Source organism: Engraulis encrasicolus, chromosome 14, assembly GCF_034702125.1.
Source record: "Engraulis encrasicolus isolate BLACKSEA-1 chromosome 14, IST_EnEncr_1.0, whole genome shotgun sequence".
In the NCBI taxonomy this organism is placed as follows: Eukaryota; Metazoa; Chordata; class Actinopteri; order Clupeiformes; family Engraulidae; genus Engraulis; species Engraulis encrasicolus.
This window is the reverse complement of record NC_085870.1, coordinates 40,169,954-40,277,453: the sequence shown is the minus strand read 5'-3', so window position 1 is coordinate 40,277,453 and position 107,500 is coordinate 40,169,954. Positions and strand designations below refer to the sequence as shown.

Sequence of the window (107,500 nt, the reverse complement as noted above, 5' to 3'; positions counted from 1 at the left end):
AAATATACAAAATTACGTTTTTATTGTGCTTCTCAGAAAAAGACTGATAATGTAACGTAATTCAGTTCCAATTCCTCTGGTACCATAAAGTCAGAAATTAACACCTTATTAGCGATCCGTAAAGTAAAGTGTTACCAACATTTCATTAGTTCACAATCTGAAATTTAGATTAATCATGCATGCATACATCTTCGTTATCACTGGAGAATGGACTTCCCGTGATCGTTCAGCTCTCACAGGAAAGTGGCTGTCCACGTGGTAGACCAATATCAAAAGTGCTTCACGGGGTCATGGGGACCACAGCATTCGAGAAGCTGAAATAGTTGGATTAGGCGGCGTATGGGGCAAGATCGCTGGCCGTGGTGCTGAAGTACTGCCACGGCCGAGAAATGTCTATGAGAAAGACATTCTCAAGCTCGGGAGTACGGAGCACCACTGAGAGCTCGGGCAGTATCTGCACCCGCAGATATGTGCGAGCTCTGAGCGGACACTGCTCAGATGTGAACGGGGAGGTGGTGGGTGCGAGTGAGAAGGGTGAACGGGGAGGTGGTGGGTGAGAGCAAGAAAGCAAATTTCTGACTGGAGACAGGTGAGCAGAGAATACAGGCTGTGTAGTTGATTAAGGGGCGTTCCAAATTTCAGTGAGCAGAAATTACACCGAATGATGGCTGAGTGGAAAATGAGCTTCAGGTGGGTGAATAGGTGTGCCTTTCTTTTCGCCCCGAATGCAGACGAATGACTGTTGAGCGAATAATAAAATGCAGCTGGTAATAAGGCCTTGTCAAATTTCATTACGCTTCTCCTGAACTTTCAATTTTTACAAAATGTTCATTCATGGGAATTACATTTAAATGGCTTTTATAGTGTTTTATAAGTACTTGATTTCGTGAAGCCTGCAAAGGGTTTCCGGCGTATACGCTGCTTTGAGCATTGGAAGAGAAAAGCACTAAAGGCCTTCTCTCACTCTCATTCAGATCAGTGGCATAAATACGCTGGGGGAGAACATTGCGGACAATGGAGGAATTCGGCAAGCGTACAAGGTGCAGTAACTGGTATCTTCTCATATATTCTCATCTTATGGAAAATCTGTCAGACACAAGTTTGTGAAGTTTCTTTGTGTGTGTGTGTGTGTGTGTGTGTGTGTGTGTGTGTGTGTGTGTGTGTGTGTGTGTGTGTGTGTGTGTGTGTGTGTGTGTGTGTGTGTGTGTGTGTGTGTGCGTGCGTGCGTGCGTGCAAACAGGCTTATCTGAAATGGGTTGAGAGGGAGGGAGAGGAGCCTCGACTGCCTGGTTTAGACTTGGACCATAAGCAGCTCTTCTTTCTCAACTTTGCCCAGGTGAGACAAAACATTACTCCTAGCTGACACCTTTGTCCAAAGTGACTTACAGATACATCGGCTAATGTGAGTCCGGTTCCTTGTTCACGGGCACATCAGCCTTGGATGGTATGGGATTCGAACACGCAGTCTTCCAATTATTAAACAGACTCCCTAACATGCACCTCAGACCCCCAGCCATTAAATCAGACCAGATCAGACTCTACACCTCTCTACACCCTACTGACACAGAAACTATTACTTCTACTTAATGACACTGTCTGTCACAAATAGCTGAGTAGATTTCTTGGTTCTCATATTCACACAGGGCCCACTTGAAAAAGAGGCAACTGCCTCAATGTGTTTTTACCCTAGTAAAATAAAGGAGAAATAAAAAAATCAAGTCTAGTAAATGGCCCTCAGGCTAACTGTGCATTAACGGCTCTATCAAAGTTAGAAAGTTTAGCTGAATCTAAAATGGCAGAGAACATATCCTCTATCTGTGTCTCTGGTTATCATCTTGATGTCTTAAATGATGTGTTTGTCTGCTTAACATGTTAAAATGTTGTGGTTTGCTGTTTTTGAAGGTGTGGTGTGGTGCCTATAGGCCTGAATATGCCAGCCAGTCTATCAAGACAGATTCTCACAGTCCACTGGAGTACAGGTACAGTAAGGATCCTCTCTGTTCCATCCATCCATTGATCTTGCCATCTATTTGATGGTCAGCTGATCTATCAATATTTCTATCAATAAATCTATTAATATTTAATCAATCCATTCATCCATTTTTTCATTCCTTTAAAGCCATCCATCCAGATTTCAGCATGTATCTCTGTTTGTGGTCAAGATGGTGTCATCTTATGGTGTCTTTTAGCTAGCCATCTATTTGAAAATAAATTGATACAATTACTGAATTATTTATCACTCACCCTTCCATTAATGCCTTCTTTTCATGTAACAGCCAATCTTCTTTCCTTCCTTAGTTCACAGGTTTGATTTTGTATTCTGAATTCTTTGTCATTTCAGGGTTTTGGGCTCCCTTCAGAACTTTGAGGAGTTCTCTGAGGCGTTCCAGTGCAGCGCGGGTGACCCCATGAACCCTGAGGTGAAGTGCAGGGTGTGGTAGCCAGGTGTCTGTCTGGGCCTACTGTATCTATCTATCCATCTTCTCCTCCTTGTTCACCCTCATCTGTGGATGGATGGGCTGACTTTGAGATGTGGACAGCAGCAGCTACGTACTTACTGTACTGTGTGTGCCAAACAGTGTCATCTTCACAGTCCTTACAGAAAAAAACACAGTGTGCTACCACTGCCTTATGTTTCAACCAGGTCACCCCTTGTTTTGGTGAATGTACCTGACTTACCTGTCACGGTTTACTCACGTCATAATGTAGGAATCCCCTAAATACTCTGCCCTGTTAAAGGCATGCAGGTGTAGGATTCATTGCCGTGGAGGACGCAGGTGTGTGAGGAAGGATACTTGATGTTTTGCGTGTCTATTGGGCTCTTACACGTAGCCTTTAGTTATGCTGTTCTTTCCTGTCCTTGTTGCTATGTGACTGTTACATGCTCCTAAGACCATGTTTGGCCAGTCTGCACGACTGTGTGGTCAAGATGTTAGATGCGTCACTATGTACGTAGAGCCAAGTATACGGAATGTGTCTGATGATAACCTGACTGATTATTTAAAGGTTTGCTCCAAGTGTTTTTCACAAACATCTTTGAGATTATTGTCAACTTTTTACAGTTAATGCTTGAAGTCAAACTGCATTGTTTTTTTTATGAATCCAAAAAAAGGGGCAGGTTCAAATTGTGTACTTTTGCATGACTGAAAGCTGCAGCATAGTGAGTAACAATCGCACAGTTTTGATTGTGAACAGAATGGGGAGCTTACCACAATTGTAACAGGGCTGATGATATATTATGTTATAACCTGCAATTTATTTATGGAGCAATTTATCCAATGACTCGATGACTGTTAACTTTGCATACACAGATTTAAACATGAACACTTTAAGTGAAATGTATTTTAGGGGGCAGGGTGTTGTCCGAAAGATAATTTATATATCTGTACAAAAAAAAAGATGTTTGAAATGCACTTCGCAGTTTGTAAATATTATATTATCTATTTGTGTATGTTGGAGACATTAAGATGGCATTTCATTGGAACTTGGATGATTCTCCAGCACTGAAAAGCCCCTCGTTTTCTTGCCTACATTTTGGCAAAGTTGAGACATTACCTTCATACTTGTGCCTCGAATGTGTATTGTTGCCAGTGCCTGTCATCCCCAGTGCTATCTATTACCAGTAGATTAGAATAAGGCAAAGTGCCAGAGAAGGAGAGTGGAATGGAGAGGGGTGGAGAGCAAGACAGGGAGGAGAAGAGAGACATGGAGAAGTAGAGAGACATAGGGAGCCTTTTTGAGAGGGAAAGAGAGAGAGAGAGAGAGAGAAAGCCTTTTGCAATTCTAAGGAATGTTCTGTTTTTCCGCTGTCAACCCACCTGTGCAACAAGGCAGGCTTTGTTGGTTTGGGAGGGGAAAGACAGTCTGTAGCCATCCAATGCATGATTAAGAATCAGACATCTACTTAGTATTCTGGCCCCTCTCTGCAAAATGGCTCTGCTGTCCTTTTTGTCAGACGTCAAACCCACAGAGGGTTTGTCAGGACACCCGGAGAGCATTTTTCACACAAAAAATATGTTAAAAAATTGCTGTTAAATGGAATTAGTATATCATAGAGTTGATACCTTTCATCTTTAAAGAAAGCTGCAAAAGGTGAAAAGGTGCATCCTCTTGTTCCTGTCGATGTCTTGACATAGCTTTGTTGTTCTCAGATGAGGATCTGACAGACTAGAACATCAAGTTTTTCTGTCACTCTTTCGTGAGAAGATTGTCCATCAAACATTTGGATCACCAAAGTCAGAACCCTTCTAATGTGACCTCTGGTGTTTCAACATGAGAGTTCCTGTTGCCAAGGTCACAGCGTATCTCAGCGTCTATCTTTTTTGTGAGAGCTGTTGAGTGTTTGAGGCCCAGCAGGCTTTTCAAGGTGTACCTTTCCGGATTCACATTGACGGACAGGGGTGAAGTTTCAGTGAACCTTGTAGTGACCCTGAGAAGTGCTGAGAGAATGGAGCAGGCCAGACCTGGGCGAGGGGGGGGGGAGAAGGACACTGCTTGTTGTAGTGGCTGGATCAGGTTGATGGGGAGTCTGTGTAGCTGGAAAGAAACGTTTGTTTCCCTCGTATCTCCCAAATTGATCAGCCGCACAGAGATAAGAGGTCTGTGTGTGTGCGAGTGTGTGTGTGTGCACGCGTGCGTGTGTGAGAGAGAGAGAGAGAGAGAGAGAGAGAGAGAGAGAGAGAGAGAGAGAGAGAGAGAGAGAGAGAGAGAGAGAGAGAGAGAGAAAGAGAGAGAAAGACAGAGAGATGGATGGAGGGAGAGAGAGACGGTTTGTACTGTATAAGGGACACTGCTTTATTGTTTGTCAGTGTGTGTGTGTGTGTGTGTGTGTGTGTGTGTGTGTGTGTGTGTGTGTGTATGTGTGTGTGTGTGTGTGTGTGTGTGTGTGTGTGTGTGTGTGTGTGTGGAGAGCAGCAGGCAGGCAGGTGTGCTGGCTGGAATTCAGGACGGGCACTCAGGGGAAATAGCCTTCTCATTAGGGCGGCCGCCATGGCCACCACTGGCACTTCCCCCACCTGATGAACAAGTAATGACAGCAGAACTGAAGTCAGAGAGAGAGAGAGAGAGAGGAAGGGAGAAAGGGAGAGGGAGGAAGGGAGAGTGAAAGGCAGCCAGAGAGAGGGGGGGGGGGGCAATTTGACAGAAAGATCAAATAGGATTTAGATGAGCGCACAGAGGACATTCATTCTGAGAAGAACAGAGAGACGAGGAGGCAGAGTGATGTTTTTCTCAGAACTTTTTTGTGCGATGCAGCCAATAACGAAACAAAACAAATGATGCCTTTGCTTTGGCCATTAAATCTGACTGTTATCTCTGGTCACAGAGACTGAGCTTGAACGTACAAGTCTGTTTAAGACCTGTATTCCCAGTACATCCTCTCAGCCTTTCTGACTGACACGAAGGACTGTTATAGAAAGAGAGAAGTCACTGCTCAATGACTACAATGCTATTTGCTGGCATAAGGCTTTGGCAGTGTACCCTGTATGACTATAAATGAGGTATTATCGAAAAGGGCTGACATCACTTTAAATTAGGTCCGTCATTCTCAAAGTGATGGACAGGTCGTTGGCATTTATACGCTAAAAATTGTTGACATTTAAGCAGGAGAACATCCACGATATCAAAAGGTCAGATTCTCTATGAGTGTAGGAGTATAAATGCATGTAGCATTTTAAGGAATGTTTTGGGTGAAAAACATATTGATGTGTACAGCTATTTGGGTAAATAGAAACAAAATATATAATAACAATATAAATATACACAAAAGTTCTTTATTATAATGTACCGATTTACGTGACCATATGTTAGATTGCATATTCTAAAATCATATTTAAATGCTTGTCAGTTCTTTTTCTACCAAAGCTTGTTCAAAGTGAGCTGATGTGTAAATTATATCTTTCATCGTACCTACTGTAGCAAGTAGGAAAATATATGTATTAATCTTTTGCAAAAGATTAGATAAGCTATCAATTACATGATGTCATACATCTTCACATTGCTTTACACAAATCTACAGAGCATATTACCCCATACATTTTTACATTTTTCTTTTTTTTACCCTAAACAAAAAAATCAATCACAGCAGTTATGACCAATCAGCTTGGGAGGTAATGCCAGTATGATGTAACAGTCTCCCTTACATTCTCCACATTCATTTCTACACTTCAGGTTTGTCACTCTTTGTCATTAAAAGCGATGATTTCTCAACTAGAACAGAGAGTGTAATTTATGTTTACACTTTAAGAGTGTGTCTTTCATTTTCTTTTTTGCTTTTTTCAACCATGCTGCTATTCCTTGCTTGACTGTTCTCTGTTTGAGATTACTCTCAATGATGCCAAGATATTGTCAATTAGTTTAAATATTTTCCTTACATATCTATTTTAGTGTGATTGATATTGAATAAAGATAAATAGCCCTGGTTTTTATTCAGACCAGTCAGAAAATATATATTCAACATTTTTACAGATACTTATATATGATACTATATGACCAAATTTGATGTTGCTGTTCCTACAAAGTATATTGTTATCTTATAAAGTATATTGTGATTTCGGGTATCAAATGTCTTGAACTCTGAGTGTTTGTTGGAATATACCTGAAATAAAGCTGTGCTACTGTATGACAAACCAACATGACTGACTGTGAAGTTTTCAACACCAGAACTATACTCCTGCTTCGAAACCACGTCTGAAGACAATATGCTCTTATCAACAGTCACATAAATGAAAACCACCTCTTCAACTCTCCTTTACCACTCTCTTGACATTGTAGGATCTTCCCTACAACTTATCATGTGGCATCCCGTGATGTGCCACCCTGCTTTAAGCAAGATTATACAATACATTCCTAATGCAATGTACTCACTGTTGTAATGTTGACAGCTAAGTAAAGGTGTAAAATATTGAGGTAAACAACCGTAGTATTAAACCGACAGTATTATCACTGCATCAAAATGATAGGAACTATTGTATTTTCAACCTTAGACATAGTATTTTTCTGGGTTCATCCTCTCTTGTAATTGCACAAACGAATTTTATTAGATCATAAAACGTCTACAAGAGTAATCCCACTCAGTACAGAGCAAGAGAAGACACACCTGTGTATGTGTTTATCCTGCTGCTGTGTACCGTAAACATCCAGCCAGGCACAAACATGCAGTGGAAGCATTGCAAGCAGCATATCTCATGCAGGAAGAACAAGTGTGGAGTTTTCATCTATAACCCAATCACTGCAAATTGATTTAAATAGATCTGCACCCACATTGGCCCGTTCATGTAAATGGAATCACCAACAACAATTTTCACCCTTCGCTGAAAAAGCTTATATAACAACAGTGACATGACATTGCCAAGACACAGATTGAGACAATGTTGTTACCATTTTGATGACAACAAGGTTATAACATAGGCTCTGTGTGAAAGGGTAAATGCAAATATACAAATACATGTTTGTGTACGGTAAACGTATTGTATTAGAATACTGTGCAGCTTGGATGTTTTCTTCAGTTATGTTCACTGCTCATTTATAATAATAATAATAAATTTTATTTTTTGAGCGCCTTTCAAGATACCCAAGGACACTTTACAATCAAAACAAATACATAACAGTAGGGAAAGTAAAACAAAGCTTCAGTGAATTAACAATAGGAAAGTAATTAAAATGCAAAAATAAAATAGAAATAAAAGTACAATAAAGATAAATGTTTTCAAGTAAGAAAAAGAAGTAGAATGCATTTGAAAATAAAATAAAATGAGGGGAAAAAAATAATAGTATGTAAAATTAAAAATAAACTGATGATTAAAATAAAGTGGAAGTGCCTGTCACTGAAGTGGAAAAGCAGAAATGAAAAGGTGTGTCTTCAGCTTAGATTTAAAAGTAGATAGTGTGGAACACTGACGAAGAGACAGTGGGAGTGAATTCCAAAGTTTGGGGCCAACAACACTAAATGCCCTGTCGCCCATGGTGCGCAGGTGTGTGGAGGGAACTGTAAGGAGGAGTGAGTCAGTGGAGCGTAATGTGCGGGTGGGATTGTATGGGGTGAGGAGACTTGTGATGTAGGAGGGTGCAAGGTTGTGCTGGGCCTTGTATACAAGGAGGAGAATTTTGAAATGGATACGTGAATGGATAGGAAGCCAGTGTAATTTGACCTCTCCTTACCAACATGTTTATCCATCACTACACAATCTAAGTGGTTGGCATAAAATAGGGATGTGCCCATATACACATTTCTTTCAACAGACATAGCTATATACATTGCCTCTTTCAATACATGCGCCGTCCATACCGTATGTACTGTATCTCCTTATATCAAGTCTCCACCAGCCACTCCATCAGTGGATAGACATAGTCCATCTGCTTCCTCTTTTGATCAGTAGGGATTACACCAGCTCTCTCAGGTAACTAACCAAGGGGGAGCTGGGAGTGTGTGGCCTTCTGAAGAGTGGCTGGGGCTGTGTTACACCGTAGGGCCTTTGACATGAGTGAGCAGACAGGTGGAATTGCCAGACAGGTGCATTCTGGCCAGTCATTAGGTTGAAAGAGGATATGGTTCTTTGGCTGACTTGGGAGCCGACTCAGGAAGGGCATTGAAATGCAGCATCTGAAGTTTGGAGGTTTTAGTATTACATATGTGTGTCCCAGTCACGGGCAGCCATGAGCAAGTGGTGACCCCGTCAGTTGAGGTACCATCAGTTACCGTCAAGTGTATCAATTACTCTGATTACAACAAGATAAAGTGGTGGTGTACGTAGTGTACTGTATATCCCAGAAACAATGCAACTTTAGATCAACTTACAATGTATAACAACATTTATCGCTTTTATATTTACATTTATTGTAGATTTTAGTTGTAAAATAGTACTTCGTCACAACAGTGCTTTCACAGAAGTTATAAAAAAAAACATTCAGTGTTTTGGTCCAGACAGTAAATATGTGTTGGTAAACATCAAACATTACTTGTCATTCATTTGAATTCATTGTTTTAGTAAATCACACACATACAGTACACCAGTGTTTCTCAAACTTCTCCCGCCATTGCCCCCTTCAGACGAAAATACAAATAAATAGGTCTTCGTAAAGTTTATTAGAGCCTAATATACACGTATATGGCCTATGATGTTCTCTAAATATTAGTGAATAAATTAATGAATATATTGTGATTGTAAAGTGAATGTGTTGACTTAATGGCAAAGCAGAAAAGTATTAAAAAAGAAAAACCTTCAGACTTCACGCGCCCCCCCTCCAATACCTCCGCGCCCCTCTAGGGGGGCTTCCGCCCCACTTTGAGAAACACTGCAGGACACATAAAACACTTCTCTGTTCTTCTTAAATAAATGATTCAGAATACAAAACACATGTACAATTTAAATGGCAAACATTTAAATTATCATACAATTATTTCAATGACATCATTATAACTCTTTCCCTCATAAAATCTTGTCAATCCATGATGTCAGTATTACATGTTACTTTGGGTTGTGCTGGTGGTGTCGGCATCTTGGTGTCAGTATAGGCCATCTATCTTGTGCAGACGTCATCGTTGCACTAAAAACACAAATCACAGATACAGTAAATCAATCGCTGATCATCATAACTGAGGTGTAGCTGCTAAGTCGATACATTCAGTTTGCAATTTGATGACTACTTTGGTTGACGTCATCCACTTCACACATACATTTAAATTGCTTTGACAAGACGTTGAAATCGACAAGAACACAGATACATAAACAAAACAATATATGTCAATTGCTGACAGTAAAATGGCACATTATAGTCCTAAAATAAATACATACTGTATATTATGCAGGCAATGGCTATAAAATGATAGCCAGGCCGTGTCCTCCTAGTGACGCATTGATACTAGTTAGGTCAAGAGCAATGCAAGGTCTTTCTGAGCTCCCGAAAACTCGGGAACTCCTCCCACTTTGTCGGGAAGCAAGCAACCATCAGCAAACCAAGGGAGGCGGGTCAACCATGCCGTTTGGGAAATGTTAATTGTTACCGCACAAATACACCTACCGCGACAAGAGCGAGGCGTGCGACGGAAGTAATTGACTTTGTATTGAGTCGCGCGACAAAAGCGATTCTGGAGACTAGAGCGATTCGCACGCCGAGAGCGACAGTTTGAAGTTGAAATCCTTTCAACTTTCTATGACGCGGTTCCGCGACCAGCCGCGACAGCCAATGACTGTATAGATGTCAGTGACCACAGCCAATGGGAATGTTTGAATGCTTTGCCTGGACATACGCTAGTCGCTTCAATCGCTCGTATCGCTCTTGCTGCACAGAAGCGATTCTCTGTCGCTTCAATCGCGTCGCGGCTGGTCTATTTGTCCGGTTATGCTCTTGGTCAGACCAAGTCTCGAAGAGATTTAAAAGTCGATGATAATCAGGCTAATAAAGTGAAGGATTCTGCATCTCTCCCATTCAAAGTAAAACCCAGTCCACCCTGTTCATAAGGTATTGAGAAGGAGGCCTTTCCTATTGGTCTTTCTATTTATGACTGGTACTGGTGATCTAACACAGTGGTTTCCAAAGTGGGGGCCGTGGATCCCTGGCGGGCCTTGAGGATGTGCTAGGGGGGCCATGGCAGATTGGCAGAAAAAGTATGGCAAGGCATCATAAATGATTAAATAAATCAATGTACTAATGTACATAACTAATGTACATTTAAAAAACAAAAAACAAAAGTAAAGTAAAACAATTCCCATTACAGTAGTTAAGAACTGTATTAGAAAAATGTACTAGATTTCTGAACATTACCACTATTATTGTTTTATATACAGTATATATCCTTGTAGGGCAGTGCCTCAAAGACCCAGACTAGGGTTGTGAAAGGGGTGCACAGAAAAAAAAAGTGTGGCACGACCCATGTACCGGAATTATACCGGAATATGTAAGGGGCTGGAATATACCGGAATATGGGGGCCTTGTCATGGTACTTTGGGAAGCCCTGATCAGATTGTTGTACTGTAGAGGGTGATGAGGGTCACTAATTATTATCTTGGCTTTGCTTTATATATGGTTTTCATATGTTCAAAAAGATGTATGGAGATGTATGAAGAATCGGGATGATTGGAAGCAACGATGGAAGGCTCGTCTGAGGACGATATAGAGATATGTTCAAATGTCCTTGCATTGTGATGAGTCTACCCTGTCATTTTCTAGGCCAGGTTCACTGGTACTCTGTTCTATTCTGGATGCTCAGATTTATACCACAGAATAATGGTAGGATCAGATTGTCTTTACTATGTTAGGATCAGATTGTCTTAAGTCATTGGTACACATTACTTAATAGTCCAAGGCTATTAAGCCAGTGTATAGAAATAGAGTGATTCCACTGAATACAACAGAAGATGCAAGAGTTGTCAGGTGTGTTCTTCTTCACTATAGGAATTGACTATGCACACATAATGCTGAGGCCCACTGAAGGAACCTGCAACTGCTGGATGACACCAAATGTTCCCACAGTGTGATCAAGTAACATGCACACACCAGGGCTTACTCTCTCACACATTACTCCTGGAGTGGCTGTTGCTGTGCAGAGGCTGTGCATATTGTATCTATCTTCAAACGCTCCAAGCGTGTGGGTGGGTGGTTGCCCTGTAGCCCACTGTTTCTAAATGGGGCCAACAGGAAAGTGTGTGGAGAGGAGACAGGGTGGCACATGCACGGTGGGTGTGGTGGTGCCCTTTAAAGAGCAAGAGGAAAGACAAAGGTAAAGATACATCCTGTTATTCTACAGCTGTCTGCCTTTAACACCAAAGGTCTGTTTCCAAACAAAACTGAGATGAGATGCTGGTTGCCTGACATCCGGACTCCCCTTTTTCTCTCTTGGCAGCGGAGGGGGCCAAAAATATCTTTAATTCTCTCGGGTTCAGGACACCACGTTCCTGTTTCACCAAAAAAGACGTGGGCGGTAAAGGTTCAAAAGGAATCATCACAGGGGCTCTTAATCATTCCCAGACTTACGAAAAAAACGTTTCAGTCAACTGAAAAAAACTAATTTTAAATCATAATAGCGCCAATAAAAACATTTTTGTATCTAACTGTGAAATATTCCTCAACAAATTAAATTGCTATTCTGCCAAGTTCTGTGGATAGATAGTAAATACCCACTATCCTCACTCCTGCTAAGGCAGGAGTGGGGAACCTTTTTCATTCGAGGAGCCACTTTAAATTCCTCCCAGGGCCGTAAACGTCCCCCAAGGGCCAAACTATGGACACAAACCAAGATTTCCCCTTGCACTTTAGGCCTTTATTAAGGCAGCCACCTTTAAAACAGACCCCACCTTCTCTAGGACCACTGAATATAAATATTGAATTGTATTGCAAATGTAATTTCTAAGATTCCTTTACAAAATATGTCATATTTCATGTGAAGCCGCATAACATTAAAATTATATCGGGGACCGGATAAAACGGGCTCAAGGGCCGTAAATGGCCCTCGAGACCTATAGGTTCCCCAGCCCTGTGCTAAGGAAACATCCTGCAACTAGGTGTTAAGGCCGGATATACAACTGTGCACAAATAACCATCATCTACCAAACGCTTGAGGATTGCTGACCATTACAAAAATTGTATGTCTGTCAAAACAAACTTGCTTGTCAATAAACGTGCTTAACATTTATGTGCATAATGTATGTACATACTTAATTTATAACCTATGGTAATAGTAGTAGTAGTAGCAGTAGTAATAATACAGTAATAATAGTAATGTGTGCATGTGTAGGTCATATGTCATACTCCTGTTGTCTCAGAAGTAGACAATCACAGATTTGCTGCCAGTACTGGGTGGTCTACCTATCTGAATGGTAATAATAATGTCCACTGGCTCTGGGAAAAGCAGTAACAAATAAGTGGCTTGACATTTTGCTCTTTGCATGCCATAATGACCCACTTCTGTAACGTATAATTTCAAGCCACCATCAATTTTCATGATGGACCTTCCATCACAGTCCATTCCTTTTTAAGTGCAAAATCCCGACTAGAAGACTGGGCAGATGCTTACTTGGCCCGCGGAGGAGGTTGATGTGCAATCTGTCAGTAAATGTCATGGTGAGGAGGACAGAGCATGTTTGAAGGTGAAGATTGTGCACATCCCAGGAAAGGTGCAGGACAAAGGCTGACTGTAGTTTTGGAGTGAGAGGTCTGCATAAAATCCTTAAAATCCTTCTTGTTTTCTTTTATTATTTCATGTCTGGATTACGTTTTGACTTCAACAATCTTCATCAGATTCTTCTCATCAGATGATCAGAATCTGATGAAGACTGTTGAAGTCGAAACGTAATCCAGAAAACAAGAAGGATTTTAAGTGTGCGGACCTCTCACTTGGAGGAGGACAGAGAACACTGACAGAGCTGAGAAACCCTTTACTTCACCTCAACTTTGGTACAGTGGACAGTGTGTGCCTTTGGAATCCTTGGCAAGACTTAAACAACAGCAACAACTGGAGTCAGGTTTGACCATATTTCTAAGTAAGTTATTTCCTTGAGCCAAAGTGCACCTGCTTAGGAGAAAAGTGAAGTGAAAGGTGAAGCAGCACTCCTTAATGACCAGCACTTAGTGAACAGTTGGTGTTTAGTTTGACACCCGAATGCCATAATATCACTGTATCATGCTAGTCTGTGCTTCAAAACCCTTCAAGACTCAACAACTTTTAGACATATAGAAGATCAAACCACACATAACTTATGTGTGACTGTGGACTGAGGTCTTGTTTTGTAGCATACAGTTGAAACTCTTTGCAAGTACATATTTCAAATTACAATTAATGATAGAAAGCATCCTTATAAATTTCATCTACAACAAAGATTACATTTGTATCAAATGTGCTGCTAGATTCCAGTCCTCTCACACAGTTCTTCTAGCTATCGCTATAGCTACCATGATTAATTTTGTCACATCATATCTCTTCTCATGATGTATTGGCCAATAAAAATACGGTAGTGCAAGTACTTTCATATGAAATGATGAAAGATATTGATAAAGACCTTAAGATAGGAAACAGCCTGCATACCTGGCTTTCATAACGGCACGATTAGACCTTATAAGTAACGGCAAAGTCCCTCTACAAGACCATCTACATCTACACACCCATTTTGGCTATGCCTTTGTGCGTCACCTTTGTCTTACTGCTTACAATTACTTCCTAACAAAATAAACGAGGAGATATTGAGTACAGTATGTGCACTCTGACAACTGAGGGACACATAAAATATTTTAAAATTGCAAAATGACAAAAGCAAAAGATGCCATTACATTTTTGTTGTTGTTGTTGTTGTTGTTGTTGTTGTTTTTGCACCATATCATTACAGGGCCTCTATGTGCAGATGGGCCTACCTACAGTATATCATAACAACATTGGTAGGACATTATATTAGTAATAGATTAAGATTGGTCATTCCAATTTTGGTGACAAAAAATTGATAACGGAGGCTCTGTGCAAAGGGGTTAATGTTGGATCATAGCAGCAGAACATGCTGGATATTTGCAAACACTAAATCAGGGATGGTCAACTTTCATGATAAGGAGGGCCACATTGTTTTGCGACACCATTGGAGGGGCACATGACCACAGACCTGACTGCAACTTGAGGTGCAGTTTGCTCACTGACTGTCGATATTGTTTGGAAGGAGGAGTGCTCTATAATTACAATGGATTAATTCAGTCATGGTTTTAGAAAACTATGGTAATTTAAGTTATGTTTTATTTGCGTGAGGGCTGCACTGAGTGAGGAGGCGGGCCGCATGTGGCCCCCGGGACTCCAGTTGCCCATCCCTGCACTAAATGTTCCCATGCATTTCAATCAACAATTTGTCAAAGCAATCTCTTCCTATGGAACAAAGTCAATGGTAAAGGAGTTGTGAAATGGTGCTGGGTATAGATTGGGCCACACAGGCTTGAAGAGGATATAGAGAGTTTCCCTCCCAATGTTTGTTTGTAACGGTGGCTTCCCCAAATACCACTGTGTGCGTCATCGACTCAATGATGTCAGCTTGCCTGAATGACATATGCCAATGTTTATTTATAAAATGTTTTGCTTGACTTTATGTTGTTTCCTTTCTGTTTCATCTTCTTTCTGCTACAGCTGTTTTTTGTGAGTGAAACAAGCAGAGAAGTTAATGGATTGGTTTCCATTAAATAAGTTGAGACCTGATAAGTTGTGACAGCCGCACAACAGCGGATGTTGGGGAAGGGTTCAAAGTAGTGAAACATAGTGGAGTGACTGGAGGGTATACAAAAGTACAAAAGGTTAGACCTTGACTTTTTCTATTTATATGATCCTACACACACTTTTCTTGGGCTTTCTATCTGATGATTACAGAATACAAAAACATGTGAGCTAAAGCAGTTGAGTCTTTCTCCAATCTCAGAAGAAATAATGTTGTATCGATCATGAGAACTGTACATTAAATCCACACACGTGACTTCAGCAATTACTCTTAACTTGTGAGAAGGGCTTCAGATTAGGCTGTGGCAAACACTGACACGACTGTAAATCCAAAATGATAGGTATAATGTAGGGGTGGGCGATATGACAATATCACAACGTGAGTCGTGAAATCGAGTACAAGATTGTCTCGAATCTGCCAAAGTGGGGGAATTATTAGATTGTCTTGCAGTGAGGACGTTTACTATCAGTATCAGAAGAGTGAGGTTTAAGGTGTTGTCTTCACTTTTGTTCTTCACATTTAATTATTGTATTCCAATTGTGCACGTTATGAGGGTGTCATCAGTGTGTTTACATTTGATTAATTGCTAATTGCAACTTGCAACTATATCAAATGCTTGTTGTTTTGTTGTTGTTGTTTTTTTGATGGATGATCGTGACATGTAAGTTTACAAGCATGCGTTTTCTTGTTTTTTTTGCTTAAACATTCTTCCATGGATTACTGCAGATATTCAATAAGATAAAAATAACCAAGCTATTAAAACACTATTAGTCATACCATGTTCTATTGTGTTTTTAGATTACAAAGCTGTACAATAAATTATAATTAGTGAAAACAGCGTAGATGTTTCACTGCATTTTCCCATTCTTAAATATCATGGAGTTCCCGAAGACTATCTATCTAGCCATAACATGGTGAGTGATGCCCTCTAAATTGTAATGTTGTTTACTCTGGCAAGTCAGTATGCAACAGGCTATAGGAGAACATTGGCCAAGATTGGATGTGGAAAATGTCAAGGTCATACTCAATTGACCTTCATTGTCCTTAACCAAACTGTGAGAGACCCTTGGTTTTTAGTTCACTCCAACTGATTTGATTTGAATTAATTATTAATTAATTTGAAAATACATAAAGCTAAACTGCATACCATGGGCTCAAGCCTCACATCTGTGTGGATGTCTTTGATTTTCATTCACTTCAGCCTCCTTCAACCTCAAAATCTTTTCAACTTACTACATGTCCCATGAGTTGAAGTGGAGTTGGAAGAACTTGAGCTGCCCCATGGGGAAGACTGTCAAGGTAGGCTCCATTTATTCACAACCCCTAAGGCCCTTCGCACACTGTGCGGAGCAGTGCTCTGCCAATATTTGATTCCACTGTTTTCTATACAACCCCGCACACCGGCGCAGATGTCCCGACATCCACCACATAAAATGTTGGCAGAGCGGTGCGCCGCACTTTGGCGGAACCGGTGTGTGGAGTCCTTAACTTTGTGTTGCCGGTGGCAATCACTGGAATAAACAAACTATGTTCTCTTTGAAAAAAGGAGATTAATAAACAATGGAAACTTCTTGTAGTGAAAGGCCTACTGTAAACTGTGAATTTTTCAGAATCCTGTTGTATGTAAAAAAAATAAACTTATAACTTTCTATAGCACTCCATAGTAATTCAATTGAGTTTCTATAGTTAAAGGGACACTGTGAAGGAAATGGTCAAAAAAGGTACTGCAACTATGCTGCTCATTGAAACTGGGCTGCATATTGCCAAATTTGATCTTTACATGAAAGTTTACTAAGTAATAAACAAATATTTTCCAGTATGGTCCAAGTAGAGTCATTTTTGCAGCTAAAAATGGATATTTTTGGAAATTCAAAATGGCGGACCATGGAGAAGATCCCCTTTTTCATGTATGAAAAGTGCAATTTTTCCAGTCATAATGAATACTTAGAATTTGATGCTGGTGGTAAGTATTCATGAAAAAGGTAACATTAGTGAATGAGCAGCATGAATTCTGGAAATAAACACCTAAAATTCTCACACAGTGTCCCTTTAAGGTCATATTTTACACTACAATGATATAAAAGCTGTAGCCGAGGTAACCCAGCTGCTGCAAGCTGTATGCTGTGAGAGCTGACCTGTGAAGGGCTCTGGTCCAATTCAAACTCACGCTACACCTGCCCTGATATGAACTGTTGAATAGTTGAACTTACATCCCAAATGCTTTGAATCGTCTGTGGTGGCCAAATGGTTCAGGAGTTAGACTTGGGAACAAAGTGTCATAGGTTCAAATACCGTAGCAGTAGGACAAATGTGGATTGTTTCCTATGTCCTGTGAAGTGCCTTTGAGGAAGAAAACTAACCCCACATTGCTCCAGAGCTTTGAATCTTTTTTTTGTGTGTCTTTTTCGACTTCATTTTGATAGGACAGTGTGAGAGGTGGGCAGGAAGCGAATTTTGAGAGAGATGGGAAGGGGTCGGCAAAGGACCCCGGCCGAGAATCGAAGCCGGGTCAGCCGCATGACACGCGAGTGCCATACCGGTTGGCCATGGCAGGGCCCAGTTGAACATAATCTAATCCTTTCTAAGGGCTAATTTATGCCTTTATTTGATGGGACAGTGTGAGATGAGCGAATGGGAGTGAGATATGGGGGGAGGATGTGGAAAAGGCCTTGGTTCCTTAGCCATTTACGCCACAGCCAAGGCATTGTCAGTCTAATCAGGGGCAGAGCTATAGGAGGAGCAAGCAGGGCATTTGCCACTGGGCCCAAGGCCTTCCTGTATTGTTTTGGGGGGCCCTATTATGACCTTTACATGCTGTATGGGGGCCCTATCAGTGTTTTGCCCTGGGGCCCTATGTGCAATTGTTCCGCCTCGTGAGTCTAATGTAATGTAAAAGAATAGTGAGTGCTCACCTGAGGCCTCTGGCCAGCCTGTGCGGTGGTGGAGATGTCCAGGGCCTTGGCGATGTCCTCCAGGGCCACGTGGTCTCCTGGAGAGTCCTGGATGAAGTGCAGCAGGACCTTCTCACCACCTGAAAACACACACACACACACACACACACACACACACACACACACACACACACACACACACACACACACACACACACACACACACACACACACACACACACAAAATGAATAATTCACAGAGCTAGATTGGATCTAGTCCTGATCTCCCAGCAGACATGACTTGATGAAATCCAGATCCCAACATAGTACTGAGAAATGCTGACAAGGAGCAACAAACCAATAACTAGGTTTTTAGATAAAATGAAGCAGCTTTGAACAACGATTCAACATGCCACTACTCAACTAAGAGATCACAGCATCACCACTAGTTTATGTGATATTTTATTATATCCATGGCTCTTTATTCCTCCTCATCTATTTCTGCAACGCTTTTTCAACCAGCATGGATTTCCACTACCAGACTGCCACCTTGTGGCTGATCATCCCTATTGCCACTGGAACCTCAGGAACACACAGCAGCAGTTTATTTATAGCCAGGTGGTGCGTCAGCTGCTTTCACATCATGCTTTTCTTTTTATTTTAAAAGAATATTGTTGGGGGGATGTCAACTTTGTTTAGACAGTAGAATGAAGAGTGGGAAAGGGAGACGGGGGAGGATTGAGAAATGACCCGGGTCAGGAATCGAACCCGGGTCACCCGTGTTAGCAGTCTAACGCCCAGCCGACTAAGCCACGGCTGGGCCACATAACACTTTTCTCTACATTAGACAGTGCAATCCTGACTTACTTATTGTATATTCACATCGCTGTTTGGCCTCAGTTGCTGGATGAAATGCAATCAAATGTTTCAGCAAGGGAACATACCTTTTGACACAATCAGCATGCCGCCACTCTGAAGCAGATCACCCGAGAAGTTCCCCTGGATACCATCAGCACTTGCCTGGAGTCCATAAAGCAATGGAATAAAAGCAAAAATAAGCAGCTTTGCATTTACTCTTGCTTCAAACTTGGGCATAATATGCATTTATGCGGTTTCTGTGTTTCCTTGAATGATATTAGGTCGGTCGCATCATATCAGGTACCCCTATTCAGCGTTCTCAATCCAAGACAAACTTTACAGTCCATAACTTTTCCATGACTTTCCCTGACCATAAAACAAAATGTATCTCCTGCCGTAATAGGAAATATCTCACATATTGATTTTAAAAATTCCATCAAATCGCCCATCTTTCCAAATCTCTTGGAACACAGATTTACAAAGCATGTTGGCCTGAATTGAGAAGCTTCTTCTCTTCTCTAGAGAGTCACACATTTTAAAACAGGAGGAGTTTTAGATCAAACAAAAACAAGGAATGCAGTGCAAGTTTTGCTATTATACTATATATTGCTAACAAACTCCCACGATATTCCCTGACTGCACATTCAAAGGGTCCAATCCCATGACTTTTCATGACTGGAAAAACCTCTATTGAATTTCCATGATATTCCAGAATGTATGAAATACATAAATCTGATTTCTTTATGTTAACTGTATATCAAACTATTTGTAGGCCTATACTTTATGTTACTACTAAGAACTGACATATAGAGACCTAGTCCAAGAAGTCAAATTCCTTGTAAAGATAAGTATTCTTGCTCGTATAGTCAGGAATTCTTGATCGATGAAACTGTGACTGTGAGAGGGTTCTGGGATTAAAAAGAAGTGGCGCCAGGCAGCGCTGCAGGTGGAGTTTACCTTGGAGGCGATATCTCGCACTTTCTTCCCCATGGCTGCAGGAACTACACTCAGTGCATTGTACCTACAGGAGGATATCCAGCCAGAAAATCAATATCTCTGTTTAGTTTTCTCAACACTGTGAAAAATGCAATTGTCTAAGCACCTATAGCACATAGGGCCGACATAAAGACAGTGAAAGGTTAATTAATACTAAAACAGGTATAAAAGAAAATCTGGATGGAAAATTGAAAATGAGTTTACAAATTCCACATTTATCTTTCATTACTTAAAACACAGTATGTGAAAATAAGCATAGCGCAATATGAGAAAAATCTTCAACCTTTTAAAACCCAGATCCTTGTAGCTTTTTTTCTTCTCATCAATGTACACATCTGCATGGAAAGAAACATAATGGGCAATCCATTAGGTCATGTTTGCTCTCTGCCATACGTCTTGGTGAGCACTAAGGCAACCACCCAGGCAGTAAGCTTAGCTAGAGTACACACCATGAACATCCATACCCTCCCCCCTTCAAGCGTGTTATAAAAGGCAGGGCGTGAAACCGTTGTTTTGTAACCATGACTATGATGGTATCAAAGAAGAAGTCAAGATTTCACACAGGTATTTTCTTTGCAGTTACTACAAGATAGTGGCTGCCCAGGCAGGTTCAGTGTTGCGTTGTACAGGTGTACCACTCCCAAACTTGTTTGTGGTACGTTTTCCTGTAGGTGTGATGGGCTCTGCCCACCGTGTGAGCGTGTCCATATGTCCTACGCATTCCCATCATGCTGTTGCAAATATTAGTTTCCAAATCGGAGTGAAGTCAGAAAACTTATAGTGGAGGACTGAAAAGCAATGTTGATGTACTGTAGTGTTCTACTAGCCTACTAAAACATATTTGTTAATGTGAAGGGATTTGAGGTCAAGGAAGTTGCTGTATCCCTTTCATGCAGATGGGATCTCACTCACAGTTTACTACATGATCGTAACTCTTCTCTGGCAGAGAGAGTCTGCAGAACCATAGGTATGGTCATTACAATTTTGGTAACAGCCATCTTATAATGCAATGCACTAACTCAAAACACACACACTACACTGACTCAAAAGCGCACAGACACACACTACACTGACTCTAAAGCGCACACACACATACACACACAAACACACACACACAAACACACACACACTACACTGACTCAAATGCGCACAAGCACACACACACACACACACACACACACACACACACACACACACACACACACACACACACACACACACACACACACACAGAACTAACTCAAAAGCACACACATGCACACACACACATGTTGCTGCTGCTTCATGCCTGTTACTTGAATGACTGTACTGGAAAAGCAACTACCAACTAGTTGTAAATATTGCATTACAATTGCTTACTTTTTATTTAATATTGTGCTTCACAATGCTACTATCACCATGTCAGAATCGTCAAAATAGGACATAATTGGAAATGCAAATGCAAATTTAATATACGTTCTATGTATGTCTGCTGTTGCCCAGTCGTCATATCTGTGAGGGTATTGTATAGGCACTCTAGGTGCAAGCAATGTATGTGTACTGTCTATGTCTAATTGTCTGTGTCCACTCCTAAAGTCTGTCTATGTCTGCATGGTAAAGTAAGAAACGTAATTTCAATTCTTTGTATGACTAGTGCATGAAAAGAAATTGACAATAAAACTGACTTGATAATGGGGACTCTCCATGAAAGGGTTAACAAAGATAGTGAACACCGGTCATCCGTCCTTATTACCTCCCTTGAAGAATCCTCCTGTCTTGAACTCTTCCAACCCCAGCTCCTCAGGCCCGACCCCGACCAGGGCCACCCCATTGGCCTTCAGGCTGGGCTCCAGCTTGCTGACCTCCGTGGCCATCCACCTGCAGATCTGACACCCGAACCGCCGCAGAAAGAACATCACCACGGCCTGATCCTTCCACAGGGAACCCAGCTCCACTTGCTGAAATTACAAGAGATGTGTAGATGTGTGTGAGGAACCTCTCTCTCTCTCTCTCTCTCTCTCTCTCTCTCTCTCTCTCTCTCTCTCTCTCTCTCTATCTCTCTCTCTTTTTTTTTTTTTTGGTTAACTGCCATTCGCAATAACCACAATATAAAAGACTGTAACCTTTTTTACACAGCAGGAATGGTTAAAAGGGTGTGTCAGTAGGTAGACCTATGTCTGCCCCTGGTTCAATTAAATGTCAGACAACCAATAGCATATCAGAAGTGGCTTAAACTTTAACTCCTCACCTCAACCCACAGTGAGTAGTAAAGAAAGCTGAGGCGACCTAAGGTGAATGAGCAGTTGAAGCGCACACAATGCTCAAGACCACCAATAACATCAGCTTGCCATGTAGCCTACAGTGTACAGCAATTTTAAGTGTGAATGGAGGCAAATAGCAATAGAGCTGGTTTCAAAGCTCAGGTGCACTGTAATTATTCAAACAATTACGCACAGCGTGCTATCTATATGCATGGAAGGTTAGCAACAAGATTAACATTCCCCAAGGGCTTAGCACTGAAATGACTAAGGTTCCAAAGGCAGTCTATTTGACAGGGGCGAATAACCATGTGTGCCTCAGTTTGATCAACTGCAGTCACACCAGGAAATGACACCGTACCAACGCGCAAACATTACACAAGATTTTCTATTAAAGAGTGACAAACCTGTTGGCTAAGACATTCAACTTTTAAAAACAAAACTGCAGACGAATACCCTCCTAAAGTATGCTATGTTTACTGTTGCCGACATTCAAGTGGCATTCTGCATTCAACGCTATACGCGCTATTCATCTGTCAACTTCTGTGGACTTACCTCTCCAGACGCGGCATTTTTTAATACATTTGAGCTGACCTTTCCAACATCTACAGGTGCCATGTTATGATATGCCCTTGTGTCGAATTTCCCAGTTTCAATTAGTTCTACCAACGTGCAAAGCTTCTATTAAAGTAATCCCATGCTGTGTAATAATAATTTCTATGATTTAACCACGCCCACTGCTATGTAACCTGAAATCACTACGGCTGGACCTATCACATTACAAAACACACGCAATTCCTTGTAGTAGGCGTGTTTAGTTGCATAAACTTTATTTTTAATCTTTCAAGTGAAGACAATTCTGATGGAAAACTAATGCTAATCTCCTGTTTGAAACACACAAAATAATTCCATCCAGTAAATAGGCCTAAATATACATCTATAGTCTACTTCATCCTTATTGTGGACTCAGTCACCCACGTGCACCTGAGTTTCATAAGGTAAATCTGGGAGCGGCACTTGTCAGCTCAAAGGTTAACGGGGATCCTATGGAGCCTCCTCGCTAGGAGCGACTCGAATGAGTTTTCAAATGAACTTTGATAAGCCCAATTCAGCAATATCCACTTCACCGATGTTTTGGAACAAGTTGTGTGGGCCTATTTGCAGTAGGGCCTAAATGCAATAACTTAAAGCGACAGTCTTTATAATGCAGTCAGGGCATAATGCCGTCTTCCCTCCATACGTTGGCCTGCAGAATGGATGTAACTTGGATCACATGTGAAATAGGCCTATGTTGTGACTTTATATCTCAGTTGTATGGTCTTTCACCTCCGTGTTATTCTCTCCGCGGTGATCATTGGCTTGAGCCCACAACCACCAGCAGGTGTGATAGTGGTGCTGATGCTGCAGGCGTGCGGCGAATGATGGGGCGCAGGGGTACCCTGACGTCACCACGTAGCATATAGCTAGGGAGGGGAGGGAAGCGAGTGGGGGGAAGGTTGAAGGAGGATAGCTGAGAAATGACTGCACCAAAGAAAGCGGACTTGGAAAATAATATGGATTTTTAAACTCAAAACCCTAAATCTACATGGCCAAAATCATGGCCGTGTTTATTGACACTGAAAACACCGCAGTAAAAATGACAAGAATCCCCGAGAAGGTAATATTTTTTCACGTTTTCCATTTGCACGCCTTGCCCGGCATGAGAAAGCGAACAGACGGCTTGAAACGATTTGGAGCTAGCCTGTATTGATCCCCCACTTGGAGCCCACTGACAAGTCACTAATCTCCTACCCACCTATTATTAGACACTCATTAAAATTCACTAAGGCATATTCAGCTGCTGTCTTCAGCCCCTTATTATTACCGCATCCCCATGCCTTAGCCACAAATCCAGCCCAAGCAACACGACAGCATGCGAAAACATCCGTTTTCTATATGATCCAATTATATAGTACATTTATTCTTAAGAAAATACAACAGGCTACATAAACAACGCGCGGATGTATCGTTATAAAGGCAGCGTAAAGAGGGGGATGCAGCATCCTTTCCGCTAGAATCGGCTTCAGAGCACATGGGCTATGCGCATCTCTCTCCTCTCCTCACGAACCTGCGCAGTGGTTTGCAGTGTTTCGTGCACACGAGGTGAAATGTCATATCACTTCTTACGGTTTGGCAATGGCGGTTCCCGATGCCGCATTCGTGTTGGTATGTTTTTGTTGATTGTCCATATTCTTTAATGTATAACATCTCGCGCCTTGGCTAGGTGTGTCATGGTGATTGTTTTTACCCTCCTCGTGTCCTCTAAGTGTCATTATGCTACTCTGTTCCCACTAGCCCGGCGGGCGGCATGGAGTTTTGTTGGTGTCAGTGTTTTTTCCGTGATCCTTTTGCTCTGTCCCTTCTTCATTGGGATAACTGCATGGATGTGTGTTGAGTTCTCACTCCCTTTATGACTTTTTGGGGGCTCGTCTGTGTTTGTGTTTGCTTTGGGTACAGAGTCCCGCAGGTAGAGACTAAAGGAGGGATGTCGTCTCCAGGCATGGGCACCCTGAGTGACCCCTTACTCTCCAGCCCAGGGCTGGGGGGCAGGGCGGGCTCCTCCATCCACGATGCCTCCTGCAGGCCCTCCCTGCCCAAGACCTCCAGCTTCCCCGCCACGTCCAGCACGCGCCACCTCAGCCACCGAGCCAACAACTTCCAGAGGCACCCCAAGAGGCGGAAACTCATCAGGCCGTCCCCCCCTCCGCCCCCCAACACCCCCTGCCCCCTGGACCAGCTGGACCTGACGGAGCTCCCCCCGCGCCGGACCTTCTCAGAGCTGGTGTTCAACGGCTGCGTCCTGTTTGGCATCGAGTTCAGCTACGCCATGGAGACCGCATACGTGACCCCCGTGCTCCTGCAGATGGGCCTGCCGGACCAGTTCTACAGCTTGGTTTGGTTCATCAGTCCCATTCTAGGTACTTTGAGGTACTTGGTTCCCCTCCCAGAGCAGTTATGGGTAAGCGGTTAGGGCGTCAGATTTGTAGCCCAAAGGTTGCCGATTCGGCTCCCGACCCGCCAGGTTGGTGGGGGGAGTAATCAATCAGTACTCTCCCCCATCCTCCTCCATGACTGAGGTACCCTGAGCATGGTACCGTCCCGCCGCACTGCTCCTTAGGGGCGCCATTGAGGGCTGCCACCTTGCACGGGTGAGGCATAAATACATTTTTGTTGTGTGCAGTGTTCACTTGTGTGCTGTGGAATGCTGTATCACAGTGACAATGGGAGCTGGAGTTTCCCAATGGGCTTTCACTTCACTTCACTTCACTCAATAATCATATCCAGACAATATAGCCCCAATAATAACATTGTGATTAATATATTGCTATAGTCAACCCAAAGTTACACCACTGCAGCCTTGCCATGTTTGCCAGCTTTATTTGAATTCCTAGTGACTTTTGTTTGTGAGTGATTTAAAAAAGGGGACATCGCATGCTTGTATTTCTTCATGTGTTGTATAGCTGTTGTTGTGTTGTATGACATTGGTACAGGAACCTGAAGTGTAACTGAAGTGTAAAGTTACTTCCCTCCATAGGAACAATGTTTAGAAATGCCCCCTTTTCTCTCATTGTTAAATAATGTTTGAATATTGTAATAGGCAATCGAAAAGTTCTCCTCAAAGTCCCTTAATTGCACCTTCCAATGGCCCTTTTAGCTTTTTCTTTACACATTACTGCCATAGGTCAGTGTGTACGTACCTAAGCCCTCCCTGTGTTTCCATGTTTCTCTCCACCGCAGGCTTCTTACTGCAGCCCATCCTTGGAGCCTGGAGTGATCGCTGCACGTCACGCTTTGGTCGGAGGAGGCCGTTCATCTTCGCCTTGGCCCTGGGTAAGATGGGCCTTTTCATTTGGCTTCTAAACACGTTCATTTTCCTTTCAGTGTTGATAGGCATAGGCATACTCATGCAGACTCAAATTCGCAAATTCACACACATGTACGTATGTATGTACACACATGCACGCACACACACACACACACACACACACACACACACACACACACATACACACACACACACACACACACACTTCAACAAATTGATTAACGGCCAGACAGCAGAACTGAAGATGCTGTGCTTTATGAGATCTTGCAGTAAATATGTCACGGTGGGGAAGCGAGGTAAATCATCCCAATCACTTTTATTGGCCAACTGAACCATTTGCCAGCTGTTTAGTATTAAATGTAGGGAGCAAAAAACAACCGTTTACTTTTCTGAAAGCCCAGGGCTACATTGAATGTGTTAAGTCAAAGACCTATCTGCTGCAACAATTAAGCTTCCATTATAATCAATGGAACTGGCTATACCAGACATGGCAGCGCAGCAAGCATTATAAAAAGTAGCCCATTCTTTTCAATGTATTTTTGATGCAAATTGACTTAACGTAACATAATACATCCAGTGTAGCCCCTAGCCTCAGGAAATCTAAGGGTATTTTCACACCCAATCCCCTTTAAGTAAACCAAACTCAGTCCTCTTTATGTGCACCAAAAAGTGAACCGACAGCAAAAGGGCTCAGTTCAGTGTTTTTGTTCATATTATGAGTGTATTACAAAAAGAACCGGCTTCTCTGTCTGGTCCCGTTAGGCTTTTATGACTTTATTCTTTTTTGATATCACCCAGTCCTCTAGAGCTCTCCTCAAGTGATTACACCTAGTCACAAGTGTAACTTGACAGGACTCATAAGCGTACCATACTGAGACCATGTCAACAAAGGGTTCAGTATAGTTCATTTCCCAGGGGTCTGGGTACACGTTGGAGCATTCACATGTGCAGAAAATGCTTCACAGGTATAAATTTGCTTAAATTACCGAAAGGGATCCGGTGTGAAAACACCCTGATATGGTGTTGTTTGAATCACTGTCTGTCCTGCCTTTACCTTGTACAGGTGCACTTTTTGGCTTGACGCTGGTTCTGAATGGGAGAGATATCGGCGCGGCAGTGGCTGACACGGCTGTCAGTCACAAGTGGGGCATTGTGTTGACGATTTGCGGGGTGGTTCTCATGGACTTCAGCGCTGACTCGGCAGACAACCCGAGCCACGCCTACATGATGGACGTCTGTGGTCCCGAGGACCAGGACCGAGGTCTCAACATCCACGCACTGCTCGCAGGTGTGCAGTGGGCTTCAATCAAATCATATGTTTTTGTTACATAGCCTGGGCAGTCATGGGTTAGGGCGTCAGACTTGTAACCCAAAGGTTGCCAGTTTGACTCCCGACCCGCCAGTTTGGTGGGCGGATTAATTAACCAGTGCTCTCCCCCAAACCAGTGCTCTCCCCCATTCTCCTCCATGACTCAAGTACCCTGAGCATGGTACTGTCCCACACTGCTCCATTTCGGGCACCATTGGCGGCTGATCCCTTGCCGGGATGAGGCATAAATGTAATTCCGTTGTGGGCAGTGTGCATTTGAGTTCTGTGTCACAATGACAATGAGAGTTGGAGTTTCCCAGTTGGGCTTTCGCTTTCACTTAATGTTATGATATCTAAGTCGAACTAAGTCCACATCAATGTGAAAGAGAGACCAAACTGCCCTTACTTATCTTCTGTAGTGTAGATCTAGATTCTAGTGTAGAAAAAATTGGCTAAATTAGTACTTTCGACAGATCCCATAAGCGAATATTTGCTAGTATGTCTATATGGCGGTGTCATTGCCTTGTAAATATAACACATATGAAACATCTTCTAAAATGATTTACTCTGGAAAACCTAAAACAGAGCTGAGCTTTAAAAAAAACATCCAAGTGCAAAAACACTGCACTCAATGTATTGCCTTGCTCTTCATGAAAGTCAAAGTGAAAATCCCAGTGGGAATATCCCATTGTCATTGTGATGCAGCACACAGTGCAGTGCACACAGACAGACTGCACTTACTCTCCATCTGTACCAGGGGTCAGCCCAACAAGCTGCCCTACTACACTAGATGGATACTTACTGTTCTTGTTCATGATATGATAAAGCTTACTTAGGAATTGATTGTCATGACGCCGTGCGCAGAACTGGGCGTTGTATTTGGATGTTTTTTGTGATAAAGCTTACTGATGGCATTGTTTATCATTATGGTGTGTACAGGAGAAGGCACCCGCTTCAGTTAGTTATTGTGATAAAGTTCACTGATTGATGGTGTTGTTTATGTATCATTACACCATGCACTAGGACTGGGCTTGGTTAGTTATTGTGATAAAGCTTACTGATTGATGGTATTGTTTATCATTACACCATGCACTAGGACTGGGCTTGGTTAGTTATTGTGATAAAGCTTACTGATTGATGGTATTGTTTATCATTACACCATGCACTAGGACTGGGCTTGGTTAGTTATTGTGATAAAGTTTACTGATTGATGGTATTGTTTATCATTACACCATGCGCTAGGACTGGGCGGCGGCTTCGGTTACATCGTGGGGGGCATCAACTGGGACCACACGGAGTTCGGCCGGGCCATGGGGGGCCAGCTGCGCGTCATCTACATGTTCACCAGCGTCACCCTGGTGGCCGCCACCGCTATGACCCTGACCAGCATCCCCGAGCGCCCTTTACCCCAGTCCCAGCACTCGCAGCAGGGGCAGCGGGCCCCCAGGAGCGCCCTCAAGAGCCCCAGCCTCCCCCTGCCACCCTCCCCGCCCGCCCCACCGTTAGGCGGAGGAGGAGGAGGCCCAGGGCTGGAGGAGGAGGACGAGGAGGACGGTTTATACGGCTACCAGTCGTCGAATCCGCAGCGGCGCTACACGGACCCTCTGGGCCATTCATGCAGCGCCAACGCGCGCCTCTGCGCCGGCCTGAGCAGCCCCATATCACCGCTCAGCCCGCTCACGCCCAAGTACGGCAGCTTCATCAGCCGCGACAACTCCCTGACGGGCATCAACGAGTTCGCCTCCTCGCTGGGTACGTCCTATATCGACAGCGTGCTCATCGACTGCTACACGGGCCAGCCCACGCCCACGGGCCTGCTGGAGCATGAGCAGCAGCCCCCCTATCCGGCCCCACCGCAGATGAACGCGGGGGACACCCCTCCTCCGCCTGCCCCGCCGCCACACTCACAATCTCCCCTGCCTCCCCTACCGCTCCCTCTGGTGCCCCAAGTGGCCCCGCAGCCAGGCGTGGAGACCCAGCCGGGTGGAGAGGGCCAAGAGCCGGTTGGAGGAGGAAGGGAGCAGCCGGTGCCACGACCCCAGGAAGGGGAGCAGACGACCGAGGGGTCGAATCCAGCTGATGGGACACAGCAGCAGCAGCAGCAAGTGAATGGGGGTGGCGAGGTGGTGTTGGTGACGGAGGGAATGCAACCTAGTGGGAACGGTGGTGGGGAGCCCAATCACGCTGGTGGCGGGGGCTCCAAGAGGGGCAGCATCCTGAAGAGGCCCCAAAGCCTGGCTCTCACAGAGGAGACGCTACTGCCGCCCAGCACAGGGGAGCACGGCCGCAGGCGCACTGTCACTTTCAGCCAGCAGGTGGGGACACATGTCATTATTACATTTAGCGACTACAAAGTGCACACAGATGTTGCATCCTGGGTTCAATATTATTGGTATTTGTTATGGAGCTTTCTACGAATAAAATGCACTAGGTTCAGCTGTCCATCGGACTTTGACTGTTTATCTAGATTCAGATAAAGTCATTGTTTCAAGCTTAGAGTTAAATACAAAATCATTTCAGTGGTTCTTCAAACTAATAATAGCTTGAGAGGCCCTTCTGAGTTTGTTTGCCGTTCCTCATGGACTATAATAACTGCACTAAGTATGTTTCGAGGAGCGCCCAATGTTGTTTGAATGAGAAAAAACTGCTTTATGAAAGAAGTGTGGGTGATGCGCGCACATCCAGTAAAACAGGTGCTGGATCAAACAAACGTGCGTAAAGGAAGAGAGGAAATCCGCACACTGTTACTGCTCACCGATTTATTTGAACACAAAGTTTCGACCTCAGGCGGTCTTCGTCAGATGTATATCAAATATATCGGTGAGCAGTAACAGTGTGCGGATTTCCTCTCTTCCTAAAAAACTGCTTTATACCTCAGTGGTGTAGTCTACGTAGAACGCGGGTATACGGAGTATACCTACTTCTGAATTTCAGGGATTTCAGTATACCCACTTAAAATAGATTGATCCATTGTTTTGAATAGCACAAATGTATACAGTATACCCACTTCAAAATTGCTCAAATATACAGTATACCCACCATAAAAAGTAGACTACACCACTGTTATACCTATAGGTTTAACATAGTCAAAAACAACTCAGTGTCACTTTAAAATATGACTTTACTTTGACACTCCAGGTGGCAAATATTTTGCTCAACGGCGTGCGGTATGACAGTGACCTGAGCGACAGGCCAGAGGCTGCGGATAACCAGATGTCCCTCAAGCTGCTCTGCATCGCCATCTACAGGATGCCCCCCTCACTGCGCAGCCTGTGCACCAACCACTTTTTGGGTGAGCACGTAGCGGGATGCATCTCTCTCCTCTTCATGCCCTTGTGTTTGTGTCATGGTCGAGTCCAAATTAAGAAACTCTTCACGCCACTATTTCTGTCCTCGACAACAGCATTCTGCCATTGGCCAAAACGCCTTTTTACTGGACTGCGGAATATCTCTGAAAGTGACTATGTGTCAGGTCAAATTAACTTGACTTGCTCCATTTGTATCTCTGTGTTTGTCTGTGTCTTTCTTTCTCTTTCTCTCACTCATCCCTCTATCTGTGTTTCTTTCTCTTACTCTTTCTGTCTTTGACTCTCTTTCTCTCATCCTCTCTCCCCTCTCCTCTCCTCTCTCTCTGTCTGTCTGCCCCCTCTCTGTCTCTCTTGCTTTCTCTCACACTCCTCTTTATCTCTCTCTCTCTCTCTCTCTCTCTCTCCCTCTAGGTTGGTTGTCGTTCGAGGGCATGCTGCTGTTCTACACTGACTTCATGGGAGAGGTGGTGTTTGGGGGGGACCCCAAGGCGCCCCATGACTCTGAGGCCTACCAGCGCTACAACGCGGGGGTCAGCATGGGCTGCTGGGGCATGTGCATCTATGCATTCAGTGCTGCCTTCTACTCAGGTCAGCACCGCTCGCACGCACACACATCGTGCACTTCACCTACATTTTGCAGTGTTAATTCAATACTTAGGATGTTTTCACACCTCCCTTTCTGCCATTTAAGCAAGACCTTTGACTCAGCATTTTCTGCACACATGCCCAAAGTGTACCCAGACACCTTGGAAGTGAAGTGTACTGAGACCTTAATTGATGTGGTCTCAGTACAGTAGAGCTCTTGAGGACTGGGTGTGATCAAAGAGAGGAAAGACACATCACAAAAGCCTAATTGGACCAGAAGGAGCAGCCGATTCTTTATGAGCAGAAACATAATTGAGTCATTTTGCTGGTGGTTCACTGTTTGGTCCACTTACGTAAAAATGACTGAACTTGCTTCACTTTAAGGGGACTGACTAGATCTGAAAATACCCTAAGATGCTGACATTGAACATTGACACTCAAGTGTAACGCTGAAGTGTTGGATAAGCACTGCAAGATTTACAGTGTACTAGTGTGCAGATTGGTCCTTCCAGGTCAGCACAGTTTAAGTCCTGACACGTTTGTTTTGGTCGATTTGCTGATCAGACGGCTGATCTTGATTTGCACAGCTCTTTCCCCACATAGATCAGTTGATTAGTTAAATCCGTAGAGGATAAATGTTCTTTTGAGGGTTTAGTTGTGAATATGCATGTATTGTTTGATACACAGTTTAGTCACTACAGTGAGAGATTAAACAGGTGTTGTTAAATGTATTCCTAAACTAAAGTGTTTTTATTTGTTGTAGCATATGGAAGCGCAATGCCAAACAAGGGTATTAAGTCCCGGCAGGGACCTAAACATCTTTCGTTCTTCAAAAGCAAGCTAGAGTACATGTATTTTATAAGGCTCTAGTGTACCTGAATATACTATGATGGGTTTACAGCTGTCATTTTACCGCTGGTGCAACGCTAATCTCCCATCGTCCCATCTGCTAAGGCACTTATGCAACAATCTGAGGATGTTTTCTGTGATTTTCATATGCACAACTATTGTTCTGTGTTATACATCATATTTTCCCAATCTTACCTCTAGCAAGGAAATGCAATGAATGCTATTTTGACATAAATAAATTCCAAATGAATGATATACTGATTTGGATTAAGCTTAACAAACTGTAGGCATATGTATGTAGGCCTCTCAGTTTCTTGACATTGAAAATACGTAAAAGTCTGTTGCTTGCATGTTAAAACTCTTACTCTTAAAGTATTGAAATAACACTGCAAGATGTACTGCGCTGCAAAAAACAACTAATAGTTTGCTGTGTGAGTAGATGAAGGCTTAATGATGTGTTCATCAGTGCCCTTCCCCCTGGTGATACAGAACCACAGAGTCCTAGATACACAGTACACATGACCTTGAGTGCTTCGCTCAGTCAGCACAATGGCTCGTCATTGGTGTCACTCTGTTTGTGGCTGCAGCATCAGCTGAAAACGGCAGGAAAGTATCAGAGCAGGAGCTGCACTTTTGATCAGAATTGTCCATCACACTGTCCTATTATAATACAATTTTATGTAGTAGGCCAAAAATATGTGCTTGGACAGTTCACTGTTTCATTGTTTCGTGTTTTCCTGGAATTTCCTGTTCTGATGTTGGCTTTTACAAAAAATTTAATTCCCTATTTGGTTAGCATGTTCCATGAAAAGGGTGTAGCTCATGAGACATCACATAACCAGTTCAAGACAGACAGCAGAATTACACAAAGGTGCGTATTGTTGTGCAATAATGCTAGAAGCATCGAAATGTGGACATAAATAAGGTGTACTCAACAAATATGCCATTACCACTCAAATTGCTTTCATTACCTTTGTGAAGTGTCAGTGGAAGTTCTGAAAGGCACTATAAATAACACGCGTTTGATGATTTGGCAGCTTGAAAGAAAAATACCAGAAGACAACACCCAGTTGTCTAGTGGTACCAGATAGTGTTGAAATATTGAGTGGTTTGATCCTTTCATCCCAGGAGACTTCCAAAGGGGGACAAATACAGCAAGGAAGTGTGGGGAGGAACAGGGTACAGCAACACAGTATCTGAGATGAGAGGAGTTTAGAGTATGTGTGTGCGTGCTAGGGGTGGGTGAACAGAATAACTCGTGCTAGGACGAAGGAATAGTTTTATTATGAACTGACATGCGTGCCATGGCAGCCGTGGCGTAATGGTTAAGGAGATATGCTTTTCATCAGAGGGTTGCAGGTTCGAATCCCACCCTTCCACTCCCTTCTGCACTTCATGGCTGAGGTAGGCCTATACTGCTCCAGGGACTGTAACCATTACCCTGTAGATATCTATCTGTAAGGGTGCTTTTCCACTGCCGGTTTTACTGGTGGGCTTACAGTTCAAAAAAATTGCGACTCGGCAGCCACTTTTTGCTTTTCGAATAGGCACGACACAGCCCAATAGTATAGCAAAAAGTGGCGGCCGGGTCTCACTGTGTCAAGCTGTAGGCCTACCAGAAACCCGGCAGTGGAAAAGCAGCATAAGTGGCTTTGGATAAAAGCGTCAGCTAAGTGTAATGTAAACACATGTTGTCATCTCCTCTTCTCCCTCCCCCTCCTGGTCCTCCACAGCCATCCTGGAGAAGCTGGAGGAGCGCTTCTCGCTGCGCTCGCTCTACTTCTTCGCCTACCTGGCGTTTGGGCTGGGCACAGGGCTGGCCACCCTCTCCACCAACCTCTACGTGGTGCTCTCCCTCTGCGTCACCTACGGCGTGCTCTTCTCCTCCCTCTGCACCTTGCCTTACTCGCTGCTCTGCGAATACTACCAGAGCCCACAGGTGAGATCAGCACACATAACATAACCTACTCCTGTAACATAACATATTCACCTGATACTCATGACAATAATATTATATTCTGACTTTGAGACTTCTTTACTCTCTGCTCTGTGAATACTACCACAGCACACAGGTGAGACCAGTGCACATAACATAACCTACTCCTGTAACATAACATACTCACCTGATACTCATGACAGTAATTCTGACTTTGAGACTTCTTTACTCTCTGCTCTGTGAATACTACCAGAGCCCACAGGTGAGACCAGCGCACATAACATAGCCTGCTCCCATAACATCACACACTTCATTTGATACTCATGACCATAATATGTATTTCTGACGTAGAGACTTCTTGACTCTCTGCTCTGTGACTAATAACTTATTCACATGACAAACCATTTTACAGTGGTATAATACATTGGCATGATTGAGACTTTCTTACTTGCTGCTCTGTGACTACTATCAGAGCCCACTGGTGAGACCAATGCACATTCATTGCAATTCATTCTTTTTTTCTAACCACCCATTCCTATGAAATGAATTTAGACTATGTCTAATTTTTATAACGGTGACACATCATTTTTGTCTTCAGCCACCCTATATGCCAGGAGCAGCATTGTCTCTCATAAAGAACAGCGATGGAGCTGTTGAACTGTTGAGATGAAAAAAGTTGAAATACTTGGACAGACTCAGTTGGACAGAAATAGTCGCTTCGTTCATGTCCTGGGCCGGCTGACTCCCTCTTCTTGTGTGTGTCTCTTTCTTCAGTCCTGGTGCTCCTGGTGGAATGAAAAAAAGTTTAAATACTTTCACAAACTCGTAAATAGTTCCCTCATTCATGTCCTTTCTCTCTTTGTGTGTGTGTGTGTGTGTGTGTGTGTGTGTGTGTGTGTGTGTGTGTGTGTGTGTGTGTGTGTGTGTGTGTGTGTGTGTGTGTGTGTGTGTGTGTGTGTGTGTGTGTGTGTGTGTGTGTGTGTGTGTGTGTGTGTGTGTGTGTGTGTGTGTGTGTGTGTGTGTGCCCCTGTCTCTCTTTCTCTCTCCACCTCCCCAGTTCTGTGGCTCGTCGGAGGAGGGGACGCGGCGGGGGATGGGCGTGGACATCTCGCTGCTCAGCTGCCAGTACTTCCTGGCCCAGCTGCTGGTGTCGGTGGCCATGGGGCCGCTGACGTCGCTGGTGGGCGGGGCGCAGGGCGTGATGTACTTTGCCAGCCTGATGTCCTTCGTGGGCTGCGCGTACTCCTCGCTGTGCGTGGTCTACCAGCTGCCGCCGCCAGAGGGTGAGCAGCCGGCCCCGAACGAGGCCCAGCCGCTTCTGGTGCACATTTGAATAAAAAAAAAACCCACAAAAAAACACCACCATCACCATCACCACCACAGCAAAGACCATCCACCACTCTACTCCAGTCAATCCATACATCCTTCTCCACCACCACCATCACCACCACAAAGACCATCCACCATTCACACCACACCACTCCACTCAATCCATACACCATCTCCCCCACCACCACCACCACCACCACCACCACCACAAAGACCACCCATCTCCCACACCACACCGCTCCACTCCACTCAATCCATACACCCTCCTCCACCATCTAGCCATCACCCTGTGTTGCACCCCCACAATCCAAACCCCCATTCACCCCCTGGGCTGAGGAAACAATGCCGCACTGCACGTATGCACACACGCTCACTCTCTCACACACACATACGCTCTGGCGCACACTCGCACGCAATGACGACACTCACACACTTGGTCATACTCACACACATTCACATGGTATTGCTCAAACACATGTTCCCACCCACCCACCGACATACACACTCTCTCTCTCTCTCTCACACACACACACACACATTATGGCTCACACTCTCACACACAAAGACAACTCAAACACATGAACACACCAACACACACACACACACACGTCAATTCATCATCTTCTCTCATTATCCATTCTGCTTATCATGATGGTGCCATATCCACCCCCACCTCTACTGCTTCATGGTCCTCAGTGAGAAACTATATTACTACATCCACGATGGCTTTACGATTGCCAACGGCACTTTGTATTCTTTTGGAGAAGCCAAATCTTTTTTTTTCTTTGCAACATTTGTTTGCTCTACATTTTTCTAATAAGATTATCAGTAACAGTCTACTTCTGGCCAGTAAAAAAAGTGTATTTTTTTGCTCAGCTCACACAGACAGAAGAATATAGGGCTATAAGATTAGAGACTATACTCTGTTCTTTTATCCATATACATGTACATTTGCATCAGTGCATTTACCAAAAGCTCTTTGTGAGATGACCATTGCGATTGGAATGCTGGTTTGTGAGTGTCTGGTGTGTGTGTGTCAGTGTCGAGGATGAAGATGATGATGGTAATGATAATGTCGATGAGGATGATGACTGTGTCAATGTGCTTGTCTTCTGCACCATGTGATAAGGCATGCTTCTCTTCTCTCAACATTTGAACTTTCTTTGGGTGAAAATGTTGATGCCTGGTTTGATACATGATGATTCCTCCCCCATCAAACGCACACACTGGGGCCAGAGTCTATGTCAGTTGCTGTACCTCAATGGAGGGTGTTGATGGATTATCAATCAGAGATCAATGACAATATCAGCTTTGTATTACCATAGTTTAAAGAGAAAAAAATGGATTCCTCAAAACAAGTATAGAGCATGAGTGGTATCCGTAGTAAGTAGTCTTTTTGTGAGTGTCTCTCGTCATATATGGGAGTGTTCCATGAGAAATTTGCCACTGTCTTCTTAGCCACACAACTAACTAGATGCACGCACACATACACACAAACATTTGTTTCAGCTTTTTTTTAAAACGACACAGGATAGCCCGGACCCACCAATACTAAATGTGATGCTGCACAAGTTTTCACAAACTCAATGCTTGCAGAACTTGAAGTCGTGATAGTCTAGGCACAGGAGCCACATTTGAAGCCTGTCCTTGATATTTAATCCAGAAACCAAATCTCTGCCTCTCTGTAGCATTCAGGGCGAATGGGCTTAACATGCAGCCTGTAGCCTCTCACCCAGGGTGTCCCTGGTTTAGGTTTTTGTTAAAGGCATTGGGGCACTTTGTAGGCTTTTATATCTTGGCTATATACGTGTCATATATGCTAAATTACATTGGATTTACCAAAGGTCACATCAGGTCACGATGAAGAACCTGATGTCACTTGTTATTTAACTGTATTATTGAAACAAATGTATGTATCGCTGTGTGTATCTTCTACTTGTTCAGACATTGACACAGTGCAGTACAGAGTTGGGACAAAACTGGACACTAAACAGTAAACACTACTTGGTACAGTAGATCTGATGTTTGAGTTGTAAATTATTAGTCTGTGTACGCTTACGAAACCAATGCTGTAGTGTAGTGTCCCACATGAAGAACTTACTAAAACAATTACAACCCAAAGTTACATGATTTACAGAAAGAAACAAACAAACAAAAACTGCTGCGTGGTCTCAGTGTCGTTCCCCATACCATATCACCATTTTCAACCATCTCCAGTTTGTGGCATCTTTACGCTGCCACAGACATGCGCCACCAACCCATCACATGGACCCCTGTACCACCTCCTCTCCGTTCCTATCTTCCCTCTCTCCTCTCCTCCTCACTCGCCCCCCACTCCCCACCACTGTACTGTGGAGTGCTCTATCTCTCCAGCCCTGGTCCAACCCACCAGGGTCTGTCATGATTGTTGATTTTTTTCTGTAGTGACAGTGGTTCTTGTTGTCATCAGGCAGAGTTGAAGTTGAGACTGGGGTGTGACTGACTGAGCTGTGAGTGCGGAGGCCGACCAAAGCCCAAGGAGGAACCGATAAAAGACAAACATAAACACTTAAGGGGCGAAAAAAAAACAACAACTCATGAACCTCAGCGAACAAGCAAACATGAAAATCCACAAACTGTTTTTGCCCCAAGGAAAGAAAAAGCATCAGGAATCTGTGCATGATAACTCCTGAGAATAGAGATGGAAGGAATACTTTGAGAGTTCACATTTTTGTTGTCCTCTCTCTTTCGCTCTGTTCAAGAGGTGTTCACCTCTCTTGCTGCGAAGCATTAAACTTTGTCATCTCTTGTCATCACCAGAAGGCCAGCCTATGAACAAGTGTCAGAGTGTGTTAACAATGTCCAGTAGCTCGCTTATGGACTATGTCATAAGCAGGGAAATAATGATGCACTACTTTTGGCATTTTTGGACAATGGAATTATTGAATTTGGTGAGCTTGGTAATGCTGTTGGATGCTGCATTTCCCCCCCTTGTAATAATATCCAAGATTTAAAGCCATCCTCAAGTTCTCCTCACATCAGCATTGTTGTATGGGGGACTGCACTTCTCAAAGTGTTATTCATCTATTTATTTTTTGTCATCATATGAGGCCTAGATGTGCTGTGGCTGCCAGATACTGTTGATGAGTGAGTGCACAAGGGTCAAACTTTATTTCCTGATTGAGGGCAAGCACATGAGTTAATCAATGTTACAACAGCAATGTAGACTAGGCATAAAATTCAACACCATCACATGGTAAAAGCTTATTCAGGGTTGATTTATTTATTTACATTATGTGTTATCCTGAATGGAGGGACTATCTGTATTACAAAACCTAGGCCTACGTTTCAAAGACTATAGTTTTAACTACATGTTCAACGTGCAGAATTGTTCAGGTTTGGTGATGGGAATGTATTATAATCTCATGGGAATTTACTACTTGCCCAACAATTCAGGCTCAGGCAAAAAATACTAAATAATTCTCAAACACTGAATGTAAACCAAACGTATTTGACTGGATGTTACCAGATATTACCACTAGGTGGCGGTAAGGGACAGTTTAATATTTTTTTTCCTTTTGCACAAAGATGTAAAAGCTACGAAAAGTGCAGTCAGGTTTTATTTTTTTATCCACTTACTTACCAATTCAGAGGTTAACAGCCACTGATTACAGTAGCAATGTTGACCAAAATATACGAATCATTAGCAACACAAACTTGTTTTAGGAGCATACAAAAAAACCCCAGTGTAAAGTAAGCACATAACTGGGTAAAAATCATTAATGCTGCATGCTCATACCACTTACCAGGTGCTTTCTGGGACATTTTACAGCATGAACAACTTTAATTTTGCTCCTATGCAGCACATAAGATTATTGTTTCTCAAATTACTGTCCATCAAAAGGTGACATACTGCTATGAAATGTAAGTACTGTGTAATGTGTCAACATGCAATAATAAAACACCCACACCAAATTAAAAAGACAAGACTGATTTATTTATAATCCAGAACCAGAATATACAAAGCAGTGGTCAAAGCAACCAAGACACAATCCATACAAAAAACTGCTTGAAAAATAGACTGAGAGAGCACCAGACCCGACATATTATTCAGCTTAAGACCACTGTGGCTTCTGTATATTTCTTACATCAATACTCAGATGTAACTTGCAACAGGAAAAGTAACCCAAGACAAAACTGTACATTGGATGTCAAAGGCTGGAATGTTACCAAAAACGGATAGTAAACGAAAAATGACCAAAACCTAGAAGATTTAAGACCCAGGGGCTGACGCGTGACAAGACATGCAAGCACCCCTCCACTGAAGAGGAGGAGGCAAGCAAGCAAGTCTTTCTTCAGTTTTGATTGGGCTCCACGAGACCCCTTCATTGGTAAGTGCCATCTGCTGTGTACACAGACCAGCCAAGCAAAAGGATTAACTACTAGCAGCACAAACAAAAGGGATTTCAGAAGCACGCATTAGCCCCTTGCTTAAAACTTATCTTTGGTCTTCATCAGTGAGTCAGAGGTCACTCGTGAAAATGTCATAACCTTGTGAGAGGAGGGTGCAGATGCTTGTGTGAATCAACTGATCGGAACAGGCAGTAGAAACTGTGCTTTGAACTCATACGTACAAAATACTTTTTTTCTTTTGTTTTTCTCCTTTGTTACAGAATGTCACTCTGAACCAATAAATAACATTTCATAAAAAAAGAAAAGAAAGAAAAAGTGGGCCATGATGTTATGGGACTCCAGTGCAAAAACAAAAAGAAGAATATAATCCGTGGTTAAAAGAAAACGAGTAAAATATACATGAAAGCACAAACTCTACTAGGTCAAGTTGACCACGCAGACAGCTATGAAACAGGGGTGTGATGTCGCCTAGGCCTCCACTTCAGCTTCTGTGGGCTCTGCTGCTTCATCTGTTTTCTGTTTCTTTGTCTCGACCTTCTCCTAAAACAAATTAAACATAGACAGAGAGAGATTCGAATCAGTTATTTGGGGGCATAACAGCAACCTTCTTACAGCATCTGCAACATGAAAGCCAATAGTAATGTAATAATATATATATACACACACACACACACGTGCTGACAGATTTTGCTGGGCCCAGGACAAAGCCATCAGTAAGGCCCCCCCACCCAACGTACTATGTAATGAGAACCCAATTCTGAGCTCCCTCTCTCCCTGGGCCCGGGACAACGGACCTCTTTGTCCCCGTCAACTTCCTTGTATACACTATATAAAACCCTCACACGTACCTCCTCCTCAGCTGCACGTTTTACTGCCTGGCCATCAACCTCCTCTTTGCCGTTCTTCTCCTCTTCTGTGCCATTCTTCTTCTCCTCCTCTGCAGGAGCAGCAGCCTCAGCTAGAGTTGGAAAGAATGGAGACAAATATGAATAAATTAATATACTCTACTGGTTAATCACATTTTTAAATGATCAGGTCATATTCACATGTTTATGCTATCTTAAAACATAGGCTTATGCTTTAATGTTTGCAACCATGACTTTACCTTCCTTCTCTTCTACTTTCTCTTCCTTCTTCTCTGCCTTCTTCTCATCATGCTCTTCATCGTGTGACTTTCCATTTGTCTGAAAGGGAAAAAAAAGTTGTAACTTTAAAAAGATGATACACTCATAATTGAATATCAGTTTTAACTCAAACTGCTGATGCAATTCAAAGAGATGTTGGATTGTGGATCTCTTTTCTCCTAAGTGGGGGTTTTACCCCGGTTTACATCTGTTCCCCTGTCACTCGCAACAATGAGGTCTATGGAGGGGGAGGGGAAACTTCAAACACCTGCACATCGACTACGAAGGAAACAAAAGCTAAAGATGGCCTCCTGGGAAGCCTGCCCCCCACGTTACTCACTGTTCCATTGCCATTGGCAGGTGCGTCTCCGCTGCCGTTCTCTTTCTCCACCTCAACTTCTTCCGTCACCTCCTTCTTTTCCTTCAGGTCCTGTGGGGTGAAAAAAAGAAACGGTTTGAACACTTCATTTTAGCTGAACACCAACACTTTCCGTGATACTTGGAAACTTTGAGGCATCTTGCAGATTCGTAAATCAACTGAAAGTAACTTTGCGACACGTCTGTTGTAAAAAGAAAGTAATTTTGCTTCAAGCAATTCATTTTACAGTTAATGTGAACTTTTAGCGGTTGCCCACGGTAAAAGTACAGGTATGTGAAGTTAAGTTTGTTATCACGGTTTAGAAATACTAATTAAACCGTAATATCCATTACAAGTGAGGACACATGTCGTTAGCGATACATTTAATCATCTTTCGACCAATGTTACCTCAGGATAAACAGTTTCACAGTCTACTTAATTTTGCTCCTATTTGTATTATATCCGTACACAGCTTCTGATAACCGTAATGCTGTAGAAACATGGCTTACGTTTATGTTAAAAACATTTTTAAAGCACAGTAATTAAAACGTGTCTTTAGCCTAAAGTTGACGGCTGTGCTTCGTCAACCCCTCCTCCCTCCCTCACCGACGAAGCGCGCTCCTGCTGAGGACAAAAGAAAGGCTGCTGCTACTAGTGGACCAAATCTTAGCGCGCGCACGGTGAGGTTTACTGATGTGAAGCTCTTCCCGCCTATTCATTGTCGGATTCTTCCCTATGCAAGATTATGGTAAGATCTTTACCCCGGTGGTGTATAAAATAAAAAACATACATCGTCATCGTCAAATGCGTACAAACATCTCCCGTGAACATACAGTATAATTTCACACCGTACATCACAAATACTTGTTTCACACTTCTCCAGTCAGCTCAGTTCCCTCACAGAAACGACCGGCAGCATCCGACCAACGTATTTTCATCACCTAACATGAACTTTGACGGTTAATGTTAAAAGCCTTTCCCCACAATCTATAGCCATTTACTTTGGCACAATGATTTCCACAAGAAAAGATAACTAATAAATCAACGGTTTAGCGACAGGCAACGGGAATCTAAAACGTTCACACTAGGTTTGCGAGACTGGTATCACGGAAATTTTCACGTAAGTCCGGAGAGATGCCTGACAAGTAAAATCATTTAAACTTTTCTTCGACTTTCTTTTAAAAGTACGCCAAGATACATGTCATGGCAGTGTACTCCTTTTCGTCGAAGATAATGTAAGAACCGTTCAAATGACTTTTATGATACGATTTACCTGAGGATGCAAGTTAGCGTCAATGTGCATTGTTCACTTGAGGTAAGAAACTCATTTTTTCCTGGACTTACCTTAGCGGTGATCTCCTTGGGGGTGGTAGTGGTGGTGTCTACTGCGGTATCAGCCATAGTTGATGTTAGAATATTTAGAGATAGAAAAGGAGAATAATTTTATCCTTGGGCTGATGTGGCCGGAGGGGCAGACAAAACGTCTTGCAGCTGAGGAGAAATGAATCAAACTAACTACAACTTAAATAGTGAACGCGACTTTGCCGTCAAGCTAACACGGGATTGGACAACGGAAAATTCTGAAGCTTTGAAGCGCTGTGCCATTGGTGAAATCACTGTCATCTAGTACACGTCCCGCCCGTATGACTCCTCCCACTACCAGTGATGCTTGGTGATGGTGAGAGCATTTGGGAATAGGAGACTATCTAATTACGTTTACAATAAGGATATGGCGATAGAAATCTGGGTTTATAGTATACTCACTTGAAACTGCCATGAATATTTCCAGTTTCCACTTCAAATCACCGTAGCATATACCAATTATTCAAGTTAAGTGTAGATAGACTATTAATCTTTCAGTCTAATATAGAACATAGTATGTCACATAAGATAATAGATGGGCCTACCCTAGTTAGCTCACAATAAGTGGTCTTCACCTTGTTATATGTTATATTAGCCAAAGCCAACAGTGTAAAATCCACACTGCCATTTATTCTGAATGTGCAAGTACAGGTCACAAGGTCAGCAATTAATCTGTCTTTGGCTGGTGTGCTTGTTTGAAAGACAAAGGCCTAAGGAAATGGGAGGGAAAATAAGCCTGTCCAGTTACTATAATGCTGTCCGCTTAAAATATAGCTCCTCCAAAGTGTTTTTGTACAACAATATACTAGTGTGGCAGGCAGGCAGGCAACAAATTCGGCACAGGCCAAACCGTCTTCAACTCTTCATAGTAGCCTACCCCAATGTTAGAGCATCTTTGCTCTCATCAACATGGGGCATACTACTTAATGTTTGAGCGAATATGTGTGTGTATATGATATCATCATGAAATAGCTTCTTGGGCCAAGATAGCTGGCAATCCGTGCCATATGGTTGTGTGGGAGCAGAGCAAGACTCTCTGGCTCTGAAGGCACACGTGCCGAGAGGACCACTTTGGGCTCTTTGTTTACAGGCCACTGTTTCATTACCATGTTGTGTGGAGGCCATTGTATCGCAGATGGAGACACACTGGGCAGCTGTTTCATTCAGCACAAAGCTGATGCACATGATAACAACCAACCCCCCATATACAATTTGGTCCTCCGAAAAAAAATCACAAAGGCCTGGCAATAACTTATTGTGGACATGGTCATATTTACGCGTCCTATAACATTATCATGTCACATGGCAGAAAAATATGTTTCTAACCTAGGTCTGTCTGACTCTGCACAAAGAAATTGAAGTACTACCCTGTACTCTGTGCCTAAGCTTGTTACAATGGCAGTATGTTTTTGAAAAACACCTACCTTCTAAGAAGACATGGAATCATGAAGGATATTTTTGGTAGCCTCTGGAAAAAGACGTTTTTGAATGTGATGGGGGTAGAATTTTGCACCCCACCACAAAAGGTGGCCCACACCGTATTAAAAAGGTACATATTCTGCCCGTGCAACAAGCTTGGATAAAGTACTTCCATTTCCCTCAGGATTAATAAATGATACTCTACTCTACTCATGCCTGACGTTAAAGCCGTGTGAGGATGTGACAGATGTGATTTGTGCCCACCTGGGAACAGCTCTCCGTAAGAGAGTTACAGTGCTGTAATGATTAACCTAGTTCCCACTTGATGAGGCCATTTAAGGTCAGCCTTACTTTCCATTTCCTACTATACGCCCCTGTCTGCGTATACAGTACAGTGCCCGATGGTTATCTTACAAGGAATACACGTACAGTATACATCCCGGTAATGTTTTTAGGAATCTGCACAATGATTGCTAGAGTAGGGGAGTGGGCCTGGGTTGGATGTTACAAAAAAAGTTATCAGTGATCTACAATCTATGTTGGGGCATCAAAATGGAGGTGCTTTGCATTGACACTCTGCAGCCTCGCATTCCCAACCAGCAGGGGTTGGAACCTTTCACATTCACGTCACTCCAGGTGCACAGAGAGGAGATAAGAACTATCTCCTTCAAGCATCTTGGTAGATTTACAAAGAAGTTGTGGTGACAAAAGGCTTTTCTGGTGGTCCTGGATGTGGTGTAGACTGAAATGTGACCTTCTTACAGCTAAGATTTGGTCCAGTAACTCAGTTTCTTGTAGATACAGAAGATGAAAGAATATTTGCTTTACAATTGAATTAAGGTGTTTGAACAGAATGAAGATAAGGATGAACATCTATTTTAGTTTTTTGTTGTTGTTGCTTGCTTCAGTAACTCAGACTTTTGAATATGATTTAACTGAAGATACACATAGTGTACATTTGTTTTACAATTGCTACATTAAACTAAATGAAAGACCAGAAAAAAACCCAAGCATCCAACCAGAATCTGTATTCTGTTGGCCTGAGGCCTTCATTATCTTGTAAGTGTGTAATATTTGTGTAATAATACCTATTTTGTCATGTTGCATTTATGCTCAGAAGAGTAAAACTAGAGATATGTAAAATTGAGTAGAATGTGATCGAAATGGTTGGCTCATGAATAATGCAAATCATTCTTGTGAGAAGAACGAGTGAAGCCTGTGCACTTGGTGGAAATTTTCATTTTACGCTTAAACTACAACCATGATTAAACCAGTCTAGTCCATTGAAGTTCCCAAACGAAGTAGTAATCACATTTAAGTTTCCACCATATGTAATTAGGAGTTGTGAAGAGTCACTCTAATTACATAAGAGATAACAGGACGTGATGAGTTCACAGTATTGGGCTCTTGCGGTTTAGTGTTTGCAGGGGTGTTGGTGTGGTAAGAGAGGGAGGGAAAGACGGATGGGGAGAGACAGAGCGAGAGAGAGAGAGAATGAAAGAAAGAATTGAAAGAAAGTGTGTGGAAAATGTATACTTGTAAATGCACGTGTGTATGTGCGAGCATGTGCATATGTGTTCTCATTCTCGTAAGGAGAGGAGTAACAGCGTAGAGCAGAAGATAAATGAAATCTCTTAAAACTTCTGTTTTCATTTAGACACAAATGGACAGGAACCCCGTATACAGAGGGGCCCTTTCATTTAGCAAATTAGGTCCATGTGCAGACCACAGAGTCGTCTCTCGCAGTCCCCAGTCTCCACCAGGAGGCCACCGCCATGCCTACAAGCTCAGATCCAGACAAGTAGCTTTCAGAGACCAAGACCAGCATGACGAAAAAAAAAAAAAACATGCATCTTGTCCAAGGATTACTCACTCCCGGCAACTGGAAAATGAGTGCAATCGGAGAGAGGGAGAGAGTGGAGGCAGTCTTTGCCTTTGTGAGGTCATTTCCTGTGCCCAGAACTGCTCTCTACACAGAACCTATACTACCTCCATTTGTTTCCATGGTTATTGGAAGTCGTCCAAAAATGGCCCTCTGGTTGGTTGGAGAGGGTAATTTGATTGTAGAGAGCTTTTGCAAATGGATGAATGGATTAGTTCAAGGAAAAGAATGACAGGAGGTTAACATTATTACTCCGTAAATGCTACAAAGTAGTGGACGTAATGGCGTAAATTCTGCAAATATTTATTTTTCCTTTTCATTAGTACATGTGTGTTCCTTCCCAGAAATATGGTCCAAGGCAATCATGTTCTTGCAATAAAGAAATTATCTAGTGGTAGGAGCTTTGTGCATATACAGTGCGCAAAAAGTGAAAAAAAAATACCATTATTATTATGCAAAAACCCAAAGCTTTACCTGAAGAAGGCTCAATGACATGCAGAGCCAAGAAGGGTCTGCAGGGGGTAGGAAGTCACTCAAACACATAACACCTGATTTGCGGGAGACAAAGGAGTGTAACCTGACCTGTGGAATGTTGGGGTTTGGAACAAGAATGAGTCGGGATTGGTTTAGATCAAAGGTCAGGATTAGGCGGAAAAGGGGGTCACCGTAATTGGAAGAAATCAGGGGGGAGTTCTCAGCAGGCTCACTGTGCCCTTTTGTTCCCAACAGTAGGGGTCTGCATGGCATGAATAGGTTTCTCATGGACCTGAGCGAACCACCCATAATCCAGATTGTAAAAGCCAATCCCATTCAAGAAATCTAATCTACTGTACCACCGCTTCACACAACACACACACATGACAATGGGCACGACTCAGGAAGCAGCGCATGACAATGACCCAGCGTGGGGCTTTAGTGTAACACCGTAAGCAGTGTAATGCCATTCCAACACTGGCCCCTTTCCAGACTTTGACTGTACAGACCCTGACTGACCTGCAAGGTGTTGCACATGATTTGAATGCATTCTAGCAGCAATTAGTGGAGTTGGAATGGAGGTGTGACCTCGTGTAACTTTTGACTGAGGTGCAGGCAAGTGTTATACCAATATTGATGCATGATGTTGCTAGGAAACATCATCCCAGGGCAATTTTGCAAACAAATTAGTGAATGATGAAACACAGAGAGAGAGAGAGAGCGAGAGAGAGCGAGAGAGAGAGAGAGAGAGAGAGAGAGAGAGAGAGAGAGAGAGAGAGAGAAAGAGATGAAACACGAAACCCAAGAAGATGAACCTGAAAGAAAGAGAGATGCCCTGGTCTGTGTCTGACAAATACTCCTGCATTTGAGTGACTAGTAATCCTTGCTACATGACCCCCTCTCTCTTCTCGATGGAAATTTCCACTCCTTTGCTGCAGGGAGGGTCCTCTGCAAGTTATGCCCACCCTCTCTCTCTCTCTCTCTCTCTCTCTCTCTCTCTCTCTCTCTCTCTCTCTCTCGCTCCTTTACCTGTGCAGTAGGAGTGAGAGAGCCAGTCTGCGTAACTTGTTGCTCTGATCTCACCTCTAGACCCTCCCACTGGCCATAATTGTATTTTTCTTTATGCTGCCTGTCTCCCTCTGACAAGCTTTAGTTTCAAGGCCCTGCAGGACCCAACATGCGCCTGCCCTGACTGCCAAAAAAATAGTGTAATTTGGACCTTAAAATGCAAAGAACTCTAGGGAGTCCCTGTTCTGTATACCATGAAAGGAAACAGAGAGAGGGGCAGCTTTCACCAAATTAAATACAGACCAAAAACAAAGACATTGTTCCCTGAGCCTTTGAAATACAACAAAAAAAAAAAAATGTGCAAAAATTTTATTTCAGTGCAGACCTGGCATTTTCCCTGTCACACCTCTCTTTTAGTTGCCGTTTCAGTTACAGGAACCAATGTTTGATCACTCACTTGATTTTCTATAAAAAAGGAGGGGGAAAGTCTCTTTCAACACACAGCTGAGTTAAATCCAGTTTTCCACACTTCCATTGCCTACTAACAGCAGCAGGGGGATTAACGCCAGAAGAAAGAACAAAAACAACTCTTTATGAAGAATGGGGTTTCTGTGGGCATTAAAAAAAAGAAAGCCTTGAATTATATCATTCCCTGTAGGTCGGGCGTTTGACGTAGCCAGCGTCACGCCAACAGATTATTTCATTCATTTCATTTCATGTGAAGTGTGTGGGTTGCACGCCCGAGCGCGCGCGTGCGTGCGTGTGTGTTTTGAAAGGGGTTGGACTTGAATGCTGAGATGCTGGTGGATGGTGCTGGAGGCCGCACTGATTGCAGTCTGATAGCTTTCACTCCAGGAAGCTGATGGGTTTGCACAAGGGAATTAGCAGACAGCCCAGTAATCCAGATGGCAAATTACCATTTCCCTCAGCTAGTGAGAGAGAGAGAGAGAGAGAGAGAGAGAGAGAGAGAGAGAGAGAGAGAGAGAGAGAGAGAGAGAGAGAGAGAGGCGCTCCATCTGATGCCCCCAACCCCAACCCCATCTCGCAAATCTGCATTTCTCAATCTTCTCGATTACAATAAACCACATAACCTTCATCGTCTTGCTATGATGAATTAGCCCACACATTTCATTGTAGCAATGAAGCAATTTCTCAATATTCCAGTCCCCCCCCCCCTGCAACCACGAAAAACCCCTAATGTCTCTCAGTAAGACACAGCCACATAATCAAGCATTCTGATGCAGATAGGACTGTGGAAATGAAGACAAGTAAAATTATGGGTTGAGTGAGTCCAGACCCATATTTTATACACATTCTAAAGATATGAGGAAATCTGTAATTATGTTAGACGTATGCCATTTGATTTGAATGGGCCTCAGAACCATTCACACACGGCCCTACCGTGGTGCTAACAGTAGGGTACTCGTCTATTACGTGGTCTACCCAGGTTTGATTCCGGCTCGGGTCCTTTGCAGACACTTCCCAGTCTCTCTCTCTCAACTTGTGTCCTGTCACAATCTTCACTGCCCTATTTCATGAAAACTAACAAAGGCTTAAAGCCCCCCAAAAATACTTAAAAAAGAACCCCATTCAAACACATACGTGCACACAGACAGAGTTACGTATGACAGAACACTGTTAGCATAGTCAGACAGCAGCAAAGTGGCGCTGCTGGGAGTCAGCCAGACCCGGGCCAGTTGTGGCGTGGATGATGCATCATGCATGGCAGAGATCCACCTCCAGACAGCTGAATGAGATCAAGCATTTGGTGTCTGCAGTAGTGGAACTGGAAGCGTGTGTGTGTGGTGTGTGGTGTTTGTCTGCTTCTGTGGCGAGGCAAGGCTGACTTCACACCGCCATTGTGAGGGACCAACAAAGAGCCATCTGCACACAGCAAGCTGAGCAGAAACCAGAGAGAGAGAGAGAGAGAGAGAGAGAGAGAGAGAGAGAGAGAGAGAGAGAGTGGGAGAGAGAGAGAGAGACACACACACACACACACACACAGAAGAAGAAGAAGAAGAAGAAGAAAGACAAGGTGGGGGAGGGAAGAGATGAGGAGAAGGCCCCAGCCAGAGAGGAGGAAGACCTAGCGTGAGTGAGTGAGTGAGAGGACACATGCACAAGCCGTGTGGGGAGCAAGCAAGCAAGCAAAATAGAGAGAGAGGGAGGGCAGACCGGCGGGTGGGGGGTTGTGAAAGAAACGTTTAGAGTGGAAGAATAAAAAAAAAACCTGAGATGACATGGGGAGGGCTATGTGAGGTGAAATCAACTGCCCTCGAGGCGCAGCTGGCCTGGGAAAGCGTAGCAGGCCCTTGGAGAGAGAGGGTTGGTTTGCAACAGGAGGGGCAGGGTAGCCAGCCAGCCCACAATCACTCAAAGACACATTTCCTGTGCACGTCGTGGGTTAAAATTAAAACGCACACAAAAGCCAGGCAAAACTATAATTAACCCTTTCCTGAACCTCAACCACAGCACCTCAGCCATCGAGCCGGAACTAAATGTTGACATCCTTGAAGATATTTATACGAAGGCCAAGGCATGCCTGAATCGTATGACGAAAGTGTGGATTTTTGACTCAAGTGGACGCACATTTCTAAATTTAATTCATTTTATAACTGTGTTGTGCAAAAGTTTGCAAGGCCCGGCAATCACAGGACACACAAACGCCCCATGAATAAACAAACATCCCGCAAACAAAAGGACACACAAACATCCTACAGTTGGGCAAATTATTTGGAAAGAACAGATCTGACCGGTTACTGCAGTTGGATTTTTTTTTCACGCTCGTTGGGCACAGGCCCTGATATGTTTTGGATGTAGTGATGATGAAAAACAGGCAATGAAGAAAGCGCGATAACAGAGCCTGCCTAGCAACGACCAATGACATTTATAATATAGACAGTGATATTGTTACCGCCATCATTTAGTGGCAGAGAGGAAAACAGCCAGCATGGTGAAGATCAGGGATAAAGAGAGGGATGTCGGTAAGGGGAGGGGAAAGTGTTTCTGAGGAAGAGAAGCTTGCCAGCCTTTGTTTACCCTCCTGGCCTCACGGCCAATAATAGCAACTCTGTATATAATTCACAATAAAACATTAACTGGTGATGACAATGGATGTGCGGAAAGCTGAATTCTGCATTTATGGTTATATTTAGGTAGCTTTCGCTAATTTTTTTGTGTGAGTTTTTTGTCCTTCTGACTGACCACCTGTTTGAAAATAAACACTCTGCCGTGATTGGTCAAGGAATTTCTCAAAATCTCACTCACAACACAACACATACCCACTCCAGACCAACACCCCCATCCCCCCACTCCTCCTCAAGACAAGCCCCCTCCCACAGGACCCCCCCCCACCCCTAACATCTCGTTAAAGAGGGGTAGCAGAATGGCTGGGTAAATAAACTCTCTACAGGGCCCACACTCTGGAGCTGAGGTGAAGCAGGAGGGGAAAGCCACAAAACATGTCCAAATAAGCCTTCTGACAGCCACACTGAGTAATAGCCAGAGAGATATAGAGGCCAAAAAGAGATGTGATGTGTGGTGAATAAGCTAGGGTGTATGTGTGCAAAGTGTTGTGGCTATATGAGAGAGAGAGAGAGAGAGAGAGAGAGAGAGAGAGAGAGAGAGAGAGAGAGAGAGGAGAGAAAGAGAAGAAATGTGACCTGTGATTTTTACTGGGTCGTGGCATTTACCGGTATGCAGTGATAAAAAAAAGTAAAAGCAAATAGGCTAATAAATGAAGAAAAAATGCACTGAAAAAGAAACAAATAGGAAATGTGAGATGAGATACTTGCCCAAAAAAAAGGAAGAAAAGAAAAAAAAAGTGTGTCAGCGAGAGACCTGCGCCGGATACAGAGTGTGAGGGAGGATAAGAGCACGGTTGAGATAGAGAGCGAACAAATGAACAGGATATGTGCCGACTTGCAGAGTGAGAGAGATAACAGTGTGTGGGTAGAAATGTGCGTGTGCGCATGCCTGGATACGAAAAGTTAATGTTTCAGCAGCGCATGTGTCTGGGTCTGCGAGCATAATGCGCATGTCAGCCAAGGACAGAAATGAACAGAAAAGAAAAAAAAAAACAGAAAGTTATCCGCACTTGTTGAAGAATTCAACCACAAGCTGAAAACACATTTGTCCAAGAGTGTAAATGTCGTAAAACATGTCTAATTATACAAAACCGTGTAAACGCTGTCTAAAAAAATAAACAAACAAAGAACAAACGAGGGAGCCAACGAAAAACACAGGGGACAAAAACAAGTAGAATATGGGGCCTAAAATTTGGCTTTGAGAAGGAAAAAAAATCAGGTAACTGAGAAGGAGATAAGAAGGTTCCACTAGAGAGACAGAGAGAGAGAGAGAGACAGATAGAGAGAGAGAGAGAGAGAGAGAGAGAGAGAGAGAGAGAGAGAGAGATGAGGTAGTGAAAGGGGAGGGACATACTGAGGTCTGAGAAAATAAGGCAGGCATGGGCAGGGAGTGTGTGGTGTGAGCAGAGAGCAGAGGGGAAGACAGACAGCTAGACAGAAGACAAGGCAGGAAGGGAGGGAGACAGGGGGTGTAGTGGAGGGAAAGCAAGAGAAAGAGGAAGAGAGACAGCAAGAGGGAGGAACAACAAGGCCGAATGTGAGACAGATTTGAAAGGTTAACAACACAGTATACAAGAGAGACAGAAGGACAAGCAGTCTGTTATGGGGGGGGGGGGGGGGGGGTGCAAAGAGACCAATGAATGAAAGACAGAGGGAAGGAGAGACATTTGAGAAAAGGAGAGTCAACAAAGAAAGAGACAGAGAGGAATGAGTGGAGAGGGGAAGAAAGACAAGAAATAAGAGACCCAAACAGCAGGAGATACTTTAGAAAGAGAGGGAAATAGATGCATAGAGAGACAGAGTGGAAAGAAAGAAAGAAAGAAAGAAAGAAAGAAAGAAAGAAAGAAAGAAAGAAAGAAAGAAAGAAAGAAAGAAAGAAAGAAAGAAAGAAGCAAATGCAGACAGAGAGAGACAGAGAAAGAGAGACAGAGTGAAAGAGAGGCAGAGAGACAAAGACAAAACAGACTGAGCGAGCAGAAGAGAGAGTGTGGGAGTGAGAGAGAGAGAGACAGAGAGAAGATAATGAGGGCCGGGAAGGGGAGGGTGTGTGAGCGAGTGAGTTAGTGTGTACGAGAAAAGGAGGTGCAACCTTGGTTAGGGTGAGTCTGGGAGACTAGCCTACACGGCGTGGGCAACATTTCTGGTGCTAGCTGCCTTGCCTTGCCTTGCCTAGCCTTGCCTGGCCTTGCCTGCCGCCGTTGTCAGGATGAGGAAATGAAGCTGTGTTGTGATTAAAAAGGCCCGGTTGCTATGGCGACGCGCAGAGCGAGGGCCCTGCTCGCAGGAGGAACCTTCTGCCGCTGTAAAGTGGTGTGGTGGTGGGGGTTATACGAGGGTCAAATTTCAAAGAGCGACTCTCACTCTCACTCCTCCCATTTTGTCATAATCTGTTTTTAGAAACAGTTTTTCTCTCTCTCTATGCGTACAACCATCAATGGAGTTTCGCTTCCCCATTTAAACAGTCACATTCTGTGTCATCCCCCCCATATTGATTGTGTGAATTATGAAGACACAGAGGATGTGTATGAGAGAGAGAGAGAGAGAGAGAGAGAGAGAGAGAGAGAGAGAGAGAGAGAGAGAGAGAGGGAGAGGTGGGGGAGAGAGAGAGAAAATGAAAGAAACACTAACAACTTCCTGATTCATAATAGCCTGCCTCACAGCTTTTCTCCCACGAGGTTCGAGTTCCTTTGTCTACTGAAGCACACACGGTTACAACTACAACTACTGTGACACCACATAAATATGGACAGTTTTCTTCTCTTTTTTCCCAAACTACTGACTTGTTATAAAAAACGGCCATATTCACAACAGTATTGTTTCAGTTTGGCCTGTGCTGGTAAGCAACAGTATGAAAATGAGCATTGGCCATGTGCAAAGTCTCTGCTTTTTTATTCATACTGAAGCTGAATCATTTCAGCTGAAGAGCATCTGCATTTGAGTAACCTGATGGTTCCAGGTAATTCTGGTGTACATATCTGGTGTATGCATGAGGGATCAGTCAGTTAAGTCAAACAAAACATGTCTGAATCAAATGTGAAAAAAAGAGTATGACTGTCTGAAAACAGTTATGACTACTGTAAAACCCTTGCTCTGCTAAAAACATCAGAGACGAAAACATGATACATCCAGTTACCAAGAATTTAGGGGCTTTTTGTTGATAAAGATGATTACATTCGGTTGGGTTATGCTGCCCTCTACAGATGAATTGCAGCATAGCCGTGACGACGGGCTACACACACTGACTGTGTTTAATACACATGTAAGCGTATGCCAGATGGCAAAAAAAAGACATCAAAAGACCAGATGCTGACTTACTGAACAAAGGACTTTGTGTTTGATGATTGCCCTAATCTTTAATTTACTCATTGCTGAACAACAGCTGATGTTCGTAATTTCCAAAGATTGGTCAATGATAGACATCAAAAACATTAATTCTGACAGATAGACAACATTGATGGATTGAGGTGAGTTGATGATTTATTCGAGGAGATGATTTATTCAAGTTTCACATTAGCTACAGTTAAGATCATCTCAAACATGGTGAGGTGGGTTCAAACTAACATTGTAAACTTTCTAAATCTATTCACCGGGCTCCCCAAAATTATGTATAAAAAGTTTTTCAAAACAAACGTCACGTTGGTGTGGTTAGGAGATGCAGTCATTTACCCTTTAAAATATTTAACAGATGTCTTTAAAGCAACACTAAGTAGTTTTCATCCTGGTTGACACCCTACAGGTTGGAAGCAAAATTGCCATTTTTTTGAATATAGAGAGGTACAGCCTATGCTGGTAGGCAAAGGTAATTCGATATCTATCCCTCTGTTACAAGTTGATGAACCAGAGAAACGTATTTGGAACAAAAGAAAGAAAAGATGAAACGCTCCAAACGTTTTAAAAATGTGGTCCTGCCGTGCGGCACAAAAGACCATGATCCTATTGTCCTCAGTGGATTGGGAATACATTTTTGGGCATCAGTCTGTCTAAGTCTTTGGTCTCCCGCCAAAAAAAAAAAGATCCTGGTTCCATAATAAGAGTTGGCTGACCTTAGACTCTTCAAGAATAACGACTGCCGGTACTGACCGCATGCACGGACGGCAAGATACTACGTTTCAAGAATCATCCCAGGCTCTAGGATTCGGAGATGACCCGCAGGCGACTGCTGGGCCCGGTGCTGATCCGGGAGGTCTTGGTATCCCTCCCCCCTCCACCTCCTCCTCCTCCTCCTCCCCCGCCACTGCTGCGCTGGCCCCCCTCCCTGCGCAGAACCTTAAGACACAGACACAACACAACACAGCAGTGGCGTCATGGAAAACAGCCCACAGCAACAAACATGGCCGCCTAAGCACTACAACTTATGTCAACAACCATATTACTGAGATTTCCTTAGTAGGTCCTAGATGAGGTTGTGGGACTAAAAAGTATGTGCAAGTTCTGTCTGCTGAACAGACCCCCTCTCGAAAGGCCTAGTCCACAGCGACAAGAACATTTGAGCAGCTGAGCTTCAAATATCAACTTCATAACATTTGTGAGTTAGTTTCCTTAGTATGAGGAGGAGAAGGTTATGGGACTGTGCTTTCCTTATCTGCTGAGCGAGATTCACACGGCTCACCCGCTTCAAAATGGCCACAACCCACAACAACAAGAATGGAATGTGACTAGCAGAACGTACAGTAAACATTGAGATTTCTTTGGTAAGTGGGTGGAAGATGGGTGTAGTGTGTGTTCTTTTTTAATAAAGCACAATCCGTGCTCACCTCTAAAATGCCCACAGCCCACAACAGCAGAACTTACCGGTATATCAACATTATAATAATAATTTTCTCATTTCGTTGTTGGGTCTTTGATGAGGTGTGTGTGTGTGTGTGTGTGTGGTACATTACTTCTTCCTCACCCCTTTCAGAATGCGCTGGCGAAGTTCTTCCTGGGTCAAAGGCCTCTCCTCTTCATCGGTAAGTGGAGAATCCTCTGTGTCATAGTCATCTCTGAGAAACAGTACAGATACACACACTTTGTGAGCACCTCAACAACTGTCAGGCCATTTCACACATCGGTGTGTGATCCTTGTCTTGTGGAAAAGAGTTGAACTACAAGTCAAACTCTTCATCAGAGGTCCTCAAAAGTAAAAGTGAAAGTAAATTCATGGTGTAAGTACTCTAGCACACAATATTACATAGCTGTTACACCATTTACTCATTTATCCATAGACAGTGTTGTTACTGAAAACCACTGAGCATCTTACAAAGACCCACCACAAACTTGATCCAACTAGTGCAGAGTCAGTACACAGGTCGTCTGGTTACTCAAGTAAGTTAACTGTGTTGGAAGAAAACAGTGTTTCTTTTTTTTCTACTTTTACTTTTGACACCTTTGCTCTCCACTGATAAATACCCTCTGAAGTTCTGACTCCCCCATCAGAATTAGAACACCAAACATCTTCAAAAACCCTGCTCCCTATAGCTAAATCATCTGGACTATGATAACCTGAACAAATAAGAATCTTCACAGACACACACTTTGTAGTTCTACTGTATATTACAGACATCTCAACTCTCTCAGCAGTCCTTGAAGTGCGCATGAGTGCCCAAAAAAGTGACTCAGAATCTGGAACAAGCAACACATGGGCATGGGCGCCCCGAGCATTCATTGGGCTTCACAGGGATAGTGTATCATGATACATGACAATAAAACTGTCAAAATGTTAAATGTTGAATCCCTGAAGTGACTTTTCCAGACTGAAAAGATGAACTGAAAAGCAACGCACACATTCCTGATTAAAATGTGGGCATATGCAAAGTTATTTCAATCTTTGACACATGCACTGAAGAAGTATCTAAAAATTTCCCAGCAAGAAAGACATGGGCATGCGTGACAAGGATAGCGTAGCATGATAAATAAAAGTAAAACTGTCAAAACGTAAAATGTTGAGTCCCTGAACTTACTTTTGCAGAGTGACATGTCTGCCTAACTGAAAACCAATGCATGCATTCCTGATTAAAATCTCTGCATATGCAATATCATTTCTATCTTAAAACCGTTCACACAGGCCAAAGCGGCACAAACAAGACTGTTTTCCTCCCGAACTGGCACAGAATTGCTTTTTTTCCTTCTGATTTTTTCTCCTGGCAGAACATACCCGGTTACTGGCGGCATGATGGAGACACTTTGCTTCTGCAGTTCTGGGTTCTGACCCAGCAGAACCTGAGCCACCTCCTTCGGGTTATACTCTTGCTCCAAATCCTAAAATAAATACACACATACATTAATAAATACATAAATAAATAAAATAAGTTGAGTGCAATTTTCTGGATTCATTTTGTAATTCATTTTAATTCCTTCATTTGATGTCGAAGGGGAAGTGACACTCATGGTATTCTACTAAGCCAAATGGAACAATATGACTTCTGGTGGACAGAGCAATAGAATACATTAAATGAATGGCACATTGTCCCTGGCTGACCTTGGAGTTGCTGAAGGCCTGCAGGGTGAGCAGCTCGTTGGCCCTGTGCTCCACCTGCCCCAGGTAGGTCATGATGTTGCTCTCCCTGATGGCCGACGACGAGCCCAGGAGCTCCTCCAGCACCCCACGGTCACACTCCACCTTCTGGAACAAGGCGTTCACTCCTGACACACAAAATTATCATTAGAATAAGGATGAAGGCAGATTGATAGCCCATGTGTGGTTAAGTATGTGTGGAGTGCGAAGTGTTTTCCTACTGTAGCCTTTGCCAGTGGAACGCTGTATAAGTCATTGAAAAAACGAAACTACAATTAGTTCTACACTACTATGGCATTCCACAGAGCCTTGAGAAACACACCATGACTTGGTCACTGCCATTCTGGTAACATCTTATTTACAGTATATCACGAAAGTGAATACACCCCTCACAGTTTTTGCAGATTTCTGAGCATATCTTTTCATAGGAAAGCATTACAGAAATGTCACTTTGACACAATGATTAGTGACCTTTTAACAACTTATTTAACCGCTTAAATTTCTTGTTCACTCAGAAAAAAACAAAATACAGCCATTAATGTTTGAACATGTACTCACAAAAGTGAGTACACCCCAGATGAAAATCCGATAGAGAAGGGGCTGTTTTGGCTCGAATCATCTCGAAATGAAATGAAATTAAACGGAAGGAAAAGGGAGGTCATCAGTGTGCGTTTCAACCTTTCTTTGCATTGAACTTTTACATTTTGAGTCTGCATCTGTCTTAAATAGATTGGTGTGAGATTTGAATGCAATCCTATGGAGAATATCATGATCTGCTTCAGTAGTCACAGTGCATGTTGACATGCATGTTTCTTTTAGGTGTATTTCAGATTGCCAATGTTGACAGCATTCATGCATCCCCAAACCATGTCAGTCCCACTACCATGCTTGGCTATTGAGAGGATACATTTCTTTTGTAAAACTCACTTGTTTACCACCACACATGCTTGACACCATCTAAAGCAAATTTGTTTATCTTGGTCTCAAGAGAGATGAACAGACCAAGGATATGGATCACTGGAACCATGTCGTGTGATCTGAAGAGACCAAGATAAACAAATATACTTTAGATGGTGTCAAGCATGTGTGGTGGTAAACAAGTGAGTTTTTTTTTTTTTTTTAAGTGTATCCTATCAAAAGCCAAGCATGGTAGTGGGACTGACATGGTTTGGGGATGCATGGATGCTGTCAACATTGGTAATCTGAAATACACCTAAAAGAAACATGCATGTCAACATGCACTGTGACTACTGAAGCAGATCATGATATTCTCCATAGGATTGCATTCAAATCTCACACCAATCTATTTATCATGCAGACTCAAAATGTAAAAGTTCAATGTAAAGAAAGTTTGAAATGCACACTGAAGACCTCCCTTTTCATCCCTTTTCATTTCGTTTCATTTCGAGACGATTCGAGCCAAAACAGCCCCTTCTCTATCGGATTTTCATCTGGGGTGTACTCACTTTTGTGAGTACATGTTCAAACATTAATGGCTGTATTTTGTTTTTTTCCGAGTGAACAAGAAATTTAAGCGGTTAAATAAGTTGTTAAAAGGTCACTAATCATTGTGTCAAAGTGAAATTTCTGTAATGCTTTCCTATGAAAAGATATACTCAAAAATCTGCAAAAACTGCGAGGAGTGTATTCACTTCAGTGATATACTGTATAACAGGGCCTTGTTTTAAGAGTTTAAAGGAACAGTCCACCCTTTTTTGATTTTCACATCTTTTCAGTATTTCCAAGAAATACACAAGAATGTGCGTATGATTTTCTTCTCAGTATGTTCAGTGCTTAGATTGACATTATTAGCATAGCTGAGCACAATCACTGGATGTAAATGGCACCAATAGTATCAAGCCACAAGTGTTCACTGGACAAAATTAAATAGCTGTTTTACATTCATTTTAAAGTGGTTTATAAGTACATTTGATGATGTTTTATCTGGTACTATAGATTTCCATTACTGCGCTTCATATGGCTCTGCTTTCAAACTAGGCATTGCAAACACATAGAGAAAAAAAATCCTATACTGTCATATATCACCAGGGCTTAACTAAATATAAGCAATTTCCTGAAAAAGAGGGACTGTTCCTTTAAGGATGTAGAATAGTACAGATATTATTGGGTAGAACATACGGATGTTCATAAAGTTTGGAGCAGCCTTCACCCAACAAGTTTTTCTTCTTTTAAGAGTGCTGACCAAAATGTTGTAAAACTGAAAAATGAGAAAAGGTTGCACCATGCATAGGTTTCTTTATTATAGTAATAGTAATAATAAAGAAACCTATGCATAGTGCGACATTTTCTCATTTTTCAGTAGAACGTACAGATGGAAATACGGACGTAGTTGACATGAGTAGGGTATGAAAAGTCCTTCTGGAATAGGCTGTCCAAAATTGTGATTACAACAAAGATACACAGCAAATTGAGCAGTGTTAATTGAAAACCTTTTTAGACACTAAAATGTACCACTCTTTTGGTCCAACTGTCTAAGTGAAATTCACTGTGTAAGGTGGTTCACTCATTTTTGTAAGTAAATACTTTCATAAAATGTAAAAATGATAATACGGTATTAAACAGCATGGTTATAATTGTGTTGTAACAAAATCATCTCGCCTGCAATTGGAACTGAAAAAAGTAATCAGAGGCACTGACAGACGCACACACGCACACACACACACAATGGCAAGGTCAAACTAGTAATTATCTGCACAGTAAGACACAAATGTGAATCTGGAAAGGTCTGTGCTGTCTTGGCCTCTATGTGTGTGTGTGTATGCGCGAGAGGTCTTGCCCTGCCCGCGCGTGTGTGTGTGTATGTGTGTGTGCGTTATCATGGCCTGTATGTGTTCTATGAGTCGCGCCATGCTGTTATGCAATGCCATGTCACGCTAACCATTTTTGATCTGGTCCAGGATCTTGCTGAGAGCTCGGGCCTATGTCCTCTAGTCTTCTGGGCTAATTTATTTTCATGTAGGAAGCTGAGGTAATAGCACTTCATCTGACTTTAGCTGTACCATGGTCAAAAAAGAAACAAAACTGACAACAAAACTGTGGCTAATAGAAATGTTGAATGACTGTCTGACTGTCCAGTGGCAAACATGCATAACCTGAATTGCCCTGCATGCCATGTTCCACTAGTTCTAACCCAACGGTTCTCAAACTTTTTCAGCTGGGACCCCTTTTTGGACCTAAGAATATTTTTGGGACCCCCCACCTCCCATTTTGCTAATGGTAAAACATATTTTTGATAAACTTTAATGTGCTAAATCACAGTAAAGGTAAATAAACAAATCTATTACTCATTGAAGTTAATATTGTTACTAACAATGTATGGAAAGGTTATAAAAGCAAGCATATATTCAAGTTTTATGCAAACAGTCCCTTCTGTTCGCGACGGCCCCTTCAGTACCTCTGTGACCGCTCTAAAGGGGGATTCAGAGTCGCGCGTTCACGGAGGTTCTGCACAGAGAAGCAGCCACCGCGCCCCCCTGTGCAGCGACAAAACGACCCCTGGCTGCAGTACACGCATGTTTCTCCCAGGCTGAAATGTCCGTGAGCTGAGCTATGCTTGAAGACGGTGATTGGTCAATGCGCTTACGGCAGTCCGGGGGGAACTCAGCCCTGATAGGTCAGTTGTGTTCTATTCTTCTACCCTACCGCAGAGGTTTGAAGGAAAACGAAAAACACGATGCAGTTGACTTGGCAGGAAATCACTGGAGTTTACTTGACAGGGAGAAGAGAAACTGTTTTTTATTTCAGTAGTACAACTTCCAAAAAATCAATTAGAAATATCCATAAAAGGCCATCATGAAAATGATATGTTTGTAGTGTGGTAGTAGCAAGCCTCTTTGTTCTTTTGTAGTGTGGCAGCTAGCTCATTAAAACAGGGTTCGCTAATGTCCTGTAGAGTTTGAATGGGTTTGGCTGACAGTTGCTAAGCTAGCTGTTAATTAGATAGGCCATCTATTGTATTTAAAAATGGCTTTTGTTTCATTTAACCACCTCAACTGTAAAACATGAATAAAGAGAGAATCTTGTATGCTATCATTCATGTCTAATTACGCCACAACTTTTAAAATTAATAGCAATAAGCCTCTTTGTTGATTTGTAGTGTGGCAGCTAGCTTCTAAAACAGGGTTCGCTAATGTCCTGTAGAGTTTGAATGGGTTTGGCTGACAGTTGCTAAGCTAGCTGTTAATTAGATAGGCTATCTATTGTATTTAAAAATGGCTTTTGTTTCATTTAACCACCTCAACTGTAAAACATGAATAAAGAGAGAATCTTGTATGCTATCATTCATGTCTAATTACGCCACAACTTTTTAAATTAATAGCAAGAAGCCTCTTTGTTGATTTGTAGTGTGGCTAGCTAGCTTCTAAAACAGGGTTCGCTAATGTCCTGTAGAGTTTGAATGGGTTTGGCTGACAGTTGCTAAGCTAGCTGTTAATATGGTCATTAGATGTATTGTATTTAAACACGGCTTTTGTTTGGCATTTTAATCACCTGGACTGTAAAATGAATAAAGAAAGAATCTTGTATGCGATCATTCATGTCTAATTACGCCACAACTTTTTAAATTAATAGCAAGAAGCCTCTTTGTTAGTGGTAGAATTACGTTTCAGGTGGCTAGTCAACTAGCTTTGAGTTTGTAATCAGTCCCTCCAGGATTTTGCACTGGGATTTTGTGATTTTTGCGGTCAAAATGCCTGATTTTGTGGCGGCATTTTCTCATTTTTTGCAAAGATTTTGCGGCATTTTCTCATTTTTTGCAAAGATTTTGCATCCCTTTCTGGGTTTTTTTGGTAACTGAAAACCACAATCAGTCTAAGCAGGCTTAAGACAAAAGAGAGAGAGATTCAGAAACACACTTCCTATATAATAGAATAATAAAATATTGTCAAAAGCTGTCAGAGCGTCTTATTAGCCAGTGCGTCCAATGTGTAAAAACAAATCATGGCCGCGACACTCATAATCTCTGTCGATATTTTAGAACGACTTCGGGGGAAAACGGGACAGCGCTTTATGAAAAAATACTTGTGGGTATAGCCAACCACTAGACCTAATGAAGAGCGTCGCGGGGTAGCCTACAGTAGCCAGGCTGTATGCAAGCGTTACAATGTCACCTGTTGGAAGACGCGTCTCTCTCTCTCTCTCTCTCTCTCTCTCTCTCTCTCTCTCTCTCTCGTGCTCGTATTGCAAGCTGTTGCATATTATTTGCTTGATGCAAAGTTGTGATGGCATACACGCTCTCGTTGACATGGTTGTGTGCATGGTTACATGGATTCGCAAGACTTTATTGCAGTAAAGCCTGATACATAGTCATGCTGTGCTGACTTGGGGTACAGCATGGACGTACTGTCAGCGGGATGTGTATTCCTCATAGTCGCCCTGCGTGCGCATAGAGGAAAGGGCGTGGTGTTTTTTTCCCCCCTGAGAATTTAATGACGTCAATTCACCTCCGTGACAACAGGGGGCGAACTAACTCATTCAGTTGAGCCCAGTCCCTAGAATGAATCACAAAGCTAACCAGCTGGCTATGTAAAACGTAATATTCCACTAGTAGCCTACTTCTAAAAGTTGGGGCATAATTAGATGGTACAACATCAGTTTCTTTTTGGTCAAGTATTACATGAGATTAAATGCAAGACAAACGCCATTTTAAAAGACAATAGACAGCATGAATGGCCATTCACACCTGGGGCCTAGTAGTAGCTAGCCAGGTAAATCAGTCATTACACAGTCCCTCCAGTTTTTCGCGATTCAGCGATCGCGTGGATTCATGCAAATTCAACGATATTCCGCATAATTTCACGATGCCGCGTAATTCCTGTAAAGCCGCATTTTTCCCGCAAAATTTCAACATTCTGTGGAGTTTATTGATTTATATTTTCGTCAAAAAAATAAAAATGTGACTACAATACCACCGGAGACGAAAACCAATACGAAGCATTTTTGTTAATATGTCACTGAAACATTGAAAAAGAATTGCCTGCTATTTCGGAAGTCGCGACCCTCATCTCAGCTGTTCCGTGTCTCTCCTCCCCTCCCTCACACATACACGCAGGCGTCGGTGCTGCACACTCATGACCTTTTTTTAAACAGCAGTAGCCTACTTTTCAGTGCAATCCTGGGTGGAAAAAGTATTGTTGCCCATTTATCCATGACGAAGAAGTGTATGCAGTCATGAAATAGTGGCGGTACTGTCGCACAGTAGCAAACATCTTACGTTAGGCTACATGTTTGCGGAACTTCTCCACTCTCCCCTGTCGCTTTCATGAGCATGCTACCCGACGGTCGTTGTCTGATCTTTTTTCAATGTTCGCTAATGTTTGTAATTTAAGGGTCCATGTCTATGCGTAGGCACAAGCCTTCTGATAACAATCACTGTAGTGCCGATCGCAAAGGTTTCGGAAGTGTGGAGTTTTGCAACTTGTTTCAGTCAAGGACACCGAGATAGGAAGTGAACGGCCCTTCCACGCTTTCACTGTGTTAAGAGTGCGGAACCCCAGTTTGGGAACCACGGTTGGCACTTACCTGTCTTGATCAGGTTTAGGGTCTTACTGATGGGCCTGGACAACCCAACCCCCCCCCCCTATCTCCCTCTCCCCCCCTCTCTCTCTCTCTCTCTCACACACACACACACACACACACACACACACACACACACTCTCACACACACACACACACACCAACAACATCCCATAGTGACCCCCTGCATCTGACCCTCTTGGAGTGTATATAGTGTCTGTCATTATGTTGTGTTCTGTGCTGTCTGTAAATGTCTGAGTGGGTATGTATCTACTATGTGACTGTCATCAATGTCTAGTATGTCAGCTGTGTTTGGTGTTTTGATGTCTGTTATGAATGCCTTATGTATGCCTGCTGTAGGCTGTGCATGCAATGCCACACTACTGTGTACCGGTCTTGATCTGGTCGAGGGTCTTGCTGATGGCTGCAGCCTGGGTCTCGTGCTGCTGAGCCTGGTACTGAGCCTCCCTCTGCTGCTCCTCCAGCTGGCTCAGCAAGGCCCGGTGCTCACGCTCCTGCTCCTCACTCGCCACCCCAAACAGACGCAGCTCCTCCTGGGTCTGACACAGAGACGCACACACGACACACACACACACACACACACACACACACACACACACACACACACACACACACTAATTTAATTTAAATGATATGGTGAAATGAAAATGTATGAATGTATTACATCAGTGAGCAAACATCCCCCTGACCTCGTAAGTCTGCCAAGTGCTGACCCCCCCCCAACCCAAAAAACAAAAAATAGACTAATGCCTCCCTTTCACAACCGTTTATTTCTCACCACCACCAGAGGCCTCCCTAATGCCCCCTACGGGACTGTAGAGCCCCCGTTGAGAAACACCATATTACATGATTTTGTTGTGGCAATGAACAACCCAAAGATAAATTTCATTACAAAGTCTAATAGAGATTTCATACACATAACATATGACCTTATTTAGTACTTAATACTTAGTATGCACGTAGTGATGTAGTGACCGACCTGATTAATTTCATCTCTGAGAGATTCAGCCTGGTTGTTTTGCTCGTTCACATAGTTGAAGAGAGCAAAGTTCCTGTCTTCCACTAAGAACAGATGAACAGTTAATTATGAACACTACATTGCTTCGAGGGAATGCATACTGTAGTTAGTAACCCATTGTGGTGTGAATGGAATAACAGTGGTGCCACCTAGTGGTTAATTTTCTTCACAACAGGCCACATGTTATTTTCAACATGCCAAAATAATGTGCAATGTAATGGGGCTGAGTTCACATAATCTGATTATTGCTTACCAAATTCAAACAACAAAACAGTGACTTAACTTAAACTTTAACTGAGACACATAATAAAAACAAGTCCTTTTTTTATATAGATACCTGTATGTATACAGTGTTTTGGAAAAGAGCTCTCGCTATAAAAAAAAAACATGCAACCTAAAAAATAGTGCAAAAGTTTGAAACAAAAATAGTAACTGTGATAGAAGTAATACTCATGTGACCCTGACCTTGAATGAACTTTGTCACCAGCACGTCCAGGTCATCCTCTCCAGTCACACTCTGGATCTTGTGGAAGGCCTCCTCAAGAGTCTCAGCACTCTCCTCTCCTGACTCCGACCTCCTCTGGTCACGCGCCTCTGCCCCAAAACATGAGCAGCCATAGTCTAATGGTTAGCAAGTTGGCCTTGGAATCAGAAGGTTGCAGGCTTGAATCCCATATCACCCTGAAGTGCCCGTGAGAAAGGCCTGTCTCTCACACACACCATAACACACACACACCTGAACCCTCAGCGGGCAAATAGACCGGCCGAGACAAGCTGAAGCGACAGAGAATCGCTAGACAGTGTATGTCTGTTAAAAGCCAAATGCAAGCATTCCAACATTTTCTCTCTCTCTCTCTCTCTCTCTCTCTCTCTCTCTCTCTCTCTCTCTCTCTCTCTCTCTCTCTCACACACACACACACACACACACACACACACACACACACACACACACACACACACACACACACACACACACACACAAACCTGTGTCTCACACACACACACACAAATGCCCACACATGCACACACACACACACACACACACACACACACACACACACACACACACACACACACACACACACACACACACATACACACACACACACACACACACACACACAGATAAACAAAAACCCACTCCCCTCCTCTCACCCTGCTTGCTGCCCATGGCCTGGCCCTCGTCCTGGCCGCTCCTCTCGTTGCACTTGGTGGTCATGAACTCCTTGAGGCGGCGTTCGTGGGCGATCACCCTCTCCAGCTCCTTCATCTCCGCACTGTACTGCGCCAGGTCCTTCACAGCCTTCTCCTTCAGCAGCGTCATCTTGGACTGCGCCTCCACCCTGAGGAGATGAATGAAGACAAGGCACACACATCAACTAAGTCCAGTTGTGACTGTCTGAGGCCATAGGATAGCGCCAGGGATAGCGTCTACAAGTTCCTTGAGGGTCGTCTCGTCTTAGACTGACAGACATACAAAAACAAGATAAACCCAATGACTGCTGTGGTAAGTCTGGTCTAATAAATTAAATTAAAGTGGAAAAAAGTCAACAAGTTTCTTCAGCATGGTCATCTTAGACTGGGCCTCCTCCATGACGCTCAAACACAGGCACAAAAACAAGGCCAACAAATGATGCCTGTGTTTTTTCGATGTTATGTAATTCATTAAAGTTGCAAAAAAGTCTACAAGTTCCTTCAGCGAGGTCGTCTTAGACTGTGTCCATCCTGGGGGCAAAGGCAGGCATAACCATGTAAACAATCCATCTAATTACACCAGCCATATAAAGGTCAATCATGCTACCACATGATTTCTGGTCTGCTAGTTCCTGTTGGGCTGCCCATAGCCTTTCTGAATAATTTAGGACTAGCAACTGCTACCCAAACAGTAATGGCAGCGCCGTTGGAACCGTGGATAATAAAGTGGGATATAGTATTGTGCAAATAATCTGCCATGGTCATCTGTGACTGAGCCTGACCTTGGGGCCAAACTGAGGCATGGGATAGCGGTTGGGACTTGCAGAGAGTAAGTTCCTTTAACATGGTAATCTTCAACTGGACCTCCAACCTGCAGGCAAACACAGGCGCACACAATCAGTCATTGGATCTGATCACAATCACTCATGGGAGAGCTGAACCTTAAGCTTTTTCTAGGTTCACAGGTGCAGTTCCTGACACAGAGAGGTCATCTTTGAATCTTTCAACCTGATGGCAAAAGCAAGCACACTCAAGACTCAATCAGTCACGGGCCATTGGTTGGGACCTGCAGAGACCAAGAGCTGAACCTGAAGCCTTTTCTAGGTTCACAGGTTCAATCCTGCCACAGAGAGATAGCCTTTGACTGGCTCCGACCCACCCTTGGGGGAACAGGCAGGGACACAATCAGTCATGGCATAGCGGTTCAGGACAGGGGCTGACACTGCGGAGCGCAATAGTTGGAAATGCAGCCTTTTTTTAGGTTTACAGGTTCAACTCTTGACACAGAGAGGTCATCTCTTTGACTGGGCCTCCCTTCAGCCTGAGGTCCAAACACAAGCTAGCACACAGTCATGAGATAGTGTTTAGAAATTGCACCTGCAGTGCCGACTTTGCTTTGGTTCACTAGTTGATTTTTTTTTGCTCAACTTTTGTTAGAATTGAGGGAATTAATAGAGGGAAATATTGATATTGAGTGAAAAGAGGGCTTCACCAAGTTCACTTCTATAAAAGCCAGCCCACCTGGGAAACTCCAACTCCCAATGTCATTGTGACACAGCACACAAGTGTTGACTGCACACTGCACACAACAAAATTTTGTGTCTCACCCATGCAAGGGGGCAGCCCACAATGGCGCCCCAATGGAGCAGTGCGGCGGGGCGGTACCATGCTCAGTGTACCTCAGTCATGGAGGAGGATGAGGGAGAGCACTAATTACTCCCCCCACCAACCTGGCGGGTTGGGAGTCGAACCAGCAACATTTGGGCTACAAGTCTGACGCCCTCACCGTGGCGCTTACCCATGTATCAAGGTGACTTCTTTACCTGGCGTCATACGCAGACGTGGACGTGCTGATGACATCCCCAACTCCCTTGCGAATATCCAGCAGCTCCTTCACAAACAAAATAGAAACGCAACGAAAAGAAGCTCTGTGTGTGCTGCTGACCATAATTGTGTGTACAGTCATTCACAGTAAAAAAAAAACGGGGCATTAAAGTTTCAGTGTAATTTAACATAAATCCAAATGTAATATTATTACAACACTGTAAAACTCAAATGACTTTAACAGTGGAGTGAAAAGTCAGTATAAAATCTGCAGGTGGTCGGAGTCATTTCAGCTCTGCAGCTTGTAATAGTTACATAACATTGAGTTGAATTAACTCACTGACAACAGAGTAAAATTAAAGAGGGACCAGATAAGATGTTATAGGAAATGGGTTCATTTCAAATCTGTAAGAGTTACATCAACACTGGCAGTTTTACTGTGTGCACAGCTACGATTGGCTAGGCTGTCACCCCTGACCTTCTCCAGTCGTCGATGCAGCTGCTGGAAACGGAGACGCTCCACGCGAAGAGTCTCCAGCTCCTCCCTGAGATGCCCATTTCTGGTCAGCTGATCGCTGAAGCGAGTGAGGGCCTACGAACAACACAAGGACAGACAGTACGTATGAAATGCAACTCTCACACATGGAGAGAGGGGTGCAGAAAGCCTTGTGTATTGTATGCATCAGTTGTATATTGAATTATCATCGTAATTACATTTTCATCACTCATTACATCTATGCTGAAAAGGGTATTGCTGCTGCTGCACTGGGCCTATAATCATGCCTCAAAGACTCTCTGTAATGTTGTTCTTCTACCCAGGCTCCGCCCTCGCAGTGACGCAACACCTTTGGCTCTGCTACACTAGCTCAGGAAAACTGTTTGTTGAGGTACTTGCGGGTTCCCCCACAGCAGAGGCGTTCTATTGGGACTAAGAAAATGTTTGGCTTAAACTTGATTTAAACTTAAACCTCCACCAGTAGCAATTTCTAGCAAACCAAGGGAGGTGGGTCAACCAACCATGCCGTTTGAGAATGTTAGTTGCTATGCTCTTGGTCAGACCAAGCTATAATCATGCCTCAAAGACTCTGTAGTGTTGTTCAATCCTCACCCGGTCCAGTTTGTTCTCCAGCGTGCGCGTGGCCTTGTGTGTGTGTTGAGTCTGGTCGGTGATAGCCTGAGCCATGGTCACCTCTCCTCTCCTCACATCCTCCAGCTTCCTCTGCATCTCCACGATCTGGGGGACCCCAGGACACCACACAGCACATCAGACACAAGACTTTATATACATATTATATATACTGTATATTATATATACATGTGTGTGTGTGTATATATATATATATATACACACACATACACACGTATATATACAGTATATACAGTACACACATATATAGAGTATATACAGTATACGTATACTGTATCTATTACACAATGCACATGTTGTGATGCTAAAGGGAGATTTTGAATGTGTCTGCATGCATAGTGATGTGTGTGAAAATCTGCTGAAGGAAGAGGATTACAGTGTTTGCGTGTCTGGGTGCATGTAGGGTCGCTGACAACTTTGGTTGGGTCAAGCACGAAGTCATCTGTCACCCCACCCCCCAATATATTGAGGGCCCCCAATATATTATGCGCCCCTCTCTACCTGAGCCTGGGACAACTGACCTGATTGCCGCCCCCCTGTCGGCTGATTGTGTGTGTGTGTGTGTGTGTGTGTGTGTGTGTGTGTGTGTGTGTGTGTGTGTGTGTGTGTGTGTGTGTGTGTGCGTTGTGTGTAACACCACCTCTTGCTCCAGCTCTGCTTGAGTCTGCCTCTGTTTCTCCATCTGTTGGTCTATGTCGTCCTTGTGTGTGAGCAGAGAGCGCAGCTGCAATGCATCTCCACTGTCCTGCTGACGCCGGGAGCCGCTCTCCGACGCACGCAGACTCCTCTGCAGGTCATCCTGCTCCTTACGAAGGTGCTCAATCTCCAGCCTGTGCACAATTAAGCATTTTGTGCATGTTGACATGGGAAACTCTACTACTCCTGTGAATATTTCCCCCCCACTTCAATAGGCCTATTGCGTTTCAGCACGAAATTATGCGGTGCAATGCAGCAGCAAAGTGCATTACTGAGTTTCTTCTTGTCCTGTCCAAATAGTTCTGTTGCAAATTTGCTGTAGGCCTATGCAAAGTAGAGGGTACTACAGTTTAGTACTGTAAACTGAAGTTTTGATACTTCAGTACAAAGCAGGAGTTTTCACAATGGTTTGAAGACGTGGAGAAATAGGCTAATATAATGGATCAGGTGAGGTGCAACAGGTGCCAATTGATCTCAACAGCTTGAGTGCCATTTACCGTTGCTTGCGTATAAGCTCTTGTGACTGGATGCTGTAGGCCTGTCGGTCTCCCTCCATGATGCGAAATTGTCTCTGTAGTTTCACCATCTCAGTGTCAGCTGTAAGGCACACCAAATGACACCAAACACTTGCAAAGAATATTTATGAGATAACTCTTGCAGTATAGCATATCAATAAATACCAGCGAGACATTGGTTTACGACTCGTATCTGAAAACACTGTGGTGCAGAATCAGGAATTTTAGCATACCAACGCCGTCGACATCCATATCGCTGCTGTCAGAGCGGATACTTGTGGCTGAGCGTCCTCGAGGCATTTTGTGCGTTACTAAAATTCCAAAAGGGGACGCGCAGACGGAGTGCTCAGAAACGCGAACTGGAGTCGCCTATCTGAAATCCAGCGGGAATATAGGCAGCAAACTGAAGTATCTTACCTTCGAGGTGAGTTGTGTGTATGATTGTTGTGTGTTGGTACTCTGTTCTTGAAGTTGTTAGCAACAGTAACCAAGTGGGAATACGGTAAGTAGGCCACAAGTCAGACCATTGGGGGGCACCAAATCCTAACCCACACAGACACCAAAACCAAACCCATCATCACCGAGACGCATGGTGTGAAGAGGGACGCCAAATTGTTGGTGGCACCCTGGTGGCAGCGGCGGCAGGTAGGCCTACAATGAAAGTTCTATTTGACTTATTGCATAATGTTGACTGAATATGTAAATCATTTTATATTTCAGTTGTCTACCTACGCCAAAAGCATAGCCCATTTGTGAGACCGGCTAATACTTCGGCCCTACAACATGCAGCCGGAATTAAATGGTAGAATTGGCACCTGCTGCTTTGTTGTGAGCAGCAGTCTAGAGAAACGTGGCGCGAGGAAGCTCGTGCGTTTTCCTTACCATGTAGGCCTACAGAAAGAACAAAGGACGTAAATGGTGTGGATTTCTAGCATCCCCCCATAGTTTACAACTAGGGCCTATTCCTATAGCCTATCGTCGTCTCCTTATTTGCTTATTTAGGCTATTTTGATGAAGAAAATGCCTAGGCCTATGTGTTTTCATGTTTCTTCTTCTTCTTCTTCTTCTTCTTCTTCTTCTTCTTCTTCTTCTTCTTCTTCTTCTTCTTCTTCTTCTTCTTGGCGAATAATAGGCCATCCCCTGGAGTTATCAAGATGGGAGTGAAAGGTAAGTAAAATAAATAACAAATGCATGTGTCTTGAAGATGTGTAGGCTAAATCAGTTGGCAGGAGATAGGACAACCTGGCATGGCAATGAATAGGTAGAAATGAATGTGCCATATTGAACAGGAAATTGTGGTCAGGTTGAAGGTCAAGATAGGGCAGTATTGTAAGAATGCCTGTTGTAATAGGCCATACATTTTATCCAATCTGAAATATATATCAAGACTGAATAAAATAAAAAAATTTTTTTTATTTTTTTTTCAAAGTTAGAGTTTTCAAGATGAACAGACCAGTGCATTGTTTAGGTAGCCTATGGGTAAACCTGTAACTATAACATAGTTTTTTTTGTGTGTGTGTGTTTTTTTTTTTTTTTGTAAAACACAATGCTTTTAAGGACATTTCGAACATTATAACCCTGATTATTACAAAACTTCTCTGTTGCTTCAGAGGCTATTGGAATGTTGAGTTATCAAAAGTTCATTACAAAAAAGAAATCAAATCAATTTCAGCAGGCTGTACAGCATTAGGCGCAATGCTGCTTTCCACTGGTTTAATCCAGAACTATGTAGGCCTAACTATATTATAGTGTGATTAAAATGCATTATTTTTTAATCATGTTAATGTTTGTGTAGTTAATTAATAGAAATTAATCATGTTAATAAGTCCTAGCCCTACTTTTCAGATAATGTCCAAATGCGCAAGACGTCTTCATGTATTCATAATCACATCAACACATTTGAGAACACGAGACCCATTCTGCAGCTTTCAATGAAAATTTTATTTTGAAAGATTGATGCCGCAATGCATCTTTTAGAGGTGACCAGCCTGATAATGAAACGTTGAATAATTAGATCTATCTCATCCCACACACCCTCAATATGTTTATTCTCTCCCTCACTCCGATGACCTACTCCAGCCAATCATCTCCTTCCTCAGGAGTCTGTTTTCGGTGACGTATTCCTGAGAGCCGTTGTAGTTATCCAGGTTCTTATCCGCCTTCTCGTTCTGCTGCAGAACCCAGGCCAGCTGGGACTGACTCTGCTCCTCCCTCTCTTTTTCCAGCCTCTCCTCTTTCCTTTGGCGCCTCTCTCTCTCCCATCGAAACCACCTGGACTCCATGCCCTTTCGCCTGGCCTCCGCCTTGAAGAGGTTGGCCCGTTTCTCCTGCTCCCGTTCAGCCCGCGTGGAAATCCTACTCAGACCCAAATACAGGGAAGTCCTGCCAAGAAAGCCTGCAGGGGTCAAATAGGCAAAACGGTTTGCCACTAATTCAAAACAAAGTCCTCACAATAATTTTTGTCATTCTTCATAAATGCATGTTTATGCCTATATGACAATAGAGCACTTGTATCCCGTATCTCATATGCCGTAGCCTCTTAGTGCAGATGGGGTCGCCGGCGGGCCTATTCACTTGCTGAAAATGCTCAACTACATTATAACAACATTGCCATGACAGTACAGAGAGTCTTAAGTAACAGATTAAGACATGGCCATTACATTTTGGTGACAGTAAGGTTATAACAAAGGCTCTGCGTAAAGGGGTTAATATTACTCTGCATTTATATAGTAACAAGATTTATAAGAATGACCATAGCCACGATTATAAGATCATGAGGTTTTGCAAACTTGCCTGAGACATACACTGATTGTCCCTCTTGAGTCTCCCTCTGGTGACTTCTGGCAATCTTGTCGTGGTACCTCTTCTTCATGCTGTCATTGACCCATCCAAGAAACCTTCTCCTCACACTTCTCTCTCTGTTGGGAAGTTCATCGCTGCACTCGGAACCTGTGTCATGCTCTCGGCTTATGTTGCATTCGCTCAGCTCTCTCGCGAGCTTCTCGGACTCTTGAGCGTCCAGGCTTCTCTCTGCTTTTTCTTTACCTTCGCCTTCTTTGCACTGTGAGTCTGTTTCAACATTTTGATCAGACTCTCTCGGGTCCCCTCCTACCAGACTCCTCACCTTACTCACAACCCTTTGTAGGATCGTGCTCTCTGTCATGGTACCTGCTTCCTGTGAATGGGGGTGACTGTTGATTTCTTGATCAGCTGGCCTGAAGTTTCCCTCTGCATCTTCTACCTGGTATGACATGGCCTTCGAACCCAATGCGGCCTCTATCTCCAATGCATACCTTTTTGTTAATGCCCTCTCGGCTTCCCTGGTCTTTTTATAGTTTTCCCTTTCTAAACACAGTTGATATAGTTCTTTATCCTTCTGAACTTCTGGATTATCCAGTGGATTTCCATGAGTGCCACACACGAGACAATTTCCTGGTGGCATTCTAATCCTACCATGTGGGTAGCGGATCCTTTCCATCAACTCCTTCATTTTTTCTTCATCTCTTTTATGATACGCTTCGTCCATGATAATCTCCTTGCCTTTCACCCACACCCGTTTGATTGGCTCTTGGGCTTTCTGTGGTGACACCTGGGGCTGCTGTTCTTCCCCAATTGTCGTGGACGGAATGGTTTCAGCTGTACTGCTCCCGTTCTTCGTCGCGTTCGGCGGGCGTGTTTCCCTCCCATTCTCACTGCCACCCGGCCGCACCGACAGACATTCTGTGGATGCCAACTCTGTGTCATCCAGTTCTTGCACCTCAGTGTGATCTTCTTTTTGTCCTCTCACGTCAGATGGCTTGTCAGTGCTGCTCAGAGGTACGTCATTGTTACTTTGCCATATGGTTTGGCCTGACCTCGGTCTCTCTGTCACCCTCCTCTGCCTTTTCTGTAATGCGAGGAAAACCATGTACAGCATCAGCATAAAATATAGAATGGGATACAAAGTATTTTTCTTTGTCATTGTAGCAAGTACCAAGAAATTAATTGTAGTCCTTGTTCAGTGAGTAATATATATATATATTACATTAAAACTTGAAAAATACTAAGATATTATTTTATAGTATGAATATTATATAATTTAGTTACTGTATAGCAAATATGTTTTATAATAACTTACTGGGTGTCCACAAACCATTTAAAACATATAAATCATTCATGTAATCATTCCTTCATGTAATTTGAACTGATATCTATAGTTTCTGCTACAAAATCTGCATTGACAGTGAATACACAAAAATGCCAAGTGCCTGAAACCAGGATGGATATGAATTTCTTGAGAATAGGTGGTGACAAAACGATAGTCCGCAATTTAGAAAATTACATTAATCTTCATTAACACATACTTTCCAGTGATTTTAATGGTGAATACATTTTAGAACATGCTGTTTAGTTAATAAAGATGACACATTTAACTTATAAGGTTATACCAGAGACGGTTTAAATGCTAATTAGAATAGAGAATATTTGGTTATATAAGGCACATGTTCGCGCCACCTTATGCATGCCTATGATCCTCTTTTGAAAGTCGCTTTGGTTATAAAGCGTCTGCCAAATGCAATGTAATGTAATGTAATGATCAGATCATTGAGGTATTCTGTAATTTTTATACAAAGTAGTACTCGGCTTGCCTTTTAGTAGCCACAACCTTCTCTATTACATTACACTTAACTGATATTTAAAATCCAAAGCTTACAGTTATTGGTTACAGTCCCTGGGACAGTGTGGGGTTAGGTGAGATAGGGAGTGAAAGGGTGGGATTTGAACTTGCAACCCTCTGATCCATCTCCTTAACCACTAGGCTGCAGCTGCCACTCTATCAGTGTTTTACTGTGTAGGGTAGTTAAATGTTAAACATTTCTCTCACTGTCTAATACCTGTAAAACTTCTCTCCTCCTGTATCAGATGTTCCCCTGTCTAATAGGCCTAATGAATAAATATTAATACATTTTACTTGTTACATGGCGCTTTTAAAAACACCCGAGGTTACCTTAGAAACAAAACCACTAAAAAAAATAAAACATAAAGTGAAATTAGGAGAGAGAGAGAGAGAGACAGACAGAGAGAGAGAGAGAGAGAAAGAAAGAGAGAGAGAAAATGAATGTAAGTCCATATGCTATTTTGAGTAGATGGGTCTTCAGCGCACTTCTGTTAACAATGTTTTTTCTCTTTCTCTCACCTCTCCGTTGATCTTGTCTTCCTTTGCGTAGTCATTAATCCACTTCTCCTCATCTGTCAGAGTTTGAACAGGGTCCATGCTGGATACAGAACTGGCACAGGCAGTACTGCCAGCATTATCACTGCTGTCTTCATTCCAAGCAACTTTCCTTGCGCTTCGTGGCCTAGGTTGTGTTCTAGCTGATTTGACAGTATAGCCGCTGGGACTCGTGAATTCTGTTCTCTGGTCTTCAATAGAGTCGTCCATCATTCTTTTGCCCCTGTAAAAAAAAGTTAAAATTAGGAAAGAAGTCTACATGTATGCACCCTTAGAGCATTTAAGTTAAATTTATGTTAAAATTAGTTCCTGGATTATTTGATAATTACTGGATTGAACTTGCATTTGCATTGCTCTTTTACATAGCTATTGCTGTCATTACACATTAAAACCCACCTAAAGGGGCTCCACAGGTGAGTGCCCTCTTCAACACAACTTCTTCTTGCTTATCTGACTGTGTTATTATTTAGTTCTAAAAAGCATGTGTTCAAAAAGTGCCACAAATAGACTATCCTGGTAACCGTGGTGACAGATCTGATTCTATTTCTATGGTGACAGCACTGCTTGCTAGGTCTGGAATCTTCAAGCCAGCCATTATCAGAGACATTCTAAGGTGGTTAGAATTTTTTATATCTGCCATTACCTGACTGCTGAAGAATTGCAATAAAAATATGTGTATAGCACATTATCATACATAACTGTCAATCAATGTGTTTGAGAGGAAAGAAAGAGAAGAGAGAAGAAAACATGTTGTAGAAAGCAGAAAGTGTAGGACGTATTATAGAGAGAAGATACTAACTTTGACCAAAGGCAGATGAAAATCAAGCTGTTTTCAATTCCTTTAAAAAAAAAAAAATGAAACTGTTGGGGCCAGCAATCATGTGCTCATTGGTTGGTTGGTTCTAATTTGAAAAGGATTTGGCAGCATAATGGCTAAATGCCATTTCTGCCTTTCTGGATATCCCCCTGGGCACAACTTGTAGAGGAGACTCTGAAGGGTGATATTGCTTGATCTTGACTTTCAGGATGATGTTGCCGTATCTGCAATATACAGTCCCTCCAGTTTTTCGCGATTCAGCGAAAATCATCAGTAAAATCATCATGGCAACGTGATGTATCCGCTCTCTCTCTCTCTCGTGCGCGAGCCCATCTCCGATAAAACAGCAAACATAGCCATGCACTCCTCCTCCTCTGATTGTGGTTTTCAGTTACCAAAAAACCCAGAAAGGGGCGCAAAATCTTTGCAAAAAATGAGAAAATGCCGCCACAAAATCAGACATTTTGACCGCAAAAATCACAAAATCCCAGTGCAAAATCCTGGAGGGACTGAATATACTGTGTATCTGCAATACATAGATTGTTTTCTTTGTACTTGATTTGTCTACCCTGTCTGACTAAGCACCATCTACGAAACCCTCCTCAGTGAGTTCTCATTAAGATGAATGGTGCATAAAGTAATTAACAAGTTTCTATGTAGCCACAGTAGTTTTATCTTATATGTCTGTCTGTGGTATGTAAGTTAGCTTACATGCACTGATACTGTATGTGTAGTATGTACAGTATGTACATTATGTTTTTTATAACATCGGATGATTTTGCTCATTTTGCTCACATTTGCTCATATTGAGATGATTATCCAGCACTTGGAATTCAATTAATAAAAAGTAGCACGACAGTTATTGATGGTTGTTAGACTTTATTGAAACATTAAGTACCGTCATCTTTATCTTAGACATCTGGCTTTAGACATCAGCTGGCAAGTACTGGAAAAACAAACCGTTTTTTAAAGTTGCACCATGTAATATTTTAGTTTGTAGTTTATTTCCAGAATTCATGCTGCCCATTCACAAATTTTACCTTTTTCATGAATACCACCACCACCAAATTCAAAGTATCCAGTATGACTGGGAAAATTGCACTTTTCATACATGAAAAGGGATATCTTCTCCATGGTCTGCCATTTTGAATGTCCAGAAATGTACATTTTTAGCTGCAAAACTTACTGCGCTCTGGTTATACTAGTAAATATTGGTTTGTTATTTTGTAAATATTCATGAAAAGATCAAATTTGGTAATAGGCAGCACAGTTTCAACGAGCAGCATAGTAGCAGTACCCATTCTGGCCACATTCTCCACAGTGCACCTTTAAAAGTGCCATACAGGTGAACTGCTGCATCTTGTTCAGTTGACTGGTTGCCTTTAAGTTTTATTTTTTTTTAACTAATGTAGGCTACTACACCCATATCAAGTCTCAGGGGTATACTTTAATGCACTAGTTGTCTAAGACAAGGTCTTTCTAATATGTTAACAATAGCAAGTTGTCATGTATTACTAAAAGAGACCATGTGCAATGCTGTAGTAGTGTAGTAATATGGTAATAAAGTATTTTCAATGACTAATACATTGTTCCACGTGTGGAACAGTGCACATTATGAGGCTACCATACACTCACATATATTTGACACTTGTATAAGGCAGAGTACATTTTGCCCTCTGGTATCTCAGATCAATATATTAAAATGTTCGATTTGATTATAGGTCATAGGTTTATTTGTATTCTTCTTTACACTAATATTCATCACATTTCAAGAACATTTTAATTCCATTCATCTCCAGGTTGCCATTTTCCCATCCCATGGCATTAGTGAGCCTGCTCCTCCTCTGGTGCTGTTTTGCCCTCCAGGTAGGCGCGGAAGTGCTCTGGTGTGTTGAGCTCAGGTGTCTTCAGCAGTAGGTGGCACTTGGGGAAGAAGTAGGCTGCCACCAGCCCCATGTGACTGATCAGGGTGACGGCCACGTGAGCGATGGACTTTTCCCTGTCGTCCAAACCCGTGTAGATGGGCACGAAGATCACCCACACCACGCAGTAAGCCAGGGTGGAAATGGTGATGTCACGTGCCATGTTGTACTGCCCGGCTGGCTTCAGGGCCATGAAGGTGCACATGAAGGAGACCAGAGCTAGTGCGCCGTTGAAGCCCAGCACAATGCCAAAGCTCAGCATCGGTTCCACCGGGCATCCGAGAAACCGCTCCACAAAGGTCACCTTCAGGTTGGCGCGAGAGGTGGTCAGGGAAGGGGCCACCTGGACAGACACAAGTTTCATGCTTTTATAATCATGTGCACAATTCTCATGACCCTGGGGCTTTAATCTTTAACCAACCAGCTCACTTTCTTTCAGCTTCTACAGCATGTCAGGATGCAAAATAAACTGGATTGAACCTGCTCGTCCTTCCCTCAACACAATAGCAAAAAACACTAACGCTACGTTCACCCATGTCGCCACTATTTACTTGCTTCTTGCTTACTGACTTACTCACCACTGGCTCATGGAACGTTCACTAAACGTTCAAGCGGGATTAACTGCCACTGTAAAAGTGAGAAGTTAACTGTCAATAATCCCAACTGTGCAATTTCAATTGCTTACTCGCCTCGAAGTTAAAGGACCAGTTCTGCCAATTTCAATATGCTGTTGTATTGCTCACGCTACCCTTGACTTGTCAGTACCCAGTGATGCTGCATTTTTCGTCTCAGCCCTTTCCGAGATCTGAGCTATTTTAATGGGTTCAGATTTTGTTTACATTTCAAAAATTCTTGACATAGGCCTACTCCAACTTTTTTCCCAAAAGGTATCACTGTTTGCTAGTTGTCTGCTGATGTTGCATAACCTTTTGGATGTTTTTGGGAATAAATCAAGATGTTTTTTGAAATGTAAACAAACACCTGCCCCCATTACAATGACCAGGATCTCGGAAAAGGCTGAGGAAAAAAAAGTTCAGCTACTGAAAAGTCCAGGTTAGTGTGAGCATTACAACTGCATGTTGAAATTGGCTGGAGTTATCCTTTAACTGCTGTACCAACCTGGACGAACCAGCCGCACAGTCCAGCCTGAACTCCACAGCAGGCCAGCACCACCAGGCAGCTGCCCGGGCCTCGCAAGGTCTGCAGGTGAGGGCACGTCTTCTCTGGGAACTCAGTGACACAAACAATCTGAAGGGGACAAAAGAGAACGCTGTGGAGGTTCAAAGGTTCTGATATGATAAAAGACATTATATCCCATGGACCAAATAAAATAAAAACAACTGCCGGATATGTGTTCCAAACACTGGACTAAATGAAAGATAAATTAAGAAAATGATGTTGCAGCCATGGTCTCTTCTTCCTCCTGCCCCATGCTGTTAACTAGAAGATCTTATGTCCAAAAGCAAATCTAAGCAAATCTTAGAAAAAAATAGGAAATAGCAACAATTCTATAATGTATATACTGTATGAAGAATTGTGTTTCTCACCTGTAGAGAGATGGCTAAAATAGCGGACAGGGCCACAGTGGGGAAGAAGGCGTTGAATGGCAGCTGCAGGCGGCACATGATGTCCCCCGGAGGGCCCAGGAAGAGCACCAGGCTGGCACAACACACCACCAGGCACAGCAGGGACAAGACACACAGGGGCCCTCCGCTCGCCTTCAAGGGGGTCAAAGGTCACGATTTGTAGCAGTCAGCTCAGTGCAATAAACAGCACAGTGTTTATTCAACATTTAGACTGGGGCCAAATACACTCAACAGAACAAATACACTCTATATACTGTACAAGCACCCGCACCTACAAATGCACTTGAAGAAGGACTGAGGTCAGAAACGTAGTGCCATTAAACAACTGGGAGCATTAACAGTGTTACGGACATTTATCATTTACTTCTGGTATTGCAGAAACCCACATACCTTCACCAACGCAGTGTCCCAGTGGCGCAGGAAGAGCACGGTGACAACGATCTCACAGATGAGCACCACCACCCCTGCCAGCACCAGGCCAAGGCTCTCAGGGCTGTCCCAGGCCAGGTAGGTGTATGTGGGGTCCAAACAGTGGTTACTGCGCTGGATGGACCACTGGCCCTCGGGGCAGGTGGTGCACTGGATGTCATCTGTGAAACACGTGGACATTTACTGTCTGCCCATTAGGAACAGAGATTCTATACAGAGAATATATAAGCGACTGAGTGTCATGAAAAGCGGTAAAGAAAACCTTTGCATTGTTATTTATTAGTATGTTATTAATATTAATATTATATAAACTGTTAGGAACATTCAAAGAGGATGTTGTAAGTATAGGGCACTGCTGACAGGGTTGCTGACAGGTTTGACTGGGCCCAGGACAAAATCATCAGAAAGGGCCATCCTCTCAATACATATACACTACAATGCAATGAGGACCCAATTCTGGACACTCTCTCTCCCTGGGCCCGGGACAACTGACCCTTTTGTGTCCCCCTTCCCCGGTGTCAGCGGGCCTGTCTGTTGATATTGACATTCCTTCCATAATTTAACATAGATTAGATTATTTTGGACAAGTCAAAAAATACCCTCCAACAGTTTGACACTTCAGGTTGTGTTTCGATGTCAGTGAGCTCACCTGAATTATTCTGGAAAGTTCCCTCTAGGCACGTGATGCAGTCAAAGCAACAGGAGTGGAAGCCTTTGACCCGGCGGACCTGTCCGGGCCTACAGTCTGCAGAGCAGCTGGACGTAGGCACCTTGGAAACAACGACATGTGAGCTTGTGGATTTACTGGTATTGTATACATACATATTTTTAGCCTGTTAACACAGTGGTATGAATGTTCTTTTACCAGAATGGCAATGACCAAGTCGGAGTACATTACTAAATGCTCTGTGTTATGTCATAGTAGTGTTGTACTATGGTAGTTAACTTTTCAATGACTGTTACTGTGTTACACTGGTGGAACGGTGAGCATTATTTGGATAAATATATAAATATATATAATATTGTATGTTGGATGTCTTCCTATTGTTCTGTCTAGCTGGCTGGGTTTCTATCTGTCTCTCTGTCTCTAACTATCTCTCTCTCTCTCTGTGTTGGTTCATTTGACTGTGGCTGTATGTGTCTGCTTGTCAGCTTGTCTGTCTATGGCCATTTATACGAGGAAGACTGCGAGAGAAAAAGTTTGTTTACGTGGTGACCCCGCCATCTGGTGGCTTCAAGACGCAAAAATCTGCGTTTTGAAGACGACCCGGGTTGCATTTCCGTCTAGGCGGCAAAAGAAAGCCAAAACATGTTCACATCCCATACACCTTCATGTCCCTCTTCTTTTTGGGATTTTTGGGTATTCAGGCCCGACAGCCAGGTGGCTTTTTAAACAAAAGACCCTTCAGATAAAATATTTTGGCGCTTCCACTCGCAATCGGCCTTTTGTAAAAGGCATCGAAAAGTTGAAGACGAGGCGCTACTTGTGCATTTTCTGTTTATGTGTCTTGGTGTCTGCCTGTATGTTTGTCTGTCTACTACCACCCATCCGCTCATCTGTCCATTCGTTTGTCTGTCTATCTGTCTGTGGGGGGGTTACCTCATTGGATTCTGTGTGCCACTCGATGCGTGTCTTGTCGATAGAGAGGTTCCCAAGGAAGCTGCCGATTTCCCTGAACTCCACTTTCTGCCCCCGCCAGATCCACACCATCACATCATAGCCAATGTTGGGGTTCCCATCCTTGTCAAACTTAAGGTGCGTGCCGTTGATGTCCAAGGACACTTTCCTCAGCACCTCTAGCAACTATAGCATTGGGAACCAATGAAATACAATTGAATTTGATGTAGGCCTACAGTATTTGTTAATGAATTATCAAACAATTCCAAAGTTCCACAGTGAGAATAAAGCAATAACATGCGGTGTCATCTGGAAAAAAAAAAACACAAACATGGCAAACATGCAACTATAATTAACAAATACAGCTTTGGAATTATTAGGATTATTACATTATAAAGCAGCGATATAACAACACTCTGCATAACTGCCTACCCTTCACACCCTCTATGTCCTCGAAAGGTGACTAAACAAAATTCACAAACATGGGTGAGCTTTTTTAGTTGTCTTCAGATTTAGGTGATTTCAGCTTTAGGTTCTACAGTGGACTCTATGGATGACAAAAATATGAAAGGCATCCTTTTTGACCAGTGGTTCTCAACCACCCCGTTGACCTCATCATAAGCTTGCCAACGCCTCTCTTAACATTTAAAAAGTAAAATAGAACCATTCATTAAAAAAAATAATAATAATTTGCAACTGAGGGCTACCTAACACTATTTTAGACAATACTGTACCTGCCATGGGTAGATCTTCTGTTTGCCTAACGGTGGGCATGAGGTGGCGTTACACCCCAGCATGTCGTGCAGTGCCTGGGCCACGCTGTACACGGCAGCGTACACGCTAAACGCCGTCCTCTGCAAGAGTGTATGGTCCACCAGCGTGATGTTGTCTGGGGAGAAGTACCAGCACTGAGGGCAGGGGTTGCCCATGGTGGGGGTGAGGGAACTGGGCTCCGAGGACGGCTGCTCCTGCCTCTCCTGCTGGATCTTGGAGAAGAGGGCCTGGAAGTAGGTGTGTAAATCACAGCCTCCATGACGATACGACAAGGTATCGATTTCTTAGCGATTCAATTATTTTTTATACGATAGGATGCAATTCGATTCGATTTTTTTCATATCATTTTTCCACTTCTAATATGTTATTAACTAGGGCACTGGACAGGGACCAGCGATTCCATTCATTTTCGATACTTAAGGATGCCCCACGGTACTATGCGATTTGATTAAATTGTCGACTGTAGGAATGATGCATCGATACATTTCGATTTTTATTTACACCCCTACCTGGAAGTAGGGGCTCAGTAGAGGCAGCGGACGGCTCTTGTCGGCGAAGGCCAGGATGGTGCCCACGGTGTTGATTTGGGGCAACGAGGCGATGTCGTTGTGCAGAGCCCAGGCGGTGCTGCCGACCCATACAAGCTTCATTTTCTGGTTGATCACCTGGTTGTGTGTGTGTGTATGTGTGTGTGTGTGTTTGTGTGTGTGTGTGTGTGTGTGTGTGAGAGAGAGAGAGAGGGAGAGAGAGAAAGAGAGAGTTGAATGTGTTTGTTCAGTACAGTTACCATCAGTTGTCTATATCGATAATGCATTAATAAAATTAGCCATTGAAAATAGTCTCTAGTACGATACTGTACCTCTCAATGTAGAACCTTATCGAAAGCTCTAGATAAGGTCAGCAGATATTAACGGCTTTCAAATATTTTCGGGGTCTTTTTATGCATTTAGTATTTGTATAGGACAGTAGAGAAAGACAGTCTTAACCTCTTTGAAAAACGTCAGCGCGGGCTGCGAGAGGGAGAAGAGCACCACGACCCCGGTGCTGGTGGTGTTGATGTGCTGCAGGATGTTCTTGATGGTGGGCAGGGGGTCGCTGTAGATGGGGATCAGGCCCTCGTACGCCACACAGATGCCCTCGTTTCCCGCCAGGCTGGAGAACTGCCGCTGGCCCTGCCGCCCGTACTCGTCCTCGCTGGCCACCACCGCCACCCAGTTCCACCCGAACAGCTTGAGCAGCTCCACGATGGCCTCCACCTGCCACTTGTCCGTGGGCACGGTGCGCATGAAGGACGGGTACAGGTCCTTGTCGCTGAACTTGTCGCTGGTGGCCCCGTAGCTGATCTGGTGAAAGAGAAGAAGAGAACATTACAGACAAAGAGTTTTATTATGTTTTTATTTTTAATTGTGTTGTCTTTTGCGACTTTATTGATGATTGGACAGTTTTTTGAGAGGTGGACAGGAAGTGAATGGGGAGAGAGAGACGGGCAGGAGTTGGCAAAGGACCCGGGCCGGGCATCGAACCCAGGTCGGCCGCATGGCAGACGAGTACCCTACCGGTTGGCCACGGCAGGGCCTTTATCATGGTTTTTTAATGTCTTCATAGGGTAGGTCAGGGAAGAAATGACTGGAAACAACTGGGAGAGAGAGAGTTGGGGTAGAGTTGGGAAATGACCTAGGCTGGAGTTGAACCTGTGTCCCCCTGCACTGGCACTGAACCTGTTCATGGATGGTTGCATTAAGTGCGTTTAACCACACCACCCCCAAGAGTTCTATTTCCAATCATACAGAGTGCGTAAACTGAGTCACTGAGTCTAACACCCACCAACCTGCGGTATCAGGAAGAACCCGAGAAGCTTTCCCACGACGCCCACCATTTCTGAGATGTACGGGCCGATTACGGCCACCACCCGCGTGACATAGTCGGTGTAGTTGCACTTGACGGCCACTTCCTCCGTGGAGCCCTCGCTGAGGAAGAGGAGGGTGGGCTTCATGATCACGGCCGGCTGCCTGCACGTGTCGTAGGTCTCAAAGCCCAGCTTTATGCCAGGCAGGACACTTTGCTCTGCGTTGATGTGGTCTACAGAAAACTTCATCACCAGGGCCAGCCCTAGCCCGTAGGTGTTGATACTGATGATGAGGCACACAGGAAACACATGGGAAAATACTTGCATTGAGAGCATGTGAAGAGTTCAGATGCAAAACCCCCTAAGTGCCTTTTCAGAAAATAATCTTAATTCATTTTTATTTAATACAAAGCTATCAAAATTGCATATTTTTTATTTTATTTATGTAAAATAACTATTTATATGTATTATCAAGTACATGATTGTAAACCAAACCAGCAACAGGGTTCTTTAAAAATATAGAAGTTTAGGTCTTCAGAAATGGAGTTAGGGGGTTTTGCATCTGAACTCTTCATGTATTGAACCTCAAAGTCTAGAAGCACTATAAACACAATCATATCAGGCACTATTAAAAACAAAACAAAATAATGCATGCACATGCAATATAATTGTAGGTCATATACTTTTATAAACAACCAAGACAGTCAAAATGGTTTTGGCAGACAGAAAAATCGAATCGTTTACTGAAAAAAAGTGTATATTTAGACCCAAAACGTTTGTGTTGAGTATTGATCCAAAGTCTAATTTTAATATCACCATATTGCTTCACCTGTTACACTCAATGTCATCAGGCTCCTCTCGTTCACTCAGGTCGCTGGTGAGCTCGTTAATGGGGAAGAGGCCTCCAATTAGAATGTCTCCAGAAGATCTGAAGAGGTCAGTGCTGATATTCTGCAGCCAGTCAGCTTTAGCAACATCCAGAAAACATGTAAAAGTAGCATGGGTCAACATGTAAAAAGCAATGGGTCAACACGTGCCGTGCCTGTTTTGTGTTATATTGTAATAACTGCTAGTAATGTTCGCTGGATAATTATACTTTAAGTATTCTATTTCATTAAGATAAAGTAATGTTCAAATAAGAATTAAACATTGTATTGCATAGCCATTCATGTGTTTTCTTACCTCTGCCAAGACAAAACAAGCAAGACAACAGCAACACACTCTCCTGTGCCACCATTCTAGACACAACAATGAAGAAACAAGACAACACATTATGTAAAAAACCCAACCAAACAAACAAAGAGAAGCAAAAAAACCAAACGTGCAATTTCACAAAAAAATAAAACAAATGAAAAGCAGAATACTCTTAACAACATAAACAATTGCCCAGGTGTGCACAGGTCCTGAGAAACAATAGAGCAATTATTAAGGTTTATTTAGCCAGATCATATTTATTTTTATTTTTATTTGCACAGAAAAGTGTTGGAGATAAACTAACCTGCTGTTGACTACCAGGTGTTGAGTTCAAGGAAGCATACAGTCTGCCTAGAGTCCCTCAGTGTAATTGACCAGTGGCGTTCCCCTTACCCATAACCTGTCCCGAGTGAAGGGTGCCCCTGGTAGTCACATGAGGATGGTCCTACCCACCTGTGTGTATGTGAAATTAGCTGTAGGCAAATCAGTCAATGGAGAGAGGGGGATGATTGATTGTGAGTTTATGAAAATCACGCTTCCTCTGGTACACCCCTGCCATAGCTATTGTGGTGAGTGCTAGGCTAGCTAGCCGCATATGGGGAGGTACAAACGAAAGGCCTCTGAGACAAAATTGGTGGCTAGCTTTGGCATGGGCTAGCTGCAGAGTAGCTTTGTTTCTATATCTCAAAATAAATAATATATATATATATATATAAATAGATGGCAGAAACAGCTGAGCAAAAAGGATGAGGTGTTGTGCTGTGTAGTCGGCAGTTGTTTTTGTTTTCTTTAATGTCTACATTTGGATGTATGTCTGCATAGTGTTGATTATGTTTGGTTAAACTGTTTTATGAGTTTCGCTGTCTATTTTGATTGCGATTTTGATTGTGTTTTCTTTGTTTTTGTTTTTTTCTTGCAAGTAGACTATTTAGTTATCTGGAATTTGCAGTTAGTTGTTTTTTTTTTTGTGTGATGTTGTGCAAGTGTTGTGGATGGTGTATTTGGGTTTGGCAGAGGACACTTTTTGAACTCTGTTCTACTACTACTCCTACCACTACTACTACGCTACTGAACTACTGCTGCTATTACTACAGTAATAGTACTAGCACTACAACTGGTTTGTGATCATGAATAAGATGTGCTGGGGTTGTGCGATCACTGCCATGCCAAGGCAGTCATCCCCCAGAACCAGCTGATTCACGTCACGAGCATGCAAATAAACGGATCAGGCAAATCAGACAATTAGGGAAATCATCTGTGTTTATTGCACTGGCAGAAGGACTGCATACTCTGCTGCTGTAGGAGAAACAAAGAATCCCATTTTGTACCAGATGTTAGCTGTAGTTCTTCGTGTGCTGTATTTGCATTGGAGTTAGCCACTGTTTGGCTCTAAGGAAGGCAGTGCATAATGTTGCAAACCACGGGAGCTGATTTGCACACCTCGCAGCCGAGGTGTCTCGCTGGCAGCCTATCAGGTGTGGTTCTCGTTGTGCATGCTTATTTATTTCGGCTACTTATGGCTATTTCCATTGGCTGCTAAAGAGTACATGGTGAAATAAGATATGCAGTCCTGTGTTTAGTATTGCTTCATTGTGGTTTGGTTTATGCCTTCACAGCAAAGCCAGCGCCTTTTTTTCTTTTTTTTACTTCTGGCTCTGGACGGAACACTGTAGTCTACATTGTTCAAATTGACATGAATGTCAAGTGAAGTTTTGCATGAAGATGCGTAACTCCTATGCCATGGTCACGACGCTGGTGATGGTGTTTTGAATTATGTTTTGAATGTTTGTTTCACTAATTTACATTTACACATAATATGTAGCAAATGGATGTGTTTTGTGGGTTCCATGCCGTATAATGTCAAGCTTTACAGTATTTTGCTTCGCATACTAAGAGCATACTTGAACTGAACATGAACTGTTCAATCCATACAAAACACCTGAAGTGGATAATGAATCTATAACGGACTATCTTTTTTTGTGATAAACATTTTTATTAAGCAGACAGATGTGATAGGTATAAAACATATACAGCAGGGAAAGTGAGCCATACCATGACATATAATTCGAAAAGAAAAAAAAATAACACAAATTAAAATACAGACACTGACAACTTTTCAGACAGTTCTTCCATTACAATGTCGCATGAGGAAATGGTGTGGGGTTTGGCTTAATTTATCCTAGCTGGGGAGAGTTCCCACAGTAGGCTTGACTATCAGACTATATTTAAATAGTTAAAGTCCCTTCCTATATTTCCTGTCTGGGCTCATTTCACTAATAAAAGACTTAAGGTAACTGTAATAATAGATGTTATTAGCTGATCATAATCAATGGTTTCAGGGAATGTGTGGCAGCACTTCCAGTTTCTCTAGGCGATGTCTGTTTCTCTAAAATATGCAGCTATTAAAAGTTAGGTTAATGCTAGTGATGACAAATGTATATATATATATATTTTTTACATTACACAATGTAGCCTATACAATATATTGTATATGACATACAGTGAGGGGCTGACAAAGTGTTCTAACCTCAAAGCGAATCTGGACCTAAGCAGTGTTGGGAGGTAATGCATTACAAAAGTAATTAATTACTGTAATGCATTACTTTTCGCAGTAATGTAAGGCATTACAAGGCAAAAATCTGTAATATTTATCTAGTTACAATGCAAAATAACTTACGTTACAAATGCATTACAATGAACTGGATTTTAGTGGTATTCAGTGTGGTGGGTCAGAAAGAAGCTATTCCTGAGCCTGGTAGTTTTTAGTCTGCATGCTGCCAAAAACTCCTCCTGGGTTGGAGGTGAAAAAGTTGGGACCCATGAGCTTTATTTACACTGTTATAAATTTCCAGATCATATTTAGGCCTACAGTTCTTTTGGCGAAAGTAATTAAAGTAATGCAAAAGCAGTGTAATGCCTTACATTTTTAAATATTGTAATATTGTAAGGGATTATTCTGAAAAGACAGTAACATGTAATCAGTAATGCATTACAGTTTTTGAGTAACTTTCCCAGCACTGAACCTAAGATATTTAGAGAAAGACAAGAGGTATCTTGGCCATGATTGAACTTAACAAGACATTCTTGACATTCTTTTCTGTTATCTCCTCCAGAATCTTGACAGTATGTAGGTTGCTGATTCAGTGCCTATTGTATCCTCATAAGCTTTGGAAACTTTTAAAGAAAACTTTTGGTAGCATTTTAAGATTCACATGTTAGCCACTAACACATGCCTAACTATCTTGAAAGTGTTGTAGCTCCGCGCTTTGGGGATATACTAAATGACATACATGGTATTTTAAGTTGGCTAAGGAACACTGCATATGATATAATTTTTGGAAATCAACATGGGTCCGAGTGGGATTCGAACTCCCAACCTCCATATCTCTAATCCAGCACCTTTGCCATTGAGCCAAGCAGCTGGCTGTCATAAACGTTCCAGCAAGACAATATCAGATTGCATTGAAGAGCTGAACAATAGACTTCCAGAAGTTGCTTCCTGTAGTTGCAGGTGCTCGTTAAGAATAGAATGTTGAGAGAAAGTGACAGTTGAGATGGAACCCTATATTGGCTGCGCCTATTCTGATTGACTGTATGGCAGTTAGTATGGTGCTCTAGGGCAGAGGACAGAATCAAAAACAGTTTCTAGGTCTTTAGCTTGCTGTTGTTAAAAAACTAAAAAGAATTGGCACATGGCCTTCAATTGAAGCCATAAATGTGATCAAAGATCTGGAACTCCTATGCACAGCCAGGTTCCAGGTGCTGGTGAAGTGCAGTTATCAGTAATCCATAGTAGAAAAAGAAGGATCACCGCACACATATAAATGTGATCTTTCTAACAGTCTTTGAATGAAGTGTATAGGTTAAACGGTTCCGTCACAAAAGGACCTCTTGTGAAAGATGTGCTGACCTCTTCAAAAAGGCACTTCAAGAGTCAATGGGAAGAGCCATAGGGCCAGCCCTGCCGTTTTTACACACCTGCCATTTAAAACGTAATGGGAGTTGTGACATGATACTTTCACAGTTTGGAGACATCTCATAGAGCTTGCTAACAATGTGTCAACTAAACTTCAAACAAAAAAAGCTTCCTACACTCTGATCTGTAGAGTGGCGGAACACTGTCTCCTGAAGGTTCTACCATTGTTTTCAATGGGGACCCAAACTTGCACAAAATCCTCAAAAACGGAAAAACGACAAGAGACACGGACACACTATATCAGTACAAATGATCTCCAAGCCGAGCCGGTCGTTTTAGTGTTTGAACGGTGTCTCTATCTCGAAAGGCCTAGGAGGAGATCCATTTTCTATTTTTACTGCCCTGGGCCTCGTTTCCCGATAACGATGGTTCTTAGCCATACGTGTGTCGTTAACCAGTGATCCTACGAATGTTCTTAGATTTCCTACGACTGTTTCCCAAAGACACTCGTACATGCACGCGCGTGCACAGCCTCTAAGATCATTCGTAGCGTCGCTCTTAAGGATCGCTGTCCACATATGTGGTGCTGAAGTGTCCTCGGAGTGAACTGCGCCGTCATGCTGCTAAACCATTTACAAAATGTAAGGCGTGTGTCAGTATCAAAAGTTGTTTTCTATAAGGGTGGGACTACATTTCTAGCAGTTTGCAACTATCGACAGGAGTCATTGTTGGGAAATGAAATAAAAAGCACACACACAATGAAATCATGCAAAACCATGAGCTACGCCGTTAAAACAAAGCGCGTGCAGTTGGCTATCGTGCGTAATATTTAAGAAGACAAGTAGGCCTAGGAGTTCCAAATTGGGATGCGCATTTTGGGAGCGGCGCACAAAGTAGGCCTACCGCGAACTCAAGGCTTTAACAACTGTGTCCTCATTTTGCACGGCAGTCTGCTGGTATTAAAACAAAAAATCTACACGAATCCCCTTCGCTGCCTTTTTTATGTCATAGTTTACCCTTAGCCTACAACTGTCGTGTCTTTTCTGCGTCGTCTTCCCTTTCTTAGGGTAGGCCTACTTGAAAATGAAAGAGTGCACAACGACTCGCTGACCGTTTTTTTTTTTTAATGTTTTGGTAGTGCCCTTCCGACATCACCACTCTTGTCTCTGGTCGCCGAAGCCCCCTATTTATTTTGCGTGTGGATGCCTTGTTCTTGTTCACGAAGCACCCACACAAATTATGATTGATCACAGTGTAATAATGCCCTGATTTATCAAACACAGCTGAACTATTTTACTGCCTGTAAAATATTTTCCAAACACATTGCTTTTATTTTATACACTTACACAATTAATGTTACCTTCTTATTTTCGTTACAGTGTCAACTGTGGTGTCATGATATTTACACTCCCGTCTTAAAGGGACACTGTGCAGGAAATGGTCAAAAAAGGTACTGCAACTATGCTGGTCATTGAAACTGGCCTACCTACTGCCAAATTTGATCTTTACATGAAAGATTAATAAGTAATAAACAAATATTTTCTAGTATGATCCAAGTAGAGTCATTTTTGCAGCTAAAAATGGCTATTTTTGGAAATTCAAAATGGCGGACCATGGAGAAGATCCCCCTTTTCATGTATGAAAAATGCAATTTTTCCAGTTATAATGAATACTTAGAATTTGATGGTGGTGGCAAGTATTCATGAAAAAGGTAACAGTAGTGAATGGGCAGCATGAATTCTGGAAATAAACAACAAAAAATCTCACACAGTGTCCCTTTAAAACATCAACTTGAAGCGCAAGTTTCCTATTTTCCTGTGGGTGTCTCCACTGTGCCATGCAACTCGCGTCTTAAAACTGCAATCTAATGCGCAAGTTTCTTCTTTCCCCTTCATATCCTGTGGGTGTCTCCACTGTACCATGCCGTTACGATCAATCTTAGCGCGTTAAGACTACTCCAGATCACTCGTATATTTCTCTTAGAGTTACGTGTCAACCTGCGATGGTTCTTTGCTAAGTTGGCTTTGGGAAACGCTCCGTGAGCTCTACAATGGTGTTACGTGTGAACTTAAGTAGCACGTAGCGTTAAGTAGTACTTAAGGCCCTTTCGGAAACGAGGCCCTGCACAAGAGAAGCAACAAAACAAGCATAAACGTACTTAGAGATTACTAGAATCGGGCCTTGCTCTGCAAGCCCGCTTAATAAACGTACTTAGAGATTACTAGAATCGGGCCTTGCTCTGCAAGCCCGCTGAATAATTTGTTAGGTGTGTGTTCACAAATTTCTCATTTACAGCCAATAACCCTTTATCATTGATTTTATGGTAAATAGGACCTAGTAGACCCTTAACACATGTCTTATAAGACAGTTATTCAGACAGTCGTTTGTCATTAGTGGCTAACATGTGAACCCTGTTCTAAAGTGTTAAACATTTTTGCCCAAAAAAGTTCTACTACAGTTCTGCTATGAAAACACATAGCTTTTATTTGAATAATTATAAAAAGTGTTTCAAATTGATCACAAAAATAGTGAACAATACAGCCAAAATGGCTTTAAAAGTAACTTAGTCCCCTATTGATTCATCTACTGACATACCTCTTATGCTACACACATATACAGTACATGTGTCTTATATACTACACAGCTAATTGCTAAATTATTGGAGTTACCAAAAATATGTATACAATATATATATGTATAAAATGTATTTTGATATTATTCCATTGCATTAGTGAGCCTGCTCCTCCTCTGGTGCTGTTTTGCCCTCCAGGTAGGCGCGGAAGTGCTCTGGTGTGTTGAGCTCAGGTGTCTTCAGCAGTAGGTGGCACTTGGGGAAGAAGTAGGCTGCCACCAGCCCCATGTGACTGATCAGGGTGACGGCCACGTGAGCGATGGACTTTTCCCTGTTGTCCAAACCCGTGTAGATGGGCACGAAGATCACCCACACCACGCAGTAAGCCAGGGTGGAAATGGTGATGTCACGCGCCATGTTGTACTGCCTGGCTGGCTTCACAGCTGTGAAGGTGCACGTGAAGGCGACAAGTGCCAGGAGACCATTGAAGCCCAGCATGAGTATAAAGCTGTGTAGCGGAGTCACAGGGCATCTGAGAAACCGCTCCACAAATGCCACCTTCAGCTCCGAGCGAAAGGTGGATAGGGAAGGTGCCACCTGGAGGAACAACACAAGTTTTGTTTTTTGTTTTACAATTTTTTTGGGGGGGTCTTTTTCGACTTCATTTGATAGGGACAGTGTGAGAGGTGGACAGGAAGCGAATTGGGAGAGAGACAGGGAGGGGTCGGCAAAGGACCCGGGCCGGGAATTCAACCCGGGCCAGCCGCATGGCAGGCGAGTGCCATCGCAGGCGAGGAACACAAGTTTCATGCTTGATTAATCATGTGCGTAATTCTCATAATGTGGGTTTTAAAGGGACACTGTGCAGGAAATGGTCAAAAAAGATACTGCAACTGTGCTGCTCATTGAAACTGGTCTGCCTATTGCCAAATTTGATCTTTACATGAAAGTTTACTAAGTAATAAATAAATATTTTCTAGTATGGCCCAAGGTGTATGGTATTTTTGGAAATTCAAAATGGCGGACCATGGAGAAGATCCCCCTTTTCATGTATGAAAAGTGCGATTTTTCCAGTCATAATGAATACTTGATGGTGGTGGTAAGTATTCATGAAAAAGCTAACATTAGTGAATGGGCAGCATGAATTCTGCAAATAAACAACTAAAAATCTCACTCTTTAAAGAGGGGGATTACTGCCAATTTCAACATGCAGTTGGCTTTTTTAAACGTTTTTTTTCATTTTTTGTCGCTTCGTTGTGTACTGACAAGTGACAAGTAAAGGCTAGCGTGAGTAGCAGTGCAACGACATGTTGAAGTTGGCAGGAATCCTACTTTTAACTGCTGTACCAACCTGGACGAACCAGCTGCACAGTCCAGCCTGAACTCCACAGCAAGCCAGCACCACCAGGCAGCTGCCCGGGCCTCGCAAGGTCTGCAGGTGAGATGTGTCTCTTCCTGAGAGCTCGATCACATAAACAATCTGAAAAGTAGAAAATGGATATCTGCATGAGCAGCTAATCCATGATGAATATAAAAGGCTTTTTTCCCGTTGAAGAAAATGAAAAAAATGACGTCAGAGCACTGAACTCCTGCATATTCCTAATCTTAATTGATTTATGAATACATGTAAAGTTGAAGGAAACTAATGAATATATCACTGTAGTGAAATGGAATTGATTAGCAGTGTACCATGTACATGTAGGTTACAATTCATGAGCCCAAAGCAAAGAACAGTGGTCAAATTATTTGATCAAAACATGACCCTGACATCAGTGCTTTATTTTATTCTTACCTGCAGAGAGCTTGATAAGATAGCGGACAGGGCGACAGTGGGGAAGAAGGCGTTGAATGGCAGCTGCAGGCGGCACATGATGTCCCCCGGAGGGCCCAGGAAGAGCACCAGGCTGGCACAACACACCACCAGGCACAGCAGGGACAAGACACACAGGGGCCCTCCGCTCGCCTTCAAGGTCCAAGCAAAGGTGTTACAACATATTCACACATATTCCAATTATATGAAAGATATTGTGTTACATTAGGCTTACAATTACAAGGTACAAGTACAAAGGTTTCACAAATAATTTTGCATCACTTAAGGTTTGAGGTTATCAACTCAATGTAGTACAGGAAAGTACTAGAGATACTTCAATGATACCAAAGGAAATTAAGCAATTGTCTAATGGCTTCTTTCTGCTGTCTGACTGGTATTGCAGAAACCCACATACCTTCACCAACGCAGTGTCCCAGTGGCGCAGGAAGAGCACAGTGACAACAATCTCACAGATGAGCACCACCACCCCTGCCAGCACCAGGCCAAAGCTCTCAGGGCTGTACCAGTCCAGGTAGGTGTATGTGGGGTACACACAGTGGTCACTGCGCTGGATGGACCACTGGCCCTCGGGGCAGGTGGTGCACTGGATGTCATCTGTGAAACACAGTGTGTTCATCATGTTTGACCAAAAGCTTCTGAAAGGGTAAATTGTTATATAAATTATGATTTGCAATCAACTTCCAGTCTAACACTGTCTAAAAGCTTGATCAAGACATCAAGGTTTCACACCTGGTGTCACCTTGGCAAATTCGTAAAAGCTTCCGTTTGTCAAATAGTAAGTCTTGTCGTCCTTCCCCGAGAAACGGAATGTGTAAGGTAATCTTGCAATAATGTCCAAGACAGACTTTGTGATTCGGGTCGACACATCAAATTTTGCAAGTTGGTTTCTGCCCACAGACAACAGGAACAGTCGAGATATTCTCCTCTTGCCTACTAATTTTAGCATAGGCTGTTTGCATTAATACTGTTCCACCACTAGAACCCGGAGCACTCTTGTGCAGTTGTACATAGTGTACTTTCAATGCAGCGTATCATACGTACCAGTATTTGTTCTTGAATGTTCCTTCGTGGCATGGAAGGCAGTCATAGCAGCAAGAGTGGAAGCCCTTTATACGCTGAACTTCTCCAGTTCTGCACTTTCCAGAGCAGTTGGAGCTGGGAACCTTTGGCAGACAATAGTTAGCTTATTGGCTAGTTATCTATTGAAATAGAACCTGACCTCAATACATTTAGGACTTAGGTACATTTAGGAGTCGGTGCCAAAGCAATTATTTATCATGGAGAGAATAAGAGAGAGAAAGAGATTTTGTGCAAGCATAAATAGTCTTCAGCACATTGTAGAGCGAGAGAGCCAGTGCTGCTTCAAAGTAGGTCTTGTCATTCACTGATTGACAATATTTTATTTCGCCGCTACCTCCCGCAAGCTTATAGCATAAGTTTAAACTGCCCATTCCTGTGAGATTTGTCACTGACAGCATTAGCTGGGCCCAGGACAAAGTCATCTGAATGGACCCCCCATCCAATATATGCAATATAATGAGAACCCATTTCTGGGCCCCCCTTCTCTCTGGCCTCGGAACAGCTGACCACTTTGTCCCCCCTGTCGGCTTCCCTGGTTGGGTCCCAATAATTCACACATTTCCAACAGCTTTAAGGCCGGGGCAGGTTTGTTGCAAAGATGTATTAGTTCTGTCTCTGGCTCTGCTGGTACATAGCTAAGTCAGATGAAAGAGTGGTCTGATTGGTTCTAGCTTCAACCAGTAGCAAACAGAGGCATTTCATAAGCATCCCATCAGAGAACTCAATTTCCAGGTGTACAAGACAACTTGGCCAGACCAACACTCGCAGAGCTTTGTAGTCACGATAGCCAGGCTATGCTACTCCCACATGGACATTGTGGTGCAAATCTACGCATAAGAGACTCCCGACTCCTGACCAGCCAGGTTGGTGAGGCAAGTAATTAACCAGTGCTCTCCCCCATCCGCCTCCACACTGCTCCCTTGGGGCGCCATTGAGGGCTGCCCTCTTGCATAGGTGAGGCATAAAATGCAATTTCGTGTGCAGTGTGCAGTGAACACTTGTGTGCTGTGGAGTTCTGTGTCACAATGACAATAGGAATTGGAGTTTCCCAGGTGGGCTTTCACTTCAAGAGAGTGCGTGTGCAATGTACATGTATAGAGAGAAGAGGGTTACCTCATTGGATTCTGTGTGCCACTGAAGAAGTGTCTCGTCAATGGACAGCTGTTCGAGGTAGTCACCAATACGTTGAAAATTCATTCGGTTGTGTGATGAGTTCCATGACCACTCCAAGACTTCATAGCCCATACTGGGGTTCCCATCCTTATCAAATTCAAATTTAGTGCCATTTATGTCCAAGGACACCTTCCGCAACTTCTCCAGCAACTATAATGACCGTTGAAACAGTTCAAATTAAATCTGAAGCTCAAGTGAAGTGACAACACAGACATTTTTCTTCTATGACTATAGTGTCCAGCATAGACATGCTGTGGCTACAATATAACCCTAATGCATTGTTCCAATTAAACGGTATTACTCAGCACCTAAAGGCCTGCTATTCTAGTGTAATAGTACCAGTAGCAGTGTGCTACACAGACAACAAAACTATGGAATGTATCCTTGGTTTAGGCAATTACCTGCCATGGGTAGATTCTTTTCTTGGACATCCGTGAGCATGAAGAAGCAGTCTCGCAGCCCAGCAGGTTATGCAGTGCCTGAGCAATGCTGCGGACCGCAGCATATATGCTGAAGGCAAGTCTACTGTGCACCACCTCCTCCACCAGACTCATGTTGTCTGGAGAGAGGTGCCACCAGCACATGGGGCACGGGTTGCCCAGGGAAGGGGTGGAGGAGCTGGGAGGCTGTGTCGGCCTCTCCTGCTGGATCTTGCGGAAGAGGGCCTGGAAGTAGTCGGTAAATTGTGGCAAGGGCCGGTCCTCGTCGGCGAAACCCAGGATGGTGCCTACAGTGTGGATGTTGGGCAAGGTGGCGATGGCACCATCCAGTGACCAAGAAGTGGGACCTATCCACACCATCGTCATATTCTCTTTGATCACCTGTGTCATGTATGTGTGCACACAGAACAGTTTAGCGGTGATTCCGAATGCCCATGACATTACAAAGATCTGAAGACCAAAAATGTACTATTTTATGGACGGTTAACCAAAAGACGTAGCTGAAAGCAAAGCACAGTGTATCCAAATTACTACTTATCCCAGTGGTGGTTTCTTGGAATACTGCTTAGAGATTATCTTACCTGTGTAGAACTCTGGATAAATTGCATTTACTATTAGACCATATTATAGGCCTACCATTTTTCCCAATTTCATTTCAACATCACAGCAATAAAATGTTGAAGCATTAGTTCATTATACTACTGAGAAGGGACACAGAAGTCTCAAACCAGCTCACCAGTGAAAATCTAAGCCCCTTAATGCACGCCGTAACATCTGAGGCACGCTGTAATAGTCATTAAAAGGTTAATTACCATAGTACTACTCTGTTATGACATAACACAGGGCCTTTAGTAATGCACTATGACTCGGTCATCGCCATTCTGGTAACAACAAAATTATAAAGCTGTGTTTTAACGGGTTAAGACAAAGCCCATGTTTTTTTGCTTCCAGCATAACAATGACATAGTCGTTAGGCACCCTTTGTAATGCCATAGCACCGTTACTGTAGTAGAATAGAAGTAAAGGTTTTTCAAACACATAGCAAGGCATTCCACTTGTGGAACGGTATGATTAATGAGACTACGCTATGGAGTTCTCTTTGAAAGCTGTTCGCTGGGTGCTCTTCAACTGACCATTATCATCTTTTCAGTAAAGTCCTCATGTAAGAGTAGTGTTCTGTGATCACTTAGCACACTCTACGTGTACACCTCACACCACAGCAGAAGTATAGTGTTTCAGTACAGTTTCAACGTCACTTCCTCTAGTTCTGTAAGACTAACCTCAGCAAAGAACTTTTTAGCAGGCTCTTCGAGTGTAAAGAGCACCACCACCCCAACATTGGTGGTCTTGATCTGATGTAATATGTTCTTGATGGTGGACATGGTGGACACAGGGTCCTTGTATATCGGAATGATCCCCTCATATGCCACACATATCTTCTCCCGTTTTGCCAGCTCAGATAGTTGTCGTTGGCCCTTTCTTCCGTACTCGTCCTCGCTGGCCACCACTGCCACCCAGTTCCACTTAAACTTATTCAGAAGCTCCACGATGGCCTTCACCTGTAGTTTGTCTGTAGGTACAGTGCGCATAAAGGACGGGTAGAGATCCTTGTCACTGAACTTGTCGCTAGTGGCACTGAAGCTGATCTGTTCAAAAAGAAATGGAATTGGACAGACTTATTGATTGATTGATTGATTGATTGATTGATTGATTGATTGATTTCCCAACATGATACAGTTCTATATCCTACCGATGGCATGATCCATTGAATATATTGCTCTTATAAGCATGGTTTCACACATTTTTTGAACCAGACTTAACACATTTACAGAACGTTGTTGGATATGTATGCTTGCCTACAGTGTCATGGGATGGTGGTGAGCATACAGTATCACTTGAACTTTAACAAACCTGTGGCATATGGAAGAAGCCAAGAAGCTTGCTGACAACAGCCACCATTTCTGAGGTGTATGGGCCGATTACGGCCACCACCCGCGTGACATAGTCGGTGTAGTTGCACTTGACGGCCACTTCCTCCGTGGAGCCCTCGCTGAGGAAGAGGAGGGTGGGCTTCATGATCACGGCCGGCTGCCCGCACGTGTCATAGGTCTCAAAGCCCAGCTTTATGCCAGGCAGGATAGTTGAGTCTGCGTTTATGTAGTCCACAGAGAACTTCATAACCATGGACAAGGCCAGGCCATTGCTGTTGATCCTGGCAGGAAAGGCAGACATGATGAGAAGTCATACTAGTTTGGATAGGATCAGCTCCAAAGTGTATTTAAAGGGACATTCCCGCCAATTTCAACAAGCAGTGCTATTCGTCAGGTCACACAACCTTTGACTTATCAGTACCTGAAGATACGTAATATTTTTGTTGCTGAAATTGGTTAGAATTCTTCTTTAAGTAGAGCTTGTGGTATGTCTCTCTTTACCTGTTACACTCAAAATCATCAGGCTCCTCTCGTTCACTCAGGTCACTAGTGAGCTCGTTAATAGGGAAGAGGCCCCCAATTAGAAAGTCTCCAGAAGATCTGAAGAGGTCAGTGCTGATATTCTTCAACCAGTCAGCTTCGGAAAAAAATGTCCCAATATCCCGGAAATGTGTTAAAGTATGTCAAAACGCGACAGGCTTACTTAATGCACTACAATACATAGTCTGCGAAAGTTCAAAGATCCATGCACAGCTTCTGGTAAACGCAGATATATGCAATACTTCAAAAGGAAAAAGTTAACCGCACACTTGTTTGACTTTATGCTCTTTTATTCAGAGCGAGCAACGCGTTTCGCCTCTGTGCGTCATCAGGTTCTCTCATGCGGCAAACTTTTTCCTTTTGAAACAGTATAGTCTGTTGTGTTGAAATGAGAAAACATGTGCTGAACATTCAAATCATTCACTTGTACACCAGATGAGATAACTGTCTTACCTCTGCCCTGGAAACACATGCAAAGAAACAACAGCAGCGTTATCTGTGCCACCATCCTACCTAGACACAACAAAGAGGGAAAGACTGAGTTGTGCAATAAATGCCTGGAAAAGTTTTTAAAAATGTGTGGAAAGAACTGTGTTTTAATCTACAGAGGCCGTCTTTATACAGCACATTGATTAGTAAAGAATCCAGTCAACAACAACAAAACTATTAACTTGCCACAGCTGCATCAAAGAGTAATTCAGTGCCTGTCACATCAATGAGGTAACAATATACAACATTATAATCTCACTGTACCTTAGGGTTAGCGTTACTGTTAGGCCCGTACAGTGCAAGTACATGATCTTAAAAATTGTGAAATATGGGAAAAAGGAATTGTATAATGAACTGTTGAACCTAAGGATGTGCAGAAGAAACAAAGTCATGATTACCTCCGTCAACAAGGTTATGTTTTCGGTCACATATTTGTCTGTCTTTCTGTTTGTCTTTCTGTTTGTCAGCAGGATAACTCAAAATACAAATTTGGATGAAATTTTGTGCAGTTGTTAGACAGGACAAAAGGAAAAAGTGAAGTTAAATTTTGGTCGTGATCCACGATGCGGATCCAATTTAAAAAAAAAAAAAAAAAGATTCTACACCATTGTGGGATAGGGAGAATTTGGACATTCCGCCTTCTAACTCCACAAAAACAAAGCAGAAAGGCTTGAACAATATTAGGGTGTAACATAGTCAAATGTTCTATGAAACAGCTTCCTTGGTGGAGATCTGCATTCTCAGAGTGCATTTCTAGTTGTTCATGTATTTCACCAAGCAAAAGAAAACAATTCTTAAAATAAAAAAATAAAATCATAAACTTACCTCCAAGCAACTCACAAATTCTGAAATTGACGTTGGAGAATAGAGGCTGCTTGTTTGACGAAGTTTTAGCTCTTGGTGAAACTTAAGATACACAACCTGCAGAACTGTATGGGGCTTGTTTCTCTCTGTGACGTTTGGTTTAGGCAAATTGGATGAAACAGTTAGTGGATACAAAGCTTTTACTGTCACCGTCACCTACACTTCCACTGCCACTGGTATTCTCAGCCAATGGTTAATGGAAGCAACCACACTTGCATAACACTGAGCTGTATGTAATTGTATTATATTGAGCTGTATATGTGATGAGCTTCATATGATGACATTTTCAGACAAAGTAGGACATTATGTGCGTTGGTGTTTTGTTCCAAGTGTGCCCATCTTTTGTTGTGAATACAGTTTATCATGACAGTTGGTCAAGTAGGTCAATTGGTCATGTTATTGACAGGTTTAGTCTCTTCGTACTTTGTGAATGTTGCCTTTTGCTGTTGTCTAAGAATTGTGTAAATATTCTCTTTATGTATTTCCTATGTTACGTGCCTTACATTTCATGTTGTTGTTGTGTGTGTTTTCCAGCAAGGTACACTACAGTGAGTGGGGCTAGAGTCAAGCTCCCATACACACATCCTTCTATATGTTTTTGCATACTCGGTGTTGGGCAGGTTTTTGACCAAAGATTAGCATTCATTTTAAAAAGCCACAACACATTTTGAAACTCACAGTCTACCTTTGCACTCATTTGCTGTCACAACACATACAGCAAAAAGTTGTTCCTTTTTAGGTCTCCTGTCACGATAATGATGATTGAATGGCCAGTATCTGCCTGCTTGTATTCCCTCACGACTGATGAAAAATTTCCCTTGCTTTCAGCAGAATTTTAATGCATCACAATGCATCGTAGAATTGGACTGAATCGATTAAAATCGAAAGGTTGCCTCCCAAATCGTAATTCAAGCAGATAGTGAGAGCAGTACCAATGCACTAATCCACTAATGTTCAGTATGAATTCCAAAGTGCTGTTTACTTGCAGGTGTCTATCAGAGCATGATCTGACCTCTGTCAATGGCCTTTACCCCCTCAACCCCAACTATAGCAGATCACTCACCTCTGCTCACCATCAGGCCTGGACTGGTTATCTGGCATCCAAGGCATTTCCTGGTGGGTCAGCAGTCCTCAAGGGCCAATGCTGTTGGAATTGTTTGTATTTTCATAGAGACTGGCCCACAAATTTTGCCTGGGCCTTTTTTTAGTCCCATCCAGCCCTGCTGACCATTATCTGTTTGCTGGGCCTTGCGCCGTGGCCAAGCTCTGGTGTACACCAGTGGTTCTCAAACTTTTCCCATCATTCCCCCCTTCGGAGGCTCTGGATGCCTCCGAGCACAATATACAAATACCCCCCCGAAGCAACAGCAGTACTTGCGCAGACTGATTTTAAGATCTCTGCGCTGTGCAGAATCAAAGAAAAGGTTCATTTCTTATATAAGAATTAATAACATAATGTTTATAATTATGTATATGATGCTTAAAACATATTGGCTTATTGGCGAGACAGGAAATCATTTCTTTGGGGGAAAAACCCCCAAAATTAGATGTCACAAGCACGCCCCCCCGCCCCCCTTACGCCCCACTTTGAGAAACACATAGATAGAAAGGTCTCAGAGGCTGGGTCAACACATCAGCTCATAATGATTTAATTCAAATATATGGTCTGGAACAGGAGCTCTGGGAGGAGGTTGTTACCAGGCAACTCGCTAGGAAGACGGAGAGGATGTGTGCATTTCGAACATCAGCAGTGTTCTCCCCTCCCGCCTGTAATCGTTCTTGAAAGTCATATTTTAATGTTAGCGATTGGATAAAATAGGTTTTCATTTCAAATTTCAAGAGTTCACCCATCCCTCCACTGAACGTTTCTCAATTCGGCCATTCCAGACCCCCTGTATTAATGACATTAGAAGGAGTGGATGATAAAACCAGACTAGGATCAACAGGCGTTTATCAATATCAATTTGAATATCCTTCTACAAGAGCTACAACCATCGCTTCCCCAGTTTGTGGGCAAAGCAGCAGCTGACCAAAAGGCAGGTTGAAATGCTGTGGAGAGATACAGACTTTGCTACTGTATGTCTGCTTGTTTTGCACTTGTTCTGGTGATTATAGCTTATTTACCAGCTTTTCATTCACATTTTACATATACATTTATATATATTTTGGATTTTGGCCTGCGTAATGTGGGACTGACTGTATGGCCATGAAGGCTATTCTCAATCGTCATAAGTTTTTACATTTACCACCAGGGGGCAGCATGGTATTTGTACTCTCACACACGGCCATACAGACATTCAAATAGTGGTCACATACACACAGAGGTTGGTGCAGTTTAGCAAATCGTTTAGATTGAATAGCCCATGTGCTGCAATTAAACAGAACATAATCAAGTTACTTAATTAACTCCTGAAGATGTCCTATAAATTTTAAACTAGTGTAGGCCTTGCTGGATGAGAGAGAGAGACATAGAGAGTGGGAGATAGGGAGAGAGAGAGAAAGAGAGAGAGAAAGAGAGCGAGAGAGTGAGAGAGAGGGAGAGGGAGAGAGAGAGAGAGAGAGAGAGAAAGAGAGAGAGAGAGCATTCTTTCTACTTATCTCCCCTTCAATCTTGACGTGAGCAGCTGTTATCTTGAACTGTGCTGGAATATAAAGCCTGACAGCTCCAAGTAAAACAGTAACTACACAGTATGTATTGAATGTATGTCATTAGGTGTAATTTTATGTATGCATGTGTGTATGTATGTGTGTACAGAATTTATGTATGTACGTATGTATGAATGTACAGTATGCATGTACGTATGTATGTATGTACGCATTATGTATGCACTGCCTGTATGGACTGTATGAGAGAGAGAGAGAGAGAGAGAGAGAGAGAGAGAGAGAGAGAGAGAGAGAGAGAGAGTGTTCAGCTTTGGTGTTGTTTCTCTAGACTCATTCTACTGCCTCATCTTTATCTCCGAGGGGGCGGATCCAAAGGTGTTGGCGTGTGCGTGGGTGTAGTAGAGCTGGAGGCGTGTTCGGTGTGTGTGTGTGTGTGTGTGTGTGTGTGTGTGTGTGTGTGTGTGTGTGTGTGTGCGTGTGTGTGTGTGTGTGTGTGCGCGTGCGTGCATGCGTGCGTGCCGTGCATGTGTAAGGTTCTTGCATACAGTTGCAGGACCAGGCCTATAGTATGCATGGATTTTTTGCAAAGTCTGCATGTCCTCCAGCAAGACTGTGCCGTAGGATTGTTTTCTTCTTAGATGATAAAGATAGACACACACACACAGACACATGCACGCACACGGACACTCACACACACACACACACACATTCACACAAACACAGAGCGCCACTCCCTATCCCTCGCACACTAGATAAGAAGGGAGACAATTGTGGAGCAGTGTGCTGTACTGTTCTGTGCTGTGCTGGGTGGGAGGGAGGGAGGGAGCAGCGCCGGTTCTAGTCAATTTGGTGCCTTAGGCGAGCAGTCCCTTTCCCTCTTTCTTTTTTTGTGCATTTACGTAGAAACTGGCATCTGTAAACACAACACTGTACATCTGATAGAGCACATCTGAGCTATTACCTACTGACTCACCATGAATATTCATTGTTAATGTGAGTTCAATGTTTCATTTTGCTTGAAGTTCTAATTTTGTGGAAGTTTTTGGTATTACTGGTGCCCCAAGACAATTGGCGGCCTAGGCGACCGCCTTGTCTGCCTATGCCTAGCGCCGGCCTGCAGGCAGGGAGGGAGGGAAGAGGGACACCTTGGAGAGTGGGCTATGCACAGCTAGCTGCAGTACGCTGCGTAAAGTAAGGCCCTTATCTCACATCCGCTACAGAGGGCCAATAAAGTATGTTCTTCATTGGCCTCATTTCAAATGGACCTTGATGGTCCCCTGATTACCATTGCCCCTCATTACATAAACATAAACACACACACGCACCCATGCACACACGCACACACACACATGCATGTCTGACCCGCACACAAATAAACACCTAATAAAGTAATGTGTTTTTTTGTTTGTTTTTTAGGATAAGGCTGCTTGATTTATTACATAGGGAGATAACGGATATTATGGATGGCAATATATTCTAGCTTTTGGGAAGGCAAGCTGAGGCAATTGTATTTGTAGTTTTCAGCACATTTCATAGACATAGTAGGCAACATAATGTGCTTCACAGATATAAATGCAAAAAAAACACAGCATATCACACAGGCAACTCAGTGTGCGTCACGAAAACTGATTGCAGATATCATAGCAGGTGATAACTATACTACACAGGCCTGCCTTCACTGTGAATACAATTCAACACTTAGAGAGTGCTCTGGAACCAAAATACAGTCTAGACTGACTGACTGACTCTCTAAGTGTTGAATTAACACATGTATTACATTTATTAATACAGTACATTTGTGGCTGCATTTTTTGCTGTGTATTTAAGCATGGTCAGAATGGTTGGTAGGCAACCGCAGCAAGGTTTTCATTGATTGCTTTGACCTTTGGCCTTTGAATTTATGGTGAACCTTCCCCCAATCACGATTAGTTTTGGGGTATCCGTTTATCCAGTAGCCCTTTGCATGGGATTGCCGGCTACACCGGCACTATTTACTGAAAAAGTTTATATCATAAAAACTTTGCCATGACGTTACCAAGAGTCTTAAAGTGATACTGTCCCATTTTTTTTAAAATAAGCTCATACTAAACCTCCCCTCGAGTTAGATTACTGAGTTTTACCTTTCTCCTGTACTTTCAACCGTTCTCTGAGTACGGCAGTGCAAATTTTGCCTCTAAGCTAACTGTTAACATTGAGTCCTATGAGACCAGTTAGCCGCGAGCTGTTTTCATAGGACTCAATGTTAACTGCTAACATGGAGATAAAAATTGCACTGCCATACCCTGAGAACGGTTGAAAGTACAGGAGAATGGTAAAACACAAGAAGGTTAAATATAATTCAGAATGCTCAAAAAGTCCAATAACAGTGCTATAATCCCTTTTGCACACAGTTGTCATGTACATACATTTTTGTTATTGTGGGTGAGAGGGGACCATGTTTTTTTAAAGATGACTAATCCACAGGTTCAGTGGGTACAACCCCCGATGTCAACCACAAGATGTCAGGTTGGAGTCTTGACTAGTCCCAGGGCAGCCCTTCGAGGAAGACCAGTCAACTGCTGACATCCATAAAAAACAATCTTTCAAAACACACACACGCGCACAAATACACGGCGGTAGTACACACGGTTGTAAAAGTACATCCTGTTTTGATGAGGAATGAGTATCCTGCGTGCAAGCGCGCACACACACACACACACACACACACACACACACACACACACACACATACACACACACACACACACACACACACACACACACACACACACACACACACACACACACACACACACACACACACACACACACACACACACACACACACACACACACACAGAGTCAGACAGTCAGTCAGGTGTGTTTGCAAGGACTTGTTTTGTGTGTGTGCGGGAGAGCGTGATAGCGTGGGTGGGAGGGAGGATGGGAGGCTGGATGTTAGCTGGTTGCCCCAGGGTCAGTACACGATGCAGCCAGGGCATGTTTGGACAGCTGATACGCCAGGAGATGAGATGAGTGTACCTTCTGTCAGTGGGGCCCGGTGGCCCGGACGATGGCCGTTCTGCAAACATGGTTCCCTCGTTCCACGCATGAGGTAGCACACATAATGCAGGCACGCTTCTCTCCCAGGGCTGTCATCAGGGTTGGACCTGTAAACTGGCATACAGGGCATTTTCCCGGTGGGCCAAGAGTTCAGAGGCCAATGCTGTTGTTTGTTTTTTGTTGTTGTTGTTGTTGTTTGTGATTTTTGTCTATTTTCTTAGAGATTGGCCCACCTTTTAGATGGGGTAGCCCATTGGTTCATTTTTGCAGTGTTATAGACATGACGGAGCCAGCCATAATATAGCAGAAAAAGAAGGGGCCGGTGTGAGGGTCAGGTCTATGCCAAAAATGTCTAGGCTGTTTTTTGGTCTCAGCCCAGCCCTGGCTGTCATCGCCATCTCATCCTGTTCTGTCCTCTGTGTGTGTGTGTGTGTGTGGGTGTGTGTGTGTGTGTCTGTGTCTGTGTCTGTGTGTCTGTGTGCGTGTGTGTGTGCGTGTGCATGTGCGTGCTCTAAAAATGTCAGAGACATAAGGAAATTATGACAGAAAATTCTGGGTCACCACTCGCCTTGTGAAATGTGCAATGTATGGAAAATAACAGCAATCTTAACTGCAGGCTACAAAAGTTGCCTATGCAAAAAAAGTTTTTTTAAAAATGCTATAGTGATACAAACTAAATATAACTAACTAAATACATACCTGTAGAGACTTTACAAGAAAAAATGTTGTGCTTTGAAACAGTTTTTGTTTAGTTGGGGTGTCGCAGTTTGAACAATTTTCGCAGATGGGATTTCTAGCAAACAAACAGACTAGTCGGCCATTTAAGGTTTTTATGGGCTGAATTCTGCTTTGTGACTGCCAGTGTGCGAGAGCTAAATTAAAATGAGGTCATTGGCAATGGGTTTTATGGTGCTGCACATTTTAATAGCAGTGATCAAGGATGAAGCATGGCAAACGTGGTGCACTATTTTTAGTTTTTTACATTGTCTGGGACTAGTCTAGAGACTTTTTATCGAAATGTGTGCTGCCATCTTTCTCCCACTGCACAGCTCTTGAACCAGTTAGTTTACAAAAATTGTGTGTGTGTGTGTGTGTGTGTGTGTGTGTGTGTGTGTGTGTGTGTGTGTGTGTGTGTGTGTGTGTGTGTGTGTGTGTGTGTGTGTGTGTGTGTGTGTGTGTGTGTGTGTGTTTGTGTGTGTGTTTGTGTGTGTGTGTGTGTGTGTGTGATGCAGAGCAAAACAGAAAGGGTGGCCCTTTTGTGTTCACCTGAGTCTCTCTCTCCTTCTCTTTCTCTTTCTCTTTCTCTTTCTTTCTATCTCTCTTTCTCTCTCTCTTCTCTCCCTCTTTCTCTCCCTGTGCGCAAGAGCTCATGTGGGTGAGTGGGCGGATATGTGTGTCAGGGTGTTTTTGGTTGTGCAAGCGCATCTTTGAACTCGTTTAAATATGTACCTCAGTCAGGTCATAGTGGTGAACTACAATTAAGTACGTACATGTAAATGTAATCGCGCAACTGTGCAAGTAGTCAGCAATATCTCTGCAATATCTCTCAACTGTGCAGTGCACTCGTAACCTAAGGCACACTGTTAAAACCACAGCTACGAACTATATAGCCTATACCAGTGTTGGGAGTAACTCGTTACAAAAGTAACTAATTACTGTAATGCATTACCTTTTTGAGTAACGCAGTAATGTAACTGATTACAGGGGAAAAAATCGGTAATATGTCCTCGTTACAAT

At 43.0% G+C, this 107,500-nt stretch overlaps 8 protein-coding genes across 8 annotated transcripts in view; 2 read left to right on the top strand and 6 right to left on the bottom strand.

Moving 5' to 3' along the window:
• mmel1 (membrane metallo-endopeptidase-like 1) overlaps positions 1-4,640 on the top strand; it is a 25,628-nt gene extending 20,988 nt beyond the window's left edge. The window contains exons 20-23 of the mRNA XM_063215738.1: positions 975-1,040; positions 1,241-1,336; positions 1,903-1,979; positions 2,342-4,640. Coding sequence (XP_063071808.1) covers positions 975-1,040; positions 1,241-1,336; positions 1,903-1,979; positions 2,342-2,441 — 339 coding nt within the window. The 3' untranslated portion in view covers positions 2,442-4,640. The remainder of the gene's footprint in view (positions 1-974; positions 1,041-1,240; positions 1,337-1,902; positions 1,980-2,341) is intronic.
• A 4,174-nt stretch (positions 4,641-8,814) lies between these two features.
• Positions 8,815-22,847, bottom strand: prxl2b (peroxiredoxin like 2B). Its single transcript, XM_063216522.1, has 7 exons — positions 22,711-22,847; positions 21,651-21,855; positions 20,202-20,253; positions 19,880-19,943; positions 19,009-19,084; positions 18,086-18,204; positions 8,815-9,543 (listed from the first exon to the last, which is right to left on the bottom strand). Exons 1-7 carry the CDS (start codon positions 22,771-22,773, stop codon positions 9,517-9,519), a joined length of 606 nt encoding a protein of 201 aa, XP_063072592.1. The 5' UTR covers positions 22,774-22,847; the 3' UTR covers positions 8,815-9,516.
• A 1,832-nt stretch (positions 22,848-24,679) lies between these two features.
• On the top strand, positions 24,680-35,424 carry slc45a1 (solute carrier family 45 member 1). The gene is made up of 9 exons (XM_063216520.1): positions 24,680-25,112; positions 25,933-26,025; positions 27,084-27,308; positions 28,572-29,269; positions 29,423-29,644; positions 30,468-30,621; positions 31,049-31,225; positions 33,805-34,010; positions 35,065-35,424. Exons 1-9 carry the CDS (start codon positions 24,680-24,682, stop codon positions 35,338-35,340), a joined length of 2,484 nt encoding a protein of 827 aa, XP_063072590.1. The 3' UTR covers positions 35,341-35,424.
• On the bottom strand, positions 34,737-70,199 carry odad1 (outer dynein arm docking complex subunit 1). Its single transcript, XM_063216521.1, has 14 exons — positions 70,117-70,199; positions 69,866-69,965; positions 69,313-69,502; positions 68,634-68,759; positions 68,004-68,117; positions 67,525-67,592; positions 65,663-65,850; positions 64,973-65,101; positions 64,469-64,551; positions 63,860-64,028; positions 56,899-57,062; positions 56,575-56,678; positions 55,333-55,423; positions 34,737-34,792 (listed from the first exon to the last, which is right to left on the bottom strand). The coding sequence occupies exons 1-14, from the start codon at positions 70,181-70,183 to the stop codon at positions 34,778-34,780; spliced, it is 1,608 nt and encodes a 535-aa protein (XP_063072591.1). The 5' UTR covers positions 70,184-70,199; the 3' UTR covers positions 34,737-34,777.
• On the bottom strand, positions 39,291-42,764 carry si:ch211-222l21.1 (prothymosin alpha). The gene is made up of 5 exons (XM_063215732.1): positions 42,555-42,764; positions 41,193-41,282; positions 40,834-40,912; positions 40,577-40,686; positions 39,291-40,268 (listed from the first exon to the last, which is right to left on the bottom strand). The coding sequence occupies exons 1-5, from the start codon at positions 42,609-42,611 to the stop codon at positions 40,197-40,199; spliced, it is 408 nt and encodes a 135-aa protein (XP_063071802.1). The 5' UTR covers positions 42,612-42,764; the 3' UTR covers positions 39,291-40,196.
• A 1,601-nt stretch (positions 70,200-71,800) lies between the features above and the next one.
• On the bottom strand, positions 71,801-75,593 carry LOC134462621 (trichohyalin-like). The gene is made up of 4 exons (XM_063215731.1): positions 75,492-75,593; positions 75,060-75,318; positions 72,677-73,769; positions 71,801-72,278 (listed from the first exon to the last, which is right to left on the bottom strand). The coding sequence occupies exons 2-4, from the start codon at positions 75,306-75,308 to the stop codon at positions 71,941-71,943; spliced, it is 1,680 nt and encodes a 559-aa protein (XP_063071801.1). The 5' UTR covers positions 75,309-75,318; positions 75,492-75,593; the 3' UTR covers positions 71,801-71,940.
• A 2,143-nt stretch (positions 75,594-77,736) lies between these two features.
• On the bottom strand, positions 77,737-85,324 carry LOC134463471 (taste receptor type 1 member 3-like). Its single transcript, XM_063216668.1, has 12 exons — positions 85,270-85,324; positions 84,917-85,052; positions 84,070-84,370; positions 83,228-83,584; positions 82,751-82,906; positions 82,202-82,468; positions 81,450-81,653; positions 80,499-80,619; positions 79,811-80,010; positions 79,382-79,552; positions 78,954-79,082; positions 77,737-78,177 (listed from the first exon to the last, which is right to left on the bottom strand). Exons 1-12 carry the CDS (start codon positions 85,322-85,324, stop codon positions 77,737-77,739), a joined length of 2,538 nt encoding a protein of 845 aa, XP_063072738.1.
• A 6,507-nt stretch (positions 85,325-91,831) lies between these two features.
• Positions 91,832-102,827, bottom strand: LOC134463316 (taste receptor type 1 member 3-like). The gene is made up of 11 exons (XM_063216518.1): positions 102,761-102,827; positions 98,726-98,861; positions 98,205-98,505; positions 97,574-97,939; positions 96,255-96,674; positions 95,794-96,003; positions 94,648-94,763; positions 93,995-94,196; positions 93,562-93,732; positions 93,121-93,249; positions 91,832-92,366 (listed from the first exon to the last, which is right to left on the bottom strand). The coding sequence occupies exons 1-11, from the start codon at positions 102,825-102,827 to the stop codon at positions 91,926-91,928; spliced, it is 2,559 nt and encodes an 852-aa protein (XP_063072588.1). The 3' UTR covers positions 91,832-91,925.
• Positions 102,828-107,500: the final 4,673 nt, after the last annotated feature.

Coding starts and splice junctions, on each gene's coding strand:
- slc45a1 (XM_063216520.1), top strand. CDS start 24,680: ATGTCGTCTCCAGGCATGGGCACCCTGAGTGACCCCTTACTCTCCAGC. Junction 29,270..29,422: donor CTCCCCTACCGCTCCCTCTG/GTGCCCCAAGTG, acceptor GGGACACAGCAG/CAGCAGCAGCAAGTGAATGG. Junction 29,645..30,467: donor CTGTCACTTTCAGCCAGCAG/GTGGGGACACAT, acceptor TTGACACTCCAG/GTGGCAAATATTTTGCTCAA.
- LOC134463471 (XM_063216668.1), bottom strand. CDS start 85,324: ATGGTGGCACAGGAGAGTGTGTTGCTGTTGTCTTGCTTGTTTTGTCTT. Junction 80,620..81,449: donor GGCACACAGAATCCAATGAG/GTAACCCCCCCA, acceptor GTTGTTTCCAAG/GTGCCTACGTCCAGCTGCTC. Junction 80,011..80,498: donor AACTTTCCAGAATAATTCAG/GTGAGCTCACTG, acceptor CGTGTTTCACAG/ATGACATCCAGTGCACCACC.
- prxl2b (XM_063216522.1), bottom strand. CDS start 22,773: ATGGCACCTGTAGATGTTGGAAAGGTCAGCTCAAATGTATTAAAAAAT. Junction 20,254..21,650: donor AGGAGGATTCTTCAAGGGAG/GTAATAAGGACG, acceptor CTTTCCATGCAG/ATGTGTACATTGATGAGAAG. Junction 9,544..18,085: donor AGGCTGGCCAGAGGCCTCAG/GTGAGCACTCAC, acceptor TTGTGTTTTTAG/TGCAACGATGACGTCTGCAC.
- odad1 (XM_063216521.1), bottom strand. CDS start 70,183: ATGCCTCGAGGACGCTCAGCCACAAGTATCCGCTCTGACAGCAGCGAT. Junction 64,552..64,972: donor GGTGACAAAGTTCATTCAAG/GTCAGGGTCACA, acceptor ATCTGTTCTTAG/TGGAAGACAGGAACTTTGCT. Junction 55,424..56,574: donor ATCATGCCGCCAGTAACCGG/GTATGTTCTGCC, acceptor ACTGTTTCTCAG/AGATGACTATGACACAGAGG.
- LOC134462621 (XM_063215731.1), bottom strand. CDS start 75,308: ATGATGGACGACTCTATTGAAGACCAGAGAACAGAATTCACGAGTCCC. Junction 73,770..75,059: donor AAGACAAGATCAACGGAGAG/GTGAGAGAAAGA, acceptor CTCGCATTACAG/AAAAGGCAGAGGAGGGTGAC. Junction 72,279..72,676: donor ACAATCAGTGTATGTCTCAG/GCAAGTTTGCAA, acceptor TGACCCCTGCAG/GCTTTCTTGGCAGGACTTCC.
- LOC134463316 (XM_063216518.1), bottom strand. CDS start 102,827: ATGACATACATTCAATACATACTGTGTAGTTACTGTTTTACTTGGAGC. Junction 97,940..98,204: donor GCTTCTTCCATATGCCACAG/GTTTGTTAAAGT, acceptor CTTTTTGAACAG/ATCAGCTTCAGTGCCACTAG. Junction 96,004..96,254: donor AAAGAATCTACCCATGGCAG/GTAATTGCCTAA, acceptor CGGTCATTATAG/TTGCTGGAGAAGTTGCGGAA.
- si:ch211-222l21.1 (XM_063215732.1), bottom strand. CDS start 42,611: ATGGCTGATACCGCAGTAGACACCACCACTACCACCCCCAAGGAGATC. Junction 40,687..40,833: donor GAAAGTAGAAGAGAAGGAAG/GTAAAGTCATGG, acceptor TTCCAACTCTAG/CTGAGGCTGCTGCTCCTGCA. Junction 40,269..40,576: donor AACGTGCAGCTGAGGAGGAG/GTACGTGTGAGG, acceptor AATTTGTTTTAG/GAGAAGGTCGAGACAAAGAA.